Below are 144,179 nucleotides of genomic sequence, written 5' to 3'. Positions count from 1 at the left end.
ACAAATAAAAGCGTACTGTTTGTCAAATATATGTGCATAAGTATGTAACCAGTTTTTTTCATAGATTTGATATCCATTAGTTGAATGGTTAATTTTTTTTCTTTTTGCTGTATGGCAACAACCTGTATGTATTAGCCAAAAAATATAGCAAAAGAGGGCATAGATGTCACAAATTTCCCTAAAATTTGACCCAATGTAGAATTTCAATCCTCTGGAGGGATACCTTTTCTAAAACAGTTTACAGCTTTACATATGTCTATCAAGAGATCAAGAGTGCATTTCTTTCTAACGAGAGATTGATAAACTTTGTGTGCCGTTTGTTATAGTTTGTTAAACGTAACAGAAGTAGAAAAAAATGCATCGTTTGGTTAGAGGAGATTGCAATTTTGAGTAATTGTAGACAATATCTTAAGTAATGGCAAGCAAGAACACGTTTAGATAATTGATTTAATGTTAAAGTTAGAAAGAAATGCATCGTTTGAACTAACAAACGACGAATGACAAACTGTAGACGCATTTGCAGCGAGTGTATAGTTTGCCAAAGTTTATGCAAACTTGTAAAAGTATGTTAGAAACAAATGATTAAAACTTGTGCTCACTGAACAGTTTGTATAGTTACTGTTAGAAAGAAATTCGCACCAAATAAAAATATTTGTCTTTCGTCTTATTTTTGTGTGAAATTACGTAAAAAAGTTCGAATGAAAGAAACATTGACTGTATGGTGACCTATAGTTGTTTTCGATGATTTCTGTGTCATTTGGTATTCTGCGAACAGCTGTCTCATTGGAAATTGTATCACATCTTCATTTTTTTTATGCTACAAACATTTCTGAACAAACGGAAAATACGGACAGACAAAACAGAAAATAGCCCATAAAACAGGTGAATTATAATCTTGATGTTATTATAAACCAACTTTGAAAGATAACTTATTCATCAGCAGTCTAACAATGATTATTATTGCACAATTACTTTAATATTTGAAAAATCCGCCAGTGCCAAAATTGCAGGATTTTCTTCCCTTCCGGAACATCTGAGATTATACAATATTTTGTTGGGTTACGTGTTGCTAAGTTTTAAGTTTTCTATGTTATATGGACTGCTGTTTGTCTTCTCGTCGGTTTCCTTTTTTCGCTATGGCCGTGTTGGTTTGTTTTTTACCTTTAGGTTTGATTGTTCCTTTGGTGTCTTTTGTCTCTCTTTTAAAATGTTATCCCCTCCTTGCAAAAGTAAAGTCGCGTACTGTTCATGAAGGCATTTTTGTACAGTTAAAAATAATGTTGCCAATGTATTTATACGGAAGCAGAGTTATGAGAGTTAATCAGATCTGCACAAGAATCGTATATAGCAGTCATGTTTTCTCGTGTAAGGCCGGGTAAGGATCGAAGAGTGGTCGAATGTGGTCTTGAAGATATCGGGTATTGGTCGAGTTGGTCTGGGATAATATAAATATAGAAGTCGCAGTGATCTTGAAGCGATCGGGCATTGGTCGAGTTAATCTTGAAATGATCAGACATTAGTCGAGCAAAGGTCGAAATGATCGAGTACTGATTGGTATTTTTTTTGTAATCCGACCCAACTCGATCTCTATACGTTCCTTTCAAGATCAATTCGACCGCTACTCGACGAATTATCGATCTCTTCTCGAGTGACTTGCTTCTCGATCCTTACTCGAATGTTTTTGACGTCAAAAACTCTTGAGTAGAAAATCAGATCGATGACGAGCAAGGTAGACTATCCCGAACATTCTTGTCGATTGAGTCAGTTCAGTCTCCCGATCAAGTAATTTGTCTTGATCGGGCTTGATCGAGTTGATCTGATCGGCAGTGTGAACATAGCTTACCATTAATTAATAATCCCACATGACTACAGAAAATATCCCCTTGTTTTATATTTGATATCTAATATATGTATAGACTTAACGTATAACGCCTCTACATATATTTTCCTGTTTTATTAATTAAGATCCAACAATATCAGTATTTAAAGTCCACCCTCTCTTATTTTCTACTGACATCGCCTGAAAAATATTGGCATTGTTGAACCGTCGAGATAATAAGAAGAGCACGTTTAAATCGACGAAAAGAAATTCAAATATTAAATGTGGAATATCTTCAATTAAGTATTCATCCAACAACAAAAAATTTGTAAGTGAAAAATATTGCAATCATAAGATCATCCCAAATCAAAACGAAATTAACAAATGAATAAATTTGATCTGTGATACAATGAAAATACAGAGTTAATAAAGATAAGGGATGAACTATTAAGCTAAAACTACTGTGAAATGTAAACCATTTTAGAAAAACATCAAATTTGAAGAAAAAATAATACGTCATATAATACTCAGGTAAATGAAAATAGTTTTATTGTTAAGTATAGTTTTACTTCTGCCTATATAATATTACGTTTAGGATTACCTAGAATTTCTTATTTGAAAATAAAATTAATCTAAAACTTGGGATATGTTGGGTGCATATAAACAATAAAACTATACAATTGGTGCTCGTTAAATTTGTCTTGATGTTGTTTTGTATACTTTGTCATGAATTTGATGGTTTGTTTTTGATGTGAACGTAAACTTCATTTGTTTTATATTTCTGATTTTCGGATATAACAAATAGTAATTGAAAAACTAAATCATTTTGTTGTATAATCAGTGGGGTAAGGCTGATGACCGTAACTGCATTCACGGTCATCTCAAGATGTCGGATAAAAATTAGGTCAGTATCTGTATTGTCTGTTAAAGTGTTTTTATATCATTGATCTTATAAAGCATACATTTATGTACATTGATACGATGTAAATTAATAAAAGATTCACACGGAAGTCACTAATTACTTCCGAGAAATGTGCATGAAACTAGAAATTCGATTTGAAAAAATCGGTAAGATGACCGTAAATCATCATCAACATATTTTCAAGATGACCGTAACATATAACAAGGATGACCGTGATTGGTTAACAGCTGACCGTAACTTGTAAAGGATGACAGTAATCTGTAAAGGGTTGACTGTAATTTATAAAGAATGATAGTAACTTTTAAAGGACGACGGTCAATTCTAAGAAATATCTGTATTTGTATTCATAGCTTTGTTATGAGTTTGTCTCAATAGGGGCTTAGTTAGCGGATATAAACATGTTTCATAATCATTTTTTGAACTATTTGCCGTAATTTGAGTTCACGACAATGATAGTAAGTTACCGGATTTGTAATCACATAAGCAACACGACGGGTGCCGCATGTGGAGCAGGATCTGCTTACCCTTCCGGAGCACCTGAGATCACCCCTAGTTTTTGGTGGGGTTCGTGTTGTTTATTCTTTAGTTTTCTATGTTGTGTCATGTGTACTATTGTTTTTCTGTTTGTCTTTTTCATTTTTAGCCATGGCGTTGTCAGTTTGTTTTAGATTTATGAGTTTGACTGTCCCTTTGGTATCTTTCGTCCCTCTTTTGCATATATCTCGTAAACAATGAAATATTTATTAAAATGATGTGAAATTTTAATACAAATTGTCAGCGATACGACGAAAAGTTGAAGAAACGAGGATGTGTCCCTAATATACGGATGCCTCATCTACACTATCGTTGTCTATGTTCAGTGTACCGTGAAGATGGGATAAAACTGTAATTTGGCATTATAATTAGAAATATTCTATCATAGGGAAAATGTTTACTAAGTTTCAAGTTGATTGGATTTCAACGTTATCAAAAACTTCCTCGACCGACAACTTTAACCTGAAGCTGGACAGACGAGAAACGAACAGACGAACGGACGAACGAACGCACATACCAGAAAACATAGTGTCCGTAAACAGAGCATAAAAAAACATTAATTAAACATATAAAAAATCCGGTAATCGAGCCCACATGTATGGTTCCAGAGGAAGCAGATTAAAATCTTAATTTATCGAGATATATGAATGACATTTCTGTATATATTCTCCCTTGTGACACGCTATTCTTACAAAATTATTTTAATGATCTATTTTGCTAGAGCTCACTTTCACTCGTGTGGTTGTTTTATTTAAAAAAAATCATTTTCCGTTATTGTATTTGCAAGAAAAAATGGAAGACCAATCAAAGACGATATAATATCAATGGGTGGACATGCATTGGCATTTTAAAAAAGGTGTATGTATTATATGTCATTAAAAGGAATCCCAGAAATTTCAAAAAAATCGACTTGTTGTTGGAGGCTGTACACCGCATTTTTTCATTTTACTTGTTAGGTGTCATTTTATTGCTGTTTTGTTGCGTGTTTTTCCCACTTGTTCATGTGCATGTCTTGTTGCAAATTCATTTAAAAAAATTAGCCCGCTTCTGTTAAAAAGATACGTATGGTGCCCTATGTATTTGAAGCAAGTTTTATTGTCTTCTTCCTATAGGAGGATAATAATTTCATATAAATACGTTTATACCAACACGATTAATCATTTGATACAAACAGTAGTTATATAAATACGGATATTTCTTAGAATTGATGGTCATCCTTTAAAAGTTACGGTCATCATTTACAAATTACGGTCATTTTAAAACCAATTACGGTCACCCTTGTTATGAATCGCCGATTCTGTTACGGTCATCTCGATTGTGATTTACGGTCATATGAGCAATTTTTTCAAATCGAAATTCCTGTTGCATGCACATGTCTCGGTAGTAATTAGTAATTTATGTGTGAATCTTTTATAAATTTACATCGTATCAATGTATGTTTTGTAAAGAAAATGATATAGAAACACTTTAACAGATATTGACCTAATTTCTCATCTGACATCTTGGGATGACCGTGAATGCAGTTACGGTCATCAGCTTAACCCCAGTGATAATGGGACGGACAGTAAATTTTAACTCACTTGAAAAAAAAATTGTAAAACCTGAAGTAGCAATTAGTTTTGTGGATAAGAATAAACTAAAATTATTTGGAAAATATTTCATTTACCATTTTATTATATATGTATTTTTCAATATTGGATTCTTGTTTTATATGTTGTTATCCCTAAGGGTTATTGCAAGGGGAATTTAAATATGATCACATTGGTCTTCTTTGAGACGGCAGCAAACGGGTGTAAGTTTTGCTGTGCGGGGTGTATAAATAATAGAGAATGCCACGTTATCTAATCATTAAAAACAAATACAACAACTTATTGAGGGGCCCGAATGTGGACGTTTGCAAGGCAAAATGGTGGTCCCCATTCAATGTACCCTCATTTTCCAGCGTCAGTCCAAATTTCCCCGACCTGCATCCCACTTGTCCATTATAACAGAACCTACCCATTGTATCATCAATATGCACTGTTAATCTGTTCTATCCCTATCACTATTTTCCAATGGATGCTAAGCTACCAATTATTATATATCCTTTCTTTAACAAAACTTATTTTAAATATAACCATCAAATTCGTTTTCTTCGCGCATTCTTCAAAATATAGAATCGGTACATGTTTGAAGTAAAATGGCAGAATGAAAAATGTTTTGTTAGCTTCAGGTACACATAGGATGAACTAGGAACATAACTTTGCAATATGAATACTATATAAGATTATTTTCTTTCATTTGAAAGGTGTTTCTGTTAGTTTTATTAGTTTTTGACGTGGTTACTAATTTAAAATTTGCTGCGAGAAAATAGCTACTACTAATTATACTTCGTGGTTCAGCATTGATAGTAAAAGACAATATCCGATAAAAACCAGAAAAAAAGACATACCAAGTCTTATATTATGGGACTCCGATAGTTGTAACAATGTTTTACTTCAACATGTTCATGTATACACTGTGTTTTTTCAATTATATATTATCATAAGAGTAAGTTTATAAATCTTTATACATATTCTATAAATACCATTTGTGTCTTTGACCTCTTTAAATAAAGAGCACTTTTGTACCAAGGTTTAATAAATATTAAAACACATGTTGCTGAATTACTATTGGATTGCCAAATGTGTTCTTTCTATGATATATTTCTCATATTTTAGACCCGCCATCCGATTTCAACATAACAGTACGTAAGTGCTTGACATTTACGTGGTCGAAACCGCATATAGGATCAGAATACATAAAACAGTACAATATCTATTTTACAACTGATGTTTCACAATCTTACAATTGGAAAAACGCAAAGTTCTTTCCTGTTCAAGCAGACCAATTATGCCATGATTGGACGGAAGCTAATATCTTTCCATCAACAACATACAGATTCAGAATATCGACATTTTTTGATAATTCAGTAGAAAGCAAACAAAGCGAAGAAAAATCTTTTGTGATTGGAGGTATGTAAAGTATTAGATTAAAACAAAGAAATATAAATAGCACGATTTCAATACTGATCTTTTTGCACGTTCAGGAACTATAGACGTGAGTATATTTTTAAACTTATATGTCATTTTCTTCCAATTCGTTTAAAGAATGTAACCTTACTTTTTTGTATTTTCTTACTTCGTGACGATTTTTCAGTAGACACAATTGACATTATCATATAATTGGAATACCTATGGGATATAACCACCGAGTTCTTGTAGACTTTTTTTAGTCGTAATCAACCTTTTAAATTAAGAATTTACAGGAAAAAAATAAAAATTGACATATCAACCATTGAGAAAAAAACTAATACCTTGCTGTTGGGATTATTTATTGTCAATCATCACGATTGTATTAAACATGGTAAATTTAGAAATGAATGTAAACTTGTCGATCCTTAAAATAAACTTATTCTAAACGTCTACATATTCAACACGTAATTATACCTTTGAATAATGTTTTTATAATTGGAATTAATATTGAGTTTGTTATCAGGAAATTCAAATCAGGTGCAGCTAGCTTTAAAACAAGATTAAATCTACCATTTTTACATAAGAAAATGTCTGTACCAAGTCAGGAATATGGCAGTTGTTACCTATTTGTTTGATGTGTTTGGTCTTTTGAATTTCCCATTTGATAAGGGACTGTCCGTTTTGAATTTTTCTCTGATTTCAGTATTTTTCTGATTTTACTTCTTAATTTAATTTTTGATTTTGAGTTCAGTAATTGTGTTTTTAATTTTTAACATATATTCATAGCTCTGCAATCGGTCAATACCTGTATCTTGGCATTGCAAAAGGTCATGTTTTCTTTGACTTATTCCGACGTCATGTGTACTGAATAATATGTTAAGCTCAGATGCGTGATTTTTTTACTGGTTGTTATTGGCCCTGAACTAGCTGTATAAGTACCCGTCACCGTTCACTCTGATTTTTGTTAGATGATATTTTTATTTTCCCATCTGATAAGTTAAGCCAAGATCATCTGATTTTATAGCTTGTCCTTATGTAAAACTGTTACACCACTGTCATAGGTAAGGGGAGAGTTGGCGCCTTCAAAATAGTTTAACCCCGTCACATTATGTTTGTTTCTGTCTTAAGTCAGGAGTCTCTAATTCAGTGGTTGTCGTTTGTTGCTTTGTAACAAATCTGTTTTTTATTTCTTTATTTTGTATAGCAACAAGGCCGTTAACTTTTTCGCGCTTGACTTGTTTTATGTGTCTTTTCTGGGCTTTTATTGCTGATTGTACTGTATGGGCTTTGTTCATTGTTAAAGGACATATAATTGTTAATTTTTGTGTCGTTGTGTCTCTTTTGGGGAATATTCTTATTCGAAATTATATCACATCCTTTTATATGTATAAATGTGGTTATCCGCAGAGTCACCCGCTTCATGAAGCTAATTACAGTCAATATTGGTTTTTTTTTTAGACATAAGTAATAACATTATTACAAAATTTACATTAAAATGTACGACAAAAGATCAGATTTCAATTTTGCCATCAGAAACTGTTTTATGTCGTAATTTAATTAAACTATATTTGATTCTAAGCAGACATTTGACCACTTGCAAATAAACTTGTATTTAATTTGAGCAGTCAAGAAGATTTTACATAAAACCATGATTGCAGACCAGTTTAAAACTACAAATCCAAAACAAAGTTATTAAAGGTCGTCTTAGATATATTTTGAAGACTGTTCTGCTTTTTACACGATTATGTTAGCATTTTCCAGAAAGTACATGACTGAATATTTTTTATGTAATCGATCAATAAATTCAATCAATTAAGCCAGTATATCTTACGCACATTGTACATGTATATAAAAATGAATTCAGATTGCACGTAGGAAATTACTTTGCTTGTGTATTAATTTACTGGTGTTTCGTTTGTACACTTGGATAAATTTATTGCGAATAGAAATACCAGATATTATCAGCGATTCTCTATCTGTCTCTGAATCTATATAAATCCTCCATATCCTATCACTCTCTGCAGCCCTCTCAAATGGCTTCCTGGGCAAACTGTAGCATTAGTTATTCTGTACAAATCTAAGTGGGTTAAAAATTTATCTCTGATCGGCTTATTGCTGCTAAACAAGCACTATCTAGTATAAAGACTGGTTTAACCTCTTCAATATCGTAATAGTTTTTGGTGTTATGTGTTTTTAAAATTAAAATAGACGAATATGTCTCACCCTGTTCACTGGCGTCCGTCATATTGGATTTGCCCTTGTTTTCTTCTACGTTTTCTTTTGAATTATATTCATAACTTACTTCTTCAACTGTTCAACACTCTTTAAAATTCACATAAAACTTCATCTCAGCAAAATTCAATAGTCTAACGCCATTCTACACAAAATAAATCAACTTTTTGTATGAGTTGTAACAAAACCGCCTTAGCTCTTGTGCCACTTACAATCTTCCCTAATTAATTTACTTGTAAAATGTAAAAATGTAAAGCCTGAAATGGTTTCAAATCACATGCGTAATAAAAAAAGATCACATTAATTTCATAGTGTATTTGCAAGACAGAAATCGACATTAATATAATTAGAATGTCATGAATGTAATGTTAGCTTAGATTTGAAGTGCAACAAAATCAGGGCGCCAATAGTTACAGTTATAGCTTTTATTTTAGTTAAGTTGTAAATGTAAAGATGTCATATATACGTCTCGTCCGTTTTCTAAAACAAACATCGGAAAATACCATGTGCTTGTTTATGAATATCCCAGATCAACATCACAAATTGAACATGTTGGTTTTGGAGTATAGATTTGAGGTTCTGGTGTTGTTTATTATTAAAATAACGTGTTAAAATGTTCTTTTTATTTGTCTTAGTATATTTTGAACCTTTAAAAATAATAAAACTGTAATCAATGAACTGATAAATGTATGACCACCGCAGATACTGATAGCCAAATTCCAAAAATAACCAGCTGTTATAAAATTATTCTCTTCTACGCTTGGCTTTGCTCTTTGATAGTATAACCTTACACGTTGTATTCAATTGGATCTGATAGAATAGGTTTCCTAAAAGTACATTGTAATCTCTATATATGTGATCAAAACTAGAGATTGTTTAGTCATATTTTTCCATTTTGGTTTATGTTTTTTTCATAAAATGAATTTCCCGAGAACAAATACGATTATTATCTAAAATCAAAGAGATGATTGCAAATGGAATAAGTATCTTGCAAAGTTCAAATGAATTAAATGTAAGCAAATATAATCAAAATACAGCCTGCAACCATGGGAATAGGCCATAACATACAGTCGCTTTGATAGGCCTCTATATGAAAAATGTGAAACAATCAAAACGAGAAAAACCAACGACCCGTTTTATAACAGTTTACGGGGGGAAATATGCTATACATGAACTAACAACATGCACTGAACTATAGGCTCTTGATTTGGGACAGGTACATCAAAAATGTTAACAATGTTGCACGGCACTCTTCCCTCTCCTTTTTTTCAAGGACACTGGTGCAACATCATAACATATCAAGAGCAGACTTTAAATTTCAGTAGCAATCGCTTAACCTCAAATGATCGGTACGAGGTAGTTGTTTCACTGTTTCTTTTCCGTCGACCAATCGTAAAAACGCAGATGATTTTAAAAGTAAGAATGTTTACAATGTCTGACTGCATAAAGGCAAGTTATAATATAAACTCCTGTACCTGCTTTACGGTCTGTTTCTTAGTTTAATCGACTTCGTATTGTATATTCTAGATTTTAACATGACGTCCTTCAAACGCTTTGAGTACAAATATGAAAATATATTATTTGGGCTGTTCCGATCGTACTGCCACGTTTTATGCTTTTTGATGAATGAGCTACCCGACGTCATAGAACGATGACATCAGAATATAAGCATTTGACGGGAAAATACACAACTTTGAAACCGAAAATCATCACAACAAGGAAACGTAAACAAACGATGCTCAACTGTGTTAGATAAGCCATTGTTTGTATACATATAAGACATATAAGTCCAATCATCATTTAGATCCACCAAAACCTATCTAAATATGTCATTGTAAATAGTTTAAGCATGTCACTTATTCAGTTTGATCCTTTCTTTTACGTCAATTTAATTGTTCGTTTATTTATAGGAACGGCAAGTTATGACTTCACCTAGAGTGCTTCGATCCAAAACAGTTGCCGTTTTTGTCCTATTAGGATCGAAATATTTGATGGGATCTTGAATATATCGTAATTTTACCACGGGTTGTCTCTTTATGCCGATATTTTACCCCTCGCTATCGCTCAGGGTAAAATATATGTCATAAAGGGCCAAGCCGTGGTTGAATTACGATATATATAAGCCCCAATGAATTATTTCTTAATTACCTTTCAAAAGTTTTGGCCCTCGACTCTTCGAGTCTAACTGACCAACACATCTACGTCGTATCTAAAGCAAGGCCAATACGGGAAATGCCAGTTAATAACACTACAGTATACATAATTTCCAGTATCCTTAAAAATACATTTACAAAAAACCTAGTGTTTTTCACTTTTTGAGATGTGTTGGAAGTTCGTATTTTGTCGCGTTTGTCAATAATTATTTTGAATGAAAAGAACAGATCTATTCACAACCATACTAATCGGGAGAAACAAAATCAACAAAAATACTTGTCACAATTCAATTTACTTCCCTTTGGTGCTTTTTTTAAAACTTAAAAAAGTATATATATATATATCTATGTGATCTTCTCCGTTCGTAATTATTTTCTGATGTGAGCTATTTAAGAGCAAAAATGATATTCTGTTTTCATTTGTTATATATAATAAAATACAAAATCATATTTATTTAGGTATGTTCAACGACAAAGCGATTTTTATGCTAAAAAATTAAATAATGTATGTCTTGTGTCTGTATTGTTTGTTTTATCTCTTGTATTTACAGGCCCACCAAATAACTTTACAGTTACGAAGGAAGCGGATTCTCTGAAGTTTACATGGTCAAAACCTGATAATTTACCAATGATAATAAAGGAATATAGAATTCATTTTACTGTAAATAGTAATAATAATTTGGAAGATGTAGATTTCTGGCAAGTTGAACCAGACAAATTGTACTTTTCAAAGTCATGTTCTGATATTTTACCTTCAACAAATTATCGATTTAGTATATCAACATGTGTTGACAATTCAGAAGAAAGTCGACAAAGTGAAGAAATAAATATATGTATACCTGGGGGTGAGTATAAACTTTTAAATTACATTAACAATGTATAATTTAAACATTAGTTTACTCTAACTTGCACATTATATGTTTACATGATTGAGGCCATGAGAGTAAGATTTGAAATCTATGATAATATTTCATGAATTACATTTGTCGTGTAACTCTCTATAATTACAGATCAATTACTGTTGAATCTTCAACTCACGCAAAATTGTGTTACTTTTTCGAGAATCGATTGAATTCAAATCTGTTTAATCTTATATTTTAGACCCTCCATATAATTTCGACGTCGTTACAGTAAACAGCTTAAAATTTACGTGGTCGAAACCGAAAATAGGATCAGAGCACATAAAAAATTACAAAATTTATTTTACAACTGATGATTCATCATCTTACGATTGGCAAAACGCTGAGTTATTTCCTGTTAAAGCAGACCAACTATACTATGATTGGACAGAAGCTGATATCTTTCCATCAACAACGTATAGATTTAAAATATCTACATATTTTGATAATTTAGTAGAAAGCAAACTAAGTGAAGAAGCAAAATCTGTGATAGGAGGTAAGTTAAGTATCAAACTTAGATTTATCAATCTTTTAAATCAAGAATTGTCGACAGAAAAAGATCGTTTTGGCATATTCATTATTTACTGTTGGTTATTGCAATGGTGTTTATCATATGTTACTAGATTGTGCAGCGCTGTATTCACATTTTTCGTCTTATGAGAATGGGTCCGTATTGTAATACTTAGCTTGCGAAGATATTATGAAGATAAATGCAATAATCTAATTTTGAAGGTAACGCGTCTTATGATTGGCTGAAAGTGTTTTGTCTATCAGCTTATTGACATATTTTGTCATGTGACCGTAACGTCGTGACAGTTTTTTCATGATTTATGCTGGCTTAAATAAGATTGAATAAAATTATAAGGAATGACTGTAATATTTTTTTTACGCGGATAATTCGGTGTGCACCACATATTTTTATGTTATTTTTTTGTAGACAGTCATTCCTTAAGTAAAAATAAAGTAGGTGTTAAGGGGGAATTTTCTTGTAAACAACTGTTACTTAGACACTTCAAAATATACCTCTAGGCTTGTAGCACAACTTTCTTCTTTGTTTTTTTTAATGCCAGATGTATTACGTCCTAAGAGGTTCAAAGAACGTGGAATAAATGGCACAGTTGAGTTACATTGGACAAAAGCAGATCATTGTCTGTTTAAAACAGAAAAATACAATATTCAAGTTTCGACTGATGATTGGCAAACTGTCATACATAACGAGGATATATCAAGTGAACATTCAAATTACACTATTACCAAAATTGATCCAAAAGAGTTGTACAGAGTTAGAATCTATTCTTATAGTAAAGGATGTCGCAGTAAACCGAACGAACAATTGTTTTATGGTGATAGTAAGTATGATTTGAAAGAAATAGAGTTAACGATTATAGAACTTTAAGAAATGTTCTCAAATTAATTAGTACAGCTTCTATTCTAAACTCTTTTCGTGTAGTCTCTCATGTTGTCAAGACATTAAGCACATATCTTTAATACATTTAAGGATATGAAAGGAGGTCGCCGACCCAGAATAAGCACAAACGAATCTTTAATTCATATATGTTTGAAAGATATCTATGAACATGATAAGTTTTTATTTCAGTTAAGTACATGTACACTACTGTACCGTGAGTCAAACGCTTTCCCAAGATTCTTACTATTCTTTTTAATGTGTTTATTCTGATGTCCAGGCATACCAATGAGCTTTTATAGAGAATTTTTAAACGTGCACAACATCTTAGATTTCTGTCAAATTTTTTATGTTCTTTCCACAAAGATCTTTTAACATGTAATCCTACGATTGCCATGGATTGCATTTCTGAAAACAATTGTGTTCAATAATGATAATCTATGCAGTAGATACCGTTCTTCATTGGATCAACAGTTTGTCATATTTGGACTTTTGACGGTTACGCATTAGGATGTTTCCTTGTTGAGAGCTTTCATTAAACATGTTAATGGTGGCAATCTTGTCATTTGGTCTAGATTGATGGTTAACAGTTAAACAATATTTTCCTTTTCAACAAGAAAAGAATCAAATAAAACAGAAACTGATTTTACTTACATTCTTATATTTTATGGATTGAGATACTTATCGAAAATGTATATAAACCTGAATCAAGCGAAACTTTTCAGTTGGTGCCATGAAATGTAGAAATCAGGAAATTGAATCTTGTTATTTTCAAACAAACGTATGGTAACAATAAATGTACAATTGTACTGGTGCTTGTCAGTTTGCATTAATCGTTTCTTGTTAAAATCTCCATTGTGTGTCACTTTTGTTTTAAACAAGACGACAAGCGTAAACAACAGAAATTTAAAATTTATAATCCTCAATGTCATAGTTACTTAAGATATAACAGCAAAGTCTCCTTCAAGAAAAATAAATCGTATGAATCAACGACTTGGTCGGTCATAAATATTTGCTGGAACAAGCCGTTCGAAACACTTATGGCTTGTATTTCTAAGTGTAAGGTGCTTGATGAATGAAAACATAATTTCCGGAGTAAGCTGATAATATTATGCAGTTTTGAAGTTGTCTACTTGATTTTCATAATTTTCAAAATTTCTTTTGTTGATATTGAATTTTTCCGAAAGGAATGCCGTTCTGACAAATGGTAGTAGCAAACACGTCTATTAGTAAACAAAAAAAAATAGAAAATCATTGCTTTCATAACAATTGTAAAATTTCCCTTTAATATGATAAAATTTAAATCGCAAAAAATATTTGAACAGTTTGCAAAAATACATTATTCTGGTGCTTGTTCTCTTTTTTCTTCTTTAGTTGCATACAAAGTTAAAGTTCATTTAACAAACATTAAAAAGGAGTGTGCGGATTCAAGACACCCATCACACAAGGGCATCAAAACTGATACATGTAATGCCGTAAAAGAAATCATCAAAGATGTAAACCCAAATTTGGTTATTAAAGACATTGATCTGAAGTAAGTGTATATATACATTCATATGATGAAGAGATAGTCTTTCAATCAGTTTAATTGAGGTCTGGAGCTGGCATTTCAGTAACTGATAGGAGTCCTTTGTTAATTATAGTGTTGTCAAATCGTACACTTTTGACTAACCGGTTACTCGGATAATCGTTCGACCGATTAACCGGTTAACCAGTAGTTTTAGATGATGGTTGAAGGCCTTTTCTATAGTACCCTATACATAGGTGTAACAAGATATGATGTTTGTGTCAATATGACAACTTTCCATACAAGTTATTCGTTTACGCTTTTATAATACGATGTATTGAAGTTTGTACTTTGGCATTATAAGGCTTGTCTGTGTAGATTCCTGGCTATTTTTTTAATATGGAATTATTTTTAATAATGGAATTGCATAATTTCTTGTTCTTGAATTTTTTAATAAATTTCAGGTTTATTTGTTATTATAATGTTTTGAGCAGTTCATAACACTTTCCATACAAAATATTTTGTATAGAAAGTGTTGTGTGCAAAACAGAATAGTATACATGTAGTACAGAATAAACATGGAATTTATAAAAAAAAAATCAAGTACAAGAAATTATGCAAATTCAATAATTAAAAATAATTCCAAGTTCAAATAATAGCCTGTTTAATTATGTTTACTTAAGATCTTGCCCCGAGCTGAGAGACCAGTTCTAATTAAATATATATGTTTGGATTAACAATAGCAATCAGTATACAGGACAATTGATCTGTGAAATCAATTAGCACGACGACAATTTTTACAGAAAACATAACTATTTAATGATTTCTTTGGAAAGCCACAGTGAACCCCCCGATTATTATTATTTTTCCTTTTAAAATACATGGATACACACGACAAATAAATCTTCGGCTATTAAAATCCTTCCGATTATTATAAGTTCTAAAATCTTCAGTTTTTCAAAATCTTCGGCTTATCAAAATCTTCTGCTCTTCCAAATCTTCGGCTTTTCAAAATCTACGGCTTTTCAAAATCTTCGGCTGTTCAAAATCTACGGCTTTTCAAAATCTACAGCTTTTCAAAATCCTCGGCTGTTCAAAATCTACGGCTTTTCAAAATCTTCGACTTTTCAAAATCTTCGGCTTTTCAACATCTACGGCTTTTCAACATCTTCGGCTTTTAAAAATTCACCACCAATTATAAAATATTCGGCTTTTTATCAAATGGCTGCCGATTATTTTCAATTAAAAAATCTTTCTTTTTAAAAATCAGACCCCCGCCGATTATTATCAATTGTAAAATCTTCGGCTTTTAATCAAGAAAAGAAAACTGCAACCCTTAAACACGCAAGCACATGCAGTTTATCGTTTTATCGGTTATTGATTTTTGGTATTCGTTATTCGGTCGTTCAAACGGTTAACCGTTAAACCGTTGACAACACTAGAGCTTAATTAATGTATCAATGTCAGTGTGTTTAGTTTATTTTGTTATCTATTCTGAAATCGGACTCGGACTTTTTTTAAACTGAGTTTTACTGTGCGTATTATTGTGGGTTTGTTTTTCCTATGTTAGCTAGAGGTAAAGAGGGCGGGTTGAGATCTTAAAAAAACATGTTTCATCCCGTCATATTTTTTTGCGCCTGTCCCAAGTCAGGATTCTCTGGTCTTTGTTAGTCTTGTAGGATTTTTAATCTTAGTTTCTTGTATATATTTCGGAGTATGACGTCTATTATCACTGAACTAGTTTAATTTTTTGGGAACCAGCTGAAGCACGACTCCGGGTGCGGGAGTTTCTCGCTGTATTGCAAACCAATTGTTGGTCTAAGGCTGTTATCTGCTCTTTGGTTAGGTTGTTGTCTCTTTGATACATTCCCCATTTCAATTTCTTCTCTTCATACTTATATTTAATGAGTTTCCCTCAGTTTAAGTTTGTAACCGGCTTTTGTTTTTTTCTCAATCGATTGATGAATTTCGAACAGCTGTATACTACTGTTGCCTTTATTGCACATGCGCAAACTGTGTTAGTAACTCTTAAAGCTTGTGTAGAGTCGCGAATCTTTGATAAGTGTTTATGTACAACAGTGGTTGAGTGCTTGAATCAATACTCTACAACGCAGGTTTGTAATTATTTGAGCCTTAAACTTCTACCAAGTATCGTTTGATATAAATCTCCTCTTACTGACAAGATTTATTCCCGTGAAAACCTGTTTTGTTTTTAATTATTTGTACACAATATTTCCGAAGAGTATGGTAAAGTATTTTGTAAATTTCGAGGGCAATGTGACTTTGTGTATTTGACATTTCATGTATTTTAGAATAATACTATTTAGATCATGAGTAATACTTGTACACAAGTTTAAAACAGTAAAAATGCAATCATAAACCTGAAATGCTCTCAAAATGTATGGTAATTTCTTATTAAGTGAATCAGCAATCATACAAAAGATTTTGATAAACATGACAACATGATTTCGATTTTTTTGGTACATATATGAAAAAGGGTAAATATAGAACTTTCGAATTGAAGAGGCAATCTGATTAACTTTTATCAAGGATCAGATCAATGGAAAAGGTTTTTCACAACCGTGAGGTAAAACTAATCTAAGCGTGAACGTCAGTAGTTTTTAATTTGAAAAAAAAACATCCTAGGATCCGGGGTGACTTCATTGCCCCAACTCTAAAATCCAAATGATCACTTTTTGACCTTAAATGAAACATTGAAATAAATATTTGAAAAAAGTCAAAAACAGTTAACACTTTAAAATTTGTCTGTAATATATTTAGGGGGGGGGGGGGTTTGTTTGTTTTTTTCATGGAAGTATTTATATATAGATTCTACCACTGCATCTCGTGAAATACGATATTTATCCACTCTCGACGGTTATATATTTAAAATTTAACTGTCGAGAGTGGATAAATATCATATTACACGAGATTTGGTGGTAGAATCTGTTTCTCTAATGATTTTCTAACATTATGCAGGCAAACTTATTCTTTCTTTTCCAATGATCTGCAAAAAGATGTGTTCTTTCTATGTGACGTCATTGGGCATGGTCGCCTTTTTTCATACCGTCACAATAAGAATTTCAGAGGAAAGCAAGAACATTCGACGTCATAATCGGATTTTACCAATGAAGTACTGAGATCAAACGAACCACACGTTGATTAAATTTTTTTATACAATGGGTGCAGAAAGGGATATATTGACGAAGAATTAGAGAAATATATATATATAACTATTTTGTGTTTTTTTTTTGTTTTTTTTTTTCGTGGAGTTTTGATGGAATGTATATGCCTTCTTCGGTTTTTATTTTTCTACTTTTTTCTGTATACTTTGGGAATGGAGTTTAAAGAGAATTTTCCTTTTAAAAACTATGTATTTATCAGTTTTGTTGTTTCTGTAGCACTCTTACTTTCAACAAGAATACACAAAACTCTATGACTTTTACAAACGCTATTGTCGTCGTTACAAGCATGAACTACTTACAACAGAACGTTAAACATCCAACAATCAGTCACATGAAATGTAAACCAGACGCGATGATTGTTTTAACTACATTACGAACTGACAATGTTCTTTTTAAATGGATAAGTCGAACATGTAAACAAACAAAACGCAACATAGAATACGCAACATTCAACGACAGAAAATAAATTGGAACACCGATGTTTAACAAATATAAAATGCAAGGTTGCAAAAAGACTATGCAATTGTTAACTGTTGTATTTAAACACATTTAACACTGCAATATCGGTAAACATTTATCGTGGATTTTATAATAACAATACATGTATAACTGCTCCTTAACGATACATTTGTAAAGTTTCGTCCGTTCTTAAGATGTTGAGAAACCTCTATTAAGAGCGTGGTTGAAAATATATTAACTGCTAAAAGATGATTTAAAAAATATTGTACGACAGGATTTCAGTAAATGTATCAAATGTATCTTAAAAATAAACTGACGTCAATATATTATTTTGAATTTTTCAAGTTCAAAATATTGGATGCAAATCAAGAGGATGTATATTTGTAGTATATGAACCATATAAGAATCAAAATACTAGTAATTCATTCCATAGATTTATTTTAATTTTCACATGGTCATTATATTGGAATTGTATCCCTTGCTTACGTTCAGGGTAAAATTCCAATATAACGACCCACGGCAGGAATGTGAACGTTTCAACAAATCCTAAGCTTACATGAATTATTTTTTAAATAAAAAAATGATAATATAATTGTTGCAGGGGTCCCAAGTAATTAAGTTTTTATCACTTTCAGAGACGGAAGGAATGTTTGATATTGGTTCCTGTAGCTCAGATACCAAATAAAATTCAAATTCCAATATACCGACCAAGGCCACTTGAAACTTGTAATAATATATGGCTTGCATGAGTTATATTGTATGAATAAACATAATTATGTACCAAATCCATGCGTCTAAAAGAAATCGTATTTTTAACGCTTACAGATAGTTATCAAAGGTACGAGGATTATAATTTAGTACGCCAGACGCGCGTTTCGTCTTCATAAGTCTTATCAGTGATGCTCATATCAAAATATTTATAAAGCCAAACAAGTACAAAGTTGAAGAGCATTATGAAACCGAAGATATGTTTAATACCGGATTTCGTGTAGCCCAGGTACCCAAAAAATTGACTTTCACCAAGTTAGGAATTAAAGGTTGTTTTTTTTTAATTTACTAGAATATTTGTATTTTGAGTCAGTCGTAAATGGAAGTCTTGTATATGACTTAAAAGTCCGTCCTATGACCCAAGCAATATCAGTACGCTTTTATTTTCGTTTTTCTCCAAAAACAATCGAAACAGAATAATCATAAGCGAGGATAACAAATGCGACTATGTCCCTATTTTGTTAGGTTCTTAAATTAACTTAATTAAGTCAAACATTTGTGTCAGGGATTTAATTTGAACGAACAACTGCTGTAGTCCGTTATTATTTTATTTTTATATAGTGCGGGCATCCTCATTGCAAGGCATCACAAAGGTTCCTGGTTCGATTCCCGATCCGGGATGAAAATTTCAGGAACTGAATTTTGGGCTCTCCCTTAACACAATTTGCTAGTATGGTCTTGAGAAAACGATGATAGTCCGTCGGATGGGAACGATAAATGGCTGAACCGTGTTAAGAGAGAGATATTTCTTTTACAGGTAAAAGACACCCTAAATTGTTGATTTCGGGAAAGAGCAAGCTAACGCCGCTAAAAGGCAGCACTCTTTCCCGCAAAGTGGATTGATACAAGTTGCAAAAAGGGCACAGGGCAATGGTGATAGCCCCATGATCTCTCAATCTGCCTTATATTAAGCAGACATTTAGTCAATAGGTAGATACACACGTGACTAAAACGAATTTGGGTACACTTTCTGTCTTTCAAGTTTACGGAGCGCCCAAAATGATAGTTGGATATTCAAAATATGTAGTGAAAACCTACATGAGACCGCTTTAATGAGGGTGAGACCCCCCTGGTTTTTTTAATGTTCATAAAATTTATGTAAATCATAGACTCTATATATATAAGGGTTGTATTAGAAGGATTTCTCAGAATAATGTCATATTCGATATCTATGGAGGGCTTATATTGTCACTTTTCAGCTAAATTATCAAAATTTTAGGACAAAGGGCACAGGGCAATGGTAATAGCCCCATGATCTTTCAATCTGCCTAATATTAGGCAGACATTAGGTCAATAGGTAGATACAACTGTGACTTTAAGGAATTTGGGTACACTTCCTGTCTTTTAAGTTTACGGAGCGCCCAAAGTGCCAGTTGGATATTCAAAATATATAATAAAAACCTACCTGAGACCGCTCTAAGGGTTAGACCCCCCTGGTCTTTCAATGTCCATAGAATTAAAGCAAATCATAGACTCTGTATATATAAAGATTGTATTAGAAGGATTTCAATGAGTATTGTCATATTCGATATCTATGGAGGGCTTATATTGTCACTTTTCAGCTAAATTATCAAAATTTTAGGACAAAGGGCACAGGGCAATGGTAGCCTCATGATCTCTCAATCTGCCTAATATTAATAAGACATTTAGTCAATATGTAGATACAGACGTGACTAAAAGGAATTTGGGTACACTTCCTGTCTTTCAAGTTTACGGAGCGCCCAAAGTGCCACTTGGATATTCAAAATATATAGTGAAAACCTACCTGAGACCGTTTAAATGCGGGTCAGAATCCCCTGGTCTTTCAATGTCCATAGAGTTGAAGCAAATCATAGACTCTGTATATATAAAGGTTGTATTAGAAGGATTTCCCAGAATAATGTCAGATTCGATATCTATGGAGTGCTTATATTGTCACTTTTCAGCTAAAATTTTAGGACAAAGAGCGCAGGGCAATCGTGATAGCCACATGATCTCTCAATCTGCCTAATACTAAGCAGACATTCAGTCAATAGGAAGATACAAACGTGACTAAAAGGAATTTTGGTACACTTCCTGTCTTTCAAGTTTACGGAGCATCCAAAGTGCCAGTTTGATATTCAAAATATATAGTGAAAACCTATCTGAGACCTCTTAAATGAGGGTCTTTCGATGTACAAAAAACTGGACGAACTCATAGACTTAGTATATATAAAGATTGTATCAAAAGGATTTGCGAGAATAATGTCATCTTCGATATCTACGAAAGGCTTGGTTTGTCACTTTTCAGCTAAAAATTGTCAAAATTTCAGGAAAAATGGCACAGAACAATGGTGATAGCCCACTGATCTCTCAATCTGCATAATAATAAGCAGACAGTTAGTTATAAGGTAGATACAAACGTGACTAAAAGGAATTTGGGTACACTTCCTGTCTTCTTCTTTGGACAGACTCCCCTGTTATTTCAATGTACATAAAACTTGACAAATTCATAGACTCTGTATATATAAAGATTGCATCAAAAGGATTTCCGGGAATAATGTCATCTTCGATATCTACGGAGGGCTTAGACTAAAGATAGGGGTAGTTAAGAATATTAGTGTTAGTTTAAACTCTGAGAAGTTCAGGACATATAAACGTTGAAAATATGCCGCACAGCCCTATATTTTCACCTTTGAAAAAAATTGTTGTGCATATGAACTTTCAATTCTAGGATAATTAGTTATCAAAGGTACCAGGATTATAATTTAGTACGCCAGACACGCGTTTCGTCTACATAAGACTCATCAGTGACGCTCATATCAAAATATTTATAAAGCCAAACAATAACAAAGTTGAAGAGCATTGAGGATCCAAAATTCCAATAAGTTGTGCCAAATACGGCTAAGGAAATCTATGACTGGAATAAGAAAATCCTTAGTTTTTCGAAAAATTTAAACTTTTGTTAACAGGAAATTTATAAAAAAAAAATGACCACATTATTGATATTCATGTCAACACCGAAGTGTTGACTACTGGGCTGGTGTTACCCGAAGTGTTGACTACTGGGCTGGTGTTACCCTCGGGGACGAAACGTCCACCAGCAGTGGCATCGACCCAGATAAGATTTTTTTCAAAACTTCATAGTAAAAGTGGTACAGTTTTAGCCGTAAAAAGAGTTTCAATGGGAAATTGCATTGTCAATATTTACAGAAATGCAACCTATATAGGGTGAAACAGGGGAACATTCAGAAATTAACCGAATTTGCTTTATTTCACAGATTTTAAAGAAATTAAATCAAATATAAAATTTTAGAATCCTGGGCCTTAAATATGATGACTCAGCATAAATTCACAGTTTACAGTATGCATAGTTTACTTAAAGTCCTGGATACAAAATTAATTCATAATATTTGCATATTTGTAAGTTAAATTGTTATAAAGTGCTTATATTTACTCTTCGCAGTCATTGAAACTCATAGATCCTTTCTGAATATTATTTATGGGGTATTTGTGTCCTTTCGATAACCAAAAAGTTAGCCGCAACACCTAAATCTGCTTTTTTGTCACCACGGCATAATAAATACAAGCTACAAATGTAGAAAAACAAAAATATCTCAAGAAAAACTTACAATAGTGTGTTCTTTCCTGAATATGTACTAAATATTCCAAATTGCTAGAAACAGCAGAATGATTTAGGAAATTTTAGGCCCCAGGGGAAAAAACATAGACAATAGCCTACCCCTTGGGTCATAAAACAAATAATTTAACTTGTAAATGCTATGGTTTTATGATTTTAAAGTTCTTGATATAGAAAACAATAACTATGATTGAAAGTTATGCAAAAATTTGATGTTAGCAGTCATCTCTACAACATTTTAAGTGAATTTATATCTCAGACTGGTATCTGCATACATACAACTATTGCAAATATGGCTTTGTTTGAACACTTCTAGTATATATATTAGCTAAATTGTGCCAGAAATATAGTTACAGATGATACTGTTGTGACAAGAATTCTAAATTGACCATTTGAGGCAGAAAATGTGTTCTTTAATTGACAAATAGGCATACAGTAAGATGTGGACTGGAGACAGAGGCTGGATTGGATACTTTATATAATCTTGAATGTTGTAATGATTGACTGCTAAACATTACATAAATTTTATAGTATTCTGATATGCTTTCAATGTGTTATCAAAACAGTTTAAAACAGGTTCTAGGCATTTTATATCCGAAAATATGCAAATAGGGTAGGCTGGCAATAATTAAAGTCTTGTTTTCAAATTATTTAAAAAATTGAATCAGGGGAGGGGGTATAAAATGTATAGTAAAGAAAACATTAGAGTGATTTCTTTAAGACTATGATTCTGATAAATGAGTAGTAATGTGAGAAAAACTGATTTTAGAGAGTTTTCTATTTGAATAAATGTCTGTATATGTTGTAAAGTTGAGTAGGACGTCCATTTTCTGTGAACTTGATTACATGTTTGAGGGGCGACTGAAGCCCGCCTCAGGTGCGGCAATGTTTTTTATCTGTGTTGAAAAGTCATTGGTGGCCTTCGACTGTTGTCTGTTGTTTTGCCATGTTGTTGTCTCTGACACATCTCCGTTTCCATTTTTTTATTTTATTAGAAAAAAGTCCTTTGTTCTATATTTATGCTCTCGATTTTTATGCAAAACGTTTTACATTTTGATTTTTCGGGTCATTGTAGAAGGTCATACAATGACATATGGTTGTTAACACATACAGCCTTTGGTTTCTAATTGGAAATTTGTCCATTGACAAACATACCACATCATTTTTTTATATAGGTATTGTATTTTTTACAACGTATTTTGGTGATCATGCAAAAGGATCGAAATCCCGAAAATCGTAAACACATTTTTTTTTATTTTACAAAGAGGAAAGAGATGTTCCATTAACAGGTCAATAGATAAGATTACAAATAATTTCAAATATTGATAACCGATAACAGCGTTTTTAATCATCATGAATGAGAAAACAGTAAATTACAAAATTAGGGGTTATTTTTTTTCCAATAACCGTAAACAGATTCACAACAATGTCAATTTTAAGAAAACAGATAACAGCTAATTAGTCAATAACAGTTAAGCATCAATGATATTGAATATTTACCACTTTTAACTAAATTGTAAAGGCACAGTACCAGGACATAGGAGTACAGACCCAGGACCGTTTTCCTAATTACCAGCACGTCATCAGGACAATGTTTTTGTATGGCGAAGTTACACGACATTTGCAATAAAAAATTGTTGTAGTATTAATTATTTGCATGGTACTTACGTATCAGAGAAAAATTAAGCACGTAACTGTTGTTTTATCACCATTCTGATACAATGTAAACAAACCCAACAGCACAGAATCAGGACCCACAAGCACCAGTGGGAACCGAACCATCAGCACATAACGTTCTCTTACAGGACAACCTTACCCACCGTGCTACTACTTTATGTTAGAGCGAAGGTTGGCGCCTGTTAAACGTTTGAACCTACTGCATTTGTTTACATAATTATGGTTGATGAGTGACTGTCGTTTGTTGATTAGTTCATAAGTGTTTCTCGTTTCTCGATTCTATATAAATTTTACCTTTGGTTTGCCTACTTGAATAATTTTCATTGCCACTTATACTACATCTGTTTATACTCTATTTAGCTTCAACCATGGTAAGTTCTCAATGTTAACATGGTTACTGTCAACAAATGCGACAATGCAGATAAAAAAAGCAATATCCCAGGGGAAAAGTAAACTATTGCTGTACAGTATAATGATAAAACAACAGATAAATCATAACATATTAAATTTTTTTAAGACCTGGGTCGGTGTATGTTGTAATCATCATTGCGTCTGAGGGTTATGATGAAGAAACTGCATTACGGGAAGCATTTGAAAAACGCCTGAAGAGAGGTGTCTTCGGAAAGTTTAAGACATCAACCAAAGGATTTGAATTCGTAACATTAAACAGTGAGTATGAATATTTTGAATAAGTTCTTATTGCCTTATCAGGCCACAATTAGGTGTAGAAGATATTTTCGAAAGAATGTTTCTATTTCTCCAATTTACTATGTTAAAACACAGTTATGTTTTTTTATAGGACCAATGCCTCCCCAGCATATCAATGCAGTCACAAATGGGAGAAGTGTTCAGGTAACATGGTCAATTCCACCGCAGACCTTTTTTCGAACAGAGAATTTTATGATTCAATATTCTACAAGCGACGGTAAAGCTCCTAAAGAAAAGTTGGTTTCTCCAGAATATCAAAATTGCAGCATATCATTAAATTCTGCAGATAAATTCATCCATTTAACAATTTGTACCGTGATAAAGAAATCAGTACGAAGCTTACCAAGTACAGACGTGTGGCGTGACATCAAAGGTAAGTCTTTTTCGATAAAAAAAATCTTTAATATGGAATTAATTTGTATAACATAAAAACCGTAGTATGCGATGTATTATTTCAAACAATGACTGAAATGCACGTTTTATCCCTATAGAAAATAGTTTGTTGGTCTTTGCGCCAGTTTATCATGAAGTTATAGTAACATCAAATTACAAAGGCATATCATAAGGATATGAACCTTTTCAGTTTTATTTCAAATTATGGTATTCATTCCTTTTTAAAAATTGTTCACTGAACATGAAAATGTGAGTATTTTTTTTTCTTGTCTTTCATTTTTGCTTATGTGCTTTGTCTCTGAGCGATTTGTGTGTCTTTGTTACATATAACGTAGATATGTGTTTATACATCCCGTCATTTTGTTATTGTGCTATATTTTGTTGTTTTTGTTTTGTCATTCTGTCTTTATTTTTACTAATGTGCTTAATCTATATGTCTTTTTGTGTTTCTTTTTCACATATTTGTTTGTTTTAAAGTGATTAAGATTATATGATAAAGTTGATTGTTATTCTCCTACTTTTGACAATTCTACCTAATATGTCTGTTTGTTTTGTTCACACATCGTTGTCAAAATAATGGCATTTCTTTCGACTTAATACATATGAGAAGTTTAGTTAGCCATAACACTAGGTTTAATCCACCATTTCTACATAAAAAAAAATGCTCGTCCTAAGTTAGGAATATGACAATTGTTGTCCGTACGTTTGATGTGGTTTTTTGTAATATTCCTCGAAATTTGTTATATTTGTTATTTTACTACTTTTTTTTTAAAACCAGTTAATTTAAAATCTTATATTTTTGGTGAAAGTGTTGTTTATTCTTAGTTTTTCTATGTTGTGTCATGTGTACTATTGTTTGTCTGTTTGTCTTTTTCATTTTTAGCCATGTCGTTGTCAGTTTATTTTCGATTTATGTGTTTAACTGTCCCTTTGGTATCTTTCGTCCCTCTAGTTTAAAAACTTTACACACAATGCATATGTATATTGCAAAAATATCTTTTATAGTGTAAAGCAAAAGGGTCATGTGATAAAATTTGGATGGTGTCCAAAAGACACAATTCATTGCTTTATTTAAACAAAAGCGCATTTAAATGGACATCAAATGTATAACGAAATTATAAGTGACTAAAGGCTATAATAGGTATTCCTTTTTTCCTTTCTTTTAACAACAATATAAAGAAACGAAATATTCAGTTGACCAAGTAGGTCAAATTTCCTAAATTTCCGATACCTGCAGCAGACGATTCCAAACACCCCTATCTGAGAATCGACTAAGTTCTCCATCAGGTTATCTATATTAAATCATTAAGTATTCAATCATTAATTATCAATCAGGGAATTTATATTAAAAAATTATATAATTAAGGTCAATTGCAATTCAATGGTTTTAGAATGAATCTCCAGAACTGTATGCCGACGAAAAACTATAGTGCACTCGCTAAAAATGCGTCTATAAAAGCAACAGTAGTATACCGCTGTTCAAAACTCATAAATCCATGGACAAAAAACAAAATCGGGATAACAAACTAAAACCGAGGGAAACGCATTAAATATAAGAGGAGAACTATAGTTTGTCGTTCGTCGTTTGTTAGAACAAACACTACATTTGTTTCTAATTCTACCTTGATTAAACGATGTATTTGTTTCTACGTTTGTAAAAAGTCTGTTTACCAACAACATGTGCATGCATTATTGGAAGTTCACACAGGGTCAGTAAACACATATTAAACGATGTATTTGTTTCTAATTTTGTAGCGTTTAGAAAACAGCAACAAACGCCACACAACGTTTACAAAATTTTGATTAGAAAGAAATGAACTCTTAAATTTTATAATTATCATGTCATTTAATTTATCATAATTATGATATTTACATTTTTCTAATTACCACTTCACCATTGATTACACCAGTCTGTATATTTTGAGACAATCTGGCCGATCGAAGGTTTGTTACACGTTAGTTCAGTCTACCTAAATACTAGCTTTATAAGTGGTTATTAATAAATATGAAAATGTCTTTAATTAATAATCAAGATTTCCCTTATATGGTTTCATTTAGATTATGTTGTACCCTCGAGGTTGTATCCATTTCATTCATTTTATTATTTTTGGCATTTTGCTTAAAAAAAGTCGCAGTATTTCTTATGATACATACAGATACTATAAGATATATGACAGTGCAGTATATGATACAAATATGAACGGGTGCAGGGGCAGGAGTAAAGGGGAGGAGTTCCAAATATATGTTTCATCCAAATGATTTGTCGTCTAAAAAAGGGGAATTTTAACCCCTAACCCCCCCCCCCCCCCCCCCCCCAGATCTAGATCTGCCACTTGGTGGACACAATTCTGGAATCGAAGCATGCATGGGAATGAGTTGGAGGTATGTTGGAGGGAATGGAGATTCGGACGGGACCCAGATGACGAGGGTAGTGAAAAGGGAATGATTCATGCCTCACCACAAAATAGGCATGAGGAGGGAAGTGGGAGTCATCCCATGTTCACCCCCTCAATTACAGGGGTCCCTGTTATAATTGAAGAATTCTTTTTTAGATTTCCTGCAATTACTTTACCTCTGTCAGATTAACAGTTTCGTTGAAAAGTACCACTTTATTACTCTCAACTAAACATCAGAAAAAATAATGGTTCAAGATTTCCGCTTTATCTTTTTTATACTACTCTGTTTTAGACTGAACGAATTATGGTATACCGTTGTCTATCGTTTTGGATCTCCGATTTCGTTATGATACATAATATCAGACTCAAGTTAGTGAACAATAAGCCAGCGAACAATGCCTAAAAATAAAGACTTACATTAAACAGAAACGTTCTTTGAAATCTATCAATCGACACTCGTTTTCAGAAGGAAGACGAAATGTAATTTATTCTCTCAAATACAAATTTGATTAGTAATTCATTTATCTAGAAAAAAAATTGACAGCCGGGTATCTCTTATACGATTTTAAAAGTTCCCTTTAGCTAATCCCTTCTCTTTTAAGTGTTATTTTTTTATCAAAGATGGGTTTGTAGTCTCTATAATAATGAAACAATTAATATACATGATAGTTCATATTTTATACAATTAAATTATCAAGCTTTATATATTAGTTTAAAAATAAAATAAAATAAAACAGATTAGTCAAGGAACGACAAATACAGCATTTTGTTGTCATATAATATATCAAATTGAAGTAAAAGCTAATAACTACACGCAGCTTTCTGACTATAAACTACTTTTTATTTTTTATTCCAAATTATGTCTAGAAACCGGTAAATCTTTTAAATAAATTTCGATAGGAATAGGGATTTATGTAAGGGTGACACACAAATGGAACGAAATATGAATTGATTTAAAGCTTTTGATTAATCGTAACGCCTAAGGTTGCTTGGAACCAACGGCCCACGTGGGTAAGGTAACGGATTTTTTTAATTGACGTCCAAAGCTGGAATAGGGTGACCCCACCACCTTCTAACTTTAATTCATAAAAAAAGTCCCTACGACAAAGTGGCTTTTGTACACACTAGGTACAATTGATAGGCAGTTGTCTTAGTTTGCCTGGACGAAAGTTACGGAAATTTTTTAATTGAAGCTTAAAGTTGGGGTTCTAAAAGTCCCTACGGCAAAGTTTATGTCCACACGAGAAACACATGAAAGGCAATTGCCTTAGATTGCCTGGACCTAAAGACTCAGGTGGGTAGAGTAACGGAGATTTTTTAATTGAAATCCAAAGTTGGGGTAGGGTGACCCCATCACCTCCAAACTTCAAATCATAAAAAAGTCCCTATGGCAAAGCTTTTATCCACACTAGGTACAAAATATAGGCAATTGGTTAAGGTGGCCTGGACCAACAGACCCAGGTAGGTAAAGTTACGAAATATTGTCGATTGAGGTCCAAAGTTGGGATAGGGTGACCCTACCATCCCTCTTCTATAATTCATCAAAAATTCCCCACGGCAAATTTTTATACGCCGTTTACGGACGTGTTATGGTTTATTATAGATCGTCTGTCCGTTCGTCGTCAACATGTCGGACATTAACTCAAAAGCACTAAAATATACATGAAACTTTTGACATGAGCTCCCTTTCGGGTTTTTTTTATTAATTTCAGCTTTAACGTTTCCGAGATTTCGGGTGTTTTTCGTTCAAGAAGGGAGAGTTTCCAGTTTTCCGACAATAACTCAAGTAATTATTTCACCAATTTGCAAGAAATTTTGGTTAATTGTTTATATATATTGATTTTTTTTAATTTGAAATTTTACGTTTCAGAGTTACAGGGTTTTATTCATAAAAATGGGTGAATTTTCCACTTTTATGACAATTACTAAAAATGCTTTCAGTAGTTCTCGTGAAACTTTGTTGAATGGTTTATATCTATTAATGTAAGCTCCGTATAGACTTTTATAAATTATAGATAGTACATTTATGAGTTCTGGGGGTTTTATTCAGTAAAAGAGGGGCCATTTTCCAGTTTTTGGACAATAACTCAAAAATGCTTTCAGCAGTTCTCGTGAAACTTTGGTGAATTATGTATAGCTATTGATGTAATCTCCCTATTGATTTTCATAAATTTCAAATATTACATTGAGAAGAAATTGATTTTTTTTTTGTTTATAGTCTGACAACAAATTTACTAAGTATTGCGCAACAGTAAGATATATTTAATTGAATATATAAATTCAATTCATATGACCAATTTCAACTTCTTTGACTACATTTATTCAGACACCTGTAATTTGTCAAATATTTAATCACAATCTAAATTCAGACCTGTATTAAGCTTGAATATTGTGTCAATTTTTGACACAATATTCATGGTTGGACCTCTGCGGGTGTATCCAGCTGCACTAAGCGAAGCCGTTAAGTATTTTAACTGTTCTCAACTTTTTAAAATTATATGGTTCATCCTAACATTTTATAAAACTTAGACTTCATCATGTTCATTGTGTCTAGTCTGTAAAATAGACATCAATTTTCTTATTTCAAAAGAGGGACACTCAGCATATATAACTAATGTGTGCATGAAGGGACAACAACTTGCTAGAAACTGAATGTTTTTACCACAACTAAATATGTTTTAATTAGAAAACGTATATATGATATAAAAAAAAAGAAATGTGTCTTCTTCAAGACTTCTGATCAATGTAGTTTGGCATGATTGTAATATCATCGGTGATCAGAGGTGGTTATGATGGGTAAATGTTCATGATAGGCCTCTATAACAAAAGATATCACTGGATAATTATCCGATTGAGCTTTTTGTATAAGTGTATTATTAAATTGCTATGCAAATACATTCTTTGACACATTCCCTATTTCCTTTCTCAATTTTATTTGTGAAAAAAAATTTCACACACAACTCACAATTGCACATTATCGGCTGTAAGATGGTCAAAACTGTCAGCACAATGAGTTGTTGAAGTAGCATCAATTCGATGTAAGTATTTAAGGAGAGATAAAAGCATTTTATTAACAACTTAACTAAACATTTTTTTGTCCCGAAGCCAAATAAAGTAAAGCACAAATAACCAAACAATGGTCATGCTACTAGCACTATAACGTTAGGTGGTTGCTTAATACTTTTTAAAATCATAGACAAAATGTGATGTCTACTAATGAGTCCTGAGTTTAAATGATAATTCGCTTATACATAACTACTGATAATGTAAGCAAGTATATTTTTTAACCTTTTGTCCGTTAGTCCTGATCGTATCTAGAAGTTTTTTATCAGTTTGTAGGAGTTTTGTGCATATGTATTGGTATCTGACATAATTCATATATTATTGCTACTTAGAACAATAATAGGTCTTCATAGGAACAATTGCGAAAATCTTTTACTAACGATACCATGAAGATCCTTAACAAGTAAACAATTTTAAGTGGACAAACCCTAAAAAGAAATTAACACCTCAAAGGAACATAACAGTGGCGGATCTAGAATTTTTTATGAGTGGGGGCCCAATGACTGCCAAAGATGGGGCCCGCTCTAGTCACGTTTCAGTGAATCTCTATAATCAACCAGGTTTTTCCCAGAAAAGGGGGGCCAGGCCTCCTTTAAATCCGCCTATGCATAAATAGAACTATAAAAATACTGCATGCTTGCAGGTCCTTGGATACGATCTTGCATATTAGAATCACATTATGCAGAAAGACACCTTATGTGATTCTCCTCTTACATGAGTTTTTGCTGCTATCCAAATTCAAAATTGTGGAACATATTTTATCGGAATCATTCGGAAATATTTGCAATCTTCTGCTCCTTCAAGTAATTCTCAACAGAGATGGAGCACACTCAGCTAGCTGTGCTCCATTAACGGATCAGTTTTTAAAATTATGAGTATAGTCAAAAAGAAGTTATTCCAAAGTTAAAATGTTGAAAGGAAACCCCAAATTGAACGTTGCACACGCACAATATTACTGGAACATACATACCTATATATTCACGATGCACTCAAAGCATGTTGGCCAATATGTATATTTGATATCAAAAACACTGTCTAACTAAATAAAATATATGAATGGTTGGCACTGATTTAAATTAGTGTCTCTTCCATGGCAGCTTATATCTCACAGTAGATACGTAACGCCAGAGCTTATATTTCATATGGTGAAAGCCTTTATAGAGGGTCTACTCACCATTCCGGGGCCAGGTATGATCTACGATTTTTGTTAGAGTTATTTTTTATTAATATTCAGTTTTATTTGAACCAAAAGACCATATATACATTGTAGCAACCACAAACATATTTAAAACAATACCTGAGACATATCTAATGTATCATAACGAATATGTGTTGCAGTTAAAAATAATGTACACAGCCTTACAAATCTTATAATATCCATTGAGAATTATTCAAACAAGAAGTAATCATATATTTGTAGACAAAACAGAAGAAACACTTCATATGGACACTTGTCATATGAGTCCAACAGATAAATTTGTTGAAGGTGAAGAAGACAGTACAGTTGTTTCAGGTACATTTGACGAACTTGAATGTAAATTACACTGTAAGGTATTATTCAGTTAAATATTTACCTGCTAATTAATGAAAACTATTTGCCTTTGTGTAGTAATATATATATATTCAGAGACTAATGTAGATTATCAATAATTTATTGACAGATATGAATCCTACAAATAGCATTCAAACACAGACCATACATACCTCTTTCGAAATAATAAGAATCAATTATATCAGCACGGAAGTCCGGGTGTAATGCATTGTGAAACTATCCATTTAGGGAATTAACTCATCACAGATACCGTGAATCAGGTTTGGGTGGTGGTGAATTCCAAATATCATTTACAGAAAACGATTAAATGCATTTCCCCTTTCAACATGTTCCATAAGTATTACACATTTGACCTTTCTACACAGAAAACATTCCAATAGTAAAAGTAATATTAATATTAGAACAAAGACGAATGGAAAAAACTATATAACATGTTGTTAAGATGATAATCAACGTCACTACGCAGAATATAATACATCAAGACCATCATGAATTATCTGTGAAGTTGATATGGAATATTTATCAACAAGCTCTTAGTACCTTCCGATGAACTTTTTTAGAAAAAAGACGAGACGTTCTTTGATATGCCATTAGTTCAACAACTTTCTTATCAGACACTGATAACGTTTTACAAAGTTTGAGTAGGAGCTGCAAGTTCTTGAATATCGAATAAGTTGGGAAATGTATATCCCATATGCAGGTGAAGTTGGTCTATTGCTAATAAGGTGGGGGAAATTTATGATTTCAAAATTAAAATCGTCTCGTTTGTCATAGATTCTGGTATTGAGATGACTGTGTAAGTCAAATTCGAGATATAAGTCTAAATATGAGGCGGAGGAAGCCGTGTCTGTTGTTTCTTTAATTTCTAGTTCTGGGGGATATATTAATAGAACCCAATCAAAAAAGTTCGGATTATTTATGGAAAGAACATCATCATCATCAATATCTGAAAGTGAAATTAAATAATCTGGCTTCTTTGATCCTCTTGTTTTTGACTAGTACCTGAAGGAACTCCGATTCATATGAAAATAAGAAAAGGTCGGCAAGGAGAGGCGCACAGTTTGTTGCCATAGGGATGCCGACAATTTGTTGAAAAAGTCTACCTCCAAACTCAAAAAATATGTTGTCGATAATGAACTCCAGCATACTGATCACTTGTTTTTCTGTATAGTTTTACCTCTTTGTTTTTCACTATAAACAAAATACGCCTTATGATATCCCAAAGTAATAAATTTATAGCGTATGCTACCATTTTTATGTTGAAAGGCATTGTGGATTATTTCTTTCAGTCGATTTTTCAATTTCATATGGGGAATTGTGGTATACAGGGTTAAAAAATAAAAAGTTTTGATAGAACTAATTTCAGAAAAACAAAATGAAAAAGACCGAGATTTAAAATTATCTAGAAGTTCTTTAGAATTTTTAAGAATCCACATATGGTTAATACCATACGCGAGTAAACAGTTTCACAGTATGTCGGAAGACCCTCTTTCACTGCGGATAGAATTCTAGTCAATCTATTGGACAATTCTTCACAGGAACATGAAGATGAGCCAGCAATATATCGTTGTTTGTACGGAACTTTATGAAGTTTAGGTATCAAATACAAACAAGGTAAGTCCTCCAATTTTGTGTTCAATGTAATGCCCATTGAAGCCATGATGAGCTTATGATTTGGTAAAATCTCATCCTTGTCAATTGATATATTTTTGTTTGAGGGATGGTTACCTGAGTGCTCATTCATACCGAATTATTTTACAAGACATTCGTAGTAATACGATTTACATACAAAGACAATATTATTTGAAACTTTGTCCGCAGGAACAACAACAAACACTTATCATGAAGAGATGCTAGATATTTCCCGGCCTCTTTGTCTCTTAAAACGGACTTTATCCGATCTTTCACACAGTTTTTTCAACTTATGAATGCGACGTTTTATCAGAGACCTGAGAGTTTTGACCTATTCTGACAAACTGTACGGTTCAACTTCTTCTCGTAAATCATCAGTTCGTGAGGCTACTTAGAAATAAAAGATGTAGCCAAAAAAGATTAATAATTTTATTTGAGATATCTCTTATATTTCAGGAAAAATGTTCGTCGCAGTTGAATAAAATGTATACATTACTATGTTTGATAATTCATTAAGACTAATACGTGTAATTTTTTTTCATATATTTTGAAGACAAAACAGAAGAAACTATTTATATCCGTGAATTGGCTACATCTGATGAAATCGAAGATGAGAGTACAATAGTATCAGGTACATTTGACAAATATGATACATGCTACGTTATAAAAACATATGTTAAAGCACAGAGGAAGATTATCAGTAAACGATTGTCAGCATTTTATTTAAAAAGCAGTCTACGTTTTATTAGATATCAAACACAACTCTGTCTAAATTATAAAGAACTTGTCAATGATATCACCAATCACACGCTTACTATAAAGTAATTATGTAACTAAAGACTTTAGGGTTGACAAAATCAGATGAGGATTCTAATTAATTCCAGGCGTTTGTTTTTTTCCTCTAGCAGTTGAATCATTACATTTGACTTGTTTACCCCTTACATGTACTACCACCATTGTTTACACCTATTTTTCTTTGTAATATTGTGAAGTATTTGTCTTTGTTTCAAATGAAAAAATACTTGGCAGGAGTAACGTTCATATAATATCCAGTACTACAGACAAATTTCATATACTATTTCATTACGAATTAGCATAAGATAATAGCCATCACTGGAAGTTAATCAATCAGGTTTCCGATCCTTTCTATTCTGTTTACATGCCTTAATAACCATTCAACCTCAAGTTTCCTAAATGTTTTATAGAAACACATGATAAAACAAGAATGTGGCTTAATAACACCCAAGGTACGTGTTTATGACTCACATTTTTTTTTAACTGCAATGAAATAAACTAAAATATACTTCAACGATAACATTCGACTTATTAATTACCTTTTGAGAAAGACTCTTTCAACAAGCAATTTGCATTTCAATGGGAACCCTCCGTGCTCCTTTTCATTCCACCTTTTTCCCTTATTCAAAAGATGCTGACTTCATGCATGAGTTTCTTAGCATACAAAGTAGCTAGCATTTCTAATAAACTTACGAGTTTCGTTACAAAGATATTTCAAAGTTTGGTGGCTATTTTGAACGCATCTCTCCAATCGAACTACCAATTCTTAACTTTCAATTTGTATGTTGCATTGTTCCAACCATCAGAGCCTGCATATGAAGCTTATATCTCCCAGTAGATACGATACGCTAGAGCTTATATTTCATATTTTGAAAGCCTTTATAGAGGGTCTACTCACCATTCCGGGGCACCTGGTATGATCTACGATTTTTGTTAGGGTTATTTTAAATTAATATTCAGTTTTATTTGAACCAAAGGCCATATATACATTGTAGCAACCACAAACATGAAAATGCATTTCCCCTTACAATATTTTCCATAAGTATCAAACATTTGACCGTTCTACACATTACCAAAGTATTATTCATACAAACCTGAAAAACAAATTGAAACAATTGGTCGTTTGTTTGATAGAAATCAATGACCAAAGTAAATATATACGTATCTCTTGTGTTAGAGAGGAAAAATCGCACTTTGTGGAAAATTACTCTTCTTCAAACAAAAAGCTCTCTGAAACTGACAATATCGAGATTATTCATTTCTTGATTGACAATATTTTTGTTACCTTAGGAAGACGGATTTTTTTCAACAGACAATTGGAATATCAAAGCGCACCGTCTTGAAGTAAACTGACTTCTTACAAGAGCCTGTCAATAAAAATCAAACGAAGCTATTATTATTATTAAACTTAAACTACCGCCATAAGGACGATGTCCTCTCACCTAATTATAATAAGTTTAAGACTATGTTGAACGGAACTATTCCATCGAACTGAAAATAAAGTATAGAACAGATAAAATTAAGTCAACCTCATACCTTGACTTACATCAAATTATTGTCAATATGTGTAGGTTTAGATCATAACTTAGCTATTAAAGAGTCAATTCCAGTTTCCCAATTGCAGCTTGCCAATTCTTCGCAGTAAAATTGCAATGGCGTTTGCATAAAGGATATTATCTTTAACTTGATGCGATATTTGTGAGATTACATTTCCTACCATGAATTTCGTCTTTTTTTTAACAAGCACAAGCATGACAAAACCAACGGAGCAAGTATCGAAGTTCTCAATCTTAAAACAACAGTTAGACATCTTGTTAAAAAAAAAAAGCAGATGTGCCAATCAGAGAGCTCATCACAAGTAACCGATTGTCACAGAAATAAAAAAAAACTATAGGTCATTATACGGCCTTCAACAATGAGCAAAGCCAATACCGCATAGTCAGCTATAAAAGGTTCGAAATAACAAATGTTAAACAATTCAAAGGAGAAAACTGACGGCCTAATTTGTGTACAAAAAAAATAACGAAAAACAAAAACCAACAGTCTAATTTTTCTGTGTTTAGTTTTTTTCTACATAGGCTAGATGTATAGGGGGTGATTGAGATCTCAAAAAACATGTTTCAACCAGCCGCATATTTGTGCATGTCCCATGTAAGGAGCCTCTGTTAGACTTGTATGATTTTTAATTTTAGGTTCTTGTGTATATTTCGGAGTTTAGTACGACGTCCATTATTCCCGAACTAGTTTATATTTTTGTTTAGGGACAAGCTGAAGCACACCGCCGCTCTTTGATCGGATTGTTGTTTCTTTGACACATTCTCCATTTCCATTCTAAATTTTATGATCATTTCCACAATCTCAGATCACATAGAACGATAGTGACTGTCATTTGCGTCGGTTGGAAAAGAATTCTTCATAATTCGAGGACTTTGTTGAATGCATTTATCTTATCAAATTTGAAATAAAGCATAAGACAGATAAATGCAAGTCTTTCTTATGTGTTGGCGTACATCTTGGAAGTAAAAAAGAATATGGGTAACATTTCATTACAAGATAATAAGTTACCGAATCAATGTTCATGTTCCCAAAATAGTCTTTAGGAACACCGATAAAACATATGTTTATGACTCAGATTTGTTTTACTGCAATGAAATTTAGTATTAATTTACTACAATTGAGATTCATAGGAATATTTTTTCGAATCATTTTCGTATGTACCCGTTTTTGACGTTCAAATAATTCAGATATTTTAAAGTTTGGTGGCTATTTTGAACGTATCTCTCCAATCACAATCCAAATTCTCAACTTTCAATTTGTATGTTGCATTATTCCAGCAGAGCCTGCATATGAAGCTTGTGTCTTTTAGTAGATACCATATTCCTGAGCTTAGTTTTGATTAATATTTAAGTGTCGTTTTTAAAACAAAATAGTCATATGTTCATTGTAGCAACACGAACATATTGAATTAATACCATATGTATGTCTTATGTATCATGACAAATATGTGTTGCAGTTGAAAACTATCTTGACAGCCTTACAAAGTTTGATAATATTCATTAAGAATTAAACAAACAAGACGTATTCGTATATTTTGTAGATAAAACAGAAAAAACACTTCATATACAAACTTGTCATAAGAGTCCAATAGATAAATCTATAGAAGTTGCAGAAGATAGTATAATAATCGCAGGTATTATTCATTTAAATGTTTGTCTGTCAAGTAACGTTATCTATATATGGTACAACAGATATGGTCAAGCATGAAGGAAGATTACGAAACAAATTTGCAGAAAATTATTGTTAAAATATCCTACGTTGATGTGAAATCCTACAAATCTATTGATTCCATTTGTTTACGTGAAATCTTGGTGCCCCTTTTATTGAGATGATCGGACGCAAAAGTAGTTAACCTATGTCCACATGACGTTAATCAATTATATATATAAAGCTCTTTTTTGAGAGCCCAGGTGGTCGTGTGGTCTAGCGGGACGGCTGCAGTGCAGGCGATTTGGTGTCACGATATCACAGTAGCATGGGTTCGAATCCCGGCGAGGGAAGAACCAAAAATTTGCGAAAGCAAATTTACAGATCTAACATTGTTGGGTTGATGTTTAGACGAGTTGTATATATATATATATATATATATACAAATCTATATAAAACAGAGCTTTAAGGAATCGGATGAATTCAAAATTGGATTGTGATCGCATATATACTATACAGTTTTCAACTTCCCCACCAAATTTACATTTCACAATATCATGAATATGGAACGGATGCTGACGTTTTATTCAAAACATATCATACACATTTTTGGTTTTCCATGACCACATTTTATATATTTCTTGTGAATTGAGACACAATCACATCGTTTCAATCAAACAATGTTTGAAATTGACTACAACGCTTCTGTAGCGTCAACTTTGGTCAAACATATTCATAACCCATGTAACCCTGATTGATTAGTTATTGCATTATGAGCAAATCTATGTGTATGTTTTCGTATCCGTATGTATTTCGTATGTTTACACATATTCTATATGAATTATGCACAAAATCCACAAAATATTATCAAAAACCATTTATATCATAAATATAATAACTCTTTCGATAGAAACGACTCCGTGTGGCAAACTTTGAAAATGAAATATCATAACATTTACAATGCCAATTTTATAACATCAGATGTGAATTTCGACCATTGCTGTCTCTTCATTGGAGTTCGGCGCAGATATTTTTTAAACCAAATCCTAATATTAATGGTATATACCTTTGTTACGCCTTGTCGTACACGGTCTAATGACTTTGAATATATTTCATTTTGTTCATGTAAAAGTGAGGCGAAAGCTAAAATAAGGGACAGTCAAACTCATAAGTCGAAAAATAACCTAGCAACACCATGGGAACTAAAACAAGTAAACATCTTATAAAATAAACACAAAATATGAAACTTAGGACTAAGCAACAAGTTCCCACAAAAACTGGAGATGAGAATGGTAAGCAGATACTGCACTACATATGGCACCTCTGTGTTGCTTTTATATTCGCAAAGTCCGGGGTTAAGTCGTAATCGGTACAATATTCGGGAAAAAGGGAAAGGAATCATTTCCGTCGTCATTGTGAAACAGATATTCCATAACGGTAAACCATCTCGTAATAGCATCAGCAAACTTAAAAAAAGGATAATATCATCTTTACCATCTCGAACCCTTGGTTAAGCTGGGATCGGCTGTCTTTTGCCATCTTGAATTGTAAAAAACAGGGAACCTAAGGTCCAGATTTTCAGTCAAGTTAGCAAATATTGATAACTAATGTAAATTTGCATTTTGAGGAACACACTTATAAGATTATAACTTATGAATATTAACTTTTTCACACGTGCATTTTTTTATTTCTTGATTTTAAATGTTTTTAAATTGGCATTTTAAGGTGAAGTAATTCTGAATTAGTTCATTTTCTGAAGGAATCTGTATGGAATTTTGCTATTTTGTATTTTAGCCAGGAAAAAAGTTCGGTAACCCTATCGTTTCTTTTGATTTTCTCAAAGCATTTTCTTTAAGCTATCTTCTGATATGTTATTTTTTATTTCTATCATTTAGTTTAGTATAATGATTTTTCCCCTGTATAGTCCATATAAAATGTGTCATTTTGTCATAATCTGTAGCTTGAGAAAATATACGGAGACTTATAAAGGTAACAGTAAAATTGAGAATGGAAATGGGGAATGTGTCAAAGAGACACCAACCCGACCATAGAAAAAAACAACAGCAGAAGGTCACTAACAGGTCTTCAATATAGCGAGAAATTCCCGCACCCGGAGCGTCCTTCAGCTGGCCCCTAAACAAATATATACTAGTTAAGTGATAATGAACGCCATACTAAACTCCAAATTGTACACAAGAAACTAAAATCAAAATAATACAAGACTAACAAAGGCCAGAGGCTCCTGACTTTGGACAGGCGCAAAAATACGGCGGGGTTTAACATGTTTATGAGATCTCAACCCTCCCCTATACCTCTAGCTAATGTAGAAAAATAAACGCATAACAAAACGCACATTAAAATTCAGTTCAAGAGAAGTCCGAGTCTGATGTCAGAAGATGTAACCAAAGAAAATAAATAAAATGACATAATACATAAATAACAACAGACTACTGCAGTTAACTGACATGCCAGCTCCAGACTTCAATTAAACTGTTTAAAAAATTATGATTTCATCATATGAATATCAGGCAAAATCCTTCCCGTTAGGGGTTTAGTATCATACCATCATAACATATATGAGTAAAACATAACCCGTGTCATGCCAAGAACTGTTTTTTTATATATGAATGTGTTAAGTTCCGATGCAAAGACCCTATAAGTGAATCAATATTAATGCCAAAATATGCAATCTTTAATGACCTGACAACAGTATCGTAACTATATCCCTTCTTAATATTTAAAGGTTTTGTAAGTTTCTGAGGTGAATACTAACATTTTTGTGCTTTATAAAGAATATTTCCATAAAAAAATCGATGTGAAATACCTGAACGTATAAGAAGTCTGCATGTTGAGCTATATTTACGAATGATGTCTTTATACCGATGATAAAATTTAGTAAATGTTTTGACTAGTTTGTCATATCGAAAACCCAGGTGTAATAATTTTTCAGTAGTACATAAATTTCTCTCGTTAAAATCTAAAACATTGTTACAGACACGAGCGAATCGTACAAGTTGAGATATATAAACACCGTAAGATGGTGACAAGGGAACGTCACCATCTAAAAATGGATAACTAACTATAGGAAATGAAAAATCATCTCTTTTATCATAAATTTTAGTATAAGCTTTCCGTTACTGATATAGATATGAAGATAGAGGAAAGGGCAGTGGTCATTGTTAGTATTAGCTTTATTTAAAGTAAGCTCAACAGTATAAATTTCTTTAGAATACATACTGAAGTCGTCATTATTGAGAGCCAAAACATCATCCAAATAGATAAAAGTATTATTAAATTTGTTTATTAGATGTTGTTTTGATGGGTCTTTGCTGATTTTTGTCATAAATTGTAACTCATAGCAATACAAAAACAGGTCCGCAATAAGTGGTGCACAGTTAGTCCTCATTTGATTTCCGATAACCTGACGATATACGGAATCTCCAAAGCGAACAAAAATGTTATCTAGTAAAAATTCAAGGGCAGATATAGTATCAAAATATGTCCAATTGACATAGTTTTTTTGTTTACTGCTACTAAAAAATTACCTAAAAGAGTTTGAACATATATATTCACATTCTGACTTTTTAAATGCCCATTTAATTAGGTGTGTGATTTTTTTCTTAATGAGAATGTGAGGCAATGTGGTATATAGGGTAGAAAAATAAAAAAAAAACTTTGAACAGATTCGAAATTACCAATATAAGCATGCAATTTATCAAGTACTTCTAACGAGTTCTTGACACTCCAAAAGTAATTAATTCCACTATTTTCGAAGGCCTTATTTGAACAATTTATTATCAGGTTTATGATTCTACCAAATGTACTGGTAAAAAGAATAGACAATTTAGTAGTATACCGCTTTTCGAAAATCATAGATCGATTGAAAAAAAAATCCAGGTTACAAACTTAAAAACATGAGGGAAACACATCAAATATCAAGGGAGAACTACGACACAACAGAAACAAATCTTTTAAATGTAGCACACACAGAAAGAACTATAATATAACAATGGCCATTTGCCTGACTTCTTACAGGACATTTTAATAAAAACAAATGGTGGGTTGAACCTGGTTTTGTTCCTATCATTTTTATTATATTTTTGATCACATATCAAGATACACTATGTTTTGGCAAAGTATGGACATATTCTATCATTTTTAATTTAGACACCCATACCGCCTTAATAAAACAGGAACGAAAGATACAAAACAGACAGTCAAACTCGTAGGTTAAAAATAAACTGAAAACACCATTGCTAAACATAAAAAGACAAAAAGACAAATAATAGTACAGAAGACATAACATAGACAACTAATAAGCTTACTTTTAAAGTTAAAGACAATTTATTTAGTCTTAGAAAGTTTAGAAAGAACTATTTGGGTACCTGTACCCTCCGCATACACATGCAAACAAAGAGTAGACAATGATACAACCTTGTCAAAGCCAAAACTTGTTTTCTTTATGATACTTTCATAACGGTGTATCGTATATTGTCATGATCTGTATGTGACCTTGATCTTAGGTCAACGGATCAAATTACTAGTAGTTGCTTTGAGTGGTATTCATTTGTCCGGCTTTAAATAATAAATTTATCGGTTCAACTCCTGGATAGTATGCTGCATATCATGTGACTTTTGCTGGTTCATATTAAGGCCAAGCAATTAATGTTAGGAATTACAAAATTGGGTATTTCAAGTCTTGTTTTAGTGATTTTCAATAACTAATGATTTAATAGAAATGTTCAATCGTTACCCAAGACAATCTGTTATTATTTTGCTATTAATTATATGTATTACGGTGGTATTCTTAATTGAACAATTTTTTGTTTAGAAGATGTAGTACAAGATGCCAATTTAAAAACTATCCAATTAGAACAAAAACATAAATAATTACAGGCCACCGTGCAGACTTTAACAAGAAAAAGAGTCCTAAATTAAAGTAAAAAGGTCATGAAATAACAAAATGTGGAATCAAACGACACCACAGACAACATCAATGGTTTTATGTTTTATATGATAACATAGATAATACATCATTAATATAAGTAGTCATTCTTTTTTTAAGACTAACAATTGAATATATTTCAGATCATATTAAAAAGCAATTAAAAGATTGGGAAACGAAAGATAAGATGTTTGTGTCTACAAGAGCTAGTGATTACGTCATGAAATGTTTACAGAACAAAAGTTGTTTGACTTTAACTGGTCCATCAGGAGTTGGAAAAACATTTATCGCAAGACACACAGCACTTATATTACAGAAGGAAGGATACCAAATAATACCTTTGAAAAAACCAGACGATTTCAGACATACTTATCAACCAGATAAACATACTGTTTTTGTTATAGATGATGTTTGTGGAAATTTTGTTGCTAACCAACAACAAATTGAGAGCTGGAAAAAGCTATTACCTGTTATCACAAAACTTATTGCAGATCAATATTGTAAGATTATTTTATCTTGTAGGTTACAAGTCTTTAATGATGATAAGTTTAATATGTTATCACCTTTTAAATCCTGCGAATGTAACCTAATATCAGATAAGTTATGCCTTACATCTGAAGAAAGATATATCATTGCAAAAACCTGTATTGGTCCAAGCATTGGCGAATTAGATGAATTGTCACTCAACAGTGAGTTCTTTCCACTTTTATGCTCTTTGTATCATAGGTGGGAAAATAAAGGTACATCCATTAAGGAATTTTTAAAAGATCCTTTAAATGTCTATCAGAATGAACTAGATAATTTCAGTAGGCATGGGAATGAAGATAACTATAAAATATGCGGTCTCGTCCTATGTGTTCTCTTTAATAATAATCTGGAAGAAATATGGTTCAAGGGTAAAGAGACAGACGAACAAAGACATATCATTGAAGCCATGTGTACCGCTTTTGAAATCAACAAAATTTCTCCAAAGTCAAAACTAAAGAAAGCACTTGACAGCTTAGATGGTACTTTCATGTGTAAACAGAATGGCATTTATAGTACTGTACATGATAAATTTTTTGACTTCCTTGTTCATTATTTCGGTCAGATAATGATCAAATGTCTGATAGATCATGGTGATTGCGTCTTAGTACATGAACGTTTTATTTGTAAGATATCTCCAGATGACCAGATAAGTAACATAGACTTCATTATTGAAATACAAAATGATTATATAGAACCATATATAGAAAGATTTATAAAGGACTGGTCCGCAGGTAACGTGACAGTTGTATTCAATAACAATAATATGAAAATGTCATCATTTAGACAAAAGTTATTACAGTATTTAAAACAACTAAATAAATCAAAACAGGCAATGTTAGCTAGTATCAAGGATACCATGATACCAAAGGAGGACTGTGGATCAGGTAATACTCCACTGTTATTGACTTGTTATTATGGTTTTACTGATATGATAGATTGGAATTTACATATTGGTGGGGATGGGGATCAGTATAGCTATTATGGGTTCGCTGGACTAGAGATGGAAAATAACGTTGATCTATGTAACAATGATGGTAATTTTTCTTTGTTAGTAGCAAGTAAGAATGGTCATACTCACATAGTAAAACTACTTTTAGAGAAGAATCCTAAACTAGATTTATGTGACAAATGTGGTATTAGTCCTTTGTACGCAGCAAGTCAGCTAGGACATACTGATATAGTAAGCTTACTGTTAGAGAGGAATCCTACAATTGATTTATGTAACAGTGATGGGTGTAGTCCTCTAACCATTGCAAGTCAGAATGGGCATATTGATATAGTAAGGTTGCTGTTAGAGAAGAATCCCAATGTTGATCTATGTAACAAAGATGGCTGTAGTTCCCTGTTATTAGCAAGTTACCAGGGACACACTGAAATAGTTATTATGTTGTTAGAGAAAAGCCACAATATTGATTTATGTGAAACTGATGGATGTAGCCCTCTGTACATGGCAAGTCAGAATGGACACTGTGAGATAGTTAGGTTGCTGTTAGAGAAAACTCCTAACGTTGATCTTTGTAATAAAGATGGATGTAGTCCTCTTAACATAGCAAGTCAGATTGGCAATACTGAAATAGTTTGTATGCTGTTAGATAAAAATCCCAAAGTTGATCTATGTAACACAGATGGCTGTAGTCCTCTGTACATGGCAAGCCAGAATGGACACTCTGAGGTAGTAAAATTGCTGTTGGAGAACCATCCTAACGTTGATCTGTGTACCAATATTGAATGTAGTCCACTGCATATAGCAAGTCAAAATGGGCATACTGAGATAATAAGGTTACTGTTAGAGAAAACTCCGAACGTTGATCTTTGTAATAAAGATGGATGTAGTCCTCTTAACATAGCAAGTCAGAGTGGCAATACTGAAATAGTTTGTATGCTGTTAGATAAAAATCCCAAAGTTGATCTATGTAACACAGATGGCTGTAGTCCTCTGTACATGGCAAGCCAGAATGGACACTCTGAGGTAGTAAAATTGCTGTTGGAGAACCATCCTAACGTTGACCTGTGTACCAATGATGAATGTAGTCCACTGTTTATAGCAAGTCAGGATGGCCATACTCAAATAGTAAAGTTGTTGTTAGAGAGGAATCCCAAAGTTGATCTATGTAACAATGATGATTGTAGTCCTCTTAACATAGCATGTCATAATGGACACACTGAGATAGTGTGTATGCTGTTAAATAAAAATCCCAAAGTTGATCTCTGTGACAAAGATGGATGTAGTTCCTTATTATTGGCAAGTAATGAGGGCCATACTGAAATAGTAAGGATGTTGTTACAGAAGAGCCCCAATATTGATTTATGTGAAACTGATGGATGTAGTCCTCTGTACATGGCAAGTCAGAATGGACACTCTGAGGTAGTAAAATTGCTGTTGGAGAACCATCCTAACGTTGATCTGTGTACCAATGATGAATGTAGTCCACTGTTTATAGCAAGTCAGAATGGTCATACTCAAATAGTAAAGTTGCTGTTAGAGAGGAATCCCAAAGTTGATCTATGTAACAATGATGATTGTAGTCCTCTTAACATAGCAAGTCATAATGGACACACTGAGATAGTGTGTTTGCTGTTAAATAAAAATCCCAAAGTTGATCTATGTGACAAAGATGGATGTAGTTCCTTATTATTGGCAAGTCATGAGGGCCATACTGAAATAGTAAGGATGTTGTTACAGAAGAGCCCCAATATTGATTTATGTGAAACTGATGGATGTAGTCCTCTGTACATGGCAAGTCAGAATGAACACTCTGAGGTAGTAAAATTGCTGTTGGAGAACCATCCTAACGTTGATCTGTGTACCAATGATGAATGTAGTCCACTGTTTATAGCAAGTCAGAATGGCCATACTCAAATAGTAAAGTTGCTGTTAGAGAGGAATCCCAAAGTTGATCTATGTAACAATGATGATTGTAGTCCACTGTACATAGCAAGTCAGAATGGTCATACTCAAATAGTAAAGTGGCTGTTAGAGAGGAATCCCAAAGTTGATCTATGTAACAATGATGATTGTAGTCCTCTTTACATAGCAAGTCAGAATGGTCATACTCAAATAGTAAAGTGGCTGTTAGAGAGGAATCCCAAAGTTGATCTATGTAACAATGATGATTGTAGTCCTCTTTACATAGCAAGTCAGAATGGACACACTGAAATAGTGTGTATGCTGTTAGATAAAAATTCCAAAGTTGATCTATGTAACACGAATGGCAGTAGTCCTTTGTACAAAGCAAGTCAGAATGGACACTCTGAAGTAGTAAGATTACTGTTAGAAAAGGCTCCTAATATTGATCTGTGTAACAATGATGGATGTAGTCCTCTGTACATGGCAAGTCAGAATGGACACTCTGAGGTAGTAAAATTGCTGTTGGAGAACCATCCTAACGTTGATCTGTGTACCAATGATGAATGTAGTCCACTGTTTGTAGCAAGTCAGAATGGCCATACTCAAATAGTAAAGTTGTTGTTAGAGAGGAATCCCAAAGTTGATCTATGTAACAATGATGATTGTAGTCCTCTTAACATAGCATGTCATAATGGACACACTGAGATAGTGTGTATGCTGTTAAATAAAAATCCCAAAGTTGATCTCTGTGACAAAGATGGATGTAGTTCCTTATTATTGGCAAGTAATGAGGGCCATACTGAAATAGTAAGGATGTTGTTACAGAAGAGCCCCAATATTGATTTATGTGAAACTGATGGATGTAGTCCTCTGTACATGGCAAGTCAGAATGGACACTCTGAGGTAGTAAAATTGCTGTTGGAGAACCATCCTAACGTTGATCTCTGTACCAATGATGAATGTAGTCCACTGTTTATAGCAAGTCAGAATGGTCATACTCAAATAGTAAAGTTGCTGTTAGAGAGGAATCCCAAAGTTGATCTATGTAACAATGATGATTGTAGTCCTCTTAACATAGCAAGTCATAATGGACACACTGAGATAGTGTGTTTGCTGTTAAATAAAAATCCCAAAGTTGATCTATGTGACAAAGATGGATGTAGTTCCTTATTATTGGCAAGTCATGAGGGCCATACTGAAATAGTAAGGATGTTGTTACAGAAGAGCCCCAATATTGATTTATGTGAAACTGATGGATGTAGTCCTCTGTACATTGCAAGTCAGAATGGACACTCTGAGGTAGTAAAATTGCTGTTGGAGAACCATCCTAACGTTGATCTGTGTACCAATGATGAATGTAGTCCACTGTTTATAGCAAGTCAGAATGGCCATACTCAAATAGTAAAGTTGCTGTTAGAGAGGAATCCCAAAGTTGATCTATGTAACAATGATGATTGTAGTCCACTGTACATAGCAAGTCAGAATGGCCATACTCAAATAGTAAAGTGGCTGTTAGAGAGGAATCCCAAAGTTGATCTATGTAACAATGATGATTGTAGTCCTCTTAACATAGCAAGTCAGAATGGACACACTGAAATAGTGTGTATGCTGTTAGATAAAAATTCCAAAGTTGATCTATGTAACACGAATGGCAGTAGTCCTTTGTACAAAGCAAGTCAGAATGGACACTCTGAAGTAGTAAGATTACTGTTAGAAAAGGCTCCTAATATTGATCTGTGTAACAATGATGGATGTAGTCCTCTGCATATAGCAAGTCAAAATGGGCATACAGAGATAATAAGGTTGCTGTTAGAAAAAACTCCAAACGTTGATCTTTGTAACAAAGATGGGTGTAGTCCTCTTAACATAGCAAGTCACAGGGGCAATACTGAAATAGTTTGTATGCTGTTAGATAAAAATCCCAAAGTTGATCTATGTAACACTGATGGCTGTAGTCCTCTGTACATGGCAAGTCAGAATGGACACTCTGAGGTAGTAAAATTGCTGTTGGAGAACCATCCTAACGTTGATATGTGTACCAATGATGAATGTAGTCCTCTGCATATAGCAAGTCAAAATGGGCATACTGAGATAATAAGGTTACTGTTAGAGAAAACTCCAAACGTTGATCTTTGTAATAAAGATGGGTGTAGTCCTCTTAACATAGCAAGTCAGAGTGGCAATACTGAAATAGTTTGTATGCTGTTAGATAAAAATCCCAAAGTTGATCTATGTAACACTGATGGATGTAGTCCTCTGTACATGGCAAGTCAGAATGGACACTCTGAGGTAGTAAAATTGCTGTTGGAGAACCATCCTAACGTTGATCTGTGTACCAATGATGAATGTAGTCCACTGTATATAGCAAGTCAGAATGGCCATACTCAAATAGTAAAGTTGCTGTTAGAGAGGAATCCCAAAGTTGATCTATGTAACAAGGATGATTGTAGCCCTCTTAACATAGCAAGTCAGAATGGACACACTGAGATAGTGTGTATGCTGTTAGATAAAAATCCCAAAGTTGATCTATGTAACACGAATGGCAGTAGCCCTTTGTACAAAGCAAGTCAGAATGGACACTCTAAGATAGTAAGTTTACTGTTGGAGAAAATTCCTAACGTTGATCTATGCGATAAAAATGGATGTAGTCCCCTGTACAAAGCAAGTCAGAATGGACATACTGGGATAGTGATGATGCTGTTAGAGAAAGCTTCAAGCGTTGATATGTGCAACAAAGATAGCTGTAGTTCCCTGTTATTAGCAAGTTACCAGGGACATACTGCGATAGTGAAGCTGTTGTTAGAAAATAATCCAAATGTTGATATATGTAACACAGATGGATGTGGTCCTCTGTACATGGCAAGTCAAAATGGACATACTGACATAGTAAGGTTGCTGTTACAGAAGAAACCTAACATTCATTTATGTAACAATGATAAATGTAGTCCTCTTAACATAGCAAGTCAAAATGGACATATTGAGATAGTCAGGTTGCTGTTAGAGAAAAATTATCACGTTGATCTTTGTAACAATAATGGATGTAGTCCCCTGTACAAGGCATGTCAAAATGGACATACTGAGATAGTGAGGTTGCTGTTAGAAAAGACGACTAACGTTGATCTGTGTAACAATGATGAATGTAGTCCTCTAAACATAGCATGTCAGAATGGCAATACTGAGATAGTATGTATGCTGTTAGATAAGAATCCAAATATTGATCTATGCAACAGTGATGGATGTAGTCCTCTGTACAAAGCAAGTCAGAATGGACACACTGAATTAGTACGGTTGCTGTTAAAAGCAAATACCAATGTTAATCTTTGTAACAAAGATGGCTGTAGTTCCCTGTTATGTGCAAGTTTCAAGGGACATACTGATATAGTAAAGCTGTTGTTAGAAAAGTCTCCCGGTGTTGATTTATGTACCACTGATGGGTGTAGTCCTCTGTACTTTGCAAGTCAAAACGGACATACCGAGATAGTGAGGTTGCTGTTAGAGAAAACGACTAACGTTGATCTGTGTAACAATGATGAATGTAGTCCTCTAAACATAGCATGTCAGAATGGCAATACTGAGATAGTATGTATGCTGTTAGAGAAAAATCCAAATATTGATCTATGCAACAATTATGGATGTAGTCCTCTGTTCAAAGCAAGTCAGAACGGACACACTGAGATAGTAAGGGTGCTGTTAAAGGCAAATCCCAATGTTGATCTATGTAACCAAGAGGGTTGTAGTCCTCTGTACACAGCAACTCAAAATGGACACACCAATATAGTAAGATTACTGCTAAAGACAAATCCCGATATTGATATTTGCAAAAAAGATGGCTGTAGTTCCCTGTTGTGTGCAAGTTATGTGGGTCGTACTGATATAGTTAGGCTGTTGTTAGAAAAGTCTCCCAATATTGATTTATGTAACAACGATGGATGTAGTCCTCTGTATTTTGCAAGTCAGAATGGACATACGGAAATAATAGAATTGCTGTTAGAGAAACATTCTGACGTCGATCTGTGTACAAATGATGGTTGTAGTCCTCTGTTATTAGCAAGTCAGAATGGGCACACGGAGATTGTAAAGTTACTGTTAGAAAAGAATTCAAATGTTGATCTATGTAACAAGGATGGCTGTAGTCCTTTGTTTATAGCAAAACAGAATGGACATACTGAGATAGTAAGGTTGCTGTCAGCGACAAATCCTAACGTTAGTCCTTGTAATAGGTATAGCTCTAGTCCTTTATTATCAGAAAGTGGTAGGATAATTACTTATATGATAATCACACTGTTAAATGAGAATATTAACGTTGATATATCTTTCATGGATGGTATAAGTCCTCTGTACATAGAAAGTCATACTGAACATGTTGATAAAGTAAGACTAAAGTTAGAGGAGAACATTAACGTTGATATACTTAACAAAGATGTTATCAGTTCTCTGTAGATGACAAGTCATACTGAAAAGGTTAGTATGCTGAGTTTGATATCAGAGAACCATACGGTTATGAAACTTGCGTCCGTCCGAGTCAGGAGGTTCTGACCTTTGTTAGTCTTGAATATTTTTTTTAATTTCAGTTCATTTATATGTTTTAGCGTTGAGTAAGACGTAAAATTTCACTAAAATAGTACTCATTTTTATTAAGGGACCAGCTGAGGACCACCTCCGGGTGCGGGATTTCTCGCTGCGTTGAAGACCCATTTTTAATGACCCATAAATCAGACAGTAATGAACAAAGATGACTGTGTAAACAGTTAAAAACAGAATAGAACTGAACTAAGTCAATATCACAATTCTTTCATTACTTGGTGATATAGTAAGGGTTCAATTTCTGCATATGTTTCGTAAGTTGCATCTGTTTCTCTATCAGTCAGATAATTTATTGTCTTATTTGATTTTTATGCTAAAAATGGGTTTCTTTTTTCTGACAGTCATTTTATTCGTTGTTTTGCTATGTTTATTTCTATGCTTTAACTTTACTCTTCTTACGTCAGACTCTTAAAGTTAGTTTACAAAGAATTTGTATTTCATATATGCTGTTATATAGATAGTACTACAAACGTCTTTAGTAAGTCTAAACCTGAATACAATTAGATATGGAGTACAGATCACTTTAAATTGGAAACAAGCAAACATTTGCCTAGCATAGTCATCAAGACTCGACATGTCAGTATTCCGTTTAATCTAAGAATCCCAAATGTACAACACATTTACATCACCAGATGTGAATAAGTTCATGAATGAACATAGATGACAAAAAAATATCAGGAGCCTAAACGAAAATAGACTACAATTTTTGAGTGCTGAACTGAAGTGCTGAATGATATTTTTGCATTCAATGGTAGAACAGATCTTATGGAAGTTTCTTCTCATGACTTCCCAATCATTCACTGAAAAGAGTTTATCTCAGTCAGGATTCTACTTCATCAACACTATTTCTCCATTACGCCAGCTTGTTTTCACAATCGTTAAAATGGAAGCCATTGTAGGGATGAAGCGCTGCCAATTAGCTTTAAAACCCGGTTAATGTATCCACATAGCACAATAACGATCCTTCCATACCAGTTATATTTGACCAATATATGTTTCTTTTTTATGGTACTTTTAGTGTTCTGAACTTAACCTGTATCCTAGATATATAAAATACAAACATTTGAAGCGAGATTTTCAAGACAGAAAAGTCAACTCAAAGACACCCGAACATAAATAACAAATGAAATTATCAACCATTTTTAGGATGCTTTTGAAAAACAATGTTGTCGCAGAAATTCAAATTTAGGCTTTAAAAGATCAATACACATCTTTCTATGGAATATATGCTTATGCACGAAAAAGATCAATTTGTATCTACCTACCACAATTGACTGTTTTATGAAAATTTGTCTATAATTTAAAAGTTTACATCTCGAAACTAAATACTATAATTTAAGTTAAAACACGTACTATATCTTGCATAAAGTCTTAAATTATGCATCTTTTTGAGTGTTTAAAGCCCATACATACAAATGTAAACAATTCAAAGATACCAACTAGGACTTTTTTTTACCTTTTCTAACAAAGAGTTTCATTTCTTTTGTTTAATTTCAACTGGATATCCGCCTGATCTCTCTCGATACAAATGTTATTGATTGCATGGGTGTTACTAGCTTTCTTGTGACATCTTCAACTTTTTTGACAGTTGTATTAAACATGTTTTAAAAATCAAAATCTAGAAATTGTGTAGATTCATAAACCTTTTTTGTAAATATTTTAATGTGATGCATAACATATTTGTATTAATATATAAATTTACTATCAATGATTTTAGTTGACATTATTAATGTGTGTTTCTACTTTTGTTTCTAATTTGTTCTTTTAGTTTTTTACATGCTGTAAATCATATTTTGTTTGTATCTTTGGTATGCAGAGAATGAAGAATATTTAAAAGATACATTTTATGCACCATTTTTTAATCATTAATATGTGACAGTGACACATGATGTTGTATTTGTTTTGTAACAAAATAATAATGGTATATCAGCGGGTCTGCCCATCAGGTTTGAGTCAGCGTCTGTGTATCCATCCTTTGGTTTCCGCTTTTGAACGATTATATGCTATCAAACCTTGCAGCCAGTTTTAACTTAATTTGGCATGATTTTTTCTTAAGTGTTAAAAAAAAGTTCTGTTGAACAAAAACAAATCAATCTGACCGCCATTTTACTATTACGAAAATAGAAGTAAAACTCTATTTTTAGTAGATTATCTGCCGGTATATACCTGTATATGACCAATTTTTACTTGTAACTAGTTTTAATTAACGTTTTTAAAAGATTGATGTACACATTTTTAAGAAAGAGTATTTTGATAAACTTGGAGTCATATTGGTTTAATAGTACTGTCTAGGGAAGTACTTAATACATTCATGTATATTCACATAAGTCTGGCCAGCCAGATACTTAAAAAAAAGAGGGGTGAAAGATACCAAAAGGACAGTCAAACTCATTGATCGAAAATAAACTGACAACGCCATGGCTAAAAAGAGAAAAAGACACAGACAAAAACGAGTACACAAGACACAACATAGAAAGCTAAAGACTAAGCAACACAAACTGTGAATGATCGCAGGTGATTTGGAAGGGTAAGCAGATCCCACTGCACATGTGGCATCCGTCTTATTAACATGATGGAAATGATTGGGACCTTCACAAAAGTGCATTAAAAATCGATAAAGCCTGACAACATTTCAGTTTTGCACACTCTTGTTTGAGGTTGTTTTATTTCCTAAACATGATGCAAATATTAAAATGATCCATGTGTTTTACCAACCTGCTTTGATTAAGTTTGACATATGCTTTTTTGTATTTTTTTTCGCTTTAAGTAATATTTCTGAAGAGAGTGCGTGCCTTTTAGATTAGTAGAGATGTTTTATTATATTTAGCCCACCTGATCCAAATGACTAGGTGAAATATTTCCATTATTAAGCAGCCATTGTCGTCGTTAACCCAAGTATTCAATATATATAAAAGATAAGAAGAAACTATAAACCTCAACAGTTAATCAGCAATACAAGATCTCAAAGAATGAGATTAATTATTATAAAAATCATTTGCTGACCCTTATAGTAGTGATTGCCCTTAAATGACGATTTTTTACGAACTTTTAAGTTTTTGCCTATAATCTTTAATGCATCTGTATGTAATGAAATACATTATCAACATTACAGCTACGACTATCTCTGAAAAATACCACTGTTATTATTTATCATTACCTCTTTTATTGCGTTAGGGTTTCATTTAAGCAGTTCAGATCTAGACTCTAAGGTTTACAGTGAAATTTCTTGAAAATGTTATAACAAAACCATTCTATATATATTGTGATTTTATAATTTACATTTATTTTCTATCATTTTTTTATTGTTCAATAATATATTTTTAACATTGCTGTATTGACATATATTGTATCAGAAAAAAATAATCTTATTAAAATTGTTTTTCATTATGTTATGCATTTACTCACTTCTTTCCTTTTATTTCAGTTGTTAAAAAAATGATAATGTTGCCTTTGGTTGAAGCAGGTTTGCATAATATTCCTTGGAAATATATAAAAAAAAAAATTATATAAGTGATTTCGATGGATTTGCTTCTCACTATCCTTCTTTTATCCCAAATATGTCGTAATTTTTTGTTGGTCGACACTGGGACTATAATACTAACGGGATTAGAGACCTGTTTTTACGAAAAATTTAAGAGACTTGCAAGATTGTGAGTGAAAATGTGAAAACAGTAGTGCAAGCTAACTGTATAATTCAAATTAAACGATTGTTCAAAAAACGCTTTATCGTTTAGTATCAAACGAGATAAACTATAATTTGTGATTGAGAATGAGACATAAAAGAGAGATCTTCAGGAAGTTAAGTGATTTTTAACGCGTTTTGAAATGGTCACATTTTATGTCCAGTATGTTTCTCTCTCTGTATTGCAGAAAACAGACACACAAATGACAATCTTTTCAGCTATTGAAAGCATATCAACGACACCTACTTCGTACGCATTGCAGAAAAAAAATACTCAAACGCAAATTCAAAGGAGTAATTTTACGAAGGATTAAAATTGACCCTCATGTTTTGATGTTTTTATCCGGCCAATAAACTACAAATTTCACATATAGTAATACACTATGAATACAAATTATCTTCAATTTGGCACATCATATTAAAAATGAGGGAGTATCGACTCTTAGTATGCATCATTTGTGTTGTAACGCCAGATTTGATCAAATTTTCCATTAGTCTTAATAGTTATCATCATAATTCAATTTGGCCGATTTTGTTTTGTAGTATTATGTCGATATGCACATTTGCGTTCTATGTCCTAGCTATCTTCAAAGTTTCATGAAATTCTGGTGTATGGTTTCAGAGGAGTCGTGATGACAATAACAGGACTGCCGGATTGGATAAAACATTATACTCTACTGAACTTTGTTCCATGTGCAATAATTACATAGTACAGTATTAGACACAATTTTTAAAAATTAATTGATTGTAAAACAATGTCTTATCTAAGATTTCGTAGTAAGTGGTATATTTACAAATGAAAGAGAGGCAAAAGATACTAATTAAACTGATCAGGCCATTGCAAAAAAAAAGAAAAACGCACAAAGGACAAACTAAAGACTGAGACGAATCCTACAAAACCAGAGTGGATCTCATATGATCCGAAAGGGTACGCAAATCCTACTCTTCATGTGGCGACCGTCCTGCTGTTCCTTTGAGAGAAAAAAAAACAGGTGATAAGTCTGATTTGATAGGTCACTTTCGAGGTAAAAAAGGCAGGGTTGTGGTTACAATAATTCGAATGTATTCGCCGTTATCTGTGAAACATAAATTCCATAACGGTCAACCAAACCTGGCGGACGTAATATTTTTGACGTGATGATTTCAACTTCACTACTTTTAAGTTTGTGTTTAAAAGCATCCTCATAAGCAGCAATGCTATTTCAAAGATAATGAATTAAACTTTTTTCAATTGTTGAAAAATGTGTGATGAACTTAACCCTTTAAGTGTAAAATCACAAAAATACTGAACTTTGAGGAAAATTCTAAACGGAAAGTCCCTAATCAAATGGCAAAATCGAAAGCTCAAACACATCAAACAAATTGATTACAACTGTCATATTCCCAACGTGGTGCATGTATTTGTTATGTAGAAAATTGTTGATTGAACCTGATTTTATAGCGTTAAACCTCTCACTTATATAACAGTCGTATCAAATTCCAATATATTGACAACGATGTGCGTCTGGTAACAACATTTCGATCCTGAATGCTAAGGTTTAGTTTATTTAGCATGTGTCATACGCTTTTCGATTTTGTTCATATCTATTTCACGGGTCAGTTAACGTTCTGACGAATAATTATTCACGTGTAGTTGTAATTAACCATTGTGTGTTTTATTTCAAAAACTGTCTAAGAAGGTGGACTGCAATTGTATTCGCATGTATCTTATTTCACGAAAATATACCTATTTCGAAAAGAAAGAAAAAATGTGATAGATACACCGTAAAATTTATAATTGAAGTAGATTTGCACATATATTTATCGTCTCGTTCGTGTGGTGTTGTACACCATTTTTATGAACTCTATCACTTGCTAATATACAAACAACTTTTTATGTAATCGTTTTATCGCCAACAAATATTACAAAACTGATTCAATACAGAACATTTTATTAATTTCTAATACTTAATAACTACATAATGTATACACTGTATAAGAACTCTTCTAGTATGCTAGAACTATTGAGTACATTCTCAAGAACAAATGAGAAAATTTAATATTAATTTCCATCTTAAATACTTGTGAGTTTTATCTCTATGTACCCTTGCTGTATATTGTATATCTAATATCGTTTTGGCGGAAGAGAAAGTGGTTTTGGTGGAGAAGGTATTTTCTTTGAATACGACCTTTTCCCGCTCTTTTCGTCACTTCCGGAACTGCTGCTACTTGATTTTTTGTTGTATCTTCTTTTACTTTTCCCTCCACTGGATTTTTCGTTGCTGTTAGAACCGCCTGACTTTTTGTTGTACCTTGTTATGGTTTTTCCGTCATTATAGTTTCCACCGCTGCCAGATTTTTTTCTGTAAGTTTTTAATTTCTTCTTTTCTTCACTTGAGCTGCTACTGCTTGATTTCTTGTTGTATCTTCTTTTACTTTTTCCACCGCCGGATTTTTCGCTACTGTTAGAACTGCCAGACTTTTTGTTGTACCTTGTTATGATTTTTCCAACTTTGTAGTTTCCAGTGCTGCCAGATTTTTTTCTGTATGTTTTCAATTTCTTCTTTTCATCACTTGAGCTGCTGCTACTTTTTTTGCCATACTTTTTGTTCTTCTTTGATCTTTTCTTTTCAGAGGAATCTGACGAATCAGAGTCAGGTGAACTCTTCGGTCTTAGTTTAAGAACTGGTTTTTGATAAGGCCTTGGAAGAGGTCGTGGGATCGGTAGTGGAATTACACGGGATGGTACTTTTTTCTATTAAATTTAAAAAAAAACATATTTGCTCAATTTCAATATTGAAGTTACATGTATAAAGTGTATTTCTGTTGGTAAAAATTACAAGCAAAATGCATAATGTGTGTTTCTGTTGGTAAAAAATACAAGCAAAATGCATAACTGCTGTGATTGAGATAACTAAACAAGTTTCTAAAATAGATCCACTGATTAATTAACAGCATCAAAAAGTTTCAAGTTATTTAACTCAGAAAAAATCTGGATTATACCCGGTTGCCTATAATTGCTAACATCCATTTAAACTGGATTCTACTTTTAATACGCTACACTCAAAATCTATAAGCAAAGTGTAGCAGTAAGTCGCGAACCAGCTTAACATCCCCTTCATTTGAACTTCGGTGGATCGTTGTCTCCTTGGCAATCATACCACATCTACAAGCAACGAATTTGACTTGGTAGCAAATAACAGTAGTGTAATACAGTCATAAACTATTATATGTCTTTGCAAAAGACATTATTGACTTGGAAAAAAAGAAACCGTTTTCAACATAAAACATGATTGACTTGGTAAAACAGAAATTGTTTTCAACATAAAACATGATTGACTTGGTAAAACAGAAACCGTTTTCAACATAAAACAAGATTGACTTGGTAAAACAGAAATAGTTATCAAAGGTACCAGGATTATAATTTAGTACGCCAGACGCGCGTTTCGTCTACATAAGACTCATCAGTGACGCTCATATCAAAATTTGGAAAGCCAAACAAGTACAAGTTGAAGAGCATTGGGGATCCAAAATTAAAAAAAAATATGTTTCAACATAAAACAAGATTGACTTGGTAAAACAGATACCGTTTTCAACATAAAACAAGATTGACTTGGTAAAACAGATAACCGTTTTCAACATAAAACAAGATTGACTTGGTAAAACAGAAAAACCCGTTTTCAACATAAAACAAGATTGACTTGGTAAAACAGAAACCATTTTCAACATAAAACAAGATTGACTTGGTAAAATAGAAACCGTTTTCAACAAAACACATGATTGACTTGGTAAAACAGAAACCGTTTTCAACATAAAACATTATTGGCTTGGTAAAACAGAACCGTTTTCAACATAAAACATGATTAACTTGGTAAAACAGAACCGTTTTCAACACAAAACAAACATGGGATCCCGCTGACATTTGTAACCACGCCACATTATTTATGTATGTGCCTGTCCCAAGTCAGCAGCCTGTAATTCAGTAGTTGTCGTTTGTTTATGTGTTACATATTTGTTTTTCGTTCATTTTTTTCCATAAATGAGGCCGTTAGTTTTCTCGTTTAAATTGTTTTACATTGTCTTATCGGGGCCTTTTATAGCTGACTATGCGGTATGGGCTTTGTTCATTGTTGAAGGGCGTACGGTGACCTATAGTTGTTAATGTCTGTGTCATTTTGGTCTTTTGTGGATAGTTGTCTCATTGGCAATCATACCACATCTTCTTTTTTATATGATTGACTTGGTAAAACATAAATTGCTTTCAACATAAAACATGATTGACTTTGTAAAATAGAAACCGTTTTCATTATAAAACAGGATTGACTTGGTAAAATAGAAACCGTTTTCAACATAAAACACTTCGTAACAAAAATCAAGTGAGTTTCACAATTGTTTGCTTTGAATACATCATTGCAAAATAAGCAACCAATTTAATGCATCGTTTCGAGTTTAAAAGTAAACTATTATTGGGTTTTTGAGTATATGATTACTCGACTGTTTTTACAGTGATTATTCGATTACCAGAACAAATATTTCATGATTATTTGATTTAATCTAGGACTGCATTTTCGATTATTTGATTATCTTGATTAAAAAAAGTGATTATTGGCAAAACATTTATGATTATGTGGTAACTTGGACACTCCCATGAGGTGCTTCAATAGTTAGCTCAAAGTACTCACTTCACAGATGTAGTAAGCTTTATCGTTGCAGTTGAAATCATTCCATGAGTAACTGTACCCGCAATATAGTACTGCGCATTTCTGGTTGCTGTTTGGTTCCAAGCTGTTCCATCCTTCGTAGATTACGGCCTTATTATTAGATTCGTGTTTCCAAGAGCATTTGTATTGGTATACTCGTTTCTTACATACTGGTGAAATCCAATAGCTTCCTTTCCCAGCAATACCTAAAGATTAGTGGTACAACAAACGTTATAGATCTTACAAATTCAAATAGTTATAATTTAGACGAAATCCAACAGCTTCCTTTCCCAGCAATACCTAAAGATAAGTGGTACAACAAACGTTATAGATCTTACAAATTCAAATAGTTTTAATTTAGACGAAATCCAATAGCTTCCTTTCCCAGCAATACCTAAAGATTAGTGGTACAACAAACGTTATAGATCTTACAAATTTAAATAGTTTTAATTTAGACGAAATCCAATAGCTTCCTTTCCCAGCAATACCTAAAGATAAGTGGTAGAACAAATCTTATAGATCTTACAAATTCAAATAGTTATAATTTAGACAAAATCCAACAGCTTCCTTTCCCAGCAATACCTAAAGATAAGTGGTACAACAAACGTTATAGATCTTACAAATTCAAATAGTTTTAATTTAGACGAAATCCAATGGCTTCCATTCCCAGCAATACCTAAAGATAAGTGGTACAACAAACGTTATAGATCTTACAAATTCAAATACTATTAGTTATAATTTAGACGAAATCCAATAGCTTCCTTTCCCAGCAATACCTAAAGATAAGTGGTAGAACAAATTTTATAGATCTTACAAATTCAAATAGTTATAATTGAGACGCATTGAAATGCTATGGAGGAAGGCGTCACGGCAACACATTAAAATAGTTTTCCAATGCGTCATAATTATTTAAGCTTATATAGAACGACCATTGAACTTTTTTTCCTTTATTCAAAAAATAATGTGGTCAGCAGATGACCACCAAAAAAATATTCAGTATTCCCCATACCTTACATGCAGTGTGAATATTTGAAAAAAATAATTTGATTGATATCGTCAAAAAACTATAACACAAATACAATATTTTCTGACTCTAGACAGATAAACGAAAACGTAATTGTTTTGTTATAAATTAGGCCGTTAGGTGTATCAATTGAATTGTTGCATATTTTTCATGTCACGGCGGGGCCTTTATAGCCGACTAACCGATCATACTGTATGCTATTTTTCTCATTGTTGAAGGCCGTGTGGTTGCATATTATCGTTTACTTCCAATTCAACTTTGATGGAAGTTGGTCTCATTTGCAATCATACCACATCTCCTTATTTTTATATTTCTTAAAGGATCTATTTGCGATAGTTCTTATTATGAAGAATGCATAAAACATAAAAAGGATAACAGTAAAAATAGTCTCCCAAAAAAATATTTGTTCCTGTGGACTTGGAACATCATTCATCAATTAAAAAAAAAACATACTACATTTGTAGTAGCTATAACTATATTCTACTTACTGAGAGATTTTGCTTGCTGTTTTAGAAAATTGTCTTCTGCAATATTGTCTATTCTTGCCAGGTAACCTCCCTTTTTCTCGCAAATGTCCTGAAATTCAAGACCAATTTTAGATGATATATTAGGATATGTTCAGGTTATATTACAGAATATTTATTTTAATCCTGTCTCAGACCAAATTGTTAATTTCCGGTTCCTGTCATCCCCTTCAGCCGGAAATCAAATGGTCGTCTGCTTAGTCGAAGAAAGACCGGCATGCAACGTAATAATATGTAACGAAAACGATGTAGACAATAATTTTTCACTGACCACTACTTGGAAATTGAAGACTGCATGGGCACCACGAACCTAACCCAACACATCGTAGGTGATCTTAGATGCTCCGGAAGGGTAATCATATTCTGCTACACATGTAACACCCGCCGTGTAACTCGTATAAAATACGTTGATACGTTTTAGAAATTGACCTTTATCGTCTAACACTGGTCATCAAATTCGTAAATGTTATACTTTAAGTATAATTAAGAAAATGAACTTACAGAGGCTGCTTTCTGGTTAACTTGTGTGCGACAGAAAAAATAACAACTGTTTCCATGGAGATACCAGCCACTGGGACATCTTCCTGAAAATATAAACAATAATTATTATAATAAAAGAAAAGTAACCCCCCCAAAAAAGTAAACCCCAAAAAAAAGATAAAGCTAAGAAGAAAGGAAAAAGAAAGTTAGGAAGAAATAAAGAAAGAAAAAAGAAAGAAAGAAAAAAGAAGAAGAAAATTGAAACATAAATCCAATAAAAAGATTATAAACCGAAAAGAGAGATAAAAAAGAATGAATGAATGAACGAAAAAAGAAGAAAGAAAGAAAGTTAGAAAAAAAAGACAAAAAAAGACAAAAGAAAGGCAAAAAAGGATGAAGAAAGAAACAAAATGATTTTAAAATATATACTCACGGGGTGGCTTGTAGTAAGTCGCACTACCCAAAACCAGGACAGTGCTTATTAAAGCTATCACTCTCAACAACATCTTGGTGGAACTGATGGAGTGTTGAAATCATTGGTGTTACCTGTTTATATACTATAAAGTTTCATGAAAATCTGTTCAAATTAATGTAATAACACTTTATAAAAAGCAGAAATAATCGCCCCTAAACTGATGTCAAACAACATTTAATTGTGTAGGTTGTAAAACAGATCAAAGAAGGAAAATTTCATAAAAAGTCAACAAGATTAATTAAGTGTAAAGGTTGTGGTATACTTTTGTGTTTTTGTAACAGATTTTCATGGTCATACTTTATTTTCCGATAAAAGGGCGTTTCAACCAGATTTATCCGGAACGCACTCTCCTCAAACTTGTTTCAGCACCATGGAATTTGATGTGTAATATAATTGTTTTTTTTTTAATTTGCATGACTTTCGTTGGTCATACGCATGTTCATATGTGACGTAGTATTTACATGAACCAAGCTAAAAAAATTACATATGTATTGGACATCAAGAAACTGTTTCAAACGCATCCATTCGGTAGGTGTGATTTTTGTTTCTCTTATACTCCAACTGTAAAAGAGGAGCCAGAGATACACTCATAGGTCAAAAACAAACTGACAAAGCCAGTGTCAAAATTGATTACGACAAACAGACAAATAATAGTACAAAATTCTCAATTTGAAAACTAAAGACTAATCAACACGAACCCCACCAAAAACGGGGGTGATAAAGCAATGATATTTTTCATGTATCCCCATGCATTTCATTTTGTTTTAATTAAATTTATATGAAACAAAATTTATGATCAGAACTAAGAACTTGTCATATAATCTACATGACAATATAAAACAATAAATATTACACGAAAGACAGGAGCAGATCCCGGATGTTTGTAAAGGGACGTAATTTCTAACATTTATCGTCGAGCGAAACGAGGTGATTTTCTTGACGATTTTATACTAAAACTTTCTATATCGTGAACACATGACTCAATGATGTTTGGATTCTTTTTGGCGATCAAAGAAAAAATTGAAAACAACACGTTTAATAATTTCTTGCGTCCAATTTCTAAATTTATAAACGGACAATTTTAGTAAAGTTTGTTAAACCATGTCAGTACCGAAATACTGACTACTGAGCTGAAGATACCCTCGGGGACTGATAATCCACCAGCAGAGGTATGACCCAGTGATGTAAAAATTGAAAACAATACGTTTAATAATTTCTTGCGTCCGAAGCGCTTCTCTGGATTTACCTTCAGCAGGAACGCTCAAAGCCAAACATTTGAAATCCGAGGATGTATAAGTACCGAAACCGTTGAAGAGCTATATTTCAAAAATACCTAAAATAAATAGCTAAATTCATGTAAATTTTAAGCCAACTCTGCCTGAGAGAGTAGAAAGGGTTCTTACATTTAGTACGCCCCTCTCCCGCCCCAGCGCGGCCAACCCCTACTTCTAGATCTGCAACAGAAATTATTCGTAACATTTTAAAAGAGCCAGTGTTCCTTTGAAAAGATTTTCGTCTCTGAGCGTTCATGATGAAGGTAAATCAAGATGAGCGCTTCAGACGAATTCTATTTATAGCCTTGTCAAGGTTATTTTTTATAGCACTAGGTCTTGTGAACTTCTATTCCTCGCACGTATCACTGCTCAATACTGACTTGATTTATTACAAACTTTCTGAAAAAAATAAGAGAAATTATTTTCAAAATTATGTCGGAAGTTGAAACAACCTATAACTTTCGAAAATGAATTATTTTTGTTGTGGGTGCCTTTCATGCTTTACAAAAATCATTATCAATCACTGCAGATAATTGTACAAACCTTGAAAATATTCGAGTTAATAATCTAGCCTATTTTACATTCAAGTCAGCTGTGAAGTTTAAATATCGATTCTGCGAGTACAAGTGAAGTAAATAAGTCAGATGACTGGCTGCTTAGTCACTTGTATATGTCTTGGGACTGACTGCTTAGTCGCTTGTATATGTCATGTGACTGGCTGCTTAGTCCCTTGTATATGTCATGTGAGTGGCTGCTTAGTCGCTTGTATGTGTCATTTGACTGGCTGCTTAGTTGCTTGTATATGTCATGTGACCGGCTGCTTAGTGGCTTGTATATGGCATGTGCCTGGCTGCTTGGTTGCTTGTATAGGTCATGTGACTGGCTGCTTATTCGCTTATATATGTCATGTGACTGGCTGCTTGTTTGTTTGTATATGTCATGTAACTGGCTGCTTGGTTGCTTGTATATGTCATGTAACTGGCTGCTTGATTATTTCTACATGTCATGTAACTGGCTGCTTGTTTGCTTTTAAATGTCATGCAACTGGCTGCTTGGTTGCTTGTATATGTCATGTGACTGGCTGTTTGGTTGCTTGTATAGGTCATGTTACTGGCTGCTTAGTCGCTTGAATAAGTCATGTAACTGGCTGCTTGGTTGCCTGTATAAGTCATGTGAGTAGCTGCTTGGTTGCTTGTATATGTCATGTAATTGGCTGCTTAGTCGCTTGTATATGTCATGTGACTGGCTGTGTGGTTGCCTGTATAAGTCATGTGAGTAGCTGCTTGATTGCTTGTATATGTCATGTAATTGGCTGCTTAGTCGCTTGTATAAGTCATGTAACTGGCTGCTTGGTTGCCTGTATAAGTCATATGAGTAGCTGCTTATTCGCTTATATATGTCATGTGACTGGCTGCTTGTTTGTTTGTATATGTCATGTAACTGGCTGCTTGGTTGCTTGTATATGTCATGTAATTGGCTGCTTAGTCGCTTGTATAAGTCATGTAACTGGCTGCTTGGTTGCCTGTATAAGTCATATGAGTAGCTGCTTATTCGCTTATATATGTCATGTGACTGGCTGCTTGTTTGTTTGTATATGTCATGCAACTGGCTGCTTGGTTGCTTGTATATGTCATGTGACTGGCTGTTTGGTTGCTTGTATAGGTCATGTGACTGGCTGCTTAGTTGCTTGTATAAGTCATGTAACTGGCTGCTTGGTTGCCTATATAAGTCATGTGAGTAGCTGCTTGGTTGCTTGTATATGTCATGTAATTGGCTGCTTAGTCGCTTGTATATGTCATGTGACTGGCTGTGTGGTTGCTTAATTGTATAGGTCATGTGACTGGCTACTTAGTCGCTTGTATATGTCATGTGACTGACTGCTTGGTTGCTTGTAAATGGCATGTGACTGGCTGCTTGGTCACTTGTATATGTCATGGGACTTGCTAGTTAGTCGCCTGTATATGTCATGTGACTGGCTGCTTAGTCGCCTGCATATGTCATGTGACTGGCTGCTTAGTCGCTTGTATATGTCATGTAACCGGCTGTTTGTGTGTCTGTATATTTCAAGTGACTGGCTGATTCTTTGCTTGTATATGTCATGTGACTGGCTGCTTAGTCGCTTAGTCGATGGTATTTGTCATGTAACTTGCTGTTGGTTTGGATGTGTATGTCATGTGACTGACTGCTTAGTCATTTGTATTTGTCATGGGATGGCTGCTTGGTTGATTTAACATATATCATGTGACTGTCTGCTTAGTCGCTGGTATATGTCATTTGATTGGCTGCTTAGTCGCTTGTTAATGTCATGTGACTAGCTGCTTTGTCGCTTGTATATGTCATGTGACGATCTTCTTGTTTTCTTGTACATGTCGTGTGACTGGCTGCTTGTTTGCTTGTATCTATCATGTGACTTCGATAGAGAGTAGTCTAATTGGCACTCATACCAAATCTTCTTATATCTATTCATCATATACAAAAATATGTCAACTGGAAGTAGTAGGAATTCTTTTTATTAAAAAAAAATGTATTTGTACTGAATTATGTGTGAAACGGGTTTCTCTTATGGTAATCGATGTATGACTCAAATACAAACAGGAAAAGGGTAACTAGTATGTTTCTCGCTATATATGACCCCCTAAAAAAACATTCATATAATGATTTACTATCAAAATTGTGACTTTGATGACGAGTTATCTCGTTGGCTTTCATACCACATCTTTTATATCTATTAAAGACAGATCTACAATATCAATAATATAAATGTAAGTTTACACGTTTTCTGACACAATAATGTTAATGCATTTGTATATATTACCATAAGTCAGAAAATGTCAGGCGTTTGCTTTTCCGATATTAAAAACAGATTTACTTGTATTCTGTTAATGATGTGTGTTCATTTTAATCCGATTAGAAAAAAACATGCACTTAATGTTTGTTTAGGTCGCTTTCTGTATTTCATAAACTGCGCACCAAGGAAAGTGGTATTAAGAAATTTAAGATGTTGTAAGGGTTAATTGATGAATATAGACCATAAGATGCTCTTTCCTCGTTTTGTAAAAAATGGTGTCAACGGGAAAAATGGGATAAAAAATCTCTTGATTCTTATTTAAATAAATGTATGAATGTGATAGATAAGAGAATATCACATTTTGAAAATAATTTAGAAGTAAATAATAGAGTACAGTCATAATACACCTATTTCCAGAATAAGAAATAAACTTCAAATACTTTCAAAGCGGTTTGTGTTTGTACCAGCCGAAAAAGCAGCCAACAATGTGGTGGTGGTATGTCGTAAATACTATAGGGACGTTCTTAAGAATGAAATTTTAAATTCATCTACATTCAAGTCCACCCGCTCCACAGAGAGTCATATAGTAAACAAGCATATCACAACCACATCAAAGCTTAAGGCTTCTTCTGAACATTTGAAGGTCCCTACTATGTATTGGCTACCTAAACTACACAAAAAAAACATTTAAATATCGTTTCATCTCCGCCTCTAGTAAGTGTTCTACAACTAATCTTTCAGTGCTCTTAACTAGTTCATTAACTACTATTAAAGAGCTTTTCATAAACTATTGTAATAAAATATATGAACATAGCGGTATAAACCATTTTTGGAGTGTAAAATTTTTTTTGGATGTTTTAGATAAATTACGTGCTTTTGATGGTCCTTTTGATTCTGTTAATAGTTTTGATTTTTCTACTCTTTACACTACACTTCCACACTATCTTATTAAACAAAACTTTTCCTATTTAATTAAATAGTCGTTTGGTAAAGCTGAATGTCACTTGTATATGTCATGGGACTTGCTAGTTAGTCGCCTGTATATGTCATGTGACTGGCTGCTTAGTCGCCTGCATATGTCATGTGACTTGCTGTGTGGTTGCTTAATTGTATAGGTCATGTGACTGGCTACTTAGTCGCTTGTATATGTCATGTGACTGGCTGCTTGGTTGCTTGTAAATGTCATGTGACTGGCTGTTTGGTCACTTGTATATGTCATGGGACTTGCTAGTTAGTCGCCTGTATATGTCATGTGACTGGCTGCTTAGTCGCCTGCATATGTCATGTGACTGGCTGCTTAGTCGCTTAGTCGATGGTATATGTCATGTAACTTGCTGTTGGTTTGGATGTGTATGTCATGTGACTGGCTGCTTAGTCATTTGTATTTGTCATGGGATGGCTGCTTGGTTGTTTTATTATATATCATGTGACTGACTGCTTAGTAGCTGGTATATGTCATTTGATTGGCTGCTTAGTCGCTTGTTAATGTCATGTGACTAGCTGCTTTGTCGCTTGTATATATCATGTGACGATCTTCTTGTTTTCTTGTACATGTCGTGTGACTGGCTGCTTGTTTGCTTGTATCTATCATGTGACTTCGATAGAGAGTAGTCTAATTGGCACTCATACCACATCTTCTTATATCTATTCATTATATACAAAAATATGTCAACTGGAAGTAGTAGGAATTCTTTTTATTAAAAAAAAATGTATTTGTACTGAATTATGTGTGAAACGGGTTTCTCTTATGGTAATCGATGCATGACTCAAATACAAACAGGAAAAGGGTAACTAGTATGTTTCTCGCTATATATGACCCCCTAAAAAAACATTCATATAATGATTTACCATCAAAATTGTGACTTTGATGACGAGTTATCTCGTTGGCTTTCATACCACATCTTTTATATCTATTAAAGACAGATCTACAATATCAATAATATAAATGTATGTTTACGCGTTTTCTGACACAATAATGTTAATGCATTTGTATATATTACCATAAGTCAGAAAATGTCAGGCGTTTGCTTTTCCGATATTAAAAACAGATTTACTTGTATTCTGTTAATGATGTGTGTTCATTTTAATCCGATTAGAAAAAACATGCACTTAATGTTTGTTTAGGTCGCTTTCTGTATTTAATAAACTGCGCACCAAGGAAAGTGGTATTAAGAAATTTAAGATGTTGTAAGGGTTAATTGATGAATATAGACCATAAGATGCTCTTTCCTCGTTTTGTAAAAAATGGTGTCAACGGGAAAAATGGGATAAAAAATCTCTTGATTCTTATTTAAATAAATGTATGAATGTGATAGATAAGAGAATATCACATTTTGAAAATAATTTAGAAGTAAATAATAGAGTACAGTCATAATACACCTATTTCAGAATAAGAAATAAACTTCAAATACTTTCAAAGCGGTTTGTGTTTGTACCAGCCGAAAAAGCAGCCAACAATGTCGTAAATACTATAGGGACGTTCTTAAGAATGAAATTTTAAATTCATCTACATTCAAGTCCACCCGCTCCACAGAGAGTCATATAGTAAACAAGCATATCACAACCACATCAAAGCTTAAGGCTTCTTCTGAACATTTGAAGGTCCCTACTATGTATTGGCTACCTAAACTACACAAAAAAAACATTTAAATATCGTTTCATCTCCGCCTCTAGTAAGTGTTCTACAACTAATCTTTCAGTGCTCTTAACTAGTTCATTAACTACTATTAAAGAGCTTTTCATAAACTATTGTAATAAAATATATGAACATAGCGGTATAAACCAATTTTGGAGTGTAAAAAATTCTTTGGATGTTTTAGATAAATTACGTGCTTTTGATGGTCCTTTTGATTCTGTTAATAGTTTTGATTTTTCTACTCTTTACACTACACTTCCACACTATCTTATTAAACAAAAGTTTTCCTATTTAATTAAATAGTCGTTTGGTAAAGCTGAATGTAGATATATTTGCTGCAACTCATTTAAAGCCTTCTTCTCTAATGAGAAAGATAAATATGCTAGATATACTAACTGGAGATGTGATGAGATGATTGAAGCTGTTAGTTTTCACCTTGATAATATTTATTTACGTTTCGGCAACAAAGTTTATCGACAGGTTGTAGGTATCCCCATGGCCCTAATTGTGCCTATTTAATAGCAGACCTGTTTTGTACTGTTACGAATCACAGTTTATGACTAAACTCAGTAAAGACCCGTCGAAATTGCATTTAATTGATGAATTCAACAACACTTACCGTTATCTTGATGACATTTTTTCGTTAAATAATCAAGAATTTTCTCAATATACTGCTGAAATTTACCCCAAGGAACTTACTTTGAATAAATCAAATTTATTCGGTAATAACTGTCCTTTCCTGGATTTAGATATTTCGGTTTTAAACGGGAAACTCCACACTAAAATTTACGACAAAAGAGACGATTGTTCGTTCCCTATTGTTAATTTTCCATTTTTAGATGGTGATGTTCCTTTGGCACCATCTTACGGTGTTTATATTTCACAACTTTTTCGCTATGCCCGTGTCTGTTGTGACGTTTTTAATTTTAACGAACGCAATCTATGTATTACTGGTAAATTATTAAACCAGGGATATCGTTACCATAAATTACTTAAAACCTTTACTAAATTTTTCCATAGATATAAAGATTTGGTTTTGAAGTTTGGTTGTACCTGTAGAAAACTTATTTCAAACGGGATAGCACATCCTCATTTTTTTAGGAAATGGTGTTAACCGTCCCCGGAAATCATATTAGAAATGATCCATGTAAACTTGTTGCTCCTTTGAATAAACTTCTAAAAGGTTACCTATTCAACACTGTAATAAGATCATTGAATATTGTTTTATTGGTATAAATATTGATTTTGTTATCAGTTAATTACAAGCTAACTAAATATTACTAGTATGTTACATACATATACATATTCATGGATCTACAATCTGTCGATACCTGTAACTTGGCATTGCACAAGGTCATGTTTTTCTCTGGCTGTTTATGACGTCTTTACACTAAATCCATTGGATGTTGGATGTGTACAGATTGATAGTTTAGTCTTAGATGCATGATTTTTTTATTAGTTGTTAGTGGCTTTGAACTAGCTGTCAGATAACTGCGAGTACTCTCAGTTCTGTGCATTGTGTCTTTATGTGTCGGGATGTATAAGTACCCGGCCACGTCCACTTGTTTTTTTTGTCCATCTGATGAGTTTAGCCTTTTACAACTGAATTTTACAGTTCGTTCTTATATTGTACTGTTATACCACTCTCCCAGGTTAGGGGGAGGATTGGGATCCCGCTAACATGTTTAACCCCGCCACATTATTTGTGTATGTCCCTGTCCCAAGTCAGGAGCCTGTAATTCAGTGGTTGTCGTTTGTGTATATGTTACATATTTGTTTTTCGTTCATTTGTTTACATAAATAAGGCCGTTAGTTTTCTCGTTTGAATTGTTTTACATTGTCTTATCGGGGCCTATTATAGCTGACTATGCGCTATGGGCTTTGCTCATTGTTGAAGGCTGTACGGTGACCTATAGTTGTTAATGTCTGTGTCATTTTGGTCTTTTGTGGATAGTTGTCTCATTGGCAATCATACCACATCTTCTTTTTTATACATAATATTAGTTACATGGTGTGTTAGTGACGAATCCCCATAACCCCATATATATCGTATTAGGTCACTTGCTCACCATGTATAAACGAATTCATCTTACCGACAATCTTCACATGTGGTATTTTGACTAGCGGCCTATCAAAAATAAAGTGATCAAGTCTTCGCAAAAAGTTCTGAATCCCCTACTCTGGGCGTATCCTACGTCAATGTGTTTATTATACAGAAAACAAAAATTGACAACAATAACAACAATTTAGCTTTCAATTTGTTTTATGAATTCATTTCAATCGTTTATTACATGTATCAATTTCTTCGCCTGCTGAATCCTTTCTGATTTTTTTTGTTGAAAGGGAAGTAACTCCATCATGCCAACAATATAACAACTTGTCAGCTTTAATTATGTTGTATGAACTTATTTCAAACTGTCATCATCAATTTCTTCGTCTGTTGAATCATTTAAGATTTTCCCTCAACATCGTGGTTTTTTTTAAAGGGCTGTGGCATCTTTTTTGTTTTGAACAGAAGTAACTACTTACTAACCCCATATGGTTGCTAACCCTGAATAGGAACTAACCATGTATTTTTTTAGGGCACCCTTTACCAAATATATATATAGTCACCACGTGTAGTCTGTTAACCAACCATATCCCAATAAATATATAGGGGGGTAGATAAAAGTTGTTCCAGGATTTGTTGATCTTAATATTAACTTACATAGCAGCTAGAGTGAACTGAGAAAATCTTTTTGATGTGTTTATTGCAAAAGAAATTTATTCTTACAGTTTGATGTATCCATGACTTGATATATACAGTTGTTAAAAGGTAAAAATTCAAACTTGGCATAGTAGAATGTATTTTAAATGGTGTCTAAAAGATTGTATCTGTCAATCTGCACTCCAGTCTTCCAGAGCACACTTATTACCCATTGGATCTCCTGGAAATTTAATAGATGTATTAATAAAATTGAGAATGGAAATGGGGAATGTGTCAAAGAGACAACAACCCAACCATAGAAAAAACAACAGCAGAAGGACACCAACAGGTCTTCAATGTAGCGGGAAATTCCCACACACGGAGGCGTCCCTCAGCTGGCCCCTAAACAAATATATACTGGTTTAGTGATAATAAACGCCATACTAATTTCCAAATTGTACACAAGAAACTAAAATTAAAATAATACAAGACTAACACAGGCCAGAGGCTCCTGACTTGGGACAGGCGCAAACATGTGTACACTTCCAAGTTCGTGAAAAATCTAAAATTGGAAACATTTCCATACACAGCTACTTCTGCATAGGTACTATTTCTGTACCAAAAATATGTAGTACTGGAAATCTACTTTTAATATTTAGTACTATTTTGTTACTTTAAAATTATTGTAATATTTATGTACCTATATTTTACAGTACTTGATTTGTACTTGAAATTTAAGTACTACAGATGTTTTGGTTACACCGTTACATTTTTAGCATTTATAAATTTTGTCTATTTCAAATCTCTTACAGTTATGATTTTCAAACATGGAATATTGTGATCACTGTTAGTATTATTTCCAAACCAAAATTAAAAGTACAAATCAAGTACTGTAAAATACAGGTACCTAAATATTACAATAATTTGAAAGTAAAGATATAGTACTAAATATTAAAAGTAGATTTCCAGTACTACAAATTTGTGGTACAGAAATAGTACCTATGAAAAAGTAGCTGTGTACTACATCAACTTCATTTGAACGTTGGATAGTTGTCTCATTTGTGATCATTCCACATCTCCTTAATTATTTAATTTGTTCTTATTAAATGTGAATTTCTCACAAAAACACAAGTGTTGAATAAAGGGCAAATATTATGATGAATACAAAGTTTTAACACTTTTCAGTGGTTGATCCAGAAATTTTCATAAGTGGGGGCCCACTGACTGACCTAAGAAGGGGCCCGCTCCAGTCACGCTTCAGTGATTCCCTATATAAGCAACCAAATTTTTTCCCAAAAAGGGGGGGCCCTGGCCGCCTATGCTTTTTTCTACATTTTGTGTGCACTTTATTCTGCACTTTTTGTCCTTCTATTATTCTCTATTCTGTAAAACCAATCCAGATACTCTCAAATGAAAGTATTGTAAATGAGGGCCAACATTTAAACAATTGCGAGGTTTTTTTATAAATGCCAAAATTTAAACCAGATAACAATAAACACTCTCATTCATAATTTCAGCCACTGAACATTAATTTAAGCAATTATCAATCATGTAATTAGTAAATAAATTCGGTGGTGAATTTCCTTTATAAATTTTTTAAAATGGCATAAATGAGATTTCACAAATTTTAACGATTCGCCATAATAATAAAAATAGAAAAACATAGAGTATTGAGTATTGATGATCCATGACACAAAATCAGTAGTTTCACAGCAAAAAAACTCACTCAAAAATCAAACTGAGGAGCAGCTGTTCTTCATTTCAAATCACAGCAATGAGGCCTTCAAAACAGAGCAAATAAAAAAAAATCTGATCTCGCTGCAAGTTTAAGACGTCCTCTGCATTTATTTCATTTGAGATCAACTGAAACGGGATGATTCCTAGAGCCTGAATTGCTGGTCAGGTAAAATATGTCGTTTTATTATTTACTTTATATTTATTTTGTACTGTTTTACATATTATATTGGTAATCATGTACGGTTTACAGTTTAATGGTTGACACCTGTATAAAACCAATCAGAAATCACTAATCATATCTGATCAGGTACAACTGGCTCTAGAAAACAAATATCATGGTAGCACAGCTGTCTGTGAGGGAACAAAATTAAGTGTAGCACAAATCAAACTTAACAGTTTTGTGTGTAAACATGCAGCGCAGATGAAATAAGCATAGCAAAGCTGTTTCCGAGAGTGTCACTGTGAAGTTTCTTAGAAATTAATGGCATAAATGAGTAGTCTTTGATGGGTAAAAATCTGTAGAATAGCTGGTTTTACAAAGTTTTTTTGATAAAGTTCAAGTCCAATCATATTGAAACTTAGTTCCCTTTGACATGATCTTTCTAATTTTAATGCGAGATTAGAGATTTTACCCCATTTTCACGGTTCATTAAACATAGAAAATGATAGTGGAGATGGATAGGGCATCTGTGTACTTTGGACACAATCATATTTTTTATTTTAATTGCATTCTAAGTCTAAAATCCTCACCAAACTGATTTCAATTGAACAGACATGGTATTTTCACAAATTTATTTAATAAATACAAATTTGACATACTTTTTCATATCAACTATTGAATACAAATATAATAAGGAAATTTGTAATATCATATATATATATTATACATACTAACACCTGTACATGAATTATCACAGATTTCATTATTTCACTATTTCAAATGAAGACTTAGTGTTTATAATTATATTCCAAGCAGGTATACATCCAGAGATCCAGATTTTGATATTGAAAAGGGGGTGGGGATGGGGTGCTGGCCCCATGGAAAGACAACTGGTCCGAGACCACAATTGTCGTCCCTTGATTTTCGTTGTTCACGAATATAGTCCCTAGTGTTGACAGAGGGTTACTTGTCATTAATTTTTATACCCCTTCAAAATTTATTTCTTCAACTTCGATGCAACAAATTGCAAGTTTGGGTCCAGAATTTTAAAGGAAAGTAGTGATTTGGTCCAGCTGAAAAAGGTTAAAAATTAGCACTTCGGAAGCTGTCAAAAGATTTCAAGACCCCCTAAACATAAAATTGTCCATATTTTGAGTTAAAGCTGATGAAGTTTTCTATAATTTTGATATAATTTGCCCAAAAGTAGTACAACACACTGTAAAAATTTCATTGAGAAAGCGCAGGTGGGATTTTTTGAATTTTCATTTACAGTATGTTCTAAAAGAAAAGCACTACGAAATAATTGTGGTCTCGGACCAACTTTAGAAGCTGGACTTCAAGAGTCTATGTATTATCCATGAATGTAGCTCCATAACTGGGGCTTCGGCACCCTACCCCATCTAATTTTGCTTCTGCCAAGCACACACTTTACTATATGAAAATCATTCACACAGTGTTATACTTACATGGAAAAAAGACTTATGCAAAATTGTATATGGTTATAAGTAAAAGAATATGACTAGCAGACAGAAAATGTTCAATAAATAAGTTCATATAAAATGCAATAAGATATGGTGAACCAAGAAAATTACATATGAAACACAAAATATTCACTTTCTATAAAAAAGAAAGTGCTTTACAAAAATCTACTTAAACTTTCTTATAATGGAACCCCCCTTTTTTTGGGATGATCAATATGCATTTGAATGGGCAGATATATTTTGGATCCCCTTTTAACCTTTTTGGCTTGATTCGCCCCTCATATTGTCACATGCAACCTTAGTTTCTGACATTTATCTTCTTTCTCAAGAAAGTAGCATGATATTATCAATTATCACAAAAAAAGATCACAGGAAAATACACAAAATAGCAATAATAATTTTTACAGTTCAGACAAAATTATTTAAAACAAGATATGTATAAGGTTTACATTTTGGCATCGATTTACATTTACAAACACGTTAAATATGGTCAAACTAGCAAATATTTCGTCTGCATAACTGTCAATTTCGACAGGAGTATTATCCAACACACAAACGAGCTTGGCTCTGTTACTTAGACCATAAACTGTCTCATATTTTTCCTGCTTCTTATAACGTAGTTTAATCTGGAATGTTTTGGAATTCTTGGTAATAAGGTCACTACTTCATCTTTTTCTTCTCTGTAATGAAAAAGGTCAAAGATATAGTTTAATCATTTCTTTTATATTAAAACACTGTCAAATGATTCACTTCTTTTTACTTATAGTATGCAAGATATCTATACACCTTATCGTTAATCCGGGCTGACCCGGCTGCTTGAACTTTTGACGTCAAACAACAATCACTTTTCCATTGTGGCGTCAGATATTTTGTTTTATAACGTCAAAATTTTACGGGAACCTGTGTGATATCCAGTAATGGCGGACAAATAGTGATAAGGTGTATTGTTAAAGACTATTTCTTGTCTTCTAGATGTTGTATGGTTGCTGTCTCATTGACATATAACATCCTTTTATCAATCAAAGAGCTGAAAGCTCTGAGGAAAAATGACGCCACTGTCTCTAATATTGGGATAGTTTTTATGCAAGTCTTGATTTTCACATACCTTAATTAGTTTAACAATGCAACATGTCTCGTAAGCATATAATTGATATTTGTATATGTGTGTGTGTGAAGTGAAGGTGACAACTGGCTGTGTTTTTTTAAAGACAAATGAATAGGTCAAGACTACCTGAATTGTACAAATAAATACCGTAGAAAGGCTTGTATATTTCTCACTGGTACATAGTCTGAATCTGTGTCCGTTCGCGCCCATTCACGTTTGCGCCCACTCATGTTTGCCCCCTTTCACTTTCACACCCTACATGTTCGCACCCAATCTTAATTGGTTTTGTGTTTAATAACTCTGTAAGCAAGTGTTTTCTTATAAGTATAATTGTTGTCATTGTCTCAAAAATAAAGTGTTGAATAAATCTTAATCATGTTTTGGATAGGGTATTGTTAAAAATAATAATAATCCTTTCTAAATAAAGTGGTATTTTGTCAACGTTTTATTTTGTGTTGAATAACTCTTAATCATGTTTTGGTTAGTGTATTGCTATAACTTTGTTTCATTGACTTGTTTCAAAATGAAGTGAGATTCTGACTATGTTTTTTTCTGTGTGTTGAATAAATTTTATCATGTTTTGGTTATAATAGTGGATTGCTATATTTTAGTTCCTATATTTTATTGCTTCGTTGTTTCAGATCAAAGGGACCAAGCTGTTAAAAACAATTATCTTTTGTGTTTTTCTTTTAAAATCTTCAATGTTTTACTCATACCAAGCTATAAATACATTCAGTATTTACACCAAAGCAATTTAAAACAACAATCATGATTTTCCAATTATTCAACTTGAATTAAAATTGGGCGTGAATGAGTAGAGTGCGAACGGACCTTGGGTGCGAACGTGCGAGCTGCGAACATGTAGGGTGCGAAAGTGTATTGGGCGCGAACAGACCTGATACCACAGTCTGAACCCCCTTCTCCCACAAAATATTAAGTAAATAATCTTTTTGTTACTGTTATCAAAGGTCTAATGAAACTCAGGTAATTTCAAACATTTGTCAAAGAATTCTAGTCAAACCGGTACCTGGTTAAATTGGCACCTGGACAAATCAGCACCTGGTTAAATCGACACCTGCTATAGTCAATTCGTCACCCATGTTAAATATATATTTTTAACAGTATTTTAAGCAAAAAGAGTAAAAATAAGAAAGGGGTTGCCAGAATTTTTTTCAGTATTTAAGCAAAAAGAGTTAAATACTAACTTTCACATTTTTGGGTGTTCATGTACATTTTGTATATATTTATTTTTCTCAACTAAATGACTTTTTTGGTGTATTTTTAATGATATATAATGTATATATGAGTAGTCCAAATAATTATTACGTCTGGCAAGGCTTTTTTTATTTCATTCTGGGACACCTTCCTATGACCGCAAGGCTATGTTAATTTTTTTCTGGGACGCCCAGAAAAAAAAAAATATCCTACCCAGACGTCATAATTATTTGGACTAATACATGAGATATTGGATATTTTTATGCATTATTTTAACCAGTTGAGCATTTTACAGGATTGTTGGTTTAATGCTGTTTAAATTTTACTGAAAAAAACACCTTAAATTTGCTAATTATTTGGCATGAAAGTTTGATTTATTGAAAGGGACTCATAGTTTTCCATTTTATTTTAATAATTGTCTAATTGTTAAAACAACAGTTGGGTAAGGGATTCGTTGTTTACCTTTATACACAACAACATATTCACTTTGGTTTCCTTATTTACCTAAATACACAACAACATATTCACTATGTACTTGGTAACAGTTATTAATTAATTGAATAGAAAATATTATTGGATGCCGAAGTGACGCCAAATAGGTGCCGATTTGACTAGATGCCAATTTAACCAGGTGCCGACTTAACTTGTACGTTTCAATTCCTCTATTTTCCATCATCAAAGAGAAGAAACTGCTTGAAAATGATTCTGGAACGCTTCATGATTGTTAAAATAAGTTTAATTCACTCAAATAACAATTTTGAAACTTGCGATGTTTAAACAGGAAGTTTCAAAAGCACGTGTAAAAGAAGAAATTAACCGGTGAGAGTGGAAATCTGTACATGACAAATATCACTATAGTACGACTTTGAAAGTAAAACAGTTCCATCCTTTTGTAAAACAGTCTTTAATATACCTATCACATTAATGTTTGAAGGGTCTTAAGCTTATTGAAACCATATAAGTCGGTATGAAACACCAAAACGGAATGAACAATAACCGATTACGTTTTGTAGTTTACAAATTCTAAACTGGTTCCCGTCAAACTACAACACTTTGTTCGAGTGTAGTGGAATACAAGCAGGAACCAGTTTGTTTGTATAGTAAATTATGAAACCGAGTGTAAACTGGTTCCTGGCTGATAACTACACAATGATCATGCATAATGATAACACAAGCAGATTCCAGCTTGTATGGAAAATAGTAAATACGAAACCAAGCGCGGTAGGCAGAGAAATGTTATGAAGTTCAGGTCGGCAGTTATGGAACAATGACTGCGTCATTTTCCAAAAATGTTCATGGTCATCGATTTTCCAGGATGAATGAACTATAGGATCTAAAGAGCCTATGTCGCTCACCATAGTAGATGTCATTTAAGGTTGTATGGGAGACTAAAATAAAAATGATGGAATTTGTTCATACTTTGCCAAAACGTAGGATCTATTGATATATGTTCAAAAATATAATAAAAATGATAGGTCACCATGCATTTTCTCAAGCTACAGGTTGTGACAAAATGACACATTTTGTATGGATTATACAGGAAAAAACAAGATTTTGTGATTAGAAACTAAACCAAAAATGATAGAAATGTAAAATAAGTTAGGAAAAGATAGCTTTCAGACAGTGCTTTGAGAATATCAAAAGAAAAGATACGGTCATTGTACGTTTTTTTCTGCCTATAATACAAAATATTCCTTTAGAAAATGCAGTTTAAGAGTTACCTCCCCTTAAAATGACAATTTAATTTTTTTATAAAAACAACCAAAAATAATCTACACTTGTAAAAATATCAATATTTATAAGTTATATTCTTATAAATTGGTTCTGTTAATTGAAAATTCACATTAAATAACTGCATTCCTTCATCAAATTTTGCTAACTTGATAGAAAATCTGTACCTTACGCTCTCTGATTTTTACAATCCAAGATGGCGGAAGACACCATACCACCTTAGGTGTAATAACTTCTATAAGACAAAATAATAGACAAAACTGGCATTTTACCCTATATTTTATTTTTAGTCATGGTGGTTATACATGTTGGTAGGAAAGGACATCGGACACATTTTTTAAAAATAATATACCCCAATGATGATTGTAGCTAAGTTTGATTAAATTTGGCTCAGCAGTTTCAGAGGAGAAGATTTTTAAACGTTAATGGAGGACAGACACCAAGTGAGATCAGAAAGCTCACTTGGCCCATTAGGCCAGGTTAGGTCAAAAATGCACATTCAAGTGATCGCTAAAATGACTGAAATGCCAATGAAAATTAGACAACTGCTTTATCTAAATATTCTAGATGTCCACTCCCCCTGCTCAATTTTCAGTCTACTTCTACTCCATTGCTACTTTATATAGTAATGTATAATAGTGTTCATAAGAGTTCAAAGGCATGCCTTCAACCTTAACACTTGAAACCCATGGTTAATATGATAAAACTCACAGCTTTCAGTACTATTAACTCTGACTCTCAAATACTTACTCTACAATATTTTCCTGTATAATATTTACGACACGTGCAGTAGTTTGTTGACGTGCACAGACTGCCATAGCCACACGGAGGGTAACATGAGGCTAAAAATAGATACAAATATTACAGAGCTTAAACAGTGTTATGTGGGAGTGAAAGTTTGAGTGAAAGAGGCAATTGTTAAATTGAGAATTATTAATTTAAATAGAAAAGTTCAATATTCCCATAAATTGAATATCCCCTAAAAATTAAACACCGTTTCCCTGATCCAAAATAATAATTCTTCAATTCCCAAGTTCAAATTAGTGTAAAATTAGACACAAAATGTTGGAAATTCCCAGCAAAAATAAAGGCCAAATTCAGACATCCCTGTATAAAGGTACTTCTGTCCCTCTCTTTACTCTTTCTTGGAATTAAGGGTAAAGAATATAGCAGCATAAAATGAGTCTTGATTAATGGATGAACATTCAATGCCATCTGTATGCATTGTAATTGCTGGAGGGTTTTATAAACTAACTCTTTATAGCGTTTAAAAATTGACAATTAAAATTAAAAATTAAAATTAGTAGGTTTGGCAAACTAAGTTTTTATGACTGAATACAGTAACATTCATTTTTAGTGGGAAATTGCTTTCCAAATAAAAACCTGAGTGCTAGCCAATGTTGGTGACTTTGTCACTTAGGTGATTTATGTAAGATGACTGATTTTTTTTCAACATTTTAACATTATGGGGAGATAATTCAGTTTTTTCATCATATTTACTTACGAAATTGACAAAATGGTCCCCAGTACTCAGGTGGACAGCGACATCTATTGGGTAAATAACAATAACCACCATTTTGACATCCAAGATGACATGTAGCTGAAATGAAATTTGAATCTTCAGATATTTCAAAATGTTCCATTTCTCAAGTTTAGTTTATTTAGTTAGTTTAAAGATATTTATTTATTGTGGATTGGGAAACAAGTTATTGCAACTTATATTAATCCCACTTTGCAGAATGCTTTAGGTAAGTCACTGTCTTACTTGAAATATCATTATAACAGTTTTAAATTAAATGCTATTGGTGATTCTTCTCAAAAACAACAAAAAATAATGTACCAAATAAATGTAAGATCAGACACAACTGTATATGGTAAAAGGTAAGGTAAAGTAATAATCTTAATTCACAAGTAACAACATCAATATTAATCAGATTGTCCTTTATATAGACCACTTATCTTAATTACTCATAATAAATTGATTTGTGCTGAATTGTCACATATATTTACATTAAAATAAGAAAATGTGATATAATTGCAAATAAGACCAAAAAAACTAAGGTATTTATGTAAACATTTTTCAAACAGGTCTTTTATCATAGAAATCCACTATAAATGGATATGATGGACAAAAAATTGTCTTGATGGTCCAAATTGCAATTTATTATACTACGATCTTTCTGTCTTCAGTTTCACTAAAATTATTATATTTCAAGATGATGAATTAAATAAAATTGACCAAAAATGGCCTCCAAGGAATTTATTATTTGACCTGCCTAAAAGTCCATAATTAAAATCAAATGGAATTCAAATTTAATTGTTTTACTATGCAGAACTTTTTTTCTCTGTGTGCTTAGGAACACTTTCTATATTTTCATATGAAATTTTTTCTTGTTGTATTGTGGGGACTGGGGACTGGGGATACAAATAATTTCATCATATTTTGATATCTATGAAATCAAAAATCACACGAATCAAAAAAACTTACGTCGTCTGCAATATTTGCCTTCCCATCCTGCCCTACAAACACATGCTCCAGGTCCAACACATCGCCCACCATTCTGACACATATTTTTCAAGCAATATTCTATAAGATAAATTTATAAAATACGATGATCACAAATACTGTAAAAGTTATTTTGTTTCTCAGGTACTTATTTTTCGTGATTTTCATGAATGAGTTTAAACACGAATTCAAATTCCCATTGAAATGTAAAATTTCCATTGAAATGTAAAATTTCCGTTTAGAACTAAAATGCTCTAATAATATCTGCAAATTTGAAAACCCAATGGAAACTAATCAAATTTTGAAAATCTACGAAAATCAATATCTGAACGAAAAAAAGTACCTTCACATTTAGCAAGTCACTTTTAATAGCAAAAACAAGAGCACACCTTCTTTCCTTATAATGATTGAGTTAATTCATGTTGAAAGTCTTTAAGATAAGGTTTTACTACAGATATCACAAATACTTGACAATTAAACAATGAAAATGAGCTGAAGGCCTTATGGTGACCTATAGTTGTTAATTTCTGTGTCATTTAATCTTTTGTGAAGAGTTGTCTCATTGGCAATCAAACCACATCTTCTTTTTAAATATATCAATTTGAGATTAATCCTGTCAAAACAAGAGAAACTGCAAGCTACTGCTCACTGATGATACTCCCACCATAAGTGGATAATTTTAAAATAGAGTAAAAATATGTAAGTGTTCAGTAAACTGAAAGTAATGTTGAGTGATGAATCTGAAAACTCAACACACTGTATATCTGACTTACATAAACCCTGAAATCAAATTTCAGGAATCCTTGAAATGTAGTTCCTGAGAAAAATGTGACGAAAAAAATTCATGGGACGGGAGGACACACAGACCAACAGACAAACAGATGGATGAAAGGACTAACAGATGAACAGACAGAGGTAAAACAGTATACCTCCACTTTTTATAACCCGTGTTATAATAAGTTTACCTAGCTATGATTACACATACCAAATATCCTTACAACAGCAGTCACCATGGTTACAATACTTACTTAACTGACATTGTAATCCTGCAAACCCTGGGCGACACTGACACTGGTTCCCTGCTATACAGTAACCACCATTTTCACAAGAAGGATAACAGAATGCTGAAATACAAAACTTCAATGGTCAGTTTCAGTGATTTTTAAGGACATTGGTAAAAATATTTTATTATCGATAAATGTATAAAAAAAAAACCACAAATATACCAGACAGAAACAATTTCTACAAATAAGTTGGTTTTGTTCATTTTTCTGCACTTCTGTTTTTATAACCTGAATAATTCTGCTCTTATTTTCAGCTGCTTTACCATAGTTAAAGCCTGAAGGCCTACTCAAGCAATCATTTGGAATTTTCACACCTGTTCTTTTGTATTTCATCCTTTTAACAAAATTGTGTCCATTGTACATGGATGCCGCACACGCACTATCATTTTCTGTGTTCCGTAGACCGTGAAATAAGGGTCAACTCTAATTTGGCATTACAATTAGAAATAATTTCATCAGCTCTTATTAAATGAAAAATGTTAACATTTAATGTTTGCAGAGACTTTTCAACTCAAAATAAACAGATGTTAAATGAGCAAAACAAACCATTTTCACACTGACGGCCATGGTATCCCATGGGACAGTAACAAACCCCTGGACGGACACACACACCTCCATTAATACAGTCTGGTTCACACACAGCTTGTTCACAAAAGACTCCTTTGAACTGTTCTGTACACCGACATCGGTTAAATCCAACGCAAGTTCCACCATTGAGACATGTGATAGAACATGATTCTGTGAAAATAAAAAAAAATAAAGAAATTGAAAGATGAGAAGAGGCCTTCTATATGGTAATTTTTTTCTCATTGTTGAAGGTTGTATGGAGGCGTATAATTGCTTCCCACCACTTCATTTTAAATCTAGTGGAAAGTTGTCTCATTTATATTGCAATCTGACATTTGTTTCTTTTTTTGAATTTCATTTTTAAAGGAGTAGGGGCAATAAGGTCCTTATTTGGCCCCAAAATTACTGCAAATTTAAAAGTTATCATACATATTCTTAAATAACTGAAAACTTGACGAAGGTATAAGGTACTAAGAAAAACAAAACAAATTTGACATCCAACAAGTTGCCATGGCAACAAATCATGACTTAATTTGCCTATTATGTTAAATTTCGTGATTTTCCTTGTTTTTTCATCAAATTTTAAGTATATTTCAGATTGAAAAAGTATGTGTGCACCCAAGAAAGAATTTATATTTGGTGAGATTATGCCAATAGTTATAATAAAACTTCTGTTAAATTATTTTGTTGTTTCTTGACTGAGTAGGATGTTTCTACAACGGAAAAAAAGATAGAAAACTGCATAAATTCTGTATTTTTTCATCGTTTTTGTGAAAACAGCATATATTATGACGTAATTGTGATGTCATCAGATAAAAATCTTTATGTTTTTCATTTATATTTCTTGACCCGATGCATTTCTAAACATTATGTGCCAATTTGAAATGGTTATCAAAAATTTATTTTATTGCACCAAAACTAGGCCTTAAGGCCCCTAATCCTTTGTTTTATCTATTCCCACAAAATCCTTGAAAATGTGTAGCGCAAAATAATGAGGAATCCACATGCATGCAGTAATCTTTATGTAATGACCTTGAATTTATCTATATCCTTTTTCAGAGGCCACTATTTATATGTCCCTGAAACTTACCTATTTCACATCTATGACCTCTGTAGCCAGATAAACAGGCACACAAGTTCACTCCCCTGAACTCACCTATTTCACATCTATGACCTCTGTAGCCAGATAAACAGGCACACAAGTTCTCTCCCCTGAACTCACCTATTTCACATCTATGACCTCTGTAGCCAGATAAACAGGCACACAAGTTCTCTCCCCTGAACTCACCTATTTCACATCTATGACCTCTGTAGCCAGATAAACAGGAACAAAAGTTCTCTCCCCTGAACTTACCTATTTCACATCTATGACCTCTGTAGCCAGATAAACAGGCACACAAGTTCTCTCCCCTGAACTCACCTATTTCACATCTATGACCTCTGTAGCCAGATAAACAGGCACACAAGTTTTTTCCAAGACAAGATCCACCATTGGCACATCCAAGGGGACATAACTCTTTAAAAACATAAAAAATTATATTAAAATTTAAAGACAGACAAAAACCAAAACTTGTTTTCCTTTCATATAATGCTAAATTAAGTTCTTTGGTATGTTAACAATACTTTGTAAAATGCAACAAAGAAACATTTGGTATTTTGACATTTGCGAATTAATCCCCTGCTTTAATTAGCAATTTATACCATAAAGAGACCTTAGCCTCATTGTTAAAGCACTATAGGATATTGACAATCACTATTTGTGCAATAGTATGTTTTGATAAAATAAAAAGAAATAAGTGTTTACACTATATGCATGTACCATAATTTCTATAAAACTTACCTATAAGAGAATAAATTATTCCATCTATTTTTAAAGATTAAAAAAAAAATCTATTCCAAATCACAAATATATACAACTTGAAATCTTCCTAATGAAGATCATATAGAATAAAAGCTAACTAAAGGCAGTAGATTAAATTGGTACATTTTGGTCAGATGGTTATTCAGGTAATGCTAAGCAGAAATAGGCTGAAGGATGTACTTAGGTGAGGTTTTGGAATTTGTGTCAAATTTTCAGACTCCTTGGTGTTTTTCCATACAAAACAAGGTAAAATATTTTGCCCCATAACACCCATTTATGCTTTCTTATAAGACTAAATAGCTCATGAAAGGTCATTTACCAAAATTTTAGAAGATTCTTAATTTTCTTTCTTTTGTTTTAGGACCCATATGATACCAAAGCAAACATAAGGTAAAAGTCCGAGTCAGCCTTTTCCCGCCATATTTTAAATCTCAAATATCTCAAAAAGGAGTTCCATGACCTATCAATATTTTTAGCTTATTTTTATCCTTAAAGAATACTCTACAAGCTTATAGTATCAATTTTAAATTCTTGATTTATTAATTTTCACCTAACCTCACCTAAGTACATCCTCAAGTGCCCTAAGCTTTTGGTCATAAAACTATACTCAGAACTCGTAGTACAAAATCTGTGCTTGAAACACCAAATTAGTATTTTGATCAGTTGAATGTTGAGTCTAAGTACGATAATCTTACCAGAAATTTTAATGACAGCACGGTCGAAGTTATTATTTACTGTTGAATCATTAACATTACCTGTTTCACAATACTGCCCCGTATAACCCGGAGGACAAAAACACTTGTCTGGTTGGTAACAAAAGCCTCTATTCTGACACTGGATTCTACATATAGCTTGAAGTAAAAGAAAGAGAGGTTATAGATTTGGTTGACCAATTGTTTCATACTTGTAAATATTGTATTTTTCATGGATATTTGATTTCATGATTTTGCTAAAGTCAGTGCATGTTTGGAATTTGATTTGACTGTCATACAAGTGAGAGGTTTAGCGCTATAAAACCAGGTTCAATCCACCATTTTCTACATTTAAAAATGCCTCCACCATGTCAGGAATATTACAGTTGTTGTCCATTCTTTTGACGTGTAATATAATTTGATTTTGCCATTTGATTAGAGACTTTCTGTTTTGAATTTTCCTCGGAGTTCAGAATTTTTGTGATTTTACTTTTTTTTACCACTTTACATATTTAAATTTCTGGTTCACCTTTTATTTTGTGGATAGTTGTCTCATTGGCAATCATACCACATCTTCTTTTTTATATTTACCCATTAAATCCACTAAAATTGGTATTTCTCATTAAATAATGAAATAAATACTATAACATAAGAAATAAGTAAACAAATCATTTTTTATAGCAATTTGCTCGTAGATATTTACAAAAAACATAATTTTAAATACCCTGACTGCATCCTGGTCCCTGGTAACCATGACGACATCCACAAACACCTGGCTGAGTACAAATCTTCCCATCTTTACATGGTGGAAAACAGAATGCTGCAAATTTCAAAAAGAATCTGTTAAATTCCTGCTACATAATTAAATAGATTTGTATAAGAAATAAATATTAAAATAACATCTGTATATCATAAACCATTTGTGATTTTGTTTTCCGCATATTTTCTCTTTCATGTGCTAAGGCTAAGAAAATCCTAAAATATTTACAAACCGTCTCTTATCTTTGTTAATGATGAAAGTAGAAGGTATTTAAGGTCCTAGAAATTTAAATATTAAAAGGATAATATTCCTACAGAGTAACATCTGTCATTGCAATAATTTCTGAATTTACAATAGGTTCATATTGTGGCTCCCTGCTGATATTTTTTATATTAATGTCAATGTGAAAAAAAACTAAAAATCCCAAAATGCATTCATACTCACCTTGACACATAGTACCATTGCCTATGTAACCATGGGGACAGTTACCACAGCTATATCCAGGATAATTCAAACTCTCTTCACAAGTAACTAGATCTGAGCACATTGTTTTTTCACAAGCTTTCTCATCTAAAAAAAAAACTAAATTGAATTATATTTCAAAGATCGTAATAGACATAATTTCCAATACTCAAAAGCCTCACATTTTGACATTAACAAGAATGTGTCCATAGTACATGGATGCCCCATTATCATTATCCATGTTCAGTGGACCGTGAAATTGGGGTAAAAACTTTAATTTGGAATTAAAATTAGAAAGATCATATCATAGGGAACATGTGTACTAAGTTTCAAGTTGATGTGACTTCAACTTCATCAAAAACTACCTTGACCAAAAACTTTAACCTGAAGTGGGACGAACAGACGGACGAAAGGACAAACAGACGAATGAACAGACGGATAAACAGACCCACAGACCAGAAAACATAATGCCCCTCTACTATCTTAGATGGGGCATAAAAAACTTAAATTTTCTAGAGTGAAAAAGTAACATATATATATATATATATATATAAATATATATGTTACAGGGAATTTGTGAAATCAGTGATTTTGTAAAATCACTGAAATTTCAGGGAATTTGTAAAATCACTGAAATTTCAGGGAATTTGTAAAATCACTGAATTGATTAGTGATTTTATAAAATCCCTGATTTTGACTAGTGATTTTACAAAATCCCTGAAATAATTAAGATCTTTTTTACAGATTCACTGATTAAATTCAGGAAATTTGTAAAATACATTCATTCAATTTTATTAAGAATTTTTGTGAAACAAGACTACAACAGTAACACTCAATAAGTTTGAGGTTAATCTAGTCTTTATTTTAATATTAAGAGAACGGTTTTCATTCACAAAACAACTGACATACTGTAGAACAATGGCCCTGGTACAAATGTCTTGAAATCAAGAGTAAACATACACAATAAAGTTACTTCAAATAATTGAGGTAAAATTAAAGTGCAACATATGGAACCAGGGAAAATATGATAAACATTTTGGAATATTTTGTCATTGAGCCACAGAAAGAAGACAAAACAAGCTCTTATCACTACCTTGTTTGAAAGAAAGTTTCTGTATATTATAGTTTTCTGTACAATTACTGTAGAAACTAAAACCAATTATATCAATTTTTTTCAATCAAATATAAAAACGGTTGATTGCTGTCATTAGAGAAGAAAAACACATATGTAAGGTATAAGAAATTAAGTGGGTTAGGGTATGTGATCCAGTGGCAAATATTACATGCATATCAGATCAAGAACATCTTATTGCTGCATGAAAATTGATATATAAAAAGCAAATAAGTGTTGTATTATTAATTTGCTGCCTACAAAATAACATTTATATTCACAAAATAATAATAAAAAAAAAAAGACCACAGTAAAATACTTTGATTTGTACTTGCATGTTTATGAATAGATTAATCTAACCAAGCAAAAATAAACAAAGTTTTACCTACTTTGGTCATTTATCAGACACATGTATTCTATCACAAAGTGGTATAACTTTGAATAAGTTTTAAAAAATTTTCAACTCTTTTAATCCAAATAAAGTAAATATTTTGTTGATAAATGAAGGTATGAAGTTGTTCAATGTGGAGATTTGAAAAAAATTGTTAAAAACGATATTCATCAAATGAAGATGTTTAAAAATATTATGTATGTCTTGAAGACATGTACAGCATAGTTTAAGACAATTCACATATCAATAGCTTATAGTGGAAAGGATGTCACCCAAACTTGTCTTGCAAAAATAAGCAAATTCAGAGTGGTCTTAATACCCGTTTATATGCCTTTTATTCATTATCATTATACACAAGTTCTAGCTCATAGTGTTTATTAAACAAATATATTTCTAAATCATTAGTGATCATTCATTTGGTCTATCTTTTATATTAAGAAAAACACATTTCTAATAGCATGTTATACTTTATTGTAATCAGGGATTTTACAAAATCCCTAGCTCTATTGTCAGTGATTTTGTTAAACCCCTAACAATTTCAGGGATTTTACAAAACCACTGAAACTGTTAGTGATTTTACACAATCACTGATTAGTCCAGTGATTTTACAAAATCCCTGATTTTACAAATTCCCTGTAACATATATACATATACAACTAGTCTAAACATCAACCCAACAATGTAAGATATATGTAAATTTGCTTTCGCAAATTTTTTGTTCTTCCTTCACCGGGATTCGAACCCATGCTTCTGAGATATTGTGACACCAAATCGCCTGCACTGTAGCCGTCCCGCTAGACCACATGACCACCTGGGTATATCAAAAGCAAGATGGTATCAATACAAAGGGGGGAAACTTCAGCTCTTAATACCAGCAATATCTGTACCACTATCCACCATGTCAAATAAGCTATTTTCATATTACCGACTTTTGACACCAGAGTTATAGACAGTGAGTCAGTCATAAGAAAATGGTCTATTCTTTACTGTTATTTCATTATTATTCTAGGGAAACTAATGTTGTGGGTAAATGTGAACCATGTACCAGTAAAAATTTAGTATAGGCAGACTTTAGCAAAACAATAAAATGAATTATCCACGAAAATAAATAAATCTGAAGTATGTTAACAACATAAAGGGAAGTAACTATTAAACCTACCATTTCTATAACATAAAGGGGAGTAACTCTAAAACCTACCATTTCTATAACATAAAGGGGAGTAACTCTAAAACCTACCATTTCTATAACACTTTTCACCATTCCCATAATAATATTTGGGACAAGCACCACAGACAAAGCCTTGATAAGGACTATTCAGGTCTTTACACATTACACCAGGGAAACATGGTTGTGAGGCACAAGTCTTTCTACCTGAAAAATACAAAGTATTGTAGAATCAGAAATTATAGCAACGTTTTTATGAATGTGAAAGTATTAGGTTTGCAATAATAAAACTTGCATATTTTATAATTTCAGTTGTGATTTTCCTTCCAAAAATTTCTTTAACTGCATTTATTAGATCTCTCATTTTTACCTGACAGTGAATTAAATTGCAATAATAATTTAAATACACACAATAATTTCATAATTTACAGTGCTTAATGCTTATCTTAAATATATCCAAATTCTAAAATCTTTTGCTTGTAATTTATACTCAGTAAAATTATCATAATTATTGAGATGACTTTAATATCATTGAACAATAAAAAGGTTCATATTAGATAAATATCTAATTGTAATGGTTTATAAATTGAAAACAATATTATTTGTGAAGGACTTTGATACACAATCTATTAATATTGCTAATTCAGTACATGAATTTTAAAGAGAAAAAAAAAGAATTTACCTAATTAGCAACTTGAAATATCTTCTCTTTATAAAAAACATTCCTATCTAGACTGTTCTTTGACCTATAATGGTTTACTTTGATAAATTGTGACTTGGATGGAGAGTTGTCTCAATGGCACTCATGGTCTCATACCATAACTTCTTATATCTAAGCACTTTACTTTTATCAACCAATAAAAGCTATCTATCATACCACAAGTACTTACAATTAACTCCATCGCCTTGGTAACCATCAAGACAGGTACCACATGTATAAGATTCAGATGTCTCTGTACAATGAACTCCAGGGAAACATGGGTCACTATGGCAACCATTTACTTTGGTCTCACACAATTTCCCTGGAATAAACATTATAGCATTATTATTACTCAGTGTAGAAATTTCAACTTCACAGAATCATAGTTACAGAAGAAGGCAGCAAATTACAATAGAATTTAATAATAAATCATATTCAATGTTCAGTTGACCTTCAAATTGGGGTCAAAACTCTAATTTGGCATTTAAATTAGAAGTATCATATCATAGGGAACATGTGAACTAAGTTTCAAGGTGAATGGACTTCAACTTCATCAAAAACTACCTCGACCAAAAACTTCAACCTGAAGAGGAAAAACTAACAGACAATCAAACAGATGAACTAAGGAACAGAAGCACAGCCCGAAAAACACAATGTCGCTAGGGCGGGGCATAAAAATAATAATGATTGTGTTGTAGTGACTTTACCTGTGAAAGATGATGAACAACTACAGTTATAATCTGTTCTATTTTTAGTAACAACTTGATTTTCACAAAGTCCACCATTTTGACAGGTACACTGTTTAACAAGTACCTATAATAAATCGTTTATACAACTGTATAAAAGAGGAAATTCATCATCAAATTTTTTTTATACAATATTTTTTTTCAGTATTTCAAATAATAGTGATTGCATGTTGTTTAGCAGTTGAATTCAATTTTTGTAGTAAGGATCTTTTCTGTAATTTTTTTTAATCCATGAAATGTTAGATTGAAAATATTTTGAAAATATTTTTAATTCAATATTATTTGTGGGATAACATTTTTGTCATGGTTTTCAAGGCTAAAGGTAAAACACAAAGTACAAATTCTGTATACTGTAAATTCAGAAATTATTGCAATGTGTTTATTATTGCGACAGGGTTGTAAAAGCAATAATTTAAACTCTCATTTTGAACATTTTTAAATGAATTAAACAGGATTTTTAACAATATTCCAAATATTAAAATCACATTTTAGTCTAAAATGACAAAATCTCAATAATAAATGCACATAATAATTTCTGAATTTACAAAATGCTTGTATGCAAACTATGGCAATTCCACGGAACAAAATTATCCATGAAAATACATTTTTTTCTCAATCTCTTTCATTAGAGGTTTTAATCGACTTTCTTAAGAATACTCACTGTTAATACAAAAGTACTAGATGCTCCACAGCTGTCGGTAACATTTATCACAAAATTATATCGTCCATCCCTCTTGGTTGGTTCTGATAACTGGACATTCCAAGTGAATTCTCCTGAAGTAGAAACCATAGCACCCTCGTCATTACTACCATAGTAGATATCCATGTTCTCTGGATCTCTGGCTGTGATATTAGTCTTTACTGTGTCCCCATTAATGACTGAAATAGTCGACTGGTCTGGTTCCAATGTTGGAGGAAAATTGTCTGAAAATATAATCAACAATAAAAGTAATCAAGAAAAGAGCGGTTCCATTGTTTTTGTGTGTTTGTTGTTGTTGCTGTGCATGTATTGATTTTGTGTCATGGATGGATACCCCCTTTCCTTTGTTTTTGTATTATAATAACTTGTCAAAACATCCAAAGAATAATCTTTATATGTGATCAAGGTGAATTTGAATCCATTACATTTTATTTAATATTGAAAAAAAAAGAAAAATTTCCTTAAGAAAAAAATCATCAAAATCAAATAATGTGCACATGGATTATGTTGTCATTTCTATGCATAAAATTCTAAAGATTTAAATTCACACATTTACAACTTGATCAATCTTTAGTTTTCAATGTTGTGTATTATGTTCTGTTTTGTGTACTGTTGGTTGTACGTCTTTCTGTCTTTTTCTTTTTTTTGCCCTGATATTGTGGACTAATGAGTTTAAATGTATCTTTTGCCTCCCTTTATCAATAAATAGCTGCCCCATGAGCGCATGATAGACCCGCCGTCTTGTGTGCAATAATCATAAATAGTTTCCGAGATGCAGTGTGACATGTGAAAATCCATCTTTCTTAACAAAAAAAATAAATAATAACTCTAAAATAAAATTTTGAATCATCACCCAAAAGTATACAGATCTTCAGATATATATAACTAAGAAGTGTGTAAAGTTTTAAGCAATAATCATAAATTGTTTTTAAGATACAGCTTGACATGTGAAAGCCCCCCCCCCTTTTTTTACAAAAAAATCAATATCTCTAAAATAAAAATTTGAATCAAAATCAAAAAGAATACAGATCTTAAGGTGGTATGGGAGTCTAAAATAAAAATGATAGAATTTGTTCATTCTTTGCCAAAACGTTGTATCTATTGATACATGTTGAAAAATATAATAAAAATGATAGGTCACCGCGCATTTTCTCAAGCTACAGGACGGAACAAAATGACACATTTTGTATGGATTATACAGGAAAAAACACCATTTTGTGATTAGAAACTAAACAAAATGATAGAATTGTTAAATACTTCAGGAAAAGATAGCTTTCAGACACTGCTTTGAGAATATCAAAAGAAAAGATAGGGTCACCGTACGTTTTTTCCGGCTAAAATACAAAATAGGAAAATTCCATACAGAATCCTTCAGAAAATGCACTTTTTTAGAGTTACTTCCCCTTAAAATGCCAATTTAAAAAAAAAATAAAAACAACCAAAAATAATTAACATTTGCAAAAATATCAATATTTAGAAGTTATATTCTTATAAATTGGTACTTTTAAATGAAAATGTACATTAAACATCTGCATTCCTGCATCAAATTTTGCTAACTTGATGGAAAATCTGGACCTTTGATTCTCTGTTTTTTACAATCCAAGATGGAGGAAGACACCCATACCACCTTAAGATTAATATAACTAGTAAGTGTGTTAAGTTTAAAGCAAATTCATAAATCTTTTTTGAGATAGGGCGCGACATGTAAAAACCCCATCCCCCTTTTTTACAAAATTCTTAATACCTCAAAAATGAAATTTTGAATCATCACCAAAAATTATACAGATCTTCAGATTAATATAACTAAGAAGTGTGTAAAGTTTTAAGCAATTATTATAAATTGTTTTTGAGATGCGGAGCGACATGTGAAAAAAAAACACACCCCTGTTTTAGTTATAAAGTCTCGTAACTCAAAATGTTTTAATGTTATTTTCACCAAAAAGTAAACAGATCGTTTGACCATCATAAGGAGCAACTGTTTAAAGTTTTATGAAATTTGGATGAGTTGTTCTCAAGTTATGGTGCGACATGTTTACGCGGAACAGAATGACGCCAGACATTTGTATACCATAATACGTCCTGTCAAAATTTTGACTAGCATATAAAAACTGGATTTGCTGCTGGACGTTAAAGAACCAACAATCAATCAATGGAGAAATGGATCCATTTTTCCTTTAAAATTGGAACTCAATAATGTCTGACTTTACCTGTTCTAGGAGACCATGTGTTTTTACTGTTACTTGTCAGGCACTGTAGACAGTTATTCCTTGAACTGGTATCTTTATCCCTGTAACATCTTCTGTCTATGAAACAGGTACCAGTCTACAATAATAAATTTATTTCACTTCTATTTTCATTCAATAGAACAAAATGAAGATAATAATAATGAACAAAAGGAATGAATAAAAATAATGAACACTTACAGCTAATTTCCTAATGCATGTAGATCAAGACTTTGGTTAATTTGCTTGCTTTACTTGTAAATCATACTACATGTACTGTAATTGGGATAATGTCCAATCAAATTTAAATATAATATACAGGTTTATCTATGCCTATATATATTGTTCCAAGATGTCAATTAAATTACAAAACTTGATAACAGGTTTATGCAAACAAAGCAAGCAAACCAAACAAAGTTTTACTCTACAAGCATTTGGAAAATAGCTTTAAAACAATTGCACTTATTTACTTTCTAGAACATTTGCTATATAAAATAATTTTCCAGCTTTTAATATCCTTGACAGTGTTAACACCAAATGGTACTTTACAAAACTTACATGTCAGAATGGAGTTGTTTCCCTTGAATTAAACTTTTTGGTTACAACGTTCTTTTTTGAATGTTCATGTCTAATCTGAACAAATGTCAATATATTGTCCTTATCTGATCAATAATACTTAAAAAATATGTGACAGAGACATCTGTTGGATAGAAAGACTGATGGACATACAAACTAATGGACAGACAATGTAAATGCATTGATCTTAATTTGAAGTAAACAAAAAACTAATTTTACGTAATCAAACTGGGAATGTCAGCACTCAGTTTCGTGCCTCACCAAGATATGATATATAATTTGCTTACTACCGTATAGTGGGTTATTTTCACAGATGTAAAATTTTGCAATTTTCATTGTATAAGGTATATAAGAAATCTTTTGGCGGTTTATATTTTATCGGATTCAAAACTTTTATCAATACCTTTGCATGTGTACTTTAAAATTGGTGGAATTTATATTGGCAGTTTTGATATATCCAGGAAACTAAGCGAAAATTTAAACCCAGCGAAAATAACCCACAATACAGTATCTTATCTATAAGTTGTGTAAAAAGATTGTACTATGATTTCTGTATACCACTACTCACTCTCAGCGTACAGCCTCCATAGATATCACACATCTGACAAAGACTGTCAAGAACAGCAACTATCTGTGTCCTTAAAACCATATTGTCACCTTTTGGTATCTAAAAATTAAAAATATAAAACATCAAATATGCAGCTGTTCATATGTAGTTTTGAACAGGAAAATATAGTTGGGTTATCTCCCTTAACAATAATTTTACCCCTTGAAGCAAAGTGAAGTTTTTCAGTTCTGTTGAGCTATGTGCATTATACACAGTGCATATGATGCCAATTCAGAATTTTTTTGTCATATTTTTATTATTGTGAATAATGCCACTGGTTGAATATCACAATATAAATTAGAACTAGCATTTCTATTTTCTGATGCCTATATTTCTGAAATCTAATAAATAATAAGCATTTCCACTATCTGATGCATATATTTCTGAAATCTCAATAAATAATTAGCATTTCTGCTCACTCTAAACAAATCACAATAATAATCTCTGAATTTATAGGATTCTGATAAAATCTGACATGATGTAAGATACATCTATGACAACAACACTTTAATTTCTTAAATTAGTTTAATTTTGGATGTAACTACTCTTCTGATTAGCTGCAATTTTTTTGTCTATCAGCTCAGACATAATTTTGTCATGTGACTGTGATGTCATCCGTGTTTTTCATGGAATACACCTTAAAAATGGAATTTAGAATAAAAAATGGAATGCACACTTTTAAATTACCTGCTTATTCAGTGGTGTGCAAAAAATTTTGATGTTATTTCTTCATAGACAGAAACAAGAATGTGTCCAAAATACACGGATGCCCACTCGCATTATCATTTTTTTATGTTCAATGGACTGTGAAATTGGGTAAAAAATCTAATTTGGCACTTAATTTAGAAAGATCATACCATAGGAAACATGTGTACTAAATTTCAAGTTTATGGTCTTCAACTTCATCAAAAACTACCTTGACCAAAAACTTTAACCTGAAGGGGGACAGTTGGACAAATGGATGGATGCACGAACGGACGAACGAACAGACAGACGCACAGACCAGAAAACATAACGCCCCTCTACTATCTAAGGTGGGCATAAAATATTACAGACATTCCTGAATTCTTCAAATAATTATATTTTTACCTGAACTTTATACACATTGACAAAGTCATCACCTCTAGTAACCATTGGTAACATACATTCTACTGTTGTACTGTCTACATAGCGTAGTAAAGTTGTATAAACATCACCAACTGGTTCCCAGCCATATTGTGTGAACTGGAATATTAAAAGATCATATAATAATTCAATCTTATATTGTATCAGTATTTTATTATATAAAACATTTTAAAATACATACAATTTATGCTAACATGAAAAAATTGCGATAATTCTGCAGTCAACTATCAACTATCTTTATTTTCATTTTTTTTTTTTTACATAAATCTGTACAAACCCATATTGAAGAAAAATTTGACAACAGATTAGTCTCATTTCAAAGTTGTATTTAAGGAATGACTGTAAAATATTTTCTGTCTATGAAGAAATAACATAAAAAATTTGTGGTGTACACTGAATAATGCGTGTAGCGGGTTATTTAACAGTGTGCACCACATTTTTGTAATGTTATTTCGAATAGACAGAACAAATATTACAGTAATTTCTTATAATTTAATTCTAAATTCCATTTTAAACCGTAGAAAACCATGAAAAAACATTGATGACATCACGGTCACATGACTGAATTATGTCTATGGGCTCATAACAAAATAACGTCAGCCAATCAGGCGACGCGTTACATCCAAAATTAAATTATTTGATAATATCTCAAAACACTTCAACAAGATTTGAACTTACAAACACCAATCTCAATCATGTTCAAATATAACTTTATCACCTCCACAATGTTATTTTATAAAATACCTCCATGAGCGTCACATTACATTTTGTTACAAATTCACCAGACTGTAACAAATCAACATGAACTGTACTACACTGTGAAGATCGTGTATCACAGGTAACCATGGAGACAGGAACTTCAGTTGTTGTTGTCATTACTGTTGTTGATGCAGCTGCTGTTGTTGTTGAAGTGGTTGTTGATTGAGTTGTTGTCATGATTACAGTTGGTGGAACTGTTGTTGTCGTGGTAACAGTTGTTGTAGTTGTTGGTTGTAATGTTGTACTGGTTGTTGTAGTTGTAGAGGTCGTGGTACTGGAGGTCGTTGGCATGGTAGTTGTACTTGTGGTTGTTGTGACTTCTGTAATATTGGCAAGTCAGTTTATTTTAGACTTTTTCAGAGTTTGAATGTCTGATTTTCATCTTTTGCAACTCTTTTAAATAAGTTAGATAGAATAATTATCTTATGTATTTCAATAAAATAGATTTTGAAAACTGTAGAAAGGACTTCTTAAGTCCTCACAAAAACCAAGACATCATTTTTGAGTTAATTTTCTTGCATGAAAATTAGTTTAATTGCTGCAAATATCCACTTACCCAGTTCTTTAACATGTTACTTATAGTGCAAACTCAATTTGTGACACTAAATTACTAAAACATATTTTAATGTGCATATCTCAAAATACCATTCAGATATAAATTTTTTTTATCTATGTTTGATCTAAAACATTTACTTAATTTTCAATACTTGAAGCTAAATTTAAGAGATCAATTTTTACTGTATAATCAGATGTTATTGTGGGCACTTATTATTGCAATTTTGTCGTTTTAGACTAAGATGCGATTTAAATTTTAAAATTTTTGCACTAATGAGACAAATGCAATTTGATATTATAAAAAATAAATTAAAAAAAATGCGAATTAAAATTATTGCGATTATCAAACATTCACAATAATTTCTGAATTTACCTGTTTTGGTGAGACATTCTATTCCAGAGAATCCTTGGTAACAAAAACAGCCATTTTCTATACAAATGCCATTTCCATAGCAACCTTCAGGACAAAGAATTGCTTGACGAATGTCCTCAATATTCACATCAGCAAGTTCTCCCAAATCAGTTGAATTCGATCTTTTATTCAAATGTGTTTCACATAAATTTTCTAACAGACGTAAAACCTCTGGCATCCATGTTGAATTTTGATATGAGGTTGCCAAGGCAACACAGATATTCATCACTGTATCAATATCAATTCTAATTTTATTTAAGCATGTTTTGGCAATCCCTGACGTCATAAACATATTTTTACAACTGTCGTTTGCAAGCTGGCCATCCTTGACAGGTTGTTTAGTTTCAATTTCTTCATCATCAAAATCTCCTTCAAACATGTAATCTGGTATTTGATTGGTTCCTTGAGTTTTGTTTATCCAATAGAATGTGGTCTCTTTGAGATGAAATAAAAACTGTGGTTTTGCAGCAGATGATTTTGGACAGGAAGTCTCATATGACGACAGGGAACAGTCACATTCTGGCATCTGAGGGGTCAAGGTCATCAATAAGAGTTCATAATTCTCAAACAAACTAAGACCTGGAAGTAACCTTAAAAAAATAAGATCTTCAGTTGTTTCTACTGTAAAAACCATTAATACTAATATCAATTTGTTCTAAAGAAGAACAATTTCATAAATTCTGTCATAATGTAAACTGCAGCATGCTTGTAATACAGAAATGCCACAAATACAAATATTCATTTGTTTTGTTTGATCTGGTAAGTATTGAGAGCCCATGAGCTCCTCACTATAGACCAACATAAATTCAATGCAAATACAAAGGTGATTTGATAGCTAGATATGAGCTATACAAATATCCAAAATATCTGACATTGTATTGCAGACAGAGCCAATTGTTTTCTGCAGTATAGGCTTATTACTATCTATTCTGTAAACCCCTTCTAGACCCTCATACATGTATATAACATATTAGGAATGGCAGACAGAGCCAATTGTTTTCTGCAGTATAGGCTTATTACTATCTATTCTGTAAACCCCTTCTAGACCCTCATACATGTATATAACATATTAGGAATGGCAGACAGAGCCAATTGTTGTCTGCAGTATAGGCTTATTACTATCTATTCTGTAAACCCCTTCTAGACCCTCATACATGTATATAACATATTAGGAATGGCAGACAGAGCCAATTGTTTTCTGCAGTATAGGCTTATTACTATCTATTCTGTAAACCCCTTCTAGACCCTCATACATGTATATAACATATTAGGAATGGCAGAAAGAGCCAATTGTTGTCTGCAGTATAGGCTCATTACTATCTATTCTGTAAACCCCTTCTAGACCCTCATACATGTATATAACATATTAGGAATGGCAGACAGAGCCAATTGTTTTCTGCAGTATAGGCTTATTACTATCTATTCTGTAAACCCCTTCTAGACCCTTATACATGTATATAACATTAGGAATGGCAGACGTACAATGATGGCAACACCTTATATGGATCTGAAACTGTAACTTACCTCCAATCAACAAGAGGCTGACTTGTTTGTACATCGTTACTATGGTACCATGTATTATTACCAATCTGACCACACAATCCATCCATCCTGTCTGTAAAATATCCTGAGGACTGGACAGTCAAGGTCATACTTTGGTGTCGAAGGTCAATTCGTACCTGAGCTTTATTGTCCAAAACAATCTGTTGAGAAAATTTGCTTAAAAATACTATTTTGATAAATAAGATTTTAAATTTCGAACTTTTTTCTGCAAATTTTAGTCCTACAAGTCTATATTTTGCAAAACATCCTGAATGTTTATTTTAGTAACATTGTTTTTGGTGTTTGCTGTTTTTATAAGATTTCTAAATATTTTAGTTGATTGCTAGATAGATTTTTGGTGTTTCATGCCGCTTTTAGCATTATTGGCTTTATTGCTGTGGTCAATTTACATTGTTGGAGGAAGAATGCGATCCCAGAAAGCCACTGATTGTTAAAATGTTTTTTAAATCTGATTCATATACTTACATATATCAATTTCCCATGTCGACCTTCAAATATCTTCATATTAGCCCTCATGGCAGGGCGATATTGTATAAATATATCCCCTTCCTTATTAGTTGACCTACATCTGTCTATAATGAGTCTCGTCTCCTTGTAATAGATGGCAGCACCACAAACACAGAGTAAATTTTCATCTGGACAGCTGGTAACTCGTATCTGGATCTGTTTTTTGAAACAAGAATATTTTTGAAACAAGAATATATGTATACCTTTTAAATTGTTATTTGTATGGAGAGTTGTCTCATTGGCACTCACACCACATCTTCCTATATCTATATATAAAAAAAAGATGTGGTATGATTGCCAATGAGACAACTCTCCACAAGAGACCAAATGACACAGAAATTAACAACTATAGGTCACTATACAGCCTTCAACAATGAGCAAAGCCCAAACTGCATACTCAGCTATGTACATTTTATAACAAGACATTTACTGTAAATTCAGAAATTATTGCGTTCATTTATTATTGCGATTTTGTTATTCTAGACTAAAATGGGATTTTAATATTTGCAATATTGAGAAAATTATCTTGTTTAATTCATATAATAAAAATCAAAATGCAAGTTTTAATTATTGCTATTATAACCGTGATGCATTTTCCCCAATAATAAAAACATTGCAATAATTTCTGAATATACAGTATATCATTTTTTAAAGGTTTTATTTACACTTACCCGGATCTGTTAAAGAAGCAAACATATACTTGCGCAGATTAACTTGTGTGAAATGCATATGCAGTCATTGGACAAAAGTGAGTTCCCACTCGATAAAATTATAAAAAACAAGAATGTGTCCCAAGTACAAGGATGCCCCACTCGCACTATCATTTTCTATGTTTAGTGGACCGTAAAGTTGGGGTAAAAACTCTAATTTGGCATTTAAATTAGAAAGTTCATATCATAGGGAACATGTGTACTAAGTTTCAAGTGGGTTAGCCTTTAACTTCATCAAAAACTACCTCGACCAAAAACTTTAACCTGAGGCGGGACGAACAGATGGACGAACAGACAAACGAACGGACCCACAGACCAGAAAGCATAATGCCCCTCTACTATCGTAGATGGGGCATAAAAAAATTAAAGTATAATCTGTTTTTGTTCAATTATTCATGAAAGTGAAAGTGAAATAGTATTAAAATTATATTTATTATAATTGGAGTTTATTATGAACTTGTCATCTCACTCTATTGGGTAGTTAATTATCTTTGCACACGGTCTATGACGTCACAGTGCACATTGCATTCTAATCTATATTGCTACGTCATTACTTCACACGATGTTTGCGTATGATATGTGTATGCAAGTAATACATGAATTTCTATTGTTTTGGTCAGCTTTTTGCCACCACCTCCCCGCCACTCTCCTTGCTGTCAGTGCCATGGGGACTTTCATTGATTTTATATATGTTGTTACATAGTTTGATGTTTATGTTTATGATTTTTGTTTATTATTAGAATTTTACAATTGCTTGTCATTATTTTATTTGATTAAGAATTTTATTTTCTTTGTATTCAAATAATATTATAGTCGCCGTCAGCTGAAATTCGTAGCGGTTATCGGTAAAAATAATCTAAACTATCAATCGCGTTCACTCGAGATATAGTTTTTCACATTCCATTCATAAATCGCAAAAACAAAAACCACTACTGACCTACCTTTTAAGTGATCACACTGTAATAATCCTGACCTTCACATTTTCCAGAATATTTTCCATTGTAATTCCGCCATCTTTGTTTCTATGAGGATCATTTGTTTACATATGACATTCGTCACTGTACGCAGTTTCCTGAAATGTTCCTTTCATTGATGTGATAAGGTTTCCCGCGCTTTATGCAAATTTTATGAAATTGAACTCCACGGAAACACTTCCGGTCAAAACAATGGCTGATTCCACCATTCAAAATCGTCTATGAAAAACTGAAGGTCAGGATTATTACAGTGCGATCACTTAAAAGGTAGGTCAGTAGTGGTTTTTCTTTTTGCGATTTATGAATGGAATGTGAAAAACTATATCTCGAGTGAACGCGATTGATAGTTTAGATTATTTTTACTGATAACCGCTACGAATTTCAGCTGACGGCGACTATAACCATTGAATCAATTTTTGATACCATACTGACTTTTGGTCTTAGTACCTCATTTTGACACCATACTGACGTATGGTTTAATTTACCTTGATACTTATAACATATTTTTGATACCATACTGATGTATGGCCTGAGTACCTTTCTGTGGCACCATACTGACGTATGGTTTAAACGCATCATTTGACACCATACTGACGTATGGTCTTAATTCCTTATTTTTGACACCATAATGACTTATGGTTTAAATTACCTCTTTGACACCATACTGACGTATGGTCTAAGCACCTCTTTTTGACACCATACTGACGTATGGTTTAAGTATCTCATTAATATCATACTGACGTATGGTCTAAACATCCTATTTTTATACCATTCATTATATGGTTTACTTTGCTACAATGTATTGTTGGTACAAAATATCCTTATGAACCTTTTATAAATGTTCGTTAAAATCGTATTTTTTCCTCAATTTTATGAATGACTATTTCGATACAAAATTTTTAGTCAATCTATGAGAAATTATCTCAATTCCAAGTTTCAAGATTTAGCTAGAGTTATCTCCCTTTGCATATGGAGATAGAACATTATACATCATTGGTTTTTAATTGCAGTTCAGACAGTATAAGTCCCCAGTTGCCAATAATAATTCGCTTTTAGCAGCCAGAATGGTTCAATTTGTGTCAAATTAATCAAAGAAACATTGATAATGAATTATTAACTTGCAAGTGAATATTTTTACCTCATTGAATCTGTATTAATATGAACTTTAATTTAACCCCTTAGCTAGAGATGGATAAAATGTGCATTGTGCATGTTTGGTTATTAAAAGGAAAAGAATGTCAACATTGAAAGTGAAACAAGCTAATTGGTGTGGATTTTCCTAATTATGAATTGCCATGCCTGGACCTTTGTCTCTCAGGTGTAGGGTTTTCTTACTGACAATCACACCACATCTTTTAATCTTATAAATAAATTAATCCAAATGCTGTATTCTATTTCTTTTTTATAAAACTACATGTTGAATGTACAGAATTTTAAACATAGCCATTTTTATTCTGTTTTGAAGAACAACTATTATGTCTAACATCTATAAATTGGTTCATCAATTTGAAAATGCCATATCTTTTCAACTGTCAATTTTATAATCAACGTCTGCATATACAACAATAGTAAATTTAATTCAATACTTTGTTAAATGTTTAAATTCATGGCTTACCTAAACCAACAAAATTGGTATTCCTCGAAAAATGATGATTCCACAGTATATGTAAAGTTTTGAAATTAAAAGTTTATTTTTAACATGAAACATGTAATTAACACCATGAACACTACACAGGGGGTCTCATTGGGGGGTTCCGATCCCCGAACCCGCTTACTGTTTTGTCAGATTCCCGTATCCTGCTTACACTATGTACGTAAGCAATTCTAATTTTTTTGTCATTTCCCGGGTCCCGCTAGACCTCATTTCCCGTTTTCACGACACAATAATTTGACTTTCACGTGTCACGCTTACAAAAAATCGGCAATCCCGCGTCACATTTAGACCCCAATGAGACCCACTACACAATTTTACCTCAAACTCATTATTTCTGCTCTTCAGAAGGATGTATGTTCCTCTTCTAGATAACTTAGACATACTGTAAATATAAGGAAAGATCAAATTAATATAATACAAATTGTACGTAGCCCCTTCTATTACATTTCAAATTTCTACAAACATTCAAATCATAAATATGCATTTAATTTGCACTGGACATTTAAAAACAATGGTTTACTTTTAGAAATTGTCACTTAGATGGAGAGTTATCTCATTGGCACTCATACCACATGGTACCTGTTATCTCATTGGAACTCATACCACATGGTACCAGTTATCTCATTGGCACTCATACCACATGGTACCAGGTACTCATACGCATCATAGATACCAGGATTAAATTTTGTATTTACGGCAGTCGCGCATTTCGTCTTTTTGTTTTAATATTTGTTTACCTCAACTATTGTATCTGTATTTATATTGTATATTTCTCTGTTAACTCGTATTAAGTTTTTTACAGAATAAAGTATCTATCTATCTATCTATCTATCTGTCAACAAACTCATCAGTGACGCTCAAATCCAAAAAAGTTAAAAAAAAAAAAAAAGCCCAATAAAGTATGAAGTTCAATAGCATAAAAATGATGTATAAAACAATATTTGAGATTATGACCAGTTTATTTATTTTCATTTTTAGCAACGGTGTTGTCAGTTTATTTTTGATTTATGAGTTTTGACTGTCCCTTTGGTATCTTTCGTCCCTCTTTTACTTACTTGTTCTGGAATGACAAAATAAATACACCAGCAGTCATGTAACAGGAAGCTGATGGCAGATCTAACACTTTTATCTACAAATAAAAATATTAACCATTCAATTATTCAGCACTCTTTCCATTTGTGAAGAAGCATCAATAATCGAAAAAGTGACGCCACCCAATTCTACCTAGGTCTGAGTTTTGTGGTTATAAGCATTGGGATTAATTTCATAACATTTAGTTGCGGAAAAGTTACATTTGAGAAGGGAAACAAATTTTGGACATATGTACTGTCCTATGGACAAACAAGGGTCATAAAAATTATCAAACTGATAAAAATTGCTTAGGCCACTTAGAAAATATTTTGGCTTGTCCAAACCCGACCTTAAAGAAGAGACAGTGGCTGGGTAGGATTAACCCATTTTTTTTTTTTTTCAAGCAAAAAGATATTGAAAGATTCAGATGTGATTTAGTTTTTATGCTCATCTGATTAAGGAAAAGCATTTCTCTACAGGACATAATATTTTCTGGATAGGTAGTTAGGGTAAGGGCAAACAAATGTATTCTTTATTATGGCCTAACTCAAAGGTTAATATTGCCTCAAAAACCTTGTCATTTATTTACCTTTGCTTGTACAGTGTCTTGATTCCACATGACCTGTTCATCTACATACAGATAGCCAGATATATGAATGTCCTTGATATTTAATGTATAAAGATTAGGGGTCATTGCAACCTTGACCTGTTGTGTGATGCATCCAATACCTTGACATCTGTCATTAGGTCGAAATTCTAGGAGACAACGGGATAGTAAAACATTGGACAGAGTGTTTCCTGAAATTAAAAATATAATAGCAACAGATTTATTATCTCAGGCCTGGAACTTTTTGAAGTAAAAAATGCAAAAATATAACAATATGATAAGTTGTCTATACTCCTGGTTGAGGCGGTTTTATTCCCTAGCTTTTTGTGTTTGTTTTTTGTGTTGTGAATGTACTGATTCTGTGTCATGTGATATGCCACCTTATCCTTTGTTTTTTCTATTATACTAAATTACTTCTGTGCAGTTCACTTATGGGTTTTAAAATATAGAAATTTATTCTATTGTGTTTTCACAACAGTTGTAATCCTGTTTTGGCGGTCAGTATATAAAGAAAGTTTGCTTAAGATTTAATTATCGAAGTTTGGGAAGTGACCATTCTTGTACCTATGTGTATAACAGTGGCGGATCCAGAACTTTTCATAAGAAGGGCCCGCTGACTGACCTAAAGGGAAAGGGGGGAGCTGCTCCAGTCATGCTTCAGTGATTCCCTATATATAATCAACCAAATTTTTCCCACGAAAGGGGGGCCCAGGTCTCCCAAGGCGCCCCTCGGATCCTCCTATGGTATTGAAGTATAGTTTTCATTAAGACTTCTAATTTTTTTTATGTTTTGAAGTTGTATGTAAAGAATAAATTTGTATGTTTGTAAATTATTATGATTCTAATGGACAAAAGAGATTCTAACCTTTTGGATATTTGACTGTTAACACCATGTCCAGTTTACACTTCTCTGTTTCACATGTAAATGGAACAGTGGACACGAAAGTTAATGTCTCTGGCTGTCCATTCTCTTGTAAAACTATATTGGTCTCCATCACCTGTTAATATAAAAAAAAGTTTTTAAAATTAATTGATAGATTTAAGTGTGTTAACTCATTCGCCCCCAAGAGATTTTTGGAAAATCAGGCATTTTCGATCATTTGCAATTCATGACAGTTCAGGTGGGGCAGTTTCAAAAAGGTATGGAGGGTCATACGGACCATCAAAGAATGGTTGTCGCTATCACACCTACAGGCGGGATTGGGGGTTAAAGGGTTAATAAAAAAAATTAGAGGGCTGATCCAGCCATTTAAAAAAAAGGGGGGTTCCAAACTTAGGTTAAAAAGTGTGAGTGTGTCAAAACCATATATCCCCATTCAAATATATTGATCGTAAAAAAAAGGGGGGGGGGGTTCCAACAATATACTCTATTCAAATCTCTAACTTGATGCAATAAGCTGTTTTATAACGCTTGTATGTAGCTCTTTATGTATTAAGATGTCAAATTAACTGTTGTGCTTTTGTCTCATATACCTACATCTCATTTATTTTCTGTAAATTGAGAAATCAATGCAGTTAATAACAAATTGAGTCATAAATATATATATCCATATATCTTGGGTGTTCAAAATTTCATTAATTACCTTTAGTAGTTGTTACTTTATCATATGGTACAAAAATCATTCCAAAAAATCAACGGTGACTTTAACTAGAGGCTCTAAAGAGCCTGTGTCGCTCACCTTGGTCTATGTGACTATTAAACAAAAGAAGCAGATGGATTCATGACAAAATTGTATTTTGGTGATGTTGGTGTGTTTGTACATCTTACTTTACTGAACATCCTTGCTGCTTACAATTATCTCTATCTATAATGAACTTGGCCCAGTAGTTTCAGTGGAAAATGTTAGTAAAAATTTACAAATTTTATAAAAATTGTTGAAAATTGACTATAAAGGACAATAACTCCTTAGGGGGTCAATTGACCATTTCGGTCGTGTTGACTTATTTGTAAATCTTACTTTGCTGAACATTATTGCTGTTTACAGTTTATCTCTATCTATAATAATATTCAAGACAATAACCAAAAACAGCAAAATTTCCTTAAAATTACCAATTCAGGGGCAGCAACCCAACAACGGGTTGTCCGATTCATCTGAAAATTTTGGGGCAGATAGATCTTGACCTGATAAACAATTTAACCCCATTTCAGATTTGCTCTAAACGCTTTGGTTTTTGAGTTATAAGCCAAAAACTGCATTTTACCCCTATGTTCTATTTTTAGCCATGGCGGCCATCTTGGTTGGATGGCCGGGTCATCGAACACATTTTTTAAACTAGATACCCAAAAGATGATTGTAGATAAGTTTGGATTAATTTGGCCCAGTAGTTTCAGAGGAGAAGATTTTTGTAAAAGATTACTAAGATTTACGAAAAATGGTTAAAAATTGACTATAAAGGGCAATAACTCCTAAAGGGGTCAACTGACCATTTCGGTCATGTTGACTTATTTGTAAATCTTACTTTGCTGAACATAATGGCTGTTTACAGTTTATCTCTATCTATAATAATATACAAGATAATAACCAAAAACAGCAAAATTTCCTTAAAATTACTAATTCAGGGGCAGCAACCCAACAACAGGTTGTCAGATTCATCTGAAAATTTCAGGGTAGATAGATCTTCACCTGATTAACAATTTTACCAAATGTCAGATTTGCTCTAAATGCTTTGGTTTTTAAGTTATAAGCAAAAAACTGCATTTTACCCTTATGTTCTATTTTTAGCCGTGGCGGCCATCTTGGTTGGTTGGCCGGGTAACCGAACACATTTTTTAAACTAGATACCCTAATGATTATTGTGACCAAGTTTGGATAAATTTGGCCCAGTAGTTTCAGAGGAGAAGATTTTTGTAAAAGATTACTAAGATTTACGAAAAATGGTTAAAAATTGACTATAAAGGGCAATAACTCCTATATGGGTCAACTGACCATTTCGGTCATGTTGACTTATTTGTAAATCTTACTTTGCTGAACATTATTGCTGTTTACAGTTTATCTCTATCTATAATAATATTCAAGATAATAACCATATAACGGCAAAATTTCCTTAAAATTGCCAATTCAGGGGCAGCAACCCAACAACGGGTTGTCCGATTCGTCTGAAAATTTCAGGGCAGATAGATCTTGACTTAATAAACAATTTAACCCCATGTCAGATTTGCTCTAAATGCTTCGGTTTCAGAGTTATAAGCCAAAAACTGCATTTGACCCCTATGTTCTATTTTTAGCCATGGCGGCCATCTTGGTTGGTTGGCCGGGTAACCGAACACATTTTTTAAACTAGATACCCCAATGATTATTGTGACCAAGTTTGATTAAATTTGGCCCAGTAGTTTCAGAGGAGAAGATTTTTGTAAAAGTTAACGAAGACGGACGCCGGACGACGGACGACGCCGGACGACGACGGACGCCAAGTGATGAGAAAAGCTCACTTGGCCCTTCGGGCCAGGTGAGCTAAAAATGTAGATATCATTGAAAAAGCTCCAAATTGTCTCCCTTTGGTGTAAAAATGACATTTTTTGGCATTAAAATTGAAATATCTTTTTTAACTCATCCGATATTTTTTATTGTTGTTTTCGAATAAGCTGTACATAAACTAAACAACTGTAAAATTTAAGCGATTTCTGTAATTTAGTTCTTTTTTTTATTTCGATATCACCGCTTTTTCTTCTATTAGTTCAACAGAAAAAATGGACATTAACAAAAATGTATGCTTCTTTCGAAGGCAGATTGTAAGCGTACATGAACGGTGACCCCATTTTTAGCTCACCTGTCCCGAAGGGACAAGTGAGCTTATGCCATCACTTGGCGTCCGTCGTCGTCCGTCGTCTGTCGTCCGTCGTCTGTCGTCGTAAACTATTTCAAGAATCTTCTCCTCTGAAACTACTGGGCCAAATACTTTCAAACTTTAACTGAATGTTCCTTAGGGTATCTAATTTATAAATTGTATCCGAAGTTTTGATCTATCAACAAACATGGTCGCCATTGCTAAAAATAGAACATAGGGGTCAAATGCAGTTTTTGGCTTATAACTTAAAAACCAAAGCATTTAGAGCAAATCTGACGTGAGTAATATTGTTTATCAGGTCAAGATCTATCTGCCCTAAAATTTTCAGATGAATTAGACAACCTGTTGTTGGGTTGCTGCCCCTGAATTGATAATTTTAAGGAAATTTTGCTGTTTTTGTTTATTATCTTGAATATAATTATAGATAGAAATAAACTGTAAACAGCAATAATGTTCAGCAAAGTAAGATCTTCAATTAAGTCCAATTGACCAAAATTGTCAATTGACCACTTAAGGAGTTATTGCCCTTTAAAGACTTTTTTCACAATTTGTTCATCATGTTGACTTACTTTAAAAAATCTTCTCCTTTGAAACTGCTGTATCAATTTCAGCCAAACTTAGGCTAAATGAGTTTCAGAGTGTCTAGTATAAATTTTATATTTTATTTCATTGTATGTCAAGAAACATAGCTCCTATGGCTAAAATAGAACATAGGAGAAAATGATTATTTTTTTTGGCTTTTGAAGAAAATAGGACGATCCAAAAAACATTTAAATAAATTGAAAAGCCAAAATAATCATTGATGAGAGATTTAACCAAAAGAATTAAGGTGAGCGATTCAGGCTCTTGAGAGCCTCTTGTTTATTTTATTTTCCTATTAAGATAAAGTTCATTTATATAAAAAATATAGTGAAATCCTAAATTTTTTTTAAATGATTTAGACCCGCAAGCCCCTTTAAGTACACAGGAAAAAAAGGTTAAAATTTGAAAGGTTAAACTTCCAGTGATGGTTGTTTTCTTAAATGCAATGAAATGTTATGCTAAATTTTGTCTATATTACTAGACAGGATAAAACTTTACTTATATGCCAATATTTCTTTATTTGAAACAAAGATATTACTTTAAATTCAGAAATTATTGCTATGTTATTGTTATTGAAAAAAATGCAACAGAGTTGTAAATGCTATAATCTAAACTAGCACTTTGAAATTTTTTACATGAATTAAACAGAAATTTCCTCAATTTCCACAGATTTAAAATTAAAATCGCATTTGAGTCAAAAATGACAAAATCACAAAAAAAAAAAAAATGCTTGCAATAATTTCTGAATTTACAGTAATTAAATTCTGCACAATTTTTTGAAAAGTGCAAATTTAACATAAACAAATGACGAAAATCAATGATGATTCTACATTTGAAAATCAATACTTTTGGTTTTTATTATATATACCATGTCCACTTTTGATTTCTTTATATAAATTCATAAAAACTGAATAATGTCCAAATTTTAAAATGATTTTTTTACATATGATAAACAAAAATGCTCCTGTGCTGATCTCACAATTACTTCACTACAGAACAATATATAAATAGCTGAACTATGAACTGGTTGATCTGGAAGTTATATAAATACATTTTAAGCCAGGAAGTAAATTTGAAATTAGGACTGGTTCATTTATTTTCCATGGGTAATTCAGTTTAATATCAGTTTATTGTTATTATAAATTACTTTATGTTTGTTACAAAAACAACTAGAATTTTTAGGATATTGATTAAAATGAAAGAATTCTTAATTAAAGGATTATTAGAAAAGAGACATGAAACTGGAAAAAAGATTTTTTTCCAACTTGGTTTACCTTGTATTACATTGAATGGTATAGATTGTAAGGTACAAAGTCTGAAAGGTATTCATTTGATAGCAAACAATTCATACCTGGTATTAAAATGGCTCAGAACTTAATGGTTTGTCAGTTCTGTGAAACTTCAAATGAACCAAAATATAAATGTGTCAATTGTGATTTAATTCTGTGTGAGGGATGTAAAATTAAAATTCATACTAAAATAAAGAAAACTGAAGTACACCAGGTGCTAGATCTTAAAGAATTCAGTAACTTAGGAGCAAGTGAAACTATTCGCCATTTAGACCTGAAAGATATTCAATGTTCAATTCACAATGCGGAACAATGCATTATTTATTGCGAGGATTGTAAGGTGTTGCTTTGTGCAGTTTGTCTACTAGAAACTCATAGAACTCATAATCTGACAAAAATCGCTGAAGTGTATCATAGGAAAGTAAAAGAACTGCAAGAGTTGGATGATAAAATTCACCAGGAATTGCCTTTTTATACTGACCTTGAAAAAGAACTGAAACAGACTAAATCCGTCGAAAATGACAAATACAATGAAATAAAACAAAGGATCTTGAAAAAGGAAAGTGAACTTAAAGAAATCATCACTAAACAAAGAAAAAAACTCATCACAGAGTTAGACAAGCTGTGGGAGCCAAGGAAAGAAGAGATGTCTAGACAGCTAAAGGACACTGAAAAGAGATGTGATGCCCTTACAAGAAACAAATCTCAAATTGAAGAGACATTTCAATCCCACAATGCATTGGCTGTTTTTACAGCTTCTAGTAAACTGAACAATGATTTACCTACAAGACCAGTGAATGCAATATCAGAACAAAAATTAGTATTTTCAGAAAAAAAAATTATCGATGATAACAAAGAAGTGTTTGGTTCTATATTAACCATTCCGGTGTTCAAGGTCACTGAAACATTCACGTCTGAGGAGAGCATCTGGAAGATTGAAACTTTTGCAGATAATTTAAATATTTTGTGTCTTAGGCGAGAATCTACAATCAAGTCATTTAAACTTAAGAATTCAAAATGTGAAACTACAAGTGTATCAGGGGTTGACAAAGCTAACATTATTGACATGACAAAAGCAAAAGATAATAAATTATTTTTCACTGTTGTTGAATCATCAGAAATTAAATGCCTATCAATTTTCAAAACGGACAGTAAGATAGAATCCTTAACTTCTATCTCACCACTTCATGCCATAGGAATTCATGCAACTAACAATAAAATTCTCATAGGATTTAAGGATAATGGTTATATGTTTCCACTACAAGAGGAAAGTAGAAGAGGCATACTTGTATATGACTATAACTGTAGACATATGAGAACATATGAGTATGATACAAACAATCAGAGATTATTTACATTACCTTATGCAATTGTAACAAATATAAATGAGGACATCTGTGTATTAGATAAGACAAACAATTTACCATGGGAAGGTAGGGTGGTTGTCCTTGGAAAATATGGGAACCTAAAATGGACATACAAAGGTCATCACAGCATAAATTCTAAAAATAATTTCATTCCTCAGGACCTTGTTACAACTTCCAAGGGTTTAATTTTAGTCTCAGACACTAACAGCAATGCTGTTCACATGTTATCTTTGGAAGGTTGTCTAGTCACTAGTCTCAATGAAAGTCATGGGATTAACAGACCATTATGTCTGAATATAGATCAAAAGGGCCAGTTACAAATAGGGTGTTCTGGTAGAGAAACAAAAGATGGGCTTGGTAAATTACACACAGTAGATATTTCTTTGTAAAAACAAATCAAAAGGCATGTGAAAGATCCTTTTAAGCATTCTAATCTAAAGTAAAAATTACAGTATCAGATGAACAGTAAGACTGTTTTATTTGCTTGGTTAAGTAATATAACATTTGCAACATTTACCAAAAATCACAAATCACTCTGGAAATTATCAATTAAGAAAGTTTTAACTCTGGTCTAAGATACTTTGCTGTATTAAATTTTTGGATTTTCAAACATTGTTTATTTATTTAAATAAAAGAAGACCACCTTTATTCAAGTCACTTTTGTTCACACCTAATCTGTGTTAATATTATACATGAACATTTTGTTTTACCATATTCAATTTAGTTTGAAGATTTTTTTTACCATTTATTAAAACTTTTTTCTTATGTGATTATTTGTTCAAAATATGTAGTTTCCTTGAATGAAGGAGAGATACATCAGTTATGATTTTGAACCTCCCCTCCCATTTTATCCTGGGTTGGGAACCCCCCTTTTGAAAATGTCTGGATCAGCCCCTGCACCTATAAGGAAGAAGTGATAAGAACTTAGTTTAAGTCTTTGGTTTGACAAGGGCAAGGAACAAACCAAGGACCTACTGCACTCAAACATTACCTAGGGGGTGTGGTTCATGAAAGAGTAAATTATTAATGAAAGTATAAGAATATTGCAGGAAAAATTATTAATGATGAGAGGTGGTAGAATTGGCATGTTTTCATGTGATTCCTATTCATTGTCTTTTTTTTCTGGGGCAGTCATGGCATCCGACGTAGCTTTGAAATTTAGTAACTGCAGAACACATCATTTTATTTAGTTTTTTAATCATTAATAAATGTTTTGGCCCATTTTTTGCAACAGATAGTTTTTGTAGCTTGATTTTATCCCAATAAACTATTGCTTCAAAATGAAATCTGTGTTTATTCTAATTTTAAGGTATCTTCACCTAATTACAATGTATTAAGACAACTAAATTTTTTTATTAATTTAAAAATTGATATTTGTATATATAGATAAAGGCAGATGTGGTGTGAGTGCCAATGAGACAACTCTCCATCCAAATAACAATTTAAAAAAGTAAACCATTATAGGTTAAAGTACGGCCTTCAACACGGAGCCTTGGCTCACACCGAACAACAAGCTATAAAGGGCCCCAAAATTACTAGTATAAAACCATTCAAACGGGAAAACCAACGGTCTAATCTATATAAACAAAACGAGAAACGAGAAACACGTATATATTACATAAACAAACGACAACTACTGTACATCAGATTCCTGACTTAGGACAGGTGCAAACATTTGCAGCGGGATTAAACGTTTTAATGGATCCAAACCTTCTCCCTTTTTCCGAAACAATAGCATAACATCACAACATAGAAAAACATACGATAAAATATCAATTGGCAGACTTAACTCAATCAAAAAACGTATGATTATGTTTGAATTACACAAAACATCGATCCTGCAGCCACAGATGTGCCAGTGGTCAAACAATTAATTTTTTTATAGATATTGTACTTGACGAAATCTACACTGAAGAGTATTAATAAAAATATTTACATTACATAGATATAGAAAGATGTGGTGTGAGTGCCAATGAGACAACTCTCCATCCAAATAACAATTTAAAACAAGAGGCTCTCAAGAGCCTGAATCGCTCACCTGGTAAACAATGCCTTATTGAACATATTGAACCATGCCAGGCAAACATGTACAGCTAACAATTCTTCAATATTACAAATATATATGACTTACTGTTTATAAATAAAGAAAATGAGACCAAAACACAAACACTTAAAACTTAGCAATGGACTGTGAAAATGAGGTCAAGTTCAAATAAAACCTGTGTAACCGACATATAGATCATAAAATATTTTCATACACCAAATATAGTTGACCTAATGCATAAAGTATTAAAAAAACTTTATTTTATACACCCTACTGATCATTCAGTTGAAGTTTGGTTGAATTTGGTTGAGTAGTTTTAGAGGAGAAGATTTTTTAAAGTTAGCAAATATGATGAACAAATTGTGAAAAAATTGTCATTAAAGGACAATAACCCCTTAAGGGGTCAATTGACAATTTTGGTCATATTTAACTTATTTGTAGATCTTACTTTGCTGATCATTTTTGCTGTTTACAGTTTATCTTTATCTATAATGATATTCAAGATAATGACCAAAAACTGCAAAATTTCCTTAAAATTACCAATTAAGTGGCAGCAACCCAACAATGGTTTGTTTGATTCGTCTGAAAATTTCAGGGCTGATAGATCTTGACCTAATGAACATTTTTACCCCATGTCAGATTTGCTCTAAATGCTTTCGTTTTTTAGATATAAGCCACAAACTGCATTTGACCCCTATGTTCTATTTAAAGTAAGGGCGGCCATGTTTTTTGACGGATCAAAAATCGAAGCACACACTTTGTGCAGGATAATCTAAGGAACTATCATGCTAACTTTCATCCAAATCCATTCAGTAGTTTCAGAGGAGAAGATTTTTTAAAGTTAGCAAATATGATGAATAAATTGTGAAAAATTGTCATTAAAGGACATTTACCCCTTAAGGGGTCAATTGACAATTTTGGTCATATTAACCTATTTGTAGATCTTACTTTGCTGATCATTTTTGCTGTTTACAGTTTATCTTCATCTATAATAATATTCAAGATAATGACCAAAAACTGCAAAATTTCCTTAAAATTACCAATTAAGTGGCAGCAACCCAACAATGGTTTGTTTGATTCATCTGAAAATTTCTGGGCTGATAGATCTTGACCTAATGAACATTTTTACCACAGTCAGATTTGCTCTAAATGCTTCCGTTTTTGAGATATAAGCCAAAAACTGCATTTGATCCCTATGTTCTATTTTAAGTAACGGCGGCCATGTTTTTTGACGGATCAAAAATCGAAGCCCACACTTTGTGCAGGATAATCTAAGGAACAATCATGCTAAGTTTCATTCAAATCTATTCAGTAGTTTCAGAGGAGAAGATGTTTGAAAAATTGTTAACGACGACGACGACGACGACGACGACGGATGCCAAGTGATGAGAAAAGCTCACATGGCCTTTTAGGCCAGGTGAGCTAAAAAAGGTAAATCATTATAGGTCAATGTACGGCCTTCAACATGGAACCATGGCTCACACCAAACAACAAGCTATAAAGGGCCCTAAAATTACTAGTGTAAAACCATTCAAACGGGAAAACCAAAGGTCTAATCTAAATAAAACAAGAGGCTCTCAAGAGCCTGAATCGCTCACCTGAATTTTTTTGGTTTAATCTCTCATCAATGATTATTTTTGCTTTTCAATTTATTTAAATGTTCTTGAAATCGTCCTATTCTCTTCAAAAGCCAAAAAAAAAATCAATTTCTCCTATGTTCTATTTTAGCCATAGGAGCTATGTTTCTTGACATACAAGGAAATGAAATATAAAATTTATACTAGATACTCTGAAACTCATTTAGCCTAAGTTTGGCTGAAATTGATACAGCAGTTTCAAAGGAGAAGATTTTTTAAAGTAAGTCAACATGATGAACAAATTGTGAAAAAGGTTTTTAAAGGGAAATAACTCCTTAAGAGGTCAATTGACAATTTTGGTCAAATTGACTTATTTGTAGATAAATTTCAGGGCTGATAGATCTTGACCTAATGAACATTTTTACCCCATGTCAGATTTGCTCTAAATGCTTTCGTTTTTGAGATATAAGCCAAAAACTGCATTTGACCCCTATGTTCTATTTTAAGTAACGGTGGCCATGTTTTTTGACGGATCAAAAATCTAAGCACACACTTTGTGCAGGATAATCTAAAGAACAATCAGTAGTTTCAGAGGAGAAGATTTTTGAAAGTTAGCAAATATGATGAACAAATTGTGAAAAATTGCCATTAAAGGACAATAACCCCTTAAGGGGTCAATTGACAATTTTGGTCATATTAACTTATTTGTAGATCTTACTTTGATGATCATTTTTGCTGTTTACAGTTTATCTTTATCTATAATGATATTCAAGATAATGACCAAAAACTGCAAAATTTCCTTAAAATTACCAATTAAGTGGCAGCAACCCAACAATGGTTTGTTTGATTCGTCTGAAAATTTCAGGGCTGATAAATTTTGACCTAATGAACATTTTTCCCCATGTCAGATTTGCTCTAAATGCTTTCGTTTTTGAGATATAAGCCAAAAACTGCATTTGACCCCTATGTTCTATTTTAAGTAACGGTGGCCATGTTTTTTGACGGATCAAAAATCTAAGCACACACTTTGTGCAGGATAATCTAAAGAACAATCATGCTAAGTTTCATCCAAATCCATTCAGTAGTTTCAGAGGAGAAGATTTTTTAAAGTTAGCAAATATGATGAACAAATTGTGAAAAATTGCCATTAAAGGACAATAACCCCTTAAGGGGTCAATTGACAATTTTGGTCATATTAACTTATTTGTAGATCTTACTTTGCTGATCATTTTTGCTGTTTACAGTTTATCTTTATCTATAATAATATTCAAGATAATGACCAAAAACTGCAAAATTTCCTTAAAATTACCAATTAAGTGGCAGCAACCCAACAATGGTTTGTTTGATTCATCTGAAAATTTCAGGGCTGATAGATCTTGACCTAATGAACATTTTTCCCCATGTCAGATTTGCTCTAAATGCTTTCGTTTTTGAGATATAAGCCAAAAACTGCATTTGACCCCTATGTTCTATTTTAAGTAACGGTGGCCATGTTTTTTGACGGATCAAAAATCTAAGCACACACTTTGTGCAGGATAATCTAAAGAACTACCATGCTAAGTTTCATCCAAATCCCTTCAGTAGTTTCAGAGGAGAAGATTTTTTAAAGTTAGCAAATATGATGAACAAATTGTGAAAAATTGCCATTAAAGGACAATAACCCCTTAAGGGGTCAATTGACAATTTTGGTCATATTAACTTATTTGTAGATCTTACTTTGCTGATCATTTTTGCTGTTTACAGTTTATCTTTATCTATAATAATATTCAAGATAATGACCAAAAACTGCAAAATTTCCTTAAAATTACCAATTAAGTGGCAGCAACCCAACAATGGTTTGTTTGATTCATCTGAAAATTTCAGGGCTGATAGATCTTGACCTAATGAACATTTTTACTCGAGTCAGATTTGCTCTAAATGCTTTCGTTTTCGAGATATAAGCCAAAAACTGCATTTGACCCCTATGTTCTATTTTAGGTAACGGCGGCCATGTTTTTTGACGGATCAAAAATCAAAGCACACACTTTGTGCAGGATACTCTAAGGAACAATCATGCTAAGTTTCATTCAAATCCATTCAGTAGTTTCAGAGGAGAAGATGTTTGAAAAATTGTTAACGACGACAGACGACGACGACGACGACGACGACGACGACGACGACGGACGCCAAGTGATAAGAAAAGCTCACATGGCCTTTTAGGCCAGGTGAGCTAAAAACAAGAAACAAGAAACACATATAAATTACATCAACAAACGACAACTACTGTACACCAAATTCCTGACATTGGACATGTGCAAACATGTATGTTTAGTATATATTTTGTTTAGGAGCCAGCTGAAGGACTCCTCTGGGGGCGGGAATTTCTCGCTGCATTGAAAACCTGTTGGTGACCTTCTGCTGTTGTCTGCTCTATGGTCAAGTTGTTGTCTCTTTGACACATTTCATTCTCAATTTTATTCATCAAGGCATTTCAAAAGTTTTATTTTTAAGGTAGATGGGGTGTCTAAATTATAATCCATAGAATTTTTTGATAATTTGCCAAAATGTAGTTTATATCCTGCTTGTTTAAAAACATTAATAAAAAGAATGGGTCACCGGACTTATTTTCACACTACAGGTTGTGCAAAATTGTCAGATTTTGTATAGATTATGCATGGAAAACCCGATTTTGCGCCATAAAACAAAAACTACACCATAGGATTTTGAGATAAAATATGAGAAGATAGCTCCAATATTATGCTTTCAGATAAGAAAAAGTAAAAATGGGATCACCGGACTCGTTTTCTTGCTACATAGTAAAATTGGTAAATTCCTAACACATTCTATTGTAAAAGTAACACTATCTGAATTATCTGCCCTTGCATTTGAGTTGCCTCCCCTTATTTGGTAAAGTTGGAAAAAATGGAATCAAACAAAAGTATTCGTTTTTTTGAAAAATACAGCCATAAATATAATAAAACATGGCATTTTCTATATCATAATGAAAATTCTTACACATGAATTACCTACTAATCTCAAAATGTGCACATTCTCTTAAAGTTCTAGACCTTGTTTTCTTGTATTTCAAAATCCAAGATGGAGGAAGACACCCTATCTACCTTAATACCAATAAATGTAATATTCATGACTGCACTTGCTTTCCTTTACAATGTCACAAATAAAAACAAGGCACATAACAACAACAACAGAAAAGCTTCAAATACTAAAGTTCATGGTTGAGGTATAAAAATTAAATTGTAAGAATAAACAATAATGTGTCCTCAGTACACGAATGCCCCACTCGCACTATCATCTATGTTCAGTGGACCGTGAAATTGGGGTAAAATCTATAATTTGGCATTAAAATTAGAAAGATCATATCATAGGGAACATGTGTACCAAGTTTGAAGTCGATTAGACTTCAACTTCATCAAAAACTACCTCGACCAAAAACTTTAACCTGAAGCGGGACAGACGGACGAACGAACGACCGGACGAACGAACGCACAGACCAGAAAACATAATGCCCCTCTACTATTGTAGGTGGGGCATAAAAAGAAATTTTTGATGCTCCAATAAAATTGAAATAAAAGACAAATGTCCCGGCTTGTACAACATGTACAAATGACAAATTCAGAAATATTTCTGACATAACCCCTTGAGAAACACAGGTTCCGGTTCATCATATTGATCTCACGCCAATTCTAACCTGTATTCCCAAGAACAGTAACTCTGAAGATTTGCTTTGTTTCTGATGAACTGGCATAACTTCACATGCAACCTAAAATGTATAAAGAAAATTACAATTAGTTTAAAAATGCCATTGAATTATCAACCTTATTGCTTTTTGGAATATCTATGATACTGGTGTCCAAATTTTATGCCATATAACTATGCACTTGCCACATGCAGGTTTGACAACCTCTGAGTTGTTGACATGCTAGTAATACTGTAAATGAACTACTTAGATTTATACTCAGCCGCCAGTCTTTAAAAAAAAAGATGTTCAACTAAATGAGAAAAAAGATACCCTCCCCCTTTCAATATGTACCAGATTTGCACTTGCATAAGCAACACTACTGGTGCACCTGAGTTTACCATAGTTTTTTTGTGGAAACTGTTTTGTTTAGCATTTGGTTTTCTATGCTGCATTTTTTTTTTAATTTCTTCATCTTTTCACTGATTTGATTTTTTTTGCAATGCCGTTATTGTCAGTTTTTCTTTGGATTTCTGAGTTTGATGTCTCATTGGTATCATCTACCTCTATTTCATTATAAAATTATTCAAAATTTGGTACATATACTTACATAGTCCCCAGTGAGAACATCTTTCCCCAGAACCACTTGATCTCTAGTGTCTGACAGGAATTTGAACTTAATAACCGTAGATACACCATTCCTGATCCTGATCCAGGTCACAGAGAAGGTTGGCTTATGTTGTGATACAGTGATGTTATTCACATCAAATAAACACACAACTGACACCCTATCTGGATATTTTTTCACATGTAACTTTGGTTTAGAAATCTCAACAACAACATCTGAAAAATTATAAATATATCTTAAAATATGTGCTGAAATACTACCATCGCTTAATTATTTGATAAAGTTCTGCTACCTTTTTTGAGAGTTCCGATGGGGGTCCTTTGATTACTTTGTATTCATTCGGAAATTGTTCTGTGTTCTTTGTATTTTAGCACACCAATATTTCCGAATCTTTAATTTTCAGCCTATTTTAATACGACCGCAAAAATTTTAATTTTTTGGTCGTATATATTGCTATCACGTTGGCGTCGTCGTCGTCCGAATACTTTTAGTTTTCGCACTCTAACTTTAGTAAAAGTGAATAGAAATCAATGAAATTTGATATGCTTTATCTAAATATGTACTTTGATTTTTGATTATGGGCCCAGTTTTCAAGTTGGTCCAAATCAGGATTCCATATCAAGTATTGTGCAATAGCAAGAAATTTTCAATTGCACAGTATTGCACAATAGCAAGAAATATCTAATTGCACAATATTGTGCAATAGCAATTAATTTTCAATTGGAGTTATCTTTCTTTGTATAGAATAGTAGTTGATAATATATGTTGGAAATTTGCCAGACATGACTATGATGTCATTTTCTATTTTTATTTGCCAATAACTTTATGTAAATAACTTCATTGGAAATTTGCCAATATAAAATGTTGCTGATGAAGCTTTTTTTCCTTATCTTATCTAAAATGTTTTTAGATAATGTATGTTGGACATTTGCCAGACATGAGTATGATGTCATTTTCTATTTTTATTTGCCAATAACTTAATGTAAAAAAATAACTTCATTGGAAATTTGCCAATATAAAATGTTGCTGATGAAGTTTTTTTTATTGTTTTATACAATAAACAATGCATATTCACTTTTACTTAACTACCAACCAATCTTTACCATTCAGTGATAACAAGCACTTTATTTTACATTTTAATATTTTATGATGTATTTAAAAGAGTAGTTATTGTTGCAAACTCCATTAGAAATTTGAATTGATATCAGTTTTGGAAAAAGGGAAACGGGGATGTGAAAAAAAGGGGGGGTTTAAATTTTTCTCATTTCAGATTTCATAAATAAAAAGAAAATTTCTTCAAACATTTATTTGAGAGGATTAATACTCAACAGCATAGTGAATTGCTCAAAGGCAAAAAAAACCTTTTAAGTTCATTAGACCACATTCATTCTGTGTCAGAAACCTATGCTGTGTCAACTATTTAATTTTAGATTTAAAAAGTTTGAAGAAGAAATCTTTATTTGATTTGTAAAATCTTGACATTTGTTTTGTGTAAAAAAAAAACCATGTAATGTCAAAAATTTGATCACAATCCAAATTCAGAGCTGTATCACGCTTGAATGTTTTGTCCATACTTGCCCAAACTGTTCAGGGTTCGACCTCTGCGGTCGTATAAAGCTGCGCCTTGCGGAGCAGCTGGTTGTCTTTTATTATGTTTTTCTCCATCATTTTCCATTAATTTGTCAAACAGAAGAAAATATTGCTCTTCAACTTTGTACCTTATTTGAACTTTTTTAACTTTTTTTTTCCCTTTCCTTTCAACGCCAGCGCTGAGTCAGATTTGTAGAGTAAACACGCTTCAGCTATACAAAATTGTATGCCTAGTACCTAATTTGACAAATTTTTTTGCACGTCTTTTTCAACATGTTCAAAAATTATCTTTGTTATTATATGTAGCTTAACTTGTTACTGAGATAATTTTTTTTGAAATAACAACAAATAGGTTAATCATTTGTTAATTTGCTAAATTCATAAGGGAATTCAGAATTATTTGCACTAAACAATTACTGAGACTCTTAGATATTCATTCAATTTCAGCAAATAAGGACTAACATTTTTCAGTATCTGGACATGTGGTCATAAAAATTACATGTATTGCACTAAAACTCAGAAATCAACCAATCAATATACTGGATTTGGAACTTACATGTACACTCAGAAATCAACTAATTTAATTACTGGATTTGGCACTTAGACTCAGAAATCAACCAATCTAAATACTGGATTTGGCACTTAGACTCAGAAATCAACAAATCTAAATACTGGATTTTTCAAGAAAAAATTTTGTACTGACATTACTTACCAACACATTTTTGCAAATGAAGCACATAAACCTGTCCAACTTCACACACCACATTTATCGCTGCAAAAATATAAAACAACTTGTTAAAATACATTGAGGGAATGTGGTAAAATGATGTGAAATTCAATAAGCCTCAGTTCACCTAGGTTGGTCCCCTGTGTAAAACATTCAGTATGCCTTCGGAATATACAAATATTGTCAAGAATTTCAATAACAGCCGGGAAACAGACTACAGTTCACCAGACCACTTTTAAGACAATTTAAGAGGTTTCAATCCTTTTTAAAGGTCATAGGTAATTTCAAATCAGATTTCATGTTGCAAGGTTTACAGAGAAGCACTTCAGATACATACAATTTATATAGTACTATTTCAGCAGAAGTAAAAAGATTAATACTAATAGACCTGTTGTATATTCCACCTTATATTTTTTTTGGCTTGCCTAATGTCTAACATGTCTAATGGAAAATTTTGCTTTGAAAGGATGATCTGCAAATATTTAACAAACTGACACAATTATCTCCACTTTGTCTAAAAGCTGAGACAACTATAACTATGTTACGTATACAGTAGTCTCAGCTAAGATCTAACATCAGTGACGGATCCATAAATTTTCATAAGACTAAGTGGGGGCCCACTGACTGCCTGAGAGGGTGCCTGCTCCAGTCATACTTCGGTGATTCCCTATATTAGCACCGAGGCTCCCCCCCCCTTAATCTGCCTCTGAGAATCTACATGATCTATATGCTATCAAAATGTAAAGCATCTGCTATTTTAGTTTGAAGTTGTACATTCATTTGTATCTGAACAATAAATTGTAATTCAACTTGTATGAACAAAAATTTTAAGGGGATTTGTTTTATACAAGTTGAATTACTTGAAATATCCCATCATTAGTAATTATGCTGTGGTGAATTTCTGGCCATCACTGCTGTACCCCTTTTTTGACATTTTTACCGATTACGTCTGTTTGTTTACAAAAATTGTGAAGGCCTGCATGGACGTAAAAGTAAGCCGTTAATGAGTAATTAGTTACCTGCAAAGAAGTTTAAATGGTTAATTGAAGTAAAACTATGTTTAATCAGAGACATATAATACAATACAATTATTATATGTCTCTGGTTTAATAATTGACGGATAGCGATTATTCCGACCTAAACACCACTTTTTAAAAAAGTTGGAAAATATGTTGCATTCCTGGTGCTTCTCTCGCAGAGATAAGCTCTATTGTGATAGTCGAGTTTGGTATATATTTTTACCCCCGTTGATAGGATTTCAAACTCCTGTGATTCAACAAAATATGCCTGTACCGAGTCAGGAATATGACAGTTCTTGTCCATTCGTTTTTGATGTGTTTTGTCATTTGATTTTGACATGTGATTATTGACTTTCCAATTAGATACTCCTCTGAGTTTTTGTGATTTTACTTATTCTATCACAAAACTGATAACCGGAAGTCTCTATTAGAAGTTCTAAAACAACTTCCGACGAGCAAATGTACAATTTCCGAAAAATATTAAACGTCTATTTTGAACATTTCTATGGGGAAACGATGTTTCGGAATTCTTACGTGTGTGTGTTTCTCATTTAACTTAGTATTCGAGTAAGTACCTTTAGTACAGTATGCAAGATCACATCCTTTTGTACTTCGCAGACGATATGCAAAGAAATCACCACAGTTTTTAACGGTAACTGGAAATTTTAGTCCACAACATTCTAATTCCCTTCCTGGTACCTCAAACGATGCGCATGCTTGTGTTCTTATTTTCTTTCCGGGAGAAGGTAATCCATCTGCTGGAAGAGGAAGCCAAATAGGGGCACGTGTTCCACAACCGTGCTGAAAATAAATTATTAGAAGTTGAAAGTTTGTGTTACAACTTTCGTCTTATTCTATGTTTTTTAAAATTAATAAAAATCGAAGATAGTCTATTTGATATTCAGTTATCATCTGTTCTGTAATATTTGAAAGTTTGATTTTATGCCGATTCCATACAGCTTGGAATAATACGACAATAAAATCGATACGATTTTCGAGTGTCAATTCCTGTCAATATATAAAGTGTGTCACAGTTGCTTGAAGGTATTATTGTTTGACCAGAAAAGAAAACATTTCATAACTACTTATCCATCCACAAAATAAAATTGAGAAAGGAAATGGGGAATGTGTCAAAGCGACAACAACCCGATCATAGAGCAGACAAAAACTTTGAGCCGAAGGCCACCAATGGGTCTTCAATGTAGTGAGAAACTCCCCGACCCGGAGGAGTCCTTCAGTTGGCCCCTTAAAAAATATGAATACTAGTTCAGTGATAATGGACGTCATACTAAACTCCGAAATATACACAAGAAACTAAAATTAAAAATCATACAAGACTAACAAAGGCCACAGTCTCCTGGCTTAGGAAAGGCGTAAAAATGCGGCGTGGGTTAAACATGTTATTTTTAGATCTCAACCTCCCCCTATACCACTAGCCAATAGAAAAAAAAACAAACAAACAACAATACGCATAGTAAAACTCAGTTTAAAAGAAGTCCGATGTCTGTTTTGGTTGCTTACACTATAGATGCAGATTTTTAAGTCTGGTTTTCGAGATAATTTTTTAAATTTACCTTAAAGTTTTTTTTTCATTTTTTTACAAAATGAGGACGATGGTATAATCCTAGAAATATTAAGTGTTCGGAATGGACCTCGAGTTGATAATTATAGCTGAAACGATATTAATTACTCATATTCCAACATAGAAGGTTTCCTTTACTTACCGGAATACACGTGGTTGGCATTTCTGCATCCGATCCGTTAATTTTAAATCGATACCATCCATGCTTGATTCGATTATCGCACAGCCGACGTTCGGAAGGTTTTGCATTGTAGTAAGGTGATCGTCGATAATCATCGATAACTGTATACCTTTTTTCTGAGCATGGGTCTATCTTGATTGAGAAATAAAAGATAAATGATTAGTGTCTCTTTCAAATCAAAACTGAATAATATTATACCACGTACCCGTGAACATTGCATAATCATTGACAGATTGAAGATGGATATATATATTGAATCATAAGTTTATCGCTTTAAGGCGCTTTCTTAATTAGCATAAGATTTACTGAATCAGATGTGTTGTAGTCAAATGTTATCTTAAACCATTTCGAATCGGGAAAGACTATGGTATAAACTAATAGAGAAAAATGAAATGACATAATTTTGATATGAGCGTCACTGATGAGTCTTATGTAGACGAAACGCGCGTCTGGCGTACTAAATTATAATCCTGGTACCTTTGATAACTATTTACACCACTGGGTCGATGCCACTGCTGGTGGACGTTTCGTCCCCGAGGGTATCACCAGCCCAGTAGTCAACACTTCGGTGTTGACATGAATATCAATAATGTGGTCATTTTTATAAATTTTTGTTTACTAAACTTTGAATTTTTCGAAAACAAAGGATTTTCTTATCCTAGGCATAGATTACCTTAGCCGTATTTAGCACAACTTTTTTGAATTTTGGATCCTTAATGCTTTTTTTTTTTTATAAATTTCCTGTTAATAACAAAAGTTTAAATTTTTCGAAAAACTAAGGATTTTCTTATTCCAGGCATAGATTTCCTTAGCCGTATTTGGCACAATTTTTTGGAATTTTGGATCCTCAATGCTCTTCAACTTTGTAATTGTTTGGCTTTATAAATATTTTGATATGAGCGTCACTGATGAGTCTTATGTAGACGAAACGCGCGTCTGGCGTACTAAATTATAATCCTGGTACCTTTGATAACTATAATAAAATATACATAGTTGAAGGTAAACTACCCTTCTTTAAGAGTAAAATAGTCCGACAGATAACCAATCTATCTGTCTGTAAGACTAGGATACTTCGAAAGGAGGGTAGTACACCTAACCTAACAATAACTTAAAACGGTTCATCTAGCAAGCAAGCTAACCAAAGATATTACCTTTAGCTACATACTCATTGAAATCGGCTGTAAAGATAAACTTGATCAAGCTTACCTTGAAAACAAGTATCGAAACCATATGATAATAAACTTTCAACGGTATTTACAAACGAGGTGTAATGCAGTTGTGTGAGTATTTAGTGAGGGTCTGGATGGGCGTATCCTTCAACAATGTATATCTTATTATGTCATTTCATTTTTATCTATTAGTGTATACATTGTGCCCATTATTCACTATCATTTGAATAATCATAGCATCATCCAATGTTCCCATATTGTTTATATATCCGGCCTGTTTTTCTCTATTTTGTTTACCCTGTAAACCCCACACCAGAGACATATACAACAAAGTATATGTCTCTGCCCATACTGACCCTCATATTTGCTTAAGACAAAGGTTTAAAAATGTATTTAGATAAATTTTATATAAAGATGCCAAATATTATTTTTGTCCCTCGGTATCTTATTGGTACTAAAAGTTAGAATGTCTATTTTTTTTTCCAAATAATTTTTACCTAAATTATTCCCCCATGTTGAACCCTTTTCAACCTGGATAAAACCCAATGCACAAAATATAAATCCCTCGGTGAAACTACTGTGTTATAGCAATTAATCTTATATTATAAATTTTATATAAAGATGCCAAATATTATTTTTGACCCTCGGTATCTTATTGGTACTAAAAGTTAGAATGTCTATTTTTTTTTCCAAATAATTTTTACCTAAATTATTCCCCCATGTTGAACCCTTTTCAACCTGGATAAAACCCAATGCACAAAATATAAATCCCTCGGTGAAACTACTGTGTTATAGCAATTAATCTTATATTATAAATTTTATATAAAGATGCCAAATATTATTTTTGTCCCTCGGTATCTTATTGGTACTAAAAGTTAGAATGTCTATTTTTTTTTCCAAATAATTTTTACCTAAATTATTCCCCCATGTTGAACCCTTTTCAACCTGGATAAAACCCAATGCACAAAATATAAATCCCTCGGTGAAACTACTGTGTTATAGCAATTAATCTTCATCAAATGTAAATTTCAAAGGTGACGCTAATTACCAAAATTAACATTACAATTTACATTGTAAATTTCAACAAACATTTTGAATGACAGCTAAACGGTTTGGCCAAATAGTAAGTAAATGTCTGATGCATTTGTTGTATTTAAATAAATGCAGTATATTTCGTCTTGTAATCTAAAAATGACATTTTATAGAAAGGTACTTTTGTACTTTTAAATCAATGTTGTTTAATAAAATTTATAATTAATTTATTGAAATTTATATTCGCTACGTAGTGTTCTTCAGATATGTATTTTACTCCCGTAGATGGTCAATATATCTATTCAAACATCATGAGTTTCGATTCCATACGAATGCTTATCTTTTTTATATACACAAGTACACACCCGTGATATCGCGGGTCCGTGACTGAATTAAAGTATATAACTATGCCTAAGCCTTATTTTAGTAATTAGTATTGTCATCTGATAAAGTCATGTCGATTATAAGATACAAAGTTTTCTCTGCTTTTAAATCTTTCTGTTTGAACCCGTCGACCTGGAACTTATCAATTATTGGTAATATTAATTATTTGGAAAACAAAAGGTCCTGGCCATCCAGGAATGGAGTATTTTTTAATCAACATCATTGTCCTATATTAGTTATCTTAGAAAGTCTTGCTGATTGCTGAATAAAACTACAATAGGGAACAATTTGACAATGATTGAATTTAGTAATGTCAGCCCTTTGATTATGACCCGTGTATAAAGCAAAAATCCTAAATACACCGTTTGGTGGTGCGCCTGTCAAATGCGGAACGTACAGATAAGGAAATAGTTAACAGGTGAATATACTATTGGTATCGGTATCGGATTCGACCCGGAACTTGTTAATTATTGGCACTATTAATTATGTGGAAAACAAAAGGGTGTAATTTTTAATCTACACCATTGTCCTATATTAGTTATAAATAGAGTTGAATTCTTTGATTTCTCGTTTTTACCCGATGACGGCTGACAAATTGGACCTCGTAATTTTAGTATTATAGATTACCAACTTTTAATTTTGGTGCCTTGAATTTTCGACTCGATCAAAACAGTAAAGAATAAAATGTCGGCAAATAAATATACTACATATTTTGCATTGGCTAGAGGTATATATATGGGAGGGTTGAGATCTAAAAAAAAAAAAAAGCATGTTTAACCCCACCGCATTTTTGCGTCTGTCCCAAGTCAGTAGCCACTGGCCTTTATTAGTCTTGTATGATTTTTTATTTTAGTTTCTTGTGTATATTTCAGAGTTTAGTATGACGTTCATTATCACTGAACTAGTATACATTTTTGTTACGGGGCCAGCTGAAGAACGCCTCTGGGTGCGGGAATTTCTCGCCGCATTATATATATGGAAGTGTTTAACGACCTTGACTGGCTTTTCAGCCTCGCACGGTCGGCTGTTGTCTGCTCTTTGATCGGGTTGTTGTCTTTTGACACATTCACCATCAATCGGAACAACTCGGCCTTTCTGGTTGCACGAAGAAATAACTATTGTACTGCGTAGCGAGAATGGCCGAGTAGTTACGATTGATTCACCATTTCCGTTCTCAATTTTACTTTCGGTATTCTGCTAAAGTATAATTTTGGTTTGTTTTAATCTGTAATCTTAACGGACGATGCCGCAGCATTGTTAGGTTTATGTTTAGGGTTAGTTAAAGTATAGTACAAGCAAGACAAGATGGACATTAAGGTTTATGACCCCTTCTGTAGCCATTTTAGTACGAACTTTTCAAACTTCATGCAATTGTATCAAAACTACAGATTTAATGAAAAATAGAGAAAGGCCATGTTGTATCGGTACATATATCAATTGGAAACTTGATGCAAAGCATTATTATTTACTGTTTCATTGAATTTAATAGAAAAAGAGTACTTTGTGGCGAACAAACCAAGATTTTTATAGAAAATCCACAGCCTTTAACGCATGGATTTTTGTTGTAAAATTTGAAACATAGATTACTCACTTGCCTTTCTATGATGTGCTAGTGTTTATTTCTTACAAAAAGTTCTAACCAACATGTAAATTTCAAAATACCTCGTGCTGAGTCACTAAAATCGAGCGCACCCTAAAAGGTACTTGATTTGGTCCATAAACCAATAGCTACATAAATAAACTTGTTTTGAGGAAATCATTGCTAGCACTGCATGCAATAATCTTATATCTATCAGTCATCAAATTGCCAAATATGAGAGTACACTTGATAATGGCTGTGGATTTTCTATAAAATTTCCATATGTTTAGCATTGAATCAACATAAGGGTACATTATCCTTAAATGGACAAGGTCATCGAAGTGTATTACTCATTACCCATACTGGATTGGCAAGGTCATTACAGGGTAAAAACCATACTGGATGGAAAAGGTCATTACAGTGTACTATCATACTGGATGGACAAGGTCACTATACATTTACACTCATACATGAGTGACAAGGTCATTACAATGTACTATCTAAAACTAGAGGGACAAGGTCATTACAATGTACTATCTAAAACTAGAGGGACAAGGTCATTACAATGTACTATCTAAAACTAGAGGGACAAGGTCATTACAGTGTACTATCTAAAACTAGAGGGACAAGGTCATTACAATGTACTATCTAAAACTAGAGGGACAAGGTCATTACAATGTACTACCTAAAACTAGAGGGACAAGGTCATTACAATGTACTATCTAAAACTAGAGGGACAAGGTCATTACAATGTACTATCTAAAACTAGAGGGACAAGGTCATTACAGTGTACTATCTAAAACTAGAGGGACAAGGTCATTACAATGTACTATCTAAAACTAGAGGGACAAGGTCATTACAATGTACTACCTAAAACTAGAGGGACAAGGTCATTACAATGTACTATCTAAAACTAGAGGGACAAGCTCATTACAATGTACTACCTAAAACTAGAGTGACAAGGTCATTACAATGTACTACCTAAAACTAGAGGGACAAGGTCATTACAATGTACTATCTAAAACTAGAGGGACAAGGTCATTACAATGTACTATCTAAAACTAGAGGGACAAGGTCATTACAATGTACTATCTAAAACTAGAGGGACAGGGTCATTGTAGCTAGTATACTATCATACTGGATGGATGTACCACCCATACTGGATCGACCAAGTTATAACAGTCTACCACCCACACTTAGATCTTGGGTATACATCTCTTTACATAATATCTATAAAAAAATTTAAAGATGGTAAATTAATAATTATATGATCAAAGGTTCTGCATGGTAATTTATAGTACAGACACGAAGATTTAAATAATTCGTGACCTGCGCACAATTAATCTTTATAACTAATGGCTACTTCATAAAAAGTTATCTTGTCAACATAATCCATTAAATGACAGAGCGAAGAGTATTTATGAGTATACATATGTATAATTATGTGTTATGCAATACACAATTCATTATGGTTGATAACAATTGGGGTGAAATTTCATCGTCAAAATATGCACTTTATTTGATACATGCAGATAGAGTAAACAGTCGAAAAGTTTAAATCGCACCTAGAAAAATAATAAATTATAGCAGACTTAAAATTTAAAACAGATAATTTGGAATGAAATTTGATTGATAATAACAGAGTACTTAGTTTAAAAAAAAAATTTATTATGTATTTTCTCTATACAATTGCAGACAAATAAAATGAGGAAATTGTCTGAAAAAAGACTATTTACCGGTTAATAGAGATTTTCAAAATCTATGTACTAGATACGACCTATTTCCTACACAGCTACTTTTGCATAGGTACTATTTCTGTACTTAAAATCTGTAGTACTAGAAATTTACTTTTAATATTTTACTTTAAAATTATTGTAAAATTTAGATACTTGTATTTTCCAGTAATTGATTTGTACTTAAAATGTTGGTACAGAAATAATACCAACAATGATCACAGTATTCCATGTTTGAACATCATAACATTATGAGATTTGAAAAAAAAAAACTTTCAAAATGCTGAAAATTTAACCGTGCAACCAAAAATCTGAAGTACTTAAATTTCAAGTACTGTAAAATAAGGTACCTTGATATAAAAATAATTTTAAGTAACAAAATAGTACTGAATATTAAAAGTAGATTTACAGTACTACTTTTAGTACAGAAATAGTACCTATATGCAAAAGTAGCAGTAAACATTTTCCTGTAAAAAGGACTATTGACCGGTTAACAGTTTCAAAAGCTATTTACGTGATATAAAATATTTTCATTTTTTGAAAGCAAACCATTTTCCTGTACTTTCTGTATATATAAAACACTTATTTACTGGCTTTTCGGACAGTATCAACTTATTGTCTCTCTAAATACCAACTAGTTCACTCTGCTTTGCTTCCGAAAATAGTTGGTTTCTTGGGGAACATGCAATACACTTGCTACTGCCCTTGTATAGCTTGTAAATATAAGTGTAGGATATAAGTTACACATTACCGGATCCAGACTTTTCCGATGCTCTAAAATCCATGGAGGGGAAAACGATGGTCTTTAGAAGAAAAAATGTCCAAGAGCAGGCCAGGGGTCAATCTAAAGTTAAGATATAAGTCTCCTATCAGGGGATCTTGCTACAAAAGTCCAACTTGTATTGATTGTTATAGGTATAAGGTCGCGAATAATGCTCCATGTTACTTGTCCTGGTTGATATAGGTATATGGTCGCGAATAATGCTCCATATTACTTGTCCTGGTTGTTATAGGTATAAGGTCGCGAATAATGCTCCATGTTACTTGTCCTGGTTGATATAGGTATATGGTCGCGAATAATGCTCCATGTTACTTGTCCTGGTTGTTATAGGTATAAGGTCGCGAATAATGCTCCATGTTACTTGTCCTGGTTGTTATAGGTATAAGGTCGAGAATAATGCTCCATGTTATTTCTGTCCGGTTTAAGTAACTTATGCATGAAATGGTTGATAACAAACTGCTTATATAATATTCGAGGGAGGTTTCGTGATAGAAAATTGAGGTAAGAAAAGCAACGCCATTAACAAGCAACACGGACATGTCTAGTGAAACTGTGTTTCTTATATATCCGGCTGTACAGGCAGGGGCGGATCTGGTCAGTTTAAAAAGGGGGTTTCCTAACCCAAGACAAAAGGGGGATTCCAACTATATGTCCCCATTCAAATGCAATGGGAGCACTATCATTTTGACCAGAACAATGTTGACCATTGTTTACCAGTAGATGCTGAGTATAATTATAGAACACAGATCAAATACCACCAAGAAAGTTTTTATCAAGATTAATTGCGATATGTTCATGTTGTGACATAGTAAAATGTAAATCAAATTATATGAGTGTTATATTAATGGATATATTGACTTGTTTTATCTTTGCTGTTATTAAATGTGTAAGATATTGTGGCATTATGTCAGATATAAGAAATTAGAGGCCCCACCGAGATGGTAAATGGTATATAATTATTTTTCTTAAATGATAGATTTAACGTTTTTGGTGTCAGAAAAGTCAAACAATAGTCTGTGTCTTTGTCTTAACTTGTTTACTCATAAAATCGTTATTTACCTTTAGTTAAAAATATCAGTGATAGTTGAGGATCAATAAGGGGGTCCTTCATTTTTGTATTCTTTCTTTTTCTCTATTCCTTTTTTCACCCATTGTCTACTGTTTTGTTCCGTTGTTCTCTAAAATCTATACGCCACATACAGCATGTACAGATTATCGTAGATTTATATTTAGAATGTAGTTATACTTTTCGCCAATCTTTACACTATAAGATTGAACGAGTTTCTGCTATTCGCAATCAGCCCAAATTTAAGACTGGTGTTGTTTATAGAGCTTGTAAATTTAGAAACGATCCACGTTAGTAGCTGTTTGCCGTTTTTCGATTTTATTATAAATCATGCCATTGTTATTATCTTAACTACATGTTGTGACCTTTAAAAGCTAACTTTACATAAGGGGCTTTGCTCATTTATAAAGTCGGCACGGTGTCCTGTATAGTAGTTTATATTCTTGTCCTTTGGTCTCTGGTGGATATAGTTTATCATTGGCAATCCCACCTTATCTTTAGTTGTTTTAATATTCTATTTAACACGATTGTTTGCGGATCGATTTTGTTTCTGTCACATGCGTAGGAGACGGGGGAGGCAGGGGATTAAACGGTGCTTTGTTTTTGTCCCTCTTCCACTTTGTTTTGGTTAAAAATGAACTAATAGAGAACACCGCCTGAATACACTATTAGACTATAAAGATGATAAAAGTTTATTATTGTTTTTTGGGGAGGGAGCTTTTCACCTTCATAAGTTTGTGCTCCCGAGTGTCTAAAAGGATGACATGCCCTCTATATTTCTACCTTGTGAATTAGCGCGTTAAAAGTCCTTGTCCAGATATGCATGTCAAATTTGCCACTGGACGTTAGACACTAATTTACCATCAGCATTAAGATAATATTTATACATCTGTATTTTAAAGGTTAAATCAACGAGAATTGATGACAAAAGCATGTCTGGATTGGGATTACAGAAAAGAGGAGTGTAGATGGGGTTTGTGAAATAGAGAATATAAAATGGATCAAATCTACAGAAAGGTGGATCAAGAATAGAGAAAAAAATAGGGCAAAAAATTAGAAGAGCGAATGACTGCATGCGTGCTAAAATATAAAAAGAATAGAATAGTGGGTAGAAATATAAAGAACATTAAAGAATTACCTAAAATTAAAGTATACAGAAAAGAAATGCCCTCAATCAGACCCTCAGTGTATGTTACCGAATTTGGCATTCAAAAAATTTTCAAAATGACTCCCAAAACAAACGTAAAACGATTACGAAGAGGTCGAGTTTAACACCGAACAAACAAAAACAATGGCAGAAATAACATGGCCAACATCTGCTTATATAAATAGGATACATGGTAAAATTCTCTAAATATTTTATCAATTTTTGAAATCTGATTAAATATTCAAAATGTATGACGAGTTTTCAAGTGAGATATGAGCGATGTATGAACAATGAACTACAATGTAAAATGCAGCAAATAATTTGAAAAACAGAAAAACAAAGCAGATATGTACGTGGAATACACGTGTTGAAACAATAACAGACCCACAGATAAACATTGAAAAGTAATTAGTCGATATTGACACTCATTATCATACCAGAGTGGAAAACGGTAAAACCAGGAGAGGTGTAATGGAACGGTCACATGGAAAAGTTATTGGAATGAATTAATATTTACAATTTTAATATAGTTTAGAAAAACAAAATAATGGAGAACTTGACTATACCAACTTTTTTAATATTGCAAAAACAAACAGTTTAATGCAGTCAAGACGAATATCGGGTATAATATATTCTTGAATAATCGCTCGATCTCAATGTAAGATAGCAGATCTGCTGTTTAGTGTCCATACTTTATCATCATGTGTAAGTTGCATGTAAATTTTGAAACAAAAGATTCTGTTTTTACCGCATCATAAATACTCGTTCGAACTTTATTGGGGAACAACGTTAAAAAATAAAACAAAAGCTATTGACCTGAAATATAATAACGTTTCTAATATGACGTCCTTATTACGCTTTGAAAACAAAGCCGTGTTCTAATGAGCAGAAAATATGTTTGACACATGCGCACTAACTTACTGTTTAAATTAACGCTATTTCCATCGTTTTCCTTTAAAATATATACATTTAGGCAGCTAACATAAACTTATAATATATAACAACATATATTTATCCTGATCGTAGTTTTTAAACTTATCAAATATGAAATGCAATGCACAGACTCCTCGAGGAGGAAACGGGAACAGCCAAACATTTTTACGGTAATTTCGTACGCTTCGACCTATAAAAATACGGTATTTGTCCTATTAGAATCGAAATATTTCCTTCATGTCATGCTCTATGCTCATTTTAACATGGGTAGGCATTATATTTGACCACATTTTACACCTCGCTAACGCTCAGTGTAAAATACAATCTAATTAAAAACCGATCTCTCATCGCTCCTGTTTCTGATATGTCGCGTGGGAGATCTAACGAAACCGGCTTTGAGGTCACATGTGAGTGAACTAAAAGTTATGAATTTATAAAGATATGCAAATGAGTTGACGACCTATTGATAAGCCAATCAAAAAAGTTTATGAATTATTTTGACTGACGATTTCGTCGTAAATAAAATGAGTTACATCCCTTTGCCTTACGTTAAACTTCCAAGATCGTGGAAGACTCAATTTCATTGGTTGAAAAAGACACACCTACGAGGTCACTCACATGTGACCTCAAAGCGGGTTTCGTTAGATCTCCCACGCGACATATCAGAAACAGGGGCGATGAGAGATCGGTTTTTAATTAGATTGTGTAAAATATCGACAACTATAATGCCTACCCATGTTAAAATGAGCATAGAGCATGACATGAAGGAATTATTTCTTAAACTTTCAATAGTATTTTTCAACGCGCTGTGAGTGACGTACATAACAGTTTTGCACCTGCATAAAGTCGAAGAAGAGGTTAAACTTATTAAGAGACTTCTTCGTAGTAATCGGCAAGTAATTTAACCCTTTAAAACCTCAATGCGTGAAATTTCTTCTAGTGATATAAGATTATACATGTCTGTCCATGATAATACGGTTGTATTGAGATGTTCAAGATTGCAAATATTTGGTAAATCGAGATGACCTTTCCTGACCTGAGCCTCGTGGTAACGTGTAACCTGGTTGTTAATTGACTGAGTATTGGTTTTAATGTATGTATATAATATTTCATATTCTCCTTTGATTCTGGAGGAGCGTTACACGTTGCATTAAAAAATACAACTGGTATATGTTTTATCTTTTTATCAAAGCCACGAGGTCACGGAACTAAAATGACGAATTATTGAATTGCATGGCTAAATTGTGTATATGTTATTTAATTCCCTCTCGTTTTTAAACATAAATAAAACTTGATGAATTAAGAAAGAGAAACTCGTTATAATAAGGTAAATTTATTTGCCTACTTTTTCAAGCATGTATATACAATATGTCCTGCCAAGTTCTTTAATAAAAATAAATCAATTTCCGTGTGCTTGTCTATTTTTTGTAATTTATATTTTGTATTTTACAATGAGATCGGTGAGCGAGTCAGGAAAAAACTTGCAGATTTCTTTCCCCATTGTATACATTTGTTAATTAAACTATGGTTTCACTTGCATTCTTATCAACATTAAGCAAATAATTTAATTCAAACCATTGCTTGGGTTGGCATGCACTCGAATTGAATAGTCCGAAATTGCTCAGACGTCAGAAGGGCTGTTTAGAAACATAGTTGGGCCGTGGTCCGCGTACCAATCAGGAACTGCGAAATTCCGTCAAACGGTCATGAAAACATTATAGCGGAGCTTTTGCTCATGTTAAAGGTCTCATGATTTTTAAGATGAAGTTAAATATTTAAAGCAATAATCCTTTGATTATGTTTTGACCAGTTCGTATACGAATTTAGTGTCCTAATTTTATACATCACACACATGTCCCAAACAACACAAAATTAGGAATTGGACATGAAAAAAAAATACTATGCATTTATCACATGTAGCTCCATAAGGGGGTACATGGTCACCTACGTTTGCCTTTGTTTAATAGAATAGAGGATAATTGGCATACATTGAGTCCTTGATAAATAAAGGATTCATAAATAAAGGACACTCATCTAAACCCTCATTTATCAATGAATCTGAATAAATCTTTATTAAATGACCCGATACCAATTTCTTTGCTAAATACCATATATATGCATTGATCAGAATAGGGTTTTCTCTCTGATGATATCTATAGTCTTAATCAAACATTTTAACATGTTCAAATTTAAATCTAGTTCAAAGAAGATTTAATAGTTAATTAACCTGTTAACGACGCAGTTAATGACCCGTTTAAACACTTTCAATCTGTGAACGCTAGAATATTTACAGTTTATTAAACACGTGTCAATTTTTATGGATACATTATCGGGGCCATTATTCCGAACACAAATCGACACATATAGATGCATTAGATATGGTATAAAAGTTTAAGTTTTTTTAAATGTAAATACACGAATAAAGTACAAATGCAAACAAAATTCTAAACAAAAGTGACATATTAAAATATAACCAAATCTTATAGAACATAAAATCTGTTTTTGAATGACTGATTCGTGATAAAGAGTTATATATGTCAAGATAAATTTTGAACAATAAAAAATGAAAAAAGAGAAGTTTAAATGGATTGTCAATGCAGACGTTAAGAGTTGGACTCATTTATGAATGAAAAGGAAAATCGGTGTGAAAATAAACGACGGTAGTAGATTGGTATCAGCACTTCAGCAAACGGGAATGATTACAGCGGATTCCATTGAGTGTGTAGCAAAAGGTAATATATTTGGTTAGCTTCCTTGTTAGCTGAACCGTAAAGTCATTAGAAGATCTGATTTACTACCCTCCTTTCATTGTAGCATAGTCCAACAGACAGATAGATGGGTCTTCTGTCGGACTATTCTATTCTTAAAGTAGGGTGGTTTACCTTACCTAACAAAGACTTCATGGTTCAGCTAATAAGTAAGCTAACCAAAGATATTACCTTTTGCTACACACTCAATGGAATACGCTGTAATGATTGTTGAGTCTGTTAGTCTGTTATCCGCAACCAATGAGCTGACTTGAGTGATATTTTGTTTAATCATAATGAAAATAAGTAGATGAGATAGGATTGCCAATGAGAAAGATAAAGTGGAAGTAAGCAATTTAAGGTAACCGTACTACCTTCAACATTGTAAAACAAAAAACATACCGTATATAGTCAGCTATAAAAGACCGATGCTTACATCAACCACATTTTTATGTATTAACTGTGTTTTCTATTGATTTATTATTTTATTATTTTATGTTTCTTTAATCACTCTGTAATGTTTATGTCATGTTGTAATTAATGTTATGCTCTTAATGGGCCCTTTGATTTGGAAAAATAAAAATATTGTATTGTATTGTATTGTATTGTATTGTATTGTATTGTATTGTATTGTATTGTATTGTATTGTATTGTATTGTATTGTATTGTATTGTATTGTATTGTATTGTATTGTATTGTATTGTATTGTATTGTATTGTATTGTATTGTATTGTATTGTATTGTATTGTATTGTATTGTATTGTATTGTATTGTATTGTATTGTATTGTATTGTATTGTATTGTATTGTATTGTATTGTATTGTATTGTATTGTATTGTATTGTATTGTACTGTATTGTATTGTATTGTACTGTATTTGTATTGTATTGTATTGTATTGTATTGTATTGTATTGTATTGTATTGTATTGTATTCACGAATTTAATTACCGAGAATTCTCAAAAAGGAGGAAGTCGTACCCATCAAATGGAGAAACTGTGGCCAATTGCAATAATTGAGGTACAAGATAAGTTATCTTTGTAAAGTCCAACATCACCAAAACCTGCACCGAATTATATGGTTTGCAGTTTCAAGCTAGCATTTTGAAAATTTGCTTTTTTACCCATCGATTAAACTATTGTGTTTGTAGTCACAAAGTTTAGTATACGGCGGTGACTTCTCTCTTCTGTTCGGGTGTCGCATTATCCTGTAAACTGTCACAGTATCTTGTGAGAAAGCATGTGTGTCGGTCTTGTTTAGCAGAGTCGGATTTAGGGGGGGGCAGGGGGCCCGCCCCCCCTTTTTGGGAAAAAAAATGGTTGCTTATATAGGGAATCACTGAAGCGTGACTGGAGCGGGCCCCCTCTTAGGTCAGTCAGTGGGCCCCCCCTTATGAAAATTTCTGGATCCGCCACTGTTTAGAGCAATGTAATTAACATATAACCATCATAATTACATTTTTAATATAAGATTGTGTTCTAAGAAGTATATAATCATTTGATAATAGCATATTAGTTTGCGTTTTATACACCTCTAATATTTGCCATTGGACATAAAGCACTAAGTAATTAATCTGCTTTCATTGACCCCTTATTTAATTCGTATGCTTATATAAAAAAAGAAGATGTGGTATGATTGCCAATGAGACAACTGTCCACAAGAAACCAAAATGAAACAGACATTAACAACTATAGGTCACCGTACGGCCTTCAACAATGAGCAAAGCCCATACCGCAGTCGGCTATAAAAGGCCCCGATAAGACAATGTAAAACAATTCAAACGAGAAAACTAACGGCCTTATTTATATAAAAAAAAAATGAACGAAAAACAAATATGTAACACATAAACAAACGACAACCACTGAATTACAGGCTCCCGACTTGGGACAGGCACATACATAAATAATGTGGCGGGGTTAAACATGTTAGCGGGATCCCAACCCTCCCCCTAATCTGGGACAGTGGTATAACAGTTCAACACAAGAACGAACTATAAAAATCAGTTGAAAAAGGTTTAACTCATTAGATGGACAAAAATACAAGTGGACGTGGCCATTTAGGGATATTCAAATCAACCAACCAAAATATTACTCTTGCACAACAATCTAAATAAATGTTTTGAAAATACCATGGCGCATAACGGTCAGCAAATCAAGATAATTAAATCTCTAATTTATTCGATTTTTTATTTTTTTATATGTAAGAAGTGAAATTACTTTCATAACAGATTTAAATAGATGTGAGGTCTACGAATTTTCCTTTTGTTCCTAAACGAGGGCCCTCATGGGGTTTTTGATTATGTGATTACTTGGCCGTTTTTTTAATGATTATTTGATTATTAAGCCAAATATTTCATGATTATTTGATTACCTAGGACTGTATTTTTAGTTTATGATTATTTGATTACTAAAGATAAGCAAATATTTAATGATTATGTGATTATATTGGCAAAAAATGGTGATTATGTGACTACTAGGACCCCCCCCCCCCCCCCCCCCCCCCCCCATGAGGGGCCTCCTAAACGTACGCGCTGATAAATCTGATAAGCTAAAGTGGGCGATTATTCATGTTCTTCTAAATGACAGTTTGACCATTTTTATTCAAGTGTTAACACTGAACATGCATAAACAAACTGCAAATCAAACAATTTAATATTTATATAATTGTTTCGCATTTGTGACATTGAAAGGACCACACCAGGGAGGTAACGACCAGGTACAGAGGATCAAGGCTATCGTAAATTAAATGATTAGTAATACCTATGGTAGGTATAAGACCAATCCACTTATTCTAAACCAGTTATAGAGAATTTAAAACAGGCTACAATGGGTTGAGATCTCACAAACATGTTTAACCCCGCCGCATTTTTGCGCCTGTCCCAAGTCAGGAGCCTCTGGCCTTTGTTAGTCTTGTATTATTTTTATTTTAGTTTCTTGTGTACAATTTGAAAATTAGTATGGCGTTCATTATCACTGAACTAGTATATATTTGTTTAGGGGCCAGCTGAAGGACGCCTCCGGGTGCGGGAATTTCTCGCTACATTGAAGACCTGTTGGTGACCTTCTGCTGTTGTTTTTTTCTATGGTCGGGTTGTTGTCTTTTTGGAACATTCCTCATTTCCATTCTCAATTTTACAATAGACTACATAAATACCGCAATCAGATAGGACAATCCCGCCCGCCATACTGCGAATGTACACTTTCTACACAACTAACTGTACAAGATACAACCAAGAACGAGAAGAAATGAAAAGACAGCTGGAGATTCATAGCATCCCAATAGATCTCCAGACACTTCTAGCACCACCAAAGAAAGATACATACGAGATAACAGCGAATATAATAGGAGAATATTTAAAGAGTTCAGGGTGATTCCAAGAAACACTAAGCACTGAAGAATTCCGATCCTGCGCCTAAACAATTTAACCTAAAGTATACAATGTGACATTACCCAGAGAAAATACAGTAACAAGTAGAAACAAGAAAGCACAAAGATACCAGTTGTGTCAAACTCAATATTTACCTTAGGATCAGGATCAGTGAACCCAGGAATATGAACAAGTTACTTTGAACGGACCAAAGGCAAAATACTATCGTAACAATTAAGTCATGAAATCGTGTTCAGCGTCATTGCAAGACCTCATAAGGTTATTATAAATTCACTTTGTAAAATAATTAACAAATGTCGAGAAAACAAAATTAACGTTTACCATAATATTAACGAATGCATGTCAATATATTGTATGGGTTTTGGTCTTTGTTGATGGCGTACTCTATGCCATACTTGCTTACATCCACGCCATTGGTCTCGGTAGATAGTTAATCATACCACAATTACTTATTATTGAAATCATCGAGTTATAGTGAAAGAGCACGATTACTTTAAAAGACTTTGTCGCTACCTCTTATAATATGACTTGACTTGACTGACACATATATATCTTATGCGGAGAATGCATGGCGTGGATCTTAGAAGCCGCTACGTTGTTATCCTAATGGAACTGATACATAAATCGCTTGTCAAGTAAACAAAGGTGTGTGTAACTTGAATAACAGTAGTATGTTTAAATAAGTTTTTGAAATTTTCCTTGTATATATTTATTTTGTCAAACTCTCGACTCCCCCCTTTTTTTTTACATTTTTGAAAATTGTGGATTTTTATCTCAAAAGTTGTTGGCGTCTACTTGATATTTATGACTTTATCAAACTTTCAAGAGACAAATTTTCGTGTATTTCAGATTTAAGAAATTATTGAATGGAGGTCAATAACATTATGTATACACTGTATATCTTTGAAGATAAGAAAAACAACTTGGGTATATTTACTTTGATGATGTGAAAGCTGTTCACAGAACCTCAAGTATTTGACTTCCGTAAGTTTAAGACCAATTAAGGTCGTAAAACTCTTGCAAGTCCAACAGAGAATTGTATCTTTTACATATTTTTAAAAGATTCAAATTCTTATGAACTTTATATCTTAAATTACCCATACATAAAACGTTAGTTTGATGATAAAACCTAATGACAGTGAATTTGAAATATAATAACCTCACGAGTTTTATAATAGAACAAGTACTACATGACCCGTTAAGTTAAGATTTGTTCCTCGAACGGACGGATTTTTCTACATTTCCAACGATATATTAGTATAATGATTGGTTATCTTAACTAAAGTGGTTTTATGCATATACGCCAAGGTATGTTTTTATCCCCCGTTTTCATATTGTTTGTGGTTCAATTCTTTTTAGTATATATTATGTAATAATTTAAACACCAAAAACAAAAAATAAGGAGGGAGTGCATTTCCCCAAGCGCCTGTGTGTCGAAAAAGAGGAGATGAAGCTAACTCGAATAATTACGGCGCCTCCGGAGGTTAATGTAGCGATCGAAGTGAGTGAAATATAACGACTGGATTATTCGGGTTAAGGTGAAGCTAGAATCCCCCCCCCCCCCCCCCACCAAAAAATAAAATGCAATATCCATAACAGCGCACGCTTCCCGCGACAACGTAAACATCAATGCATAAGGAAAACAAACAGAAAATTTGACAAAACTTTAAATTTCATGGTTGTAGCATAAAAATGTAATTGTTAGCATTGAATGGGCATTGAATGTTTCGTTTTTGTAATTTATAGGGTCGTAAAAGCCTCGAGCATGTGCACCCCCAATATATTTCAACTAGAAGCATTTAATTCTTAATTAATGGCTACTCGACCACTTAAATTGGCAACTACAAATATGGTACTTAATGAAACCACTTAAAACTCTGTACATACTGATTTATTTGAGCATTTTTCTGACATACTTTTAATTAAACGCTATATTTAAACTCCGTGTAAATTTATTATAATTTCATGTAATATTCGATAAGGGAACACTGATATGCATGATAAAATTAATGTAAACAGCAAGTCTGCATAAATAGTGCATTTTACAGCCTGTTTTCACTTTAGATAATATATATAATCAGTTCCCTAGAGGAAAAACCATACATGGCAACCGTTTCGACAATGTTTTACTAGTTGCGAGGCGAAATCTTAAGATTGTTCAAATTCTGTTCACAATTTTTTTTTGAATGATTAGCGATTTACGCTTTCTTCTTTTTTTAACAATGCGTATTTCAAAAGTTTGCTGATAAACAAAATGTATTCAACAGTTTCAACAAACGTGGATTCATTTCGTTTCTTTATATATTTATACCATTATCTTTCTTTTTCTCTGAACGTTTTTGATAATTTTTTATAAAACGTTTTTGAAATTTTTTTTATATTGGTAAAAGATTAATCGATAATTACTTAGCCCAAAAGTAAAAAAAGAGGTGTTTTTATTTCTATACAGCAAATAGAACATTCAATCTTTTTATTTTATTTTGGGGTTCATTAAGAGCATGCACATCAAATACAGCGATTGCAGTAATTGAGTCAACAATAAGACACTAAAGGGGGGCTTTGACTTATAGCAGTTAATTTCTGCGTCATTTGATCCCTTGTGGAGAGTTGTCTCATTGGCAATCATACCACATCTTCTTTTTATAATAACAATATATACATAACCCTTAGTCAGAATTACAGCCAACCTAAAATAAAATGGCCGAAAAAAATCACCTCAAATATTGTATTTATAATTTTCAGGATATGAACGATAAAAAATATCCTCTCCCATTTTCTCCTTTTTTAATGAATACGTGTCCCTCGCTCTGAATTCAGTTATATTTGCTTTTGTCTTCATATATTCTATTCAAATCACAGGCACTCGTCTCAGAATTTTTTTTTCCTATATACCGTTATATAAAGGTATATAAATTTTTTTTTCTGAGACGAGTGCCTGCGATTCAAATTCAATCTTAATTGATATAGGTTTGATCAAAACACATGGACGCTTAGCGTATGATGCAAAACGTTAGTGCAAGTTTTAAAAAAATTGTTTAAAAACTACTGCATGCATATGCATTTCATAATTTTAAATTTAACATTCAATATATATCTACTCTATTAATCACATAAAAGTTCATAACCTTTAATAGTAGATCCAAATCATTTTTTTTTTAATTCGTTGTTTAAACAATTTAATCATCTGTAAACTATACTGTTGACATGAAATTGACAATATCAACAAATCTAATTACAAACTATTGTCAAATCAAATATATCAAAACTAAAAATAAACTTACCGCACTTGTGAAACTCCCATAAGTTTAAAAACACAATTGATATCTTGTATAAAAGTAAATAAACCTCCATTATAAATGATGATACCAACGTTATGAATCCAAATTGTATTTTAATCACAAATTCTAACACATCTTTTTCAAAATTTTCAAAGGTAAAATTGTATTATAATCACAATTTTGAACACATCTTATTCAAAATTTTTAGTCAAAGTTCTCTCTAGAATTATTGGTGAATTGACCATCTGCAGGGCAAATTCTCTCTCAAATTATGAATGATGATACTAGTGTTATGAATCCAAAATTGTTTATTTATCACAAATTCTAACACATCTTATTCAAAAATTTTAGTCA

At 32.7% G+C, this 144,179-nt stretch overlaps 3 protein-coding genes across 4 annotated transcripts; 1 reads left to right on the top strand and 2 right to left on the bottom strand.

The window, feature by feature from the left end:
* Positions 1–56,395: 56,395 nt before the first annotated feature.
* Positions 56,396–61,739, bottom strand: LOC139503324 (micronuclear linker histone polyprotein-like). The gene is made up of 5 exons (XM_071293096.1): positions 61,622–61,739; positions 61,210–61,292; positions 60,673–60,760; positions 59,143–59,366; positions 56,396–57,215 (listed from the first exon to the last, which is right to left on the bottom strand). Exons 1-5 carry the CDS (start codon positions 61,692–61,694, stop codon positions 56,586–56,588), a joined length of 1,098 nt encoding a protein of 365 aa, XP_071149197.1. The 5' UTR covers positions 61,695–61,739; the 3' UTR covers positions 56,396–56,585.
* Positions 61,740–74,278: 12,539 nt separating this feature from the next.
* LOC139503322 (von Willebrand factor D and EGF domain-containing protein-like) lies at positions 74,279–143,977 on the bottom strand. 2 transcript variants are annotated; one of them, XM_071293092.1, is made up of 31 exons: positions 143,829–143,976; positions 124,552–124,718; positions 123,403–123,628; positions 121,794–121,853; positions 119,474–119,706; positions 118,876–118,947; positions 105,408–105,540; positions 104,525–104,733; positions 103,920–103,993; positions 103,183–103,246; positions 99,485–99,682; positions 98,981–99,159; positions 97,418–98,046; positions 96,475–96,809; positions 95,695–95,829; positions 94,567–94,665; positions 93,408–93,522; positions 91,162–91,424; positions 90,462–90,567; positions 89,945–90,076; positions 89,127–89,261; positions 86,370–86,495; positions 85,890–85,985; positions 85,229–85,324; positions 84,033–84,128; positions 82,592–82,783; positions 82,010–82,105; positions 80,964–81,062; positions 79,980–80,075; positions 79,226–79,317; positions 74,279–75,104 (listed from the first exon to the last, which is right to left on the bottom strand). In XM_071293092.1, the coding sequence occupies exons 1-31, from the start codon at positions 143,896–143,898 to the stop codon at positions 75,090–75,092; spliced, it is 4,638 nt and encodes a 1,545-aa protein (XP_071149193.1). In that variant the 5' UTR covers positions 143,899–143,976; the 3' UTR covers positions 74,279–75,089. The 2 variants fall into 2 exon arrangements, with proteins under 2 accessions (XP_071149193.1, XP_071149195.1); XM_071293094.1 differs by having other exon boundaries at positions 74,960–75,104; positions 82,658–82,783; positions 143,829–143,977.
* Positions 110,189–112,705, top strand: LOC139503323 (E3 ubiquitin-protein ligase TRIM45-like). The gene has a single exon (XM_071293095.1). The coding sequence runs from the start codon at positions 110,273–110,275 to the stop codon at positions 111,953–111,955; it is 1,683 nt and encodes a 560-aa protein (XP_071149196.1). The 5' UTR covers positions 110,189–110,272; the 3' UTR covers positions 111,956–112,705.
* Positions 143,978–144,179: the final 202 nt, after the last annotated feature.

Source organism: Mytilus edulis, chromosome 14, assembly GCF_963676685.1.
Source record: "Mytilus edulis chromosome 14, xbMytEdul2.2, whole genome shotgun sequence".
Taxonomy (NCBI): domain Eukaryota; kingdom Metazoa; phylum Mollusca; class Bivalvia; order Mytilida; family Mytilidae; genus Mytilus; species Mytilus edulis.
The sequence above is the reverse complement of the archived record's forward strand: the minus strand, read 5'-3'. Positions and strand labels throughout refer to the sequence as shown.

Bases quoted from the DNA above. Each gene is read 5' to 3' on its own strand.
- LOC139503324 (XM_071293096.1), bottom strand. From the start codon at position 61,694: ATGTTGTTGAGAGTGATAGCTTTAATAAGCACTGTCCTGGTTTTGGGT. The intron at 61,293-61,621 runs GTGAGTATATAT...TTATATTTTCAG, and splicing joins GACTTACTACAAGCCACCCC to GAAGATGTCCCAGTGGCTGG. The intron at 57,216-59,142 runs GTGAGTACTTTG...TAAATTTAATAG, and splicing joins AAGCTTACTACATCTGTGAA to AAAAAAGTACCATCCCGTGT.
- LOC139503323 (XM_071293095.1), top strand. From the start codon at position 110,273: ATGGCTCAGAACTTAATGGTTTGTCAGTTCTGTGAAACTTCAAATGAA.
- LOC139503322 (XM_071293092.1), bottom strand. From the start codon at position 143,898: ATGGAGGTTTATTTACTTTTATACAAGATATCAATTGTGTTTTTAAAC. The intron at 124,719-143,828 runs GTAAGTTTATTT...CAATCAAGATAG, and splicing joins ATGGGAGTTTCACAAGTGCG to ACCCATGCTCAGAAAAAAGG. The intron at 94,666-95,694 runs GTAAAAATATAA...TTTAATTTTTAG, and splicing joins TCAATGTGTATAAAGTTCAG to ATACCAAAAGGTGACAATAT.